At 45.2% G+C, this 144,179-nt stretch overlaps 1 protein-coding gene across 1 annotated transcript; it reads right to left on the minus strand.

Moving 5' to 3' along the window:
• Positions 1-16,949: 16,949 nt before the first annotated feature.
• On the minus strand, positions 16,950-64,467 carry LOC102568554 (cysteine-rich protein 2). The gene is made up of 4 exons (XM_006270414.4): positions 64,281-64,467; positions 33,434-33,528; positions 27,072-27,126; positions 16,950-18,582 (listed from the first exon to the last, which is right to left on the minus strand). The coding sequence occupies exons 1-4, from the start codon at positions 64,420-64,422 to the stop codon at positions 18,500-18,502; spliced, it is 375 nt and encodes a 124-aa protein (XP_006270476.2). The 5' UTR covers positions 64,423-64,467; the 3' UTR covers positions 16,950-18,499.
• Between the last annotated feature and the right edge of the window lie 79,712 nt (positions 64,468-144,179).

The raw sequence follows: 144,179 nt of genomic DNA on the forward strand, positions 1-144,179 counted from the left end.
TTTGGAGATTTCCACTGAAAGGTCCTGGAAGTCACAGGAGCTTTGAGTTCTCAGTATGTACAGTGTCTTTTACAAAGTAGTTCTAATTTCAGCTAGAGCTACTAGGTTCTGTTGCAGCACAAATAATTTCACTTCTTACTTTGTTAGTATCCTTTCTGTGGGCTTAACCCAGCATAACTCTGAATGTGTCCTTCATGGGTCTCACATCACCTTTGATGCTCCCTTTGATGCTCCAGTAGGAGCTTAAGAAGCATGTCTCTTCTCAGAACCAGGCCCCATGGGATGCCTTCCAGCCCTGCTTTTCTATAACTCATGTGAACAACTATTCAAGTACTGTTTTAAGCTTTTTAAAAATAACACAAAATAGTAAATATTGATATTAGAAGCAGGCAGAACAAGCTGGAATAGAGCTAATGTAATGGACTATGATGTTGAGTGCCATGTGCTGTAATGTTGTAAATATGAATTACAGTGCCTAGAAGCCTCCAGGGGACTGGAAAAATGAACTGTAATGTGCAATTCCCAGATGGCTTCAGGGGACGGGAGGAAAAAGAAAAGCAGCAATGGAGTGCAGGATGCTGCAGCTGAGAGAATCACATGGCTGGAGACTTGGAAGAAGGGGCAGAACTAGGGCTGGAGTTGCAGCAGCGGGGTTCAGATGTGCAAACCCTGGAAGATGGCAATTAAGCAGTTTGGGGACCAGAGGCTGGTTGGGAATCCCTCCGGAGTTATGGGAGGGTGTAAGGTTTCTCAAGTGTATATACCACTGTATTAGTGTTTCCTACATGTTAGAATCATACAATCACAAAATATTAGGGTTGGAAGGGACTTCAGGAGGTACGCTAATCCAACCTCCACTGGACGATCCCCAGCTATATAATACCAGCCAAGGCTTGGTCCAGCCTGGCCTTGAAAACCTCTAAGGATGGAGATTCCACAACTTCTCTGGGTAGCCTGTCCAAGTGCCTCACTACCCTACTCATGAGAAAGTTCTCCCTAATATCTAACCTAAACTTCCCTTGCTGCAACCTGAGACCATTGCTCCTTGTTCTGTCATCTGCCACCACTGAGAACAGTCTAGCTCCATTCTCTTTGGAACCCCCCTTCAGACAGTTGAAGGCTGCTATTAAATCCCCCCTTAGTCTTCTCTTGTCCAGACCAAATAAGTCCAGTTCCCTCAGACTCTTTTCATAAGTTGCATTCCTCAATGCTCTAGACATTTTTGTTACCCACTGCTGGATTCTCTCCAATATGTGCACATCCTTTCTGTAGTGGGGCCCCAAAACTGGACACAGTATTCCAGATGTGGCCTCACCAGTGCCGAGTAGAGGGGAAGAATCACTTCCCTTGGCCTACTAGCAACACCGATGCTACTGCAAAGTAGCAATGAGCTTAAGCAAGTACTACATGACTATGCAATAACAACTGTGCACATGTAGACACGTGTAGACCTGCCCAGTATGCTGTTAGCCTTCTTGGGAACAAGGGCACACTGTTGGCTTATATTCAGCTTATTGTCCACTTTAAGTCCCAGGTCCTTTTCTGCAGAGCTTCTGCTTAGCCAGTCAGTCCCCAAACTGTACCAGAGCATGGGATTTTTCTGTCCTAAGTGCAGAAATTTGCATGTATCCTTATTGAATCTCATGAGTTTTCTTTTGGTCCATTTCTCTAATTTGTCTAGGTCTCTCTGAATCCTCACCCTATCCTTCAGCATATCTACTATTCTCTCCAGCGTGGTATCATCTGCAAACTTTCTGAGGGTGTATTTTATGCCATCTTCAGGTCATTGATGAATATTTTGAACAAAACTGGCCCCAGGAACTGGCCCCTGGGGCACTCCACTTGATATTGGCTGCCAACTAGACACTGAGCCATTTATTACTACCTTCTACTGCCAGTCATCTCATCACAGAAGGCCATCAGCTGTGCCTGTCCCCCTCTCCTTAGCTCATTGGTTTATGACTCTAATCCCCAGCATCCCTATATAAAAGTGGGAACTTCCCTTGCTCGCTTCCTGTGCCAACTCCAGGGGTTGCAGGGCTTGGTATACTAGTTATGCCACAAGGGGACACTATAACAAGACAACCTCATTTGTTGTAACCAGTTTTGGGCAGATTTTCAGCAGTGTTTGGGGGATATAACTATACTGTGCTATTAACTCAAGAGACTGTTTAGTTTAAATCCTAAACACTAAGGCTTTACAGTACAGAAAGAGTGAAGCCATGTTAAAAACTGATATGGAACTGCAAGGGTTAACTTATTAACTTGGATTTTTTTTTTTTTTTTTTTTTTATTCTCGATAAAACATTTAATGTTGCTTAATTCTGCCACAGGCAGTAACTCTGGCCTCCCAGGAAGGAGGCCTGTCATCTGGTTTTTTGATGCTAGTGTTCCTCAGACAGCTATGCTCAAAATCTCACTGTAAAAGGGTTTTCTTTTTTCTTTCTATATAAACCATAAACATCTCAGTTCATAATTCTTGTGGGAAATTCCCTGGACGATCTTGCTCGAATAAGTAAGGAATTCAAATTCTTATTTTTTTATTGTAATTTTAAACATTCTAATAAATAATCTTTCACATTCAAAGGACATCCATGTCCAAACCACCAATTTAATGTTCCTGGCTTCTTCAAATTTTAGCATAATTTGGAATAGTTAACTGTCAGCTCCATGTCACTCCAGCAGCATCATTAAAACACTTATTTGTATTCCAGAGGTGCTCAGGGAATGCAAGAGTTCAAAGCTCTCTCATGCTGGGTGCTGCTCATACACCTGGTAAGAAATGCCCTGCCCCAAGAGGACTTAGACAAAAGATGTGAGGAAGATCATGTCATTATTCCCAATTTGCAGCTGGGGAAGTAAAGTAAAATGAGGTTAAGGGACTTGCCCAGGTTCAGACAGGGAATCTGTACCAAAGTGAATCCATTACCCAGGGGCAACCTAAACCAACCTTCCTTAACCACAGACCATCTTTTCTCTTCTTCTGCAGTGCCCTACAGTCCTGGAATGTATTTAAAGAACAGCTTTCATTCATGTCCACATTTGTTTCTTTTGATTTAATTGTATAAGTGGTAGGGCTGTAAATGCAGAGGTAAAGAAACACCAGCATTGCTTCTAGCCAACAATATGGAAGTATTGCTATCACTTTTTCAGCCAAGCATCTGGCTAAAATTTACTGGTCCTGCAAACTGTTTTCTTTAAGAGGAAAAACTGGATGCTTCAACCCAAGATGCTGACTGCACAGTGGCCTGATACTACTGCGCAGTAGCAGTGCATGGCAAAAACCATGCCGAGACACTAACTGCACAGTAGTATTAGGCTAATGCGCAGTAGCGTCACTTAAAAGGTGCTCGCCAGCACTACTGCCCCATAACCAGAGTTAATGCACATTTATTTAGTATTTGCTTATGTAGCACACCCAAAATGTACAAGTCATTTTGTGCTATAAAGTGTGTTTTATGTCACTGTGTATCCTGTTTGGCTGTAAAGTACGATCATGTTTTCTGTGTGATTGCTGTACATTGTGCTTCCTCTAGGAGTGGAGAGGACCACCTCCCATCCCCGCCAGACCATTACCTTAAGATTCCTCAGCAGGACCTGTAGAACCAGTTGAGTGGCTGCCAAAAATCCTGGGGTGCTGCTGACCATGCTTTGAATTGGTTGGTCTGCATTAACAGTGTTCAGATGAGACTGCTTGTTGGCTGGGGCCTTACATGAGGTCAGAAAAGTTGTTTAAGGTTGAGGCCACCTGAACTGGTGGGCTCTTTCTTTCTTTTCCCCCTGGATCCCCTGGAGAGGAGAGGGGGAAGGCTGGAATCCTGGCTGGAGCCTGAGGCCAGGCAATACAGAGAGCCAGGGTTTTTCAAGTGCAGTAGCCATGTGGGGTTTTGGACTGGGAGTTCAGGGCAGGAGCTGGTAGCTCGCCCCCACAGACACTCAGGCAGGAGCTGAGATCAGTGCTCTGCAGCAGCCCTGTGGAGTCACATCAACAGGAATCCAGGGCAGGAGCAGAGATCAGTGCTCCCCAAGAGCCCGGCGGAGCTACATTAACTCACTGAAAGGCCTTTTGCAATGCAGAGGGAACTGGCACCCCCAGTGGACAGTGACAGTGAGGGAGATGATGCACCCAAATCACCAGGGACTAACCTCTTTTTGATCAAGACTCCCCCAGTCTCAGACTGCCGAGCCTGGGGTTGAAGGCTCCCCAAAAGAGATACAGCTGATACAGGGTATACTTTGAACCAGGACAGCGTTTCCTTTTTTTTTGGTTTGTTTTGCTTGACCATATGTTGTGTGCAGGTGTTCATCTCAGTAATAAATCAGGGGTTTGTGTTCATACTGCTTGCGAGGGAAGGGTGGTTGGTTTTATTGGCCACCCTAGTGATTTAATTAGTGTTTCCCTGGTAGACTGGGTGGGTACTTGAGCCAAGGTAAAATATATTTAGTACCCCAAACTTGAACCCGGCCCTTATTGCTGCTGACAGGTGCTCAGCAGAAGGGTTACACGTAAACAAATACTAAATAAAAGCACAGTAACCAGTGTGTGGTACCATCTCATATAGATGCACCCACTGATGACTAAGGTATGTGCAATTAGGTTTTCAATGCAGTGCTGCTTGTTTGCAAAAGTTCAGAGTCCTGTTTTTCTGAACTCAGGAGAAATCAAACCATAGGATTTAGTATGTTTTTTTGTGCACATCTCCAAGCCTCCAGAGGCCAGCATTATACCCAAAACGTCATTCTCTTAGCTTTTTGTCAGGGTTGTGTTACCAGGACATCTATGAATGTCTCCAAGGCTTCCCTGCTACCTCTTTTGTCTCCTTCTGTGTAGTTTCTTAATACTGGCTTCTCACATGCAACTAGTAAAACAAAACCCCGCAAAGACCTTCCTCCCACACAGGCTGAATTCCTGGATAGCCTCCCATGTGGCTTTGTTTTGGGCAGTTTCTCATGCCTGTGATTTGTTTGGGGATTACTATAATTTCAACAATCTGAACCCATAAAAGAGTTTAATGGCTTCTCACAGTGATCAGAAATAAATGGCAGTGGTTATACCTCACAGTTTCAGTGAGGCTGGGCCCAGCTTTAGTAATATTTTAAACACTAAGACTCGGGTAACCAGTAGAGCTGTGCGAAGCTTCGGTCCTTGATTCAATTCAGTGGAGATTCGGCCTGATTCAGTGGCCAAATCTCCGAATCTGAATCAAATCAGAGGACCCTTTAATCTCTCAGAATCAAATCAGAACCCTCCGAATTGATTTGTAGAGATTTGGAAAGATTCAGACATAGACACAGCTTTAAATGTTTTTTCTACATAACTCTAGGTAGCAAGCAGCTCGTGAGTGCCGTGATGCTGGGGCGCATGGAGTGCCCCACAGAAGTGCAGGGGGGCTTCCCAGCACACTAGACAGAAGACTTGGAAGTAGAGCAGAAGCACATCTGGTCCACTTCCGGGTCCGCTGGGGAGCACGCCGGGGGGCTCGCCCATGTCTCCCCGGCTCAGCGACTGGTGCCTCCTGAGTTTGGGGGGTACACCTGGGGTCCCTCTGCAGCTGATCGCTAATCCAGGGAGGCACAGGGGCCCCCCCAATGTGCTCTCCAGCAAAGCCAGAAGTGGACTGGAACTACTTCCAGTCCACTTCTGGGTTCACTGCCAAGCATGTAGAGGGCCCCACCACACTCCCGTGGGACACTCAATGTGCCCCAGCATTGCAGCGATCATGAGCCGCGCTGATACCTTGAGATATGTAGAAAAAACATCTAAAGCTGTGTCTATAGGCCAGTTAGTCTTACCTCCAACCTGGGTAAGCTTTTTGAGAGAATTATCCTGGCACATGTCCACGAGGGGCCAGCAGGGGAGATTATGCTTAGGGGCAACCAACATGGATTCATTAGAAGCAGGTCCTGTCAGACCAACCTGGTGGCCTTCTACGACCAGGTCACAAAAGCCTTGGATGCAGGGGTAGCAGTAGACGTAGCCTTTCTGGACTTTAGGAAGGCCTTCGACACTGTCTCTCACCCCATTTTCATTAAAAAACTAGGGGACTATGGCGTCGACACCTACACAGTCAAATGGGTCGCTAACTGGCTGTAGGGCCACACCCAGAGAGTGGTGGTGGACGGGTCATTTTTGACCTGGAGGGATGTGGGCAGTGCGGTCCCCCAGGGCTCAGTCCTTGGGCCCGCACTGTTCAACATCTTCATCAGTGACTTGGACGAGCAGGTAAAAAGCACCCTATTCAAATTTGCTGACAACACTAAGATGTGGGGGGATGTGGGCACACTAGAAGGGAGGAATAGGCTGCAATCAGACCTAGACAGATTACAGGGGTGGGCGGATGAGAACAGGATGGGTTTCAACACTGACAAGTGCAAGGTGCTGCACCTGGGGAGGAAGAACCAGCAGCATACCTACAGTCTGGGGAACTCTCTTCTTGTCAGTGCAGAGGCAGAAAATGACCTTGGAGTCATTACTGATGCCAAAATGAACATGGGCCATCAGTGTGGGGACGCAGTCAGGAAGGCCAACCATACCTTGTCATGCATCCACAGATGCATCTCGAGCAGGTCGAAGGAGGTGATCCTCCCCCTCTATGCGGCATTGGTCAGGCTGCAGTCGGAGTACTACGTCCAATTCTGGGTGCCGCACTTTAGGAGGGATGTGGACAACTTGGAGCGGGTCCAGAGGAGGGCCACTCACATGATCAAGGGCCAGCAGGGCAGGCCCTACAAGGAGAGGCTACGGGACCTGAACCTGTTCAGCCTCCACAAGAGAAGGCTGAGGGGGATCTAGTGGCCATTTACAAACTAGTCAGAAGGGACCAGCAGGCATTGGGGGAGTCCCTGTTCCCCCAAGCAATCCCAGGAATGACTAGAAATAATGGTCACAAGCTGGGAGAGGGTAGATTCAGACTAGATATCAGGAGGCGCTACTTCACAGTCAGGACGGCTAGAATCTGGAACCAAATTCCAAGCGAAGTGGTGCTGGCTCCTACCCTGGGGGTCTTTAAGAGGAGTCTGGATGAACACCTCGCCGGGGTCGTTTGACCCAGTACTTTTTCCTGCTGTGGCAGGGGGTCGGACTTGATGATCTCCTCAGGTCCCTTCCGACCCTACCAACTATGAAACTATGAAACTATGTCCGAATCACTGATTCACTGAATCAGCATCAAATCTTCAGATTTGGATTCAGCCGCATTGAATTGGGACAATGATCTGAATCAACGAATCAAACCACTGTCCCTTGTTCGGGCTGCATCTGAATCGAATAGGGCCTGCTTCGCACACCCCTAGTAACCAGCTGTAGCTGTATAGTTAGGTAGTTTCTTGAATGACTAACAATAACAAAGAGAAAGGTGAGTGATCATCTGGGAACAAAGCAATATAAAATCTAGAGGCAGTGTGGTGTCAGGGTAAAGCAGTGGTTTTCAACCAGGGTGCGGAGGCATCCTAAAGTGCCACCAGATTCTATGAAGGATGCAATGAGGTGTGAGGAGATAAGCCTGGGGCAGGCAATTATTTTGCATGGAGGGTCACTTAATGAGTTTTGGTGAGCTGTTGAGGGCTGCATGGGTAGCCCCTCACCTTGAAAGGTGTCCCACCCCCTGGTTGCCACCTTGGGACCGGAAGTCCCACCCCCCTAACCAGTGACCTTTGCCACAGAAGTCCCTCCCCTTGCCCCCCCCCCAAATACTCCTTTTGGGAGTGGGGGTTGCCATCTTAGAACCAGAAAAAACCCAAATCATATCTCCCCCCACCCCCCAAGATAAACACAGACTTAGGCTTGTTCCTGCCTGAATGATCCCCCACCCACAGTGTCCATCCACTCTGCAAAGGGGTAAACACCATAATATATAAATTAGTGTTTGAAATTGGGTGCCACTCAATTTGCAGAAGTTATGGAAGAGTGTCTCGAGTCCAGTGAGGGGTGCCTCAAGTCTGAAAAGATTGAGAACCACTGGGGTAAAGGCACTAGACTGTGACCCAGGAGACAAGGGGCAGAATCCTTATTCTGTAAAGTATCTGCTGACCTGGTATCTAAATGTAAATTGTACATATGTGTATCTCAGTGCAATTCAACTTCCTTTTTTTTTCCACAATGGAATTGCACTTACTCATATACATGCCCTATGCAGCTACACTGCAGTCAGGTAAATTGCCCATGCAACCATTGAGCACCAAGCTGGTGGCTGTTGAGCTGCCCAGAATGGGTGCACTTCCACTTACCTCTTTGTGAGGCAAAAGCAAAACAGAATATCCCTCTGGAAATGTGAAGACATCTCCCTATGCTAACAATTAGGGACTACTAAATTTGTGATTTTGCAGATTTCATGCATTCTATGAAATCTGGCATTGTCTGAATTTTGTGGGCAAAATCCACACAGAAAAAAAAGTACAGAAAATAAAATGCTGACTACTCAGAGGGAGCCAACAATCCTCCAGGTGATGTGGTGGCTGGCCCAGGTGGGGAGGGGAAAGGAGGGTCTGCCCACTCACAGGGCAGCCAATTAAATGGCTGCCACCCACACCCCTCATCGCTGATTGTCTATGAGGGCTGCCGGTCATGTGGCCCTACCCCTCTCCACCAGTCAGCATTGAGGCATGGGGCTACATGACAGTCAGCCCTCACAGCCAATTAGGAGCAAGGGATGGGCCACCAGGGCTCCTCAGCCAATCAAAGACATTGGCAGGGGTCCCACTGTGCTCTACCTGTGAAATTACTGCTGGGCTCTGCATTCTGCCCTTGCAATCAATGTGCAGCCACTGGAAATTAGGTAAGTCCCTACTTATAATCAGGAATTGTGGTTTTCTCAATAGAAAGTTGCAAATTATCTGATAAAAATCACAAATTCTCTGATTAAAAACCAAAAATCCATTATTAAAATGAAAGGCCACTATATATATATATTATATATATATTTTTTTTATTTATATAATTTACAGTTTTTAAAGCAATTTGAAAGTCTATCAGTCTCAATCACTAGAATAAAATAAATTCTAAATACCTATATATTTGGTATTTAATTTGGGCTTTTTCATCATGGAAAATCAGAGCTCTTGCTGAGACCACTCTGTATATCCCAGGGAATTATGCACAGAAAAATACAAAATTATGCACAGGAAAACTCAAAATTATGCAAAATGAATTACCTTCATTTTTTTACAAATTAAACTAAATATAACACTATTTGAACCATCTTTAGAAATATATGCAGGTACTTTGTATGGTTGGAATGTGGCGGGGATTTGTGAAGGTGTGTGGGGTTTGCGAGCAGTTGTGGGGTTTGTGGGAGTGTTGTGAAAGGGTGTTGGGTTTGTGGGGGTGTGGGGTTTGTGGGGGGTTTGAGTATAGGAGTATGTGGGGTTTGTGGGCAGGTATGCAGCTTGTGGGGAAGTTGTGATGGGGTGTGAGGGGCGTGTAGGGTTTGTGGTGCACAGCCCTTACCGCTGGAGGCTCAGCAGCAGCAGGCAGTGCAGTGGACTCTTGGGGGGTTCATGGCCACAGCAGGCAGAGGTCCTAGTGGTACGCACCTCTGGCTGAGTCCCAGGGCCTGCACATGCTGGTGTGAAGCCAGACCAGTTCGCTGGCGCGCGCTATCAAACCAAACCAAATTGGATCCATGCCAGCACATGGGGCTTGTGGCACTGTAGGCAGGAGCTGCACACCATCAAGCCAGGCAGAGTCCGTGCCTCCATGGGTGGCTTCCCACTGGCGTGCTAGAAGCCCCACATGGTGGCACATGGACTGGGAGCTGTGCACCATCGAGCTGGGCCATCTCCATGCCTCCACATGGGGCTTCAAGCACTCCAGCAGGAAGCCACAAATGGAGGCAAGCAAGAGCCTGCCCAGTCCAATGGCATGCAACTCCATACCTCTGTGTGCAGCTTTCCACCCAAACCAATGGTGCGCAGCTCCTGGTCCATATGCCATCAGGCCGACCCAGCTTTCCACATAGGGATTCCCACAGACATCTCCCCACTCACTCAGCCCTCACCCCCCACACCACTGCCCTGCTCCCCACCCACTCCACTGGCTCTTCCCACAGCCTCCAACCCCTCCAGCCCTGGCAGTCACCTGCACCCAGACCTGCTCCAAAGCCCGTCCCCCCCCAGCCCTGCCAGTGCCCTTTATCCCTGACCTGCAGCCCCCCACCCCTGCAGCCCTGCCAAAGGGGGCTCCCAGCTTGCCCCCAGCCCCCTGCAAACCCCACTTACCTTAAAGGCTCCAGGCAGGAAAGTGAGCCTGAACCAAGCCCTGGTTCACTGAGAGTCTCAGGCTCCTCCCCTTCCCTGTTTCCCTCCCCCTTGGGACAGGGCTTAGGGTTTTCTCCCCTCTTTTCAAGAAGTTCTTGCAGGCCAGAACTCTGCCAGCCTGCAGACAGCTCTTTGCAAAAGTAGAAAATCTGTGGGTATCTCTGTTAAAATGAAAAATCTGTTTTTTTCTCTGTTAAAAGGGAAAATCCACATTTTTTCTCATTTTTCTGTGGGAAACAGAAAACCTGGATCCCTGCTTATAATGGAGGCACTTACAAGCCCCTGGGGCAAAATAGAATTGCACCTACCCTTTGCCCATGTACCTGAGATTTATGTAATTTCTACCAATTGGCGGTCCAGCTAATGAAATAGGATTCTGGCTCTGCCATTGGCCTGCTGGGTGACTATGGGCAACTCACAGTTTCCCAGTGCATCTCAGCCGAACCAAAGCAAGCTGCCAATGATGCTCAGAGCTCATCAACCATCTAGACAATGTCAGAAAAGCCCAGCAGGAAGAAACACTGGAGTCAATTAACTTCTTACACTCCAGCCAGAAGGCTTGGCAGTAGATAAACCAGCTCACTGGGAAAAAAACCAAAGCATTAGCAAGTATGAAGTCAAAGCTGATGCCATTGCAGCTCAACTTGTGCATAATGGCCGTTACATCAAACCTGTCAAGGAATTCACTAGGCAGATAAAGAAGTCAGACAGCTCTGGAAGATTCATGGACCCAGTGCTCCCCTGTCTGAAGAATTCAGTGCTGAGGAAATTAAGGCAGTTTTTAAAGATCACCAAATCACCAGAGCCAAATGCCATACATGCTGAATTTTTTTGTAACTCTGGAGATATGACAATCATTCAGCTTTGTGAGTTCATCTCAAACTGCCTCAAATGCAACAACACCCCTCACGTTTGGAGAAAGGCCACAGTTGACCAATCTCCCTCCTGTGCATTCCATATAAACTGCTGAAATGCCTCCTTCATACCCAAGACTACCCTATAATTGATCTGCAGCTGCCTAAGGAGAAGGCTGGTTTCACTCTCAAGCCCAATGATGGACAGGGAAGCTTCCCTAGAAATCTCAAGAATGGCATCCTGCAAGGCTCAGTACTTTCTCTGTTGCTTTTCAATGTGTACATTGTCAACCTGCCTGACACCCAGTCCAAGAAGTATGGCTATGCTGATGACCTGGCTGTCACCAAATCAAGCAAGCAATGGAAAGCCATTGAATCCACTTCGACATCAGACATGACCATCCTTGCCAACTTTGTCCATAAATAGCATCTCCAGCTCAGCCTCGCTAAAACAGTTGCAACAGCCTTCTAACTAAATAACAACCAAGCAAAGAAAGAAATAAAAATCAAGATTGGCGACCGGATACTTGAACATTGTCACACCATCACTTATTTAGGAGTCAAGTTGGACCAGACCCTTACCTACCACCAGCATCTGGAAGGGGTCCAGGCTAAGGTTAATAGCAGAGAAGCTCTTATCAGGTGGTGCCTTCCTGGCATCACCTGGGGTGCAAGTTTCCAAACACTTTGCACCTCCACTTTGGCACCTGCATATGATCCTGATGAGTACTGTGCACCATTATGGGGCCAAAGCATGTGCACAAAGTTAGTGGATTGTAACCTTAACAGCATCATGAGGACCATCACCAGATACTTTATACCAACTTCAGTTGACTGCTTACCAGTCCTCTCAGGCATTCTGCCCCCCCCTGACATCTGAAGACAAGCTGCTACCCTGGCTCTAGGCTGCAAAGCCCAAGATACAGACCATTCTTTGCACTCCAGCCTAGTAGCCACAAGCCAGAAAATCAACTACTGCCTGCAATCTCAGAACCTGTTCTCCAGTCAGGCCAATAAGCTCACTGAATCTACAGATGGCATGGCATATCACCTACCGCATGGACCTCCCATCAGTGGAGCAGGCAATATGTTGCAGCCTGCTGCAGCTGAAGAACATCACCCCTAACACCAGCTTCCACTCTTCAGGCTGGCAGCTGCCCCGCAAGGCCTAGACTACTCTTAACCTCTCAGAGCAGGTGTTGGACAGTTTACAGAGAACATGCACTCTTGGGACCTCTCCAATGACGCTGGCTGCAACTGCGGTACTCAAGCTCAGATGGCCAACCACATGATCTATGAATGCCATTATGGCCCTCATTCAGGTATTCAATGTCTTATTGACATGGACCTTCCTACCTGTTGCTGACTTTCTGGCCCTTATACTTCTGATAGAGTGTGGCGACACTTGTTTCATCATCATCATCATCACTGCACCTCAACTTTGATATGTAAAGTTGAAATTATGATATTGATGTCCACTTTAAGCACATTGACACCTACTGATACAAGTGCCATATACGAGCTAAGTACATTTATTAGCAATATCCAGAACTTGAAACATTAAAAAATCATATATCAAGCTTTCCAGAATCATGAAACTGGCATAAAAATATTTTAAGCAAACAAACAAACAAAAAACACTTACATTTTACACTTTTACATTTACCTTCTGGTTTCTGAACCTTTAGTATATGCCATGGGTGGACCTACTGAGACTGAATCTCATGTCTTGAGCTGCTGGGAAAATGAGTTTTCCCTTTATAGAAAATTATGGTATCTGAAAAAATAAAAACCTTTTCAGCTGAAAAATTTTGGGTCTTCAACAAGTATCCTTGTGAAGCCAGTATTTGTTATACAAACCTGTTATGTAATAGGACTGTGAAGAGGCAGAGAGGCCATTGGAGGCTTAGTCCAAAGCCATTGAAGTGACTTTCCTCTGAGCTGAGTGGGCTTGGAGTCAGGCCCTTGGTACACGACTGTGCATTAGTACTAGGCAGTCTTCCATTAATCTTCTGATAAGGGTTGTAGACCTACCAATGGTAAATGCCGTAAATGTTTTTGTCAAGTCAGTTTTTGGATCCTTCTAGCTGAAACATCTCATGATCTTCCTTCGAAAACTGTCCCATTGCCTAACTTCATGGATCAATATACTCGCTCCCCTTTCTGGCCTTAAAATCTGTGGATCTGGCACAAGTCCCTGGTTAGCTTTAGGACGATGGTACTTCTAATGGTCTTGTATGTATGTTTCCCTTCTTTGTGTGCATCCATTGATACAACCTCTAGACACTGCTGCACATAGAGTAAAAGGCTTGATCTTGTTTCAGTTAATTGGGAGTAGGTTTGGGCCTGAAGGAAGCAAAATGGTGGCCAAAAAAGTGGTGGGGGGGGAGAAGGGGGGATTTTACAAGGTATTATCTATAACGGTCTCAGGGACTGAGTCTCAGAGACTTGGGGTTTTCCCCACATCTGCCACTGATCTGCTTGGTGACTCTGAGCAAGACAGTGTCCCTCTCTGTTTCCCATTCTACCACTCTTATTTATACTATAAGGTCTCTGGGGTAGTGATTCTCATCTGGTTGGACAGCACAATGTGGCCTAGATATTTCTCCAGCCTGCTAGTAATGACCATATTAAAACTAAATCTAATGAGGATACTTTCCTTGCCCCTGTTTTTTTTGTTTGTTGGTGCTTTTCTTTTTTATTTACATGCATTTGGGTGTTTTTCTGCTTTGGTAATTTTATTACTGGCAAACAGCTTGAAAATCCTGAATGCAGGGACCAAGGAGAGCAGATGGATTATAGCAGCCAATCAGAATAGAACAACTTGCATAATCACAGTAGGATGATTGGAAAATGACCATACAGTCATTATGGAAAACCCTGGCTAGTAAAGATTTTCATCCAGCCAGAGTACATGGGTTTACATGCTGCACTGTGATTGAGAAATAAGCATAGACGGATTCTGCAAATCAGAGAGCCAGAACCAATCAGAGTCAAAATGGGGAAAACTGTATACAGCATCCCTCCATCCTAACTGGCTGATGCAAATCCATGTTATAGCAGAATCAGGCAAAAGAAATACTAATGGAAATCTGCTTGTGAAACTGTATATCCTTCTTGAAAGGTGAAACCTGTGAGCCAAATACCCTGCTGGTGTAACTTCATTGCCTTCAGTAAAGAGAAGTTGGCCCCACCTGCCCACCCCATACCCTTACTTGGAAAGGCAAAGCTATGGCCAGGCAACCTGTACTGTCTGAACAATGATTATTTTCAGGCTATTTTCTGTGCACCATTTACTGAACTTGCTACTGCATCTGAGCCAAGCAATTTGCATAGGTTTGCTTTTTCTCTGTCAGATTTTCTTTTCCTGCTGATCCCCAAGGAAACATTGGCCTTAGTAGCTTACAGATGGTGCAAGCATTCCTAGTGCTCCTAATCATTTGAGATTGTGATTGGAGGGAAATATGGCTGTGATGGAATGCATGGAACAGCTTGGGGAGCGTTTTATGTACCCACTTTTGTCATGCAAGTAGGTTAAGGCATTGTTGGTGACATGGGGTCTCCCTGGCATAGTGCTTCTGGTTAGCACTTCCTCCTCCTCGACTCCCTCCTTCCCCCCCATCTTCTGAAGGGAAGTAAAAACAGCAATAGAAAATAATGCTTTTGATTTTCTTTGCTGACTCTTCCTCACAACAAAGTGTCTATTTCCATTGTTGTCTCAACCACTGGTACTGCATAAGGAGAAACTGAGTTTGACATATGAGACCCATTTTGACATCTCTTGTGAGTTAGTATGGGAATACTTTCCTCTTGACCTGATTCAGGATGCTTTCCAAAGTTTCTAATGGCTCCACCACTCTCATTTCTACTTTAAAGCCAAGGTTTATGAAGGCTGGGTCTATGGCAGGTGTAGATATATCCAGCCCAGGTAATCTAGCTGCCATGGGCACTAAGAGCAGTGAGGATTCCATAGCACCCAGGTTTTATAGCCCACAGTAAAACATGTGATGCTGTAGCTTCACTGTTTTCAATAACCAAACTAGCTAAAGATGGTGCAGGTGGGTCCACATAGGCTGTAGTCATATCCTTACCTGCAGTGTAGATGTAGGCTAAGCAAGTTAGGTGCCCAACTCATAGACATATAGGCAACCTGAAACTGGACTACACAATCAAGCTAGTCCTGTATCATGTCGCTGGCAGTGGCTGGCAATACTTCAGAAGAAGAATGCTACAATCAGCAAATGTGAGGCAAACTATTCCTCTTTTATAGATTTAAACTCTGAACCATGGGATTAAAGCTCCCTCTCAAAATATTTGTAGTGATCAGTTATCATAAAATGTGATATTCTTATCCATATAAATATCCAATCTATTTTTTGCATTTTGTTAATTCCTTAATCTCAATGATTTCCTGTGACAGTGAATTCCACAACCTAATCAGTTATGAAAAAAAAAAAAAATCATCCTTTGAACTACCACTGAATTTCAATGGAATGGAAATGAAGATTTTTAATCTAGTATCTTCAAAAGTGTCACAGCAGTGATTATTTGGCAGTATATAAAACTTTGCAAGATGGGCATGACATTTAAAAAAAAGATGCCAATAGAAACAGGGAAAAAATAAGAATCAGGCATTTGTAATATCAGGAAATAATGTTGAGTTCACAGAATAAGGAGGAATTTATTTTCTTGCTAAATATAATGACAATTTCATTATAAATTGGTGGAAATTTGCCATGTTTTAATGAATTTTTTTTTCAACTTTTCAGTAAAACTGTTTTCAGTTTTCACTTGCAGTTTGAACAAAAATGTTGGACTTGTTTTTTGAACATCAACAATTTTTACTGAAAAGCAAATTTTAAATAATATTTTTGAAGTAACGGGCTTTTCTAGTTTTCTGGAGACTTTTTTTTTTGGCAAGAAATTGATTAGCTTTCCAACTTAACTATCGGGAATAGGGTCACATGCTCTGTTTTCAGCATCTTCAGGACCTATTTTAGTTTTATTTCTTTTTCTTAATTTTGTAAATATTTCTTTAACCAGCACTTTGAGTCAACTAGCAAGAGGCACTGCTGAGATTTCCAGAAGGAAATAACTTTATCTTTCTAGGAGTCCTTTGAACTGCATGAACATAGACTGGGATTGGCATGTACAGCCATTTGCCAGTCCCGGGAGCTGCATGGGGAGACCAGAGTAAGGCTGGAGGGGAGAAACAGGCAGGGTGATAGGGCTAGCAGGTCCATGGGGATTAGCAGGATGGGGGTGGTGGGAGGTGGCAAGTCTGAAGTGGGGGAGTTGGTGAGTCTGCGGGAAGGTTGTCCAATGGGGGCTTGAGGGACTAAGAATAGCTGTCAGTGTTGCAGACTACAGCCCTGGGACTGAGGAAAGTGGCTGGGTTTTCCCAGCCCTAGGGCTGCTCTCTGAATGTGTAGAGGCATTTGATAGATTGGGTTTACCTGTTCCCAATCTAAATTAGTTCACCATCTCAGGTGAACTAACTTAAATTGGGCCTACTGTTTCTTGATGGATTTAACTCCCCTGAATGCCTACACAGATGGTATTTACCTTCACCTAGCCTTGGTTAGAGGCCACGGAAAGCTGCAGCCCATGTGGCAGTGGGGGCAGGGGGTCACAATGCCCATGCTGCCTGCATGGTGAGGGCCCATACAGAGTGCAGCCCCCAGCCAATGAGAAGTTGAACAGCCAGTATTAATTAATTGAGCCTCACAGCAGTGTTATGTGCTCAGCTCTTCTGTGTCTTTTATTTTCTGTGCTCATCCAGCTGTAATTAATGACATGAGGTATTGGAAAAATTAGGGTCAGAAAATCTACAAGGAAAAGTTTTCTGTTTTTGTAACTCAGTTTAATGACTTAAGAGTTGCTATCAGCAATTTTTTTGTGTGTTCACTGCTTGCTTGTATCAGTAGCCAAAATTCAAGAAGGGCAGTAGGTAACCCTAAAATATTTTGTATGTAAAGTATAATATGAACCTACCGCCTATAATAGTAGGACAATAATGGTGAGACGGTTCACTAAAACAATAATAATAGTGAAATACATTTTGAAACGCCATGTTGCAAATTGTAGAAAATTCTATGTCATACATCAAAATGTTACAACTACTTATTCACAATGATAACTATTGCAACCCTGCTTCCCCCCCCATGTAACAGGGAATTTTCAAGCTAGTTTAATTTATTGAAATCTATGGCACATGTTAAAAATCCATCACTTACAAGGAGTGAGTTCAGTACAAGGACAAAGTTTGCTAGTCTGCATTACTTTCTCTGTTAATTACTCTGCTTTCATATAAAAAAAACAACAACAGATGATTTGGTATTCCTTACATTTATATAAGTGCATAGTGATGTGAATTTCCTCTATGTTTGATAATTCAGCACAATGGAAGTATGAGGGAAACGGGATGAGTTAAGTGAATCCAGTTAAATTAATTTATAATGTTAACTGAAAAGATGTCTGCAATCTTTTATCAGTTAATAATGAGGCATTGCACTTGATAGTGGAAACAAATGAAAAACTTAGAAGAATGCAGGTCCTGATCTACTGTCTACTATATTTCATTTCACATGTTTAAAGTTCAGGGCTTCTGCCATGAGAAAAGGATAGGAACTTAGGGCTAGAGGTATTTCAAGAGGCCCCTATAACTTGGCACATGCAGAGGTGTGAATTGCTGTCCCTGCTGGGGCTGCTGTTCTAATGCCCAGCTCATGCAATCATGAAAACCCACTGCATCATAATAGGGATGACCCCTTTACAAGTAGAATAACCAAGACCTCTTCTTCTTCATAGCTGCCAGTCAGATAGTCACAGATCATCAGAGGAAGCAGGAAAAATCTAAATAATCACAGCTTTCATGGATCCTTAGTGGCCAGCTTTTTATCGTGCTGGAATTGGTGGTGTAGAGAGATTTCAATGCTAGAGCTGTTTACCTGTCAGTGTTTCTGAACAGGAAACACTGACAGATCAATGCTGAAAAAGTTTGCACCTAGAAGTACAAAGTATCAATACAAAGAACATTATTCACACTCTTGTCAATTCAGATATCCAATGAGTAAAACAACGATTTCCAAATATTACAAAACAAATTGATATTCTGAATGTGTGCAGTAACAAGAGTATACCCTATTAAAATTCATCATAGCTCATTAAAATACATTTGTCACTGCATAATTTTAATCTGCAGTAAATGCAATTTCAGTTTAGAAGTGGACCCTCTTTTAAGATTTTTTGGATTATCAGCCATTCTCAAAAGCAACATTCTTTTTCAGTCACTTTTTTCTTACTCTGTGGATAAAAATTCAGTGGCATTTTGCTGCTTTATCTTGGTCCAGTAATGGTCCTCCAAGGCTTTGATGTTAAATAAGGGATGTCTAGGAGCTATTCTGGTTTTCCAGTGGAACCTTGGAAGAGGAAGCTGCCCTGAGAGATGAGTACAAAGTTGGCCATCTTGTTCCTTTAAAATAATAAAAACAAAAATGTCAGGAGAGCAAATTAATCAGAAGGACCATAGAGAGGAACAAAAGGACACATGTTAAATTACAGGGGGATGGGTAATTAAAATACAGAAATGTACTGTAAAATTCAGTATTCAGACCTAAGCTGCAATGCTGTCATCTTTGAAAACCTCATCAAAGATCCCACTTGCCATTAAGAACTGGAGGAAAATTAAACCTAAGTGCTGTAGAAGCTTTGGCAAGCTGTTCAATTAAAAACTGAACTCAGCTGAACTTCTCAGTCTCGGGAGAAACGAAACTAAACATAAGCTCCAATAACATTTATCCTTTTCGACACGCAAGCTAAATGTCTTAATTATTTGGGCTATTTTGGCACAGAAAAGTACTATGCAATAGCTCTCATTTAGAGAATTTAGTCTAATGTCATAAACAACATATGCAGAGTCAATCAGGTGGAACAGGTCAAATAGTGAAAAAAACGGACTTGCTAATATTTCTTGGCATAAAAACACTGACAGTGGTTCTTAATGATTCCTGGAGTCATACATTTCTTTTTTGTTTGTTTGTTTTTGTAATTTGGGTAAGCAGTGGATAGTCTTCAAAAATAATAATGAATTGTAAACTTTTCAGATTTTTCCATGAGCAGTCTTTTATTCAGACCTTCATACCAGCAATCACTGTTCATTGTTCTTTTGATTCAGAAGTTTCAGACATTATATTCAAGTACCAGAAATATTTTCATGTGACTTAGATGAGCAACTATACAACATAATAAACAGGAATTAATTCTCAAAGCGATCATCTCACAAACAAGCCTATGTCTGAAAATGGTTTCAGGAAATTATTCCATGAATAACAAATACAAAAACATTCTATAACAGGGGTTTTAACCAGTGTAGTTAAAGTGGTAAATCCCCTTAGACTTGGATGCAGTGACATTGGTATACATGTGCATATACTGAAGTATCTGATTTGCATAAGGGGAGTATATTTAGCTAGGCCACTATAATTGCGTCCACAACCCAAAAAGGTATATTGGCCAAAAGCCTCATGTTGACCAGTCCTGTAAAAAAAAAAAAAAAATCAGGTCCCAAAAGAATAGGGTTAGCTAATTGCACAACTATGGGTGAAGTTGACTCCTATGAAAATGAGGTCTAAAAATAGCTGGGCAGGTGATGAATAGATTTCCACTGGACACATTTACTAATGCACTCCTGTCCAGCCATGTAAACATTCAGACGATTTAGTGCAACGTCTCTTGTCCTACAGAAATGCTTACAAGTAGTTTTGAGATGAGTGCTTTGAGCTCTGCATGGCTATGCCACACTGAATATGCTGGACATTGGTTAACATCGGAAGCTCAGTAGTTCCTGGCCTAGCTAGTATCTGCTGCTTAACTGGAGAAAAGGCTGGTTCTGTTGCTGTTAAGCTTGTTGTCTGGGACTCCTGAGAGTGGATTCAGTCTCCTATTCTGCCACAAACTTTGCATGAAGTTAGGCACAGAACTTGGGTCCAGATTCTATTTCACCTATTAGATATATAAGAGCTAAGTGCGATTCAAGTTGCAGCAAGGTAAGTTTACGTTAGCTATTAGGAAAAACTCTCTCACTATGAGGGTAGTAAAGCACTAGAACAGGTTATGCAGAGAGATGGTGGAATCTCCATCCCTCCAGGTTTTTAAGGCCTGACTCAACAACAGCCTGGCTGGAATGACCTAGTTGGGGATGGTCCTGCTTTGAGCAGGGGGTTGGACTAGATGACCTCCCAAGCTCCCTTCCAACCTTAATTTTCTACAGTTTTATTCCACCTTGCTTAAGTCCCTGGAAAACTATTCCTGCAAAAGTGGTGGGTCCTCCTACTCTTTGGTGCTTTTTGAGACTTAAGGCTAAGTGGATGATGTGTAATAAAAGAAGTAAATGTCCTAACTTTTCTCAGGAACTTAAGGAAGGTAGAATAGTATCACAGTTAGACATGCTTACTTGGTGGAATAGGATCTGGCCCTTGGTCTTTCTGGGTGTTCATATATGTGCTCTGGTGTGGATGGAGGGGTGCTTTAATTAGAGCAGCTCTGAGAGCCACTCTAATTCAAGCACCTGCAGCATCATGTGTATTCAGTATCCTGCACTTCAAAATGACAGTGAGGTACCCCCACCACCATTCTGAAACACAGGGATGCTGAATACACACGATGCGGAGGCTGCTGGATTAGCATGCCCCAACAGACTTGCAGCAGAGGTCCATCACATGTATAGGTGCCCTGTGTCTTATTGCCTCTATCCAAAATACAGAGCAAATATCACTTCTCTCTCTCACAGAGGCTGTGTTGAGAAAAATGCAAGTTGCCCAAATACAGTGGCTTTGAAAGCAATATTAACATCTCAGTTAATTCCTTGATTCCAAAAGCCATCCCTTTTCACAGAGAGAAAGTTTTACCACTGGGCTTTCTGTGAGATATGTTGGCTTTGGGGACCCCCTGTTATGTTATAACACCAGAGCCAGGTAGGACAGTGGTCACCTAGTAGGGTTGCCAACTCTGACTGAAGCTATTCTGGGAGATTTTTTTTTCCCCCAACTAGATGTAATGTAATTAATAGAAGTGCACCAATAGAGATTTTTTGGGCTAATACTGATGGCCAATTTTTAACTAGCTATATTGTAGCAAAACCCCCAGTTTTTCTTTTTCAATATATATATCTAATATATAGATATATATATGATAGATATGCATTCCCTTTCCTTTCCCAATTATTTCTGGCTTTTCTTTCTATCCCTCTCTATTCCCTATAGACAAGCATAAATGAGCTCAGACTTAGAATAAGCGTTAACATTTTTATTTTGGTAGCAAGTTTTTGGTTTTGGATATCCACTGTTTTATATTCTATTATTAGGTTTGTATTGATTCTTACTGTTGTATATTGTATTATTATCATTTTTGTATTGATTTTTATTGTTTCATATGGATATTGTATGGTTTAGGCCTGTGTTTGTAAGTGAACCAAAGTCATGTCAAGTTTCCATTTTGTATGTCAAGTCTCCATCTTGTATCCTTTGCCTGGGCATCCCCTGTGTTGCAACTGTATGAGTCCTGTACTCCTCCCATGTAAATTGGTTCCCGGATGAATGAGAGTGATTGGGAATGATTGAAATCCAATGGTAGCAGGCCTCTACTGAATGGCCTGTAATGACTGGGCCATCACCTCGCATTGATTCATCCAGGAACCACAGACCTCACCCAGGAACAGAGACAAGAACCCAGCATTTGAAAGACAAAAGACCCTGCAGAACCAGCAACTCTACTATTGTACCTCACCATTACAGACACCCAAAACTGCACATCCCTGCATGGAGCACACATGCTCAGTACGCCAGGGGCTGACCCTTGCCTGGGAATGCCTCCTATCACTAGGGTCATACAAGGTCTGCCTCTATAAAAAGGGCAGTGAAGACAGACCCAGTGGGATGCCCTCTCCAAATGGACCAGCACCATGCCACACCACCTATCCACCCAGAGGCCCTGCCGGCGACCCCCCTCTGGACAACACCTACTGGACAAGGACCCCTTTCCAGCCTGGATAGGTAGCTATCACCCCCACCCACTCTTCAACCAAGGACTTGGACTCTGCTTCTCTTCCCTACCTGGACTCCAGCTCTTCCACTGAGTCTCTTTCTCCTGCTGCCATTGTGAGTATGTGCGTGTGTGTGCACGTGTGTGTGTGTGTGCACGTGTGCATGTGAACCAATAACTTCATGGGGCTGTGTAGTGTGTTGTCTGTGTAATAAAACTGTTATTTGGACCCCTAAGTTGCGTATTTCTTTACTATGGTTTGGCCCTGCTGCAATCTCTGCTCCTCGCCCCTCTAACTTCTGTCCATTTCTCCCTTTCCTGCTTCTGGCTCACTGCCACCTCCAACACCTGTCCTGAGCTCCTCTCTGCCTCCAAACCCCCCGTTTCTTTGCCACTGTCGTATCCTCACTGCCTTTTCCTTTTCCCCTGAGCAACCAGTTTTCTGCCTCAGTTTCTTTCCTGGCTGTCTCCTCCTTGCCACCACTTATCTGCCCCCCCCCCTGTATCTCAGCTGTCTGCCTCAGTTTCCAGCCCATCTACCTTAAGTAAACCCAAACCTCAGTTCCTCAGCCAGCTTCTCTCTAGTCTACCAGTTCTAATCCCGGTTCTGGCAACTTTCACTCCCTACACTTTAACTCTCTCTCTCTCTCTCTCACCTAAGCCTTCCCCCAAGTATCCCAGGTACCCCAAGCACACACATACACACTGTACCATCCAAGTTAGGAACTTACCTGTGTGTAGGTGGGTTGTGTGTGCGTATATATATGTGGCATTGTGTGCATGATATACGAATTAGTGATCTGTGTCTAACTTTTGGGGTGTATAGTGTATGTGCTTGAATTGGTGATAAGCACGCACGTGCCTAGGCTGGTTTGGATGTGTATGTGCCAGAGCTGGTAGTGTGTGTGTGTGCACATGCACGCAATTGTGTTACACCCTCCTGTCCAACAGCGCAATATTGAGATCCTGAGAGTTGGCCTGACCCCACAGGGCAACAACATTGGCCGCTGATTGCCGATATGCAGCTGGGCAGCTTGGAGAGCAGCATCCAGCTGGTAAGTCTGTTGTGGGGGAAGAAACGAGGTGGGAGGGAAGGGGCATAGGGAGGAGCAGATTGAGGCCCCCCATGGTAAGGGAGGGAGTGGGGCTGGGGCAAGGAAAGGCGCTGCACAGCTGGGGCGGAGCACAGGATGGGGCCGCTCGCAGTTCTTCTGGGAAGGGGGGTGTGGATCCTGCAGCTGCATGCATCCCAGGAGGGCATGGGGGGGTGGCCCTGGATCTGTGCATGGGGCAAGGGTGGGCTGCTGCTGCAAGCTGGGGCTGGTGTGGTGCCAGGCTCTTCCTGGCAAGGGGCTAGGCCAGTCTGTGCTTGGGGCAAGTGGCAGCAGTGCTGGGTAGGGGGCTATGGGGCAGGCTGCAGCCACCCCAAAATTCACTGTAGCCCCCTCCCAGCATCACTGCTGCCCACCCAGAGTGCAGCCCAGGCTCAACCCTTGTGCTGGGAAAAGCCCTGCACTGCCTCGGCCCCAACTTGCAGTAGCAGCCCGCCCTCGCCCCATGCGCAGATCCAGGGGCACATGCCCCCCCATGCACTCCTGGGTTGCGTGCAGCGGTGGGAGCCACTACCTCCCACACCTCCCGGATGAGCTGCAGCTTTGTCTCACATCCCGCCCCCACCCCAGTTGGGCAGCGCCTGCCCCAGCTCCACTCCCTCCCTCACTGCTGAGGCCTTGATCTGCCCCAACCCCCCCATGCCCCTTCCCTCACAACAGACTTACCAGCCAGACCCAGCTGCTCTCCACACTGCCAGGCTGTGCTCCTGGCTGCCATTGTGCTGTGCTGTGGCTGTACGCATACATGGGGCATTTATTGGTGACATTATCGGCCACATCGGCCAAAAAAAGCTGATTGCTGATAATGCCAATTTTCCTTATATTGGTGCCAATCTGATATGGGAACAATGTATCAGTGCACCTCTAGTCATTAATTGTACTGTTCAACCTGTTCACAATATCAATCTTCCAGATTGCTTTCAATAGTCACTGGGAGATTAATACTGATTCTGGTAGACTCCCAGCCAAACTGGGAGGATTAGCAACCCTACCACCTAGGGCAGCAAAAATGGTGTGTGCACCCCTTGCACATGCTCACTGGGGGTCACTCAGGAGTCTGGGTATGTGCAGAAGCAAGGAGGGCACCTCCAGTGCTGTGAAACCACTGCTCTGGGGCTCTGCCTGGTACCCACCTCAGCCAGGTCCCAGGTACATTACAAGGAAGGGTAGCAGACATTAATTTGCCTAGGGCTGCAAGAACCCTTGCACCATTCTCAGGGGCCCATAACCCCTGTTACTTAAGTGATGCAGAGAGAGACAGAAGACAGCAGAACCCCTGCTACTTTCCAGAGACATAGCCAGCAGAACAATTGCAGCTTGCAGGGAGTCTAGCTGGAAAAAAAAGAAACAGCAGATGCAAGCACCAGAGTTGAAGAGCTACAGGGCTGTAGCCTGCAACCTAAAGGCAGCAGAAGGCTAGGCAACTGATTGAGATATTTAATCACATTTGGGTCCTGTTGCAAAGGAGTTGCAGGTCAGATGACTAGAAGAAGCATAAAGGGGTAGATCCAGAGGGGTATAGTTGTACTCGCCTTCTGGACCACACTGCAGGAGCAGTACGAGTAGGGTCCCTAGTCCAGGTAAGACTTTCCTTGCTCTCCACTCCCTTTTCTTCCATACTCAGCAGCACCTTCTTTCCTCTTCCCTTCCCTCTTTCCTCCCCCCCCACAACCACCTACTGACTGACCTGGGGGTGATGTGGGATCCAGAACTGCTCCTACCCCATTCCAGCTGGGCTTTGTGGGGGGCTAGGTTTAGCCCAGGTGGAGGGAGAGACTTGCCTGCCCCTACCACTGTCCTTGGCTGTGCTCAACTCCCCTTGCAGCTGCCCAGGCTGGAGTGGGGCAGGAAAGCCAGAATAGCAGCAGTGGCAGCTCTCCCTGACTGACACCTTCCAACATCCAGAAGTGTAGCTAAAAGGGGTGGGGAGGAATGAGCCTCTAAGCAGGAGGGAAAGAAGAGGGGTGCTGAGAACTGGTATGGGGATTCTTATTTAATTTGGGGACTTAAATGCCTCCTGTGGCCTAGCTTACTGCAGGTGGGAGGGCTAGGGGCAGGGGTGCAGCCACCACTACATGGTGAGCCATGGGCTAGAGGCTCAGTCTGTCTCCAATCCCCCAAAAGAAAGGAGCTTTGCTGAGTTGCACACAGAGTTAAATAGCTTATGTTGACTGTGTTGAAGCTGAGAGGCTTGGGAGTGACTTAAGAGGAGGCCACAGTTGCTATTGAGACACTCCATAACTTGAGCTGTGGGCTCAGGGATCTGGTGGCCTGAAGTAGGTAGGACAGGGAAAGTGAGATGCTTTACTCAGGCAATTGAACTAAGAAAATCAGACCGAGGCAGCCCATTGAGTAGGACGGAGTGGAGCACCCCAAAGCTCACTCTAATTTCTGAGCGCAGCCTCCCAAGCTTTCATAATGTCTGGTGTGGCAAGTGAGGACAGGGCAGGTACTCTGGGAAGTGAAAGCAGAGGACAGGACTAGTGCAACCACCAGTGGGTACCACAGCTGCCTTCAGGTAGGATGCTGTTACAAATAGGAACTGACTTCCAGCCCTTGCCCCTGCCCTCCCCTTTCCCTCTGAGCCCATGCAAAGATGCAAAGTGCCTCCCAGAGGCACAGGTTTGAATTGTAGAACAGCCTGAACAGTGCTTAAGATGCTTCATCTGATGGATGTCAGGTTGTAAGTAACAGAAAAAGCACTGATTGCCTCTCTGAAAACTGTCACATTATGTAATTCTTCTTGGCAGGCTGATGAAGGCTACCTCCAGCACTGTGTGTGAAAAAACTCATGTTAAATAAGCTGTTTCACATGGCTTGAGCTGGGCACAGGCCTTGCAGACTCAGCAGCTGGCACTGATAAGTGGAGGTGGAATTGGTACCTACTTTAGGTTCATCTCTCACCTCAGTGCTGCACAGGAACAAAAGGGAGTCTTGGGCTTCCTTCAGCTGTTGCCAAGAAAGCCAATCTACAGTTCCTTGAAATGTATTTGTTGCTTTGCCTTCAGCTAAAATGCTACATTGTGTGAATACCCAAGAAAGCACCCAGGGGCAGGAAGAGCTGAGGATTAAACAGTAATAATAATTAGTAGTAGAAGTTATTTGAATAACACTCTCTCAAGGCCTGATCTTCCTTTTAGTAGCTCTGGTGTAGATTAGGAGAAGGTCTACCACTCTCAACAAAATGAGAATGATGTTAATCCATTTCAAGTGAGAAGAGAATCGGTACCATGTGTGAGAAAATAATTGTGATGCATTTCTAATGAAGGACTCAGTCTTTCAAATGCAGGAGCAAGGCTTGCTTATGTGAGTAAGTGTTTGTAGGAGTTGGCTACATACCATAAGATCTCTCTGGGTTAGGTGTTTGTTTACACCCATTTTACAAAAAGGGAAATGGGCAAAGTGAAGCAATTTCCTTAACTCTTTTGTGGCCTTATTGTTCTTAGTAATGTTTTACTAATGTAGCCCTCCTGTGCTAAGCACTGTACACCTCTATGGGAGGGACAGTATAGCTGCAAAGCTAGATGAGGACTCGGGAGCCTGAGACAAACTTGGTACTCATTCAGGCCAGGCACCTTCTAACACAACCCTTGTGTTCATTCTAGAGTCTTTAGAAACAGTAGCTAAACTGTTGTATCTCAGGAAGATCTAATGGAACTGAAATAGTTTAGTATAAAAACTGAATCTTAGGGCCATGTTTTCAAAAAGGCTTCAACCCAACCTTTACATTTTGTACTTGCAAATTTGCTCCTCTTCAAAATCAGTCCCTTTACTTAAAGTATTCTGCACCAAGAGTAAGTAAGAATGTTACCTCTGGGTCCAAAGTGCTGTAGGTAGCAGTGATTACAGTACGGCTTATCGTCATACTGTGGAAGAAGAAAAGAAAGAGGTTTAGTAATGATAAAGGCCTGGTTTTCCTACACCCCTGAAATAGCATTTATGATGGTATCTTGGTTCTATTCCAGGATCTTCTTTTCAGCCAGTCACTCCATACAGCACATAACATAGGTACAGACTGATAACTCCTCGTATGGTTTGGTTTTCAGGTTTCTAAAAGACTGTTCCTTGTCTTACCTCAGCAGGTTTAATGGGATGTTCAAGCCCAGAACTCCACCACATAAAAGAAAGAGGAATGGTGACAAGATGTTTCCCTGGAAGGCTCTTCAGCTCTAGACTTTGCTTTACTTCATGTCTGAGCCACGTTGAGCCCAAGTCTATTGACGTTCAGGTTGCAGTACAAGAATTCAAATATTTATTACTCCCTTTCTGGAGTAAGGTTGACTGTATGCTTTCTACCACCTCACCCTTGCATCTGTCCTAGTGGCTAGAACAGTCTCCTGGATGGTGGTGGATGTGCCTTTGAATGCTCTTGGACCAAGGAAAACAAAAAACATAGGTCTCCTCCTTTTTGAGTAAGTGCTTTAACCAATGGGGTGTTTGTATAAACCACCTTCTTTTCTGAGAAAAGCATAAGCCAGTCACCATACCCAAAGTGATATAGGCACCTTAATCAAGGAGGGTTTGGGAGTTGTGAATCTCAATGAGGACTTGTGTTCGCTTCAAGGCATAAACATAGACACTCCAACTTTAGTGTTGCTTATTGGCTACCTTATGTGGTCTTTCTGCTTAGTGTGCATTCCAGTCCTAGGCACCTAATGCTTCCCAGAAACTGTACAAAGAGCTTAAGCACCTAACTTGGCATTATGAATTCCACTTCAGGAGCCAGGCACCTAGGACCACAGAATGAGAAGGGGCCTCTTGGGCCATCAAGTCCAATCCTCTGCATCAGAAGGTGGTCACTTATCCAGAGTCCTAAAAAACATTTGCTCCAGCCCCTTACATCACAATCACAAGCATATTGCAGAAATAGAAGCATCTTGCAATGTGCCACAAGAAAACACAGAGATGAGGATATTGCCAATATCCTACTACTGAAATGGCAGAGTAATTGGTTAATATATGCTCAGACGATCTTGGGAAAAGGACCACACTCCCTGTTAGAAAGGTTGACAAGAACACCTACAGAACCTCTACAGGTGATCTAACCCAAGGGAAAAACTCCTTCCTAGCCTTAAATTAGGGGATTAGTTTTGATGCTAAGCAGAAGAACAAGACTCTTTAACCAGGAAGCTGAGGGGCTTCTAACTACCAGCAGGAATACCAGTGCATCTTGGTCACAATTCTTAGCTGTACATCCAACACTTCAGAAACAGCCAACCCTCCTCCTCCCCCACGCCCCCCAGACAAAGAAAAAGAACCCCAACCTCCTTCCCATCCCCCCACCTTGCCTTGAAACCAAAGCAATTCATGAGAGGGGAAAACATTGTATCCTGCCCCCAAAATAGAAGCCCTAATGGTTATCAGCAGGGATCCTGGTGTCCTTGAACCCCCTCTCCACCTTCCAAAATCCATGATTAAAATGAAGTGCCATATATATGTAGGTAACCATTGAATACCATGTTCTATTGATATATTTACAGTTCTAAAGAAATTTGGAAGCCTACCAGTGCCTCAATCACTATAATAAAATAAAATAAATTCTAAATACCTATACATTTTGGGATTTTATCATGGAAAAATCAGAGCTTCCCCCTGCCCCTTTAGGTCAGATAATACAGATCCAGGCTCCCCGCCCCAGCTGCCAGGGCTATGGGGCCAGGGACCCAGGTCCATAGTCCACAGTTCCCGAGATGTGGCTGCTGCCTGTGGGAGGTGATGGCTGCTACAGCATAGCAGAGCCCAGAGCCCAGCTTCCCCTCCTCTGCAGGTGGCATAGCTGGAGTGGAGTCTGGGGTGGAGGTGGGTGCAGCTGCAGACTCCAGTAGGGGGCAACTCCCCACTGCTGCATACAGTCCTGCAGGGGCATGGGGGGCCTGTGCCCCCCAGATCTGTGCACAGGGTGGGGGCGGGTGGAGGCTGGCAGGTGTGGGCTACGTGTTGCAGGCTCCCTTCCCTGCTACCCTCCCCTGGGGCCTCCACAGCCCAGCAGGCAGGACTCAGAGCAGCAGGGCAGAGTGGGGCTGGGCAGGGAAGCTTCTTGCCACTGCGAGCTCTGTGCTACCCTGGTGTTGTGCCCCCTGCCCACCCTGCAGCAGCACAGGGCATAGCCCTGTGCTGCTGCCCTCACTGCTGCCCAGCAGGCAGAGGATACCTCTCCAGGGTGACGTGGGACTCGCAGCAGCAAGGCACTACCCCACCTGGCCGTGCTCTTTCCTACCGTGCCGGGTCCCACCTGCTGGACTGCAGTGACTCCAAGGGAAGGCAGCAGGGCAGGGAGCCTGAGCCCACAGTGGGTAGCCTGTACCCACCCCCACCCTGCACACAGATCTGGGGGACATAGATCCCCTCTGCCCCCCCGCACAGGATTGCACACAGTGGCAGTGAGCCAGCCTCTCTCCCTGCCCCCTGGAGGAGCCGTCCATGCCCCTGTCCCACTCTCCTCTGGGGCCCTATGGCTTCACATTCCAGCCCCGGGGCCCAAGCCCCATGCAGCACCTCTCTCCCTATGGGGGCCTCAATCCCCCTCCCCTCCTTGCCAGATTTACCTGTGGGAGCTGCTGTCCAAGATGCCTGGCAGCCACATGCATATACATGGTGTCCCTTGCCTGACCACCCTCCTCCCACTCCCGCAGCCCCTTGCAGGCTGGAACTCTGCCAGCCTGCAGAGAGCTCTTTGCAAAAATGTAGTCTGTGTGTTTCTCCATTAAAATTAAAAATCTGTTTTTCTTGGGTAAAAGGGGAAATCTGTGGGTTTTTTTTGTTTTTCAATGGGAAATGAAAAACCTGGATCCCCAGTGATATCCATGTCCATAGTCTAGGCCAGGCCAATTGCTTGAGTCTCTGTTGGGATCTGGCAGAATGACGCTAGCCCTCCAAAAGACCCTACACCTATTTTGGAGATATCTTCAACCCCGAGTCTGAAACCCTCACCCAATGCCCCACATCGGTGACTTCACACTGAGTGAGGTAGAGACCAGGACAAGAGACACTGCACCAGGCAAAGACAGCATCAGGTACAACCTGCTGAAGATCTGGGACTCAGGCTGCCTTGTGCTGTTGCTGCACTTCAGCTGGTTCAAGAAATTGTGCCATACACTCGGGTCATGGATAAAAAGCCATGTTTGTGCTCATCCATAAGAAAGGTGAGCCTGACAACTCAAGGAGTGAATAGGCATAGTGCCATGGAAAGACAGACTGAAGCATACAGGCACCCAGGTAGGGTGGCCATCATGGAGGACAATCTGGTTGTCCTCTGTCCTCTATTGATATGAAACTGGACACCTTTATGTCCTCTATTTTTCTCTTGAGGAATTTTTCTTGAAGAGAAAAATAGGGGACATAAAGGCATCGGGTTTTGTATCAATAGAGGACAGCGTAGCAGAAAACTGGAATGTCCTCTATGATGGCCACCCTATACCCAGGGGTGCTAGAAGTTTCTAAAGGGAGCAAGAAGAAACTGTTTTGACACAATGGAAACACATTAAGAATGGTCAGAGACCAATGTGGTCAAACAATGGAGCTTCTAGGATTCCTTGAATGCAAAAAGAAAACATACAGGAAAGGGAAAGATGGGTAGCTCACCAAGGATCCATATCAGGAAACAGCAAGAACATGCAGGGACAAAATCAGGAAAGCAATGGTTAAAAAATAATCAGCATCTAGCAAGGGATGTTAAAGGCAAAAAGAAAAGGTTCTGTAAATATGTTGGCAAGAAAACAAAGATCAAGGAAGCTGTGGCTCCACTGTTAGATATTCAGGGCAAACTCTTAATAGAAGATGCAAAGAAGGTGAAACTGTTCAACAGCTATTTTGCATCAGTCTTCCCCTAAAAATTAGGTTGCAACCAGACAGCTCATAAGGAATATTTGGGTAAGGTAGCAGACAAGGTGAGGGACGAGATGACAAAAGACAGCCAAACAGCTTTTGTTGGGTCTGAATGAATTTAGGTCAGCAGGGCCTGATGAACTTCATCCCAGGGTCCTGAAGAAACTGGCAGAGAAAATCTCAAAGCCCTTGGCAATAATATTTAAAAACTCATGGGAAACAGGTGAGGTACCAGAGGACTGGAAAAGGGACAACATATTGCCCCTCTTTAAAAAAAGGCATAAAAAAAAAGACAACTGAGGAATTGTGACCGATTAGCCTCACCTCAATATCTAGGAGTTACTGGAGAATATCATACCTGGGATTTTTGGGGAATCACAGACTCAGTATGAGTGTTCAGTGTAATGTAGCTGCACCAAAGGCAAAGGTAGTTTTGGACTGTAGCAACAGAAGCATAGGTGCAAGACACAAGAGGTTATAGTACCTCTTTACTTGGCACTGGTTAGACTTCATCTAGAGTACGTGTGCCGTTTTGGGCTCTACTTTTTAAAAAGAACATGGAGAAGCTAGAGAAGGTCCAGAGGCAGGTGACCAAAATGATAAAGGGCCTCGGAGGCAAGCCATACAAGAAGATGTGGAAGTAAATTGGCATATTCAGCTTATGAAAAAGGTACTTAGAGGGGGACACAATAGCAGTCTTCACATATCTGGAGGGCTGCCATAAAGAAGAGGGACACTACCTTTAGCTGCAGAGAGCAGTACACAGACTAATGGCTTGAAGCTGCAGCAAAGTAGGTTTAGATTGGAGATCAGGAAAAACTTCTTCACTGTTAGTGCAGTGAGGCAGTGGAATTTAAAATTTTAATTTTCCTGTGGAAGTTGTAGAATCTACGTTACTGGAGGTGCTGATGTGGAGATTGGACACGCACTGGTCAAGGATGATCTGGGAGTAGCTATGCCTTTGGTTATTTCCCATGTTTCTGGACTTTGCTGGTTTCCACATGGGACTGGAAAGGAAATCCCCCACTTCCACCTCCTGTTGCCAAGTGTTGGGGGTAGGGTGTGGGAGGGTTCACCTTCCTCAGAAGCATCGGTTGTTGGCTGCATCCAAGGCTGGGGATTTTGACTGGGGTGTGCTAATGATCCTGCTAGGACTAAAATACACAGGTTCCTGGCTAGAGGGTCTTGCTCCTCTACTGAAAGTCAAACTGCCACATCTGGAGTCAGGAAGGAATTTTACTCCATGGTCAGATTGGTACAGACTGTGAAGAGTTTTGCCTTCCTCTGTAGTGGAGGACATTGCTGTCTTGGATCTCTCAAGCAAATTTCAACAACCTTTGCAGTAGCAAGACACTAGCCACTGTTGCCACCCTTCTTTACCTGTGTCAGGTTAGGGTGCTGTGCCTTGTGGCTGTATGTCAGGGTTGATTGTGTAGTTTTACTAAGTAGGTTAGACAAGGATTTGTATGGAATGATTTAGAGAAGGATGATTCTGCCTCAGACAGGGGTTTGGACTAGAAGACCTTTGGAGAGCCCTTCCAGCCCTACTTTGCTATGATTCTATGAAAAATGTTCAATACTTTAAGACAAAAAGGTAGAATTTTAACCTTTATGAACTGAAGAACTCTCTCTCTCTCTCTCTCTCTCTCTCTATATATATATATATAGGTTCTTTTGTTCTTTATATATAGAGAGAACAAAAGAACTTTAGATAATTTTAAACCTTTTGTTTCAGTAATTTCTAAGACTTCATTTTGAATTCAAGTTTTTTTTAAAGTTCCAAGTGAAAATCTCTTCCAAAAAAAAGGAAGAAACCCCCCCCAGAATCTTTCATTTCAAAATGTTATTTCAAAACCCTTTACAGTTTTGTTTTTTTCAAAATGAACGTTCATTAAAATAGTTACAGACTGAACAAATCAGCATTTTAAGGTGTAAAAAACATCTAATCAAAAATCCCTGACTGGTTCAAGGAGAGTGTACAGTCACATGTACAACCTAATCTATTGCTGTCATCAGCATACCCACCCCCTTCTCTGCCTAGCACTAGAGTGTGACAGACACACAATGGTTCATCTTTATCGCTGTTGCAAGCAGGGTATTTTTAGTAAGCAATGGTTGGAGCCTAGCATGGTAATAGTTCGAACGTGTCTGCTGTTTACAGCCTCTGTCCACTTTCTTTCAACTCTTATTTCCCCATTTACCACATTGAAAAAACTTCTGTTGCATGCAGCCTTTAATTGAATCCAGAGCAAGCCACCCCTTTGAAACAGGATCAGGAGGCAGATTGTTGAGGGGCTGAAGTAACTAACTCATGGAGGCAGGCAGATGGAGAGAGACTTTATTTCCTACCTCTGCGTGCTGGCCAGGGCTGAGCTGCCGTTTGCAGTGGTAACACTTCAGACAAAGGGGATGGTAGTCTTTGCCTAGAGAACGTTTCCTCTCAGCTGTTAACAGAAGAAAAAGGTATGAGTAATTATACTCTGAGCACCTCATTAATAGAGGAACATATGTGAAACGGGTCTTTGATCCATGGAATTACTTGCCAAGAAACAGGAGGCGGGGGATGTTTTTTTCTCAAATCAAAGCAGCAGTAGAATCTTTAATATGAGGACAATTTGGTGGGGTTTTTCTGTGAGTTGGTTTCATCAGCACCGCTGTGCCTCTGTCTATTTGAAGTTTACTCTTTTTTTAAACTTTACTCACTGGAAATTTCACACCAACCCAGGACAGAAAACCTCCTTTTCTTTTTCACTTCAGTCGGATGGGACAGGGTATTTGGCCATCTTGTGCAGGAGTTCTCTCCCAGGTCACACACAGTTTTGTACAGATGCTTTCTTGGTTTAGGTTTGAGCTAAGATTAAAGCCCCACCCAGGGAGACACCTTGCACAATCAGCTTGGGTACCTGATTGAGTTATTATTTAGTGTTTTACTCTGAGGCAATTGTGCATTTGATCCTAGGCAGTGAAATTGCTCAAAGGAAAAAGATGGCACAGAATGGGATTAGCAATAACCATTGAACATTTGCTGGATGCAATGCTTGATGTTTACCTTCTAGTGCGAGAGGAGCAAGGCTCATTTATTGCTATATACTGCATAACACAGGAGGAAAACATTGCAAAAATACTGCCTGTTGTGCATGGCAAAGTATTAATGGCAGAAGTTGTCTTTTTTCATCATAGGTTTCTAGGTATCCACACACATTTAACATATGGGGCACATTTGGATGAGCGTGCACGTGTGTTTCCCCAAGGACAAATACCAGTGGCACAGTTGTGCTGCTGCTACTTGTCCCCAGGGAATACCTGTGTACGCATGCTCTGACATGCAGCAAGTTGCTCCAGGTGGGGTGGAGGAGGCTAGGACCAGCACCAGGGCTGGCCCCAGCAGCTTTACCTGGGGACCTGGGGACCTCCCAGGGCTCCAGCGGCAGCAATCCAGGCACACAAAGCCTGGCCACCAGCCAGGGCATTGATCTGGCCAGCCAGACTCTGGCTTCAGGTGACGCATACTACCACTATGTGTGCCACCCCACTTTTTTCTGCTGTGGGTTTCTTTTTTTAACACTGGGATCTCCTGGTGTCAAAAAACCACCACACTGCTAATTAGCAGCATGGCGAATACCTGCATGTCTGGCACGTGCAGTTTGTGGCATCACAGACAGGTCTGCAGTGCTGCAAACTGCACGTGTGCACTTGTCTGGATGCACCCATGCTGACCAAACCTAGCCTTTCAGTCACAAAACCTCTTCCTGGAATGACATAAGTCCTCAGCCAGCTAGCCATAAGCAGTGCCAATACAGATGCACTTCAGTGTCAAAACAGTGTTGGCTGCTTTAAGTCCTGGGTTCCTGCCCCCAGTGCACCAAGTCTTTTGCTGACACAGGCACCAAGAGGATGAGCACTGCCAGCTGAGCCTGCACATGGTCCAATGACGGAGCCGTCCCAGCTTCTGACAAAAGTCCCAGTGGCAACTAGATGAGAAGGCAGCTAGCTAAGAAAGTGATTTAAACCTTCAACCATTAGCAGGGACTCAGGCACAAAGGGCAGACCAGGAACAACTTTTATTTGTTTTTCATTTAATTGCCAGATTTCAAGACACTGACATCCCTTGACTGTAACTACACAGGATAGTTTTTCCTCTTACTACAGAGCTATAAATCATTAAGGGCTCCCAAGAAACCTAGGAGGAAAACTGTAGCTTCATTGCCCCTGGATCCAGACTCCCTCTGACACCGGAGAGGGTTGTGTTCTGATCCAAGCCTGGTGGCTTTGGCTGATCAGTTGCTGAGCCCGAGCTGGACTCATGATGGGATATGGTTTGTGGCCTGAGCTTGGGGAAAGTTGGGTTCTAAACCTAGACCTTGCATTTTGGGGCCATCTCCAGCCCAAATCCAAACCAGTTCTATTCCATAGCTACCAGGAGCTGGCTTCAGTGCCAGGAAGACTGATACAGGCTATTGCAGAGATGCTGGGGAGTAAGAAGACCGCAGGACAACCTATACCCCTCAGGACATCTTTGCTTCTCTGGCAGACTGACCCCTTTCCCCCTACATGTCCCCACTCCACCCTGGCATACCCCACACATGTGTGGTCTTGCCCCCATGAAACCTGAACTGGGCCCATAGACACAAACTGATCTGAATGGTTCATGGGATTTTTGGGACTCTCACAAGTTCAGCTGCTATACTGGAGCTCTGACTAGGTTGAGGTTTGATGCTACCAATTCAAGGGTATGAGCTGGAATAAGGCTGCAGCTGGATACAATGCACATAGTCCCTCAGCACTTGTTATTAGTTGGGCCTGTATTAAGCTTGTGATGAGTTATATTTCATTGCTGCATTTTCTGGCATGTTCATTTTTAATTTCTGACTCTCATCCCTTTTGGAGTGGTGCCCTAGGAGGGGAGACTAAACGGTGTTAGTGTTTTCTACTGGTTAGTGGTTCTTGCATGGTTTCACCACATTGCCACTGTTTACTTCCTGTTGCCCAGATCCTAAGAGTATGTAACTTAATATTTAGGTTTATTTACCTATGTCTGTCCCCCTCTCCTTAGCCCATTGGCTTGTGACCCTAATCCCCAAAATTGCCTATATAAAAGTGGGAATTTCCCTTGCTGGATCCCTGTGTCAGTGCCTGGGGTTGTGGGGTTTGGTACAATAATATACTCATCAAAACACCCCAAGCCAATTGCCCCAATTGCTTTCTCCATAGCTATCCCTGTCCAGAGACCTGGGAAAATATTTGTACAAACATGAAATAAACAAGTGTTTCCTGACCAAATATATAAAAATTAATTAGTATATCAGTGGGATGGCCATTAAAGTCAAGCTGTAATGTAAGTCAAGGGCTTCAAAAGTTCAAATGAATCAACCCTGCACCCTCATTTGCAGTAATCCGTGCCATGTCAGCAAGCCTGTTCATTCAAAGCTCCCTCTGCCTTGCCCCTGACCCAAAGCAAAAGGAAGAATTCGAGCCTTCTTACAAAAATCCAATTAACTTCACAACAGTGCCTCTACTAAGATTTTCTTTAACACCAGGGAAGCAGGGACATGTGGTAACCTCTCCAAGGCATCATGTTCTGTTGTTCACAGCAAAAGAAGATGCACGTGTGTATAATTCTGGAAATGTAATTTGGGAAGCAGGGTATTTGCCAGTTTGAACCAGATTACATATGCACTGAGTATATGGGTGACCAATATGTGATGCTTCAGGGGAAAGTAGGTGCAACCCCCAAACCCACAATGTAGGTATTTAGTGATACAATCCAATATGGGAACAAGGGGGACTTCTTCCATGGGATCTCAGTTTAGGAGGGTACCTTGAATATCCCTAAGTCATGAATCTTCAAAGGCACTTTAAGAAAGGGATGTATTTAAATACCTGGCTAAGTATGGGCCTGGCGACTGTAGCTAACACCTGATGCCAACAAGCCGATTTCAGTGAACTATTTCACTAACATGTTGATAAAAAACGGGAGAATGTTCACTATATTTTTCCTATTGTTCAGCCAGTTCAAATACCAGTCAGTATTACAGTGCCTGAAAGTATCCAGCCCCTTTAAATTTCAGCAACTCTATTACACAGAAGTAAATTGATAATTCATAATAAATAATTTTGTTGCCAAATAGTGCCTTTATTTTTGTGAACAAGAAGTTGCCAAATAGTGCCCAAGATTTCTGTGAACAGGTGGTGACATTTTCACAAATGTCTTCAGTCACTAATTCTTGGTTTGTAGACTGTTGGTGAATAGTTCATTACAGACCATTAAAATTGGCAGTTAGTGCTGTTTGGGTTATGTAAGTCATGTGGCATTGTTTCTGTTCCCTGATTTGATAGCACATTTAGCTAAATAACACAATGCAAATGATGAAGTTCAACTGAATTAAATACCTTTATTTTGCTCTCAGTGAGTATTTGAGCAGTCAAGCTTCACATTCAATTTTCACAAGTATTCTCACTAATTGAGCTCAAATGCATGCATGTTCATGGAAAGTGAACATAATAGGGTCATGAACATGTCAGCTCCACATTTCATTTGGAATTCAAATGAATATGCATAACCACTTCCTCTGCTTTCCTCCCCTCCTCCACCAAGTATTTTCTTAGCTTTAGTATTTGACTCCATTATCTACTGTACTGTATTGTATTTGAAGAGAACAATATCAGACTTTTATAGCTTAATTCACCTCCTGACAGTTGGCAAATGTAGTGCTCTGAGTTCTTCATTCATCTGCAATTTGATTCACTTGCCATTTCCAACCAAGCAATTTATGGGGGAGTGTACAAGTGGGAAAACCAATCGATATGCCAAGTACTAGAAAAGTAGTCTGTGTAAGGAGTTCAAAGTCTGCAGGTAAAAACTGCCCAACATAAATCCAGTGTTACAAAAATAACTAAGCCAGGGGGAAATGTATATGGCTTAAATGCCCTCTTGCATCACAAACCGCTAATAAAACCTTCTCATCTACTTGCATATGTTCATAGAAAGGGGAGGACAATTCATCAATGAAATGAAACCATCATGTGACAGCAGTAAAGAATCACAAGGCTGCTTTCTTCTAGTATTGAATAAGGACTTTTATTAGCATGAGTGAGGAAAACAGCTTTACCCAAAAGCCATTCTGGGCATATCTGTAGCAAGCAGTGTCCCTGCTGGGATGTTCCTGAGGATGCCCCATCCACAGACATGCTCCAAACCCAGAAGTACAGCAGTAAAGGGATGCTATCCAGGGGTTCTCTCTGCAGCCATTTGCAAGACATTGGTTTCTGCCACAGCTAAGAGAAGTTTAGGAAGGACTCTGGAGTGACCTCACCAGTGTAATTTTGGGGTTAGAGTGCATGGGCAGGGGAGAAGGGCAAGGGCTGGACAAGGAGGCAGTGTGTTTGGGGATGGCCTGGCTGGGATACTTCAGTGATGTGGTGCAGACAACCAGATTGTCTCACTCTGCTCCACCACAGAAATTCTTTCTAGCACTTTTCCCAGTCCCATTCCTGCCTGGCTTCTTATTATTGATTAAAAATAATAATAATAATAATATAACCTCACAGGAATCAAAACCATTTCCAAGGAAATAGTTTTCCCATAAAATTAATGAAACTAACAAAAAAAATACAGAGGGTCATAACCAGGGGTGGATCCTGGGAGGGAGGCAGGGGAGAAGAGTATGTATCAGTGCAGTTGCATTCCCCTGCCCCACCCCCCGCCATTTGATTCCTAGGCCATTCAGAGGTTAAAACCAACTGCCTGACAGTGGCAGCAGCATTTCCATTCAAGCACCAGAGGGGAAGTCAGGTGAATTCATGGCTCCTTATAATCTTTCCTTCTAAGCTCTTCATTCCATAGGTGTTAATGGCCCTCTCTCCTTTTTACTGGTCTTGATTTTCCACTACTTAAGCTAGCCTTTCTTCTGCAATTCAGCTGTCTATTAGCGGCTCCTGGTATTGTAGCTCCTATTTCACAACCCTACAAACTATCTTTAACACTGGCTAAAACCATTAATTCAGGTATGGAAAAACTTTAAGTGAAGTATTGGATGGACTGTCAATGTGTTCAAGGAGGCTAGAATTTGTTTTATGAGTCTGAAAAAAGAGCTGCCCATTTCATTTTAATGACTGTAGGAGTACTGAAACAACATCTTTTGATTATTTTTGCCTAGCTTGTTTTTTAGACCTAATAAATGCATATTCCAATAAAGTTATATTTGTTTTGCTTTGATCTCAAACTGAATAATATAGCCTGAGGCCCTGCAATATTACTAAATCACCTAGTTTCTTTTTAACTAAAGAAAAACATTCCTTGTTCTATATGTGATGGTATACCCCCATCATGCAATTCAAAAAGGATGTGGAGAAGCTTGAGAGAGTCCAGAGAAGAGCCACGTGCATGATCAGAGGTCAGGAAAACAGACCTTATGATGACAGGCTGAGAGCCATGGGGCTCTTTAGCCTGGAAAAGCACAGGCTCAGGGGCAACCTGATGGTCACCTATAAGTTTATTAGGGGTGTTCACCAGTATATGGGGGAAAGTTTGTTTACCAGAGCGCCCCAAGGGATGACGAGGTTGAATGGTTATAAACTACTGCAAGATCATTTCAGGCTGGACATAAGGAAGAATTTCTTTATTGTCCAAGCCCCCAAGGTCTGAAACAGCCTGCCATCAGTGGTGGTTCAAGCACCTGCATTGAACACCTTCAAGAGAAAATTGGATGCTTATCTTGCTGGGATCCTATGACCCCAGCTGACTTCCTGCCCTTCGGGCAGGGGGCTGAACTCGATGATCTTCCGAGGTCCCTTCCAGCCCTAATGTCTATGAAATCAGTATTCAGTTTTCAATTTGGATTTCAGTCAAAAAGTTTAATAAAACATTTTGGGCAACCAACATTTTTAATATAAATATTTTTCAAAAATGATTCTTTTCTATTCTTAGAAAATGAAAGATTGTCATGAGAAATTTTGAAAAAAAATGTGCCTCCCCCCCCCCAATTTTAAACAAAAGAAACCCCATGTCATCCAGCCTTAATTGTAATATTCTTCACTGGGACTTATTAAACCACATTAGTTTCATATTCTAAAAGAGGCCAGATGAAATGGGATATAAATGCAAGTGTAACCCTGTTAGTGAATCTGTGCTCTGTATGACAGCCTCTCTTAGATGCTTATTTGCATGTCTCCAGTGGGATGCATGGTTGGATTACTGGGAAGTGTGGGCACTTTTACATGTGCTCTGGGGGTGGCACTTTAATTACAGCAGCTCCAAGAGCCTCTCTAATTAAAGTGTGGCAGCATCTCATGTAGCAGTGTCCCCACACTTCTAAATGGGGGTGGAGGTGCTTGAACTAAAGCTTGTTTAACAATCTTTAGTTCAAGTGCCCTCACCAACATTTTGAAGTGCAGGGACATGGATACATGAGACATGGGAGGCTGCTGGAGAATGGTAATTGCCACACGATTAATTGAATCTGCTCTGATGCGCTGTAATTACAACACGTTGGAGCAGCCTCCACACTCATGTACAGGCACCTACAGTCCCTTATCCTCAAATCTCCATTTGTAGGCAGGCTTCAGGAAGTGGGAAACCCTTTTGTGCTTGTTTTGACTCTGATAATATGATTTAACTGCTTTTTAACAGTTTGAATATAAGGGGCCAGATGCACTGGGTTTGTCTGTACTGGTCTTTTCTTCCAAAGTTGTGACGTTTATAAAGGTACTGATGCTGTAAGAGAAAACTAGATAAAGGTTGCTGAGGGATCAATGCTCACCATGACTTTTGTGAAAGTCTAAGGATGGAGGGACCTCAGCTCAGATGTAGAGATTTTAAGTTTGCTATTATGAATTAGGCTTATTATTAAGTATAACAAAATGAAGATTTCTTTGTGATATTTGGAATGCACGGACGAATGAGTGGTGAGTAACTGGAAAGGTATGGTAGGCTATGTGTTAATGAACAGGTTGCCAAATGGTGGACAATGCTAAGAAAGGGCTGAAGATGTAATTCCAAGTCTAGTCTGTACCAGGCGAGGAATGCAATAAGCAGAAGAAACAAGATTGAAGACACTGTCTGCAGCCCTTCCAGCATGAAGGCCTCATCTGCACCTGACACAGCCTACACCAGTGATAATGGAGGAATGTGGTAAACAGAGTGCTTGAGGATCAATACCTGGGACACTGATGTGTGAGCCTGACCACTCATCAGGATGGAAAAGTACTGAGATTCAAGCAAAGAAGGCACGGAGTTAGGAAAGGTGGAACTGGTCACCCAACAGCAACTTGATGCCCCTTATAAAGGGGAGAGACTTAGCATTAAGAACTTGGGTAACACTCTGCATACTTCACCAGAGCACAGACACGCATCTGATGAGGTCCTGCTTCTCCTCTTATACTCCTAGGCTGGTCACCTAGTGCGGTACTGAGCAACAGAGTTTGGTAACTATAATTCCTGCCCAGGGCAGGGGGTCAGACTTGATGATCTGTTCAGGTCCCTTCTGACCCTAGAAACTAAGAAACTATGAATATCTGAAGGGTAATTGGGAGCAAGTGTGTGTGTGAATATATGAGCGCTCTTTTGAATATTCTAATCAACAAACATAGTGTCTTGCCTTATCCCCCTCATAAAATCTTGCTTGTCATTTGAGTGATTGATAAATTGTGTAACACAGACATCCTAGAGAAAGCTTAAGATAAGCTGTGGATAGAAGATACCCTGGGGAAGTACATGCAGAAGGAACAGCTGGAGGAGGACCACTGTGGAGCAGGGATGGACCAGAACCTAATACTCCTTCTGTGCAAGAAAGGAGCTAGGGATGAGCTAGAAAACTAGAGACCAATAATGCTTCTAAATGTTGACTATAAACTGTTGGCTAAAGTGTTGTCTTGAGTGCTTTAAGTCTGTCATAGGCACAATCATCCATGAGGATCAGTCTCATTTGGTGACAGGGGTGACAGATCCGTGGACCCTGATGCAGCTCTGGGATGTGCTGCAGTACTGCCAGGAGAGACACCTGCACATAGCCATGCTGAATCTCAACCTGAAAAAGGCTGGAATAAGCCTACAACTGAGTGTCCCACCAGTTCCTGTCTATAACCTGCAGTGGATGGGAGTTCCCCCTCTCATGGGCTGGATCAAGGCTCTGTATGCAGATGTTCCTTGAACTTTTATGAACTGAATAAAGACTGTATATGGACATTACCAGCAGAGTGCTGGTGAATGGCCGTCTGGCCACCCTGATCAGGGTGAAGTCAGGTGTCTGGTACAGCTGCCCACTCTTCCTGATTTTGTTCATTTGTGTCATGGAGCTGCTGGCACAGTGGCTTAGAAGAGATTCCAGGATGCAGGGAATACAGGTGCCTGGGTAGTGGTGGGGCAGAGGTCAAGACCCTTGTCTACATGGATGACCTAAATGTTCTACGCTGAAGCAAGTATAGTGTAGTGTGGGCAATCGTCAATCCTTCTGGATCATGGTGTATGAGCGAGAGGTCACCAGGACCTTCAACACGTATGCCTAGGCAGGAGTATGAAAGAAAATAGAAAAGAAAAGGAAAGGAAAAGGAGGTGGTGTTATGTTTTATCATTTAGGTATAGCCTAGCTATATGTTTTAAAAGAACTGAAGTTTTTGGAACTCTAGCAGGTAAAGTTGAAGCCTGTGCCTGCTAGCTTCTAAAGAGCTGAAATCCTGGAGTTTGCTCAAGTTTTAAAAGAGCTGGTTTGCTTCTGCAGCCAGAAGTAAATAGCAGAACAGTGTCCTTTGCCAGTAATGAATAGCTGAAGTACTGGATGCACTGTCAATATCCACACTGCCCCCCAGTGACAACGTGTAGCACCAATGGAGCAGCACCCTTGGTGATGGTTTGCAGTAGTGGAGCAATGCCCCCAGTAGGTGAGGGTAGCAGGAGGGCGGCAGTGAGGTGTGGCAACAGCAGCAGTGGAGCAGCTCCCCCTGTGGTGGTGAGGCAGGGGGAAGTTTGGGCTAGCACAGGGGTGGGCAATTATTTGGACCGGAAGACCATGTAATGAATTTTAGTGAGCTGTTGAGCGCCAAACACACAAATATATGCATGTACACATACACACTCACAAGCCCCCACACCCAGGCCAAGTCTGGCAGCAGAGCAGCAGCAGGAGCATAAGCCCACCCAGGTCTATAGCAAGCTCCATTCCCCCTTCCCACCCCTCCGCCCTGACCGGAGCCTGGATCTAGCACCTGCTGGCTGCATCTGCAGCTGAGGGGATGGGGGATGAAGCTTGGAAGTGGGCCTCTGCACTGTCCTACCCCACCATGATGGCTTCTCATTTGTGCATCCTCACACCATCCCTCTCCCAGACCCATAGGCAACTCGTAGGAGGGGGGGCACATGCCCCCCCCCCCCCCCGAGATTGGCTGCTGCTGCCACAGCTGCCAGCTTCTGCAGGCAGTCGCTGCTTCCCCCCCTGCCCATGGCTGATGCCTCTGCCAGCTTCTGCAGGCGGTTGTCACTTGCCGCCACCAGTGCTGCCGCCAGCATTTGCAGGCACTCGCCACTCACAAACTGCCCCTCCTCCCTGCCACTGCCAACAGCTTCTGCAAGCAATAGCTGATCACCACCCTGCTGCCAATGCTGTCGCCCACAAATTGGGGCCCCCAGTCTCAGGAGGCTCCAGTCATTCATGGCCCGATCCCATGGCTCCCAGGAGCCCTGATAGCAGGGTGGGACAGGTCAGTGCAGAGGCCTGTGGCCAGGCTCCATCCCTCACAGGCAGAGGCTGGCCTCTGATGGCACTGCAAGGGACACTGTGCAGAAGTTGCCCTGCCCACCAGCCTGGCACACTGGGCAAAGTTTGTTCACACTAGCACAGATAGATGGAGGACAGCATCTGATGGAAGGAGCTCTAGGCCACAAAAGCCTGTACTATATATACATATATCTATTTAGTTAGTCTATAAAGTGCAAACCTACCTTGCCTTCACCCTGACAGTGAAGGATGGGTCCCTGCTTCCAAGTGCTCCTGCTCCCTCGCTAGTCCCTCCAAGTATCCCCCACTGGCCTGGAGCGGGCCCCAGGCCAGTGAGGAAAGCCAGGGAAAGCACTCAGAAGGAGAAAATGGGAGGTGGGCAGTGTGTGGGCCGGGAGCGGTCCGAGGCCCTTTTTTCGCGCGGCGGGCTGTGGCCAGCAGCCCAGACACACCAGGTCGGGGAAGACAGGCGGCACGCTAGAATTAGGCACGGACGCTTAGTAGTTGATTTAAGATTATTTTACTTACACCGAAGATGGTCGCGGTGCAGGCAGGAAAACTTGCTTGAATTGCGGTTACAAAACAAAACAAAAAACTCGAACCTGCAGAACATAAGGGTACGTTGCAATGGGGTTTCGGCGACGGGAGATGAACAAAAACCTCAGGAGTACATCGCAATGGGGTTTCGGCGACGGGAAGAAAAAACTGCAGGACTCGAACCCCGGGTAGAGCTCTGGATTCACTCACAGGAAGTTTGCTAGGCTCCGTGGAACTTTGCGCGCAGGGAAGGGTACATCAAGGGATCAAGCGGCGACGGGGAGAGGTTGATCAGACCCCTATAGCCTTCTTGAAATACACGCTGGGTCCGATAGGTTCCGCAGCGCTTAGAGATCTTCACGAGACGTGAAGTTCTCTTCCTCCTGATAGTCGTGGAGTCCTCCAACTTGGGCGGAAACTGCTCAAGCCTCTTATACGGCTAGCAAGCCAATCACTAGCCGCCACATAGGAATAATTTAGAACTGGCCAATAATGAGGCACGAATTTGAATACAAATGGCGGGAACTCCTTGCAACATGCATTTCTCTGTTGCAATGAAGAAATGCACCCTGCAAAGAAAGCTACAAGTGGCGGGAAATAATTCAGCAGTGCCGAAGCGCACACAAACAAAAATCACACCCTTGGGTTGTGACAGGCGGGTCACCACTTCCTCCTGCACCTGTGCAGCCTGATGCAACTGGGAGCTGAAGGTGAGGCCAGGGCACCTGTGCATGGTGCAGTGGGGAGGGCACTTATCCTTCTGTGCATATAGTACAGTGGATGTGCAGCCTGTGGGACCTGTGCCTGTCCCTCCCTGGTGCAGCCTGTGGATCATGTAGCACCCAGAGACTCAGAAGTTGGACAGCCCTGTTGTAAGGCATAAGGCTAAAACCTAGTTCAGCTTTATAGGTATGAGGAACATTTATATAAATGTCCAAATGCAATTTGCAGCACTTATACATGATTCAGAGTCTGTTTACATCTGCATTTCTCCCAGACCATGACCACTCAGCGGGAGCTTGAATCTACATTTCCCACTTCCCAGCAGAGGGCTCTAACCACCAGGCAATGAACTAGGCATTGCCCCAGCCCTCTCCAGCCTTGCTTTTGAACCGGGCCTGCTACACAGCCAGGAGAGGAGGATAAGTGGGATCAGGAGTAGAAGCAAGCATTGGGAAATGGCTCTGTGTTCTGGCCCTGCTGTGGCAGAAACTAGCTTATTATTGTTTATCCAATTAATTAAATGTGAGGTGCAGAAAAGCCATATTTACGGTGCAGTGTGTATACAGTACTATACATTCACTGTAAAACACATCTTTGCACATTTAGAACATGGTATGATATTGCACAATAAATATATAACATTGCAAACATTGATAGAGCACAGTGCATGCATTGCTTATTCTGTGCTATACATTTACAGGGCAGTGCACATTTACTGTGCCATGCTTATACTGCATTACAGCAATGCAGAAAATGTGATGTATTTTAATGCAATATAAGTATAACTGAATTACAGTATTTCTGTTACACAGGATCTGCATTGCCATGATACATTATATGCAGTGCACAGCAAATATGTAGCATATAAGTATTCCACAACACATATCTGCATTATATGATACAGGTATGGAGCAAATTATATGTATAGGACACTTCTATTCTAAAAGTATATATACATTTCTACAGTACAGTATGTATATTTCTTGTACTGTGTTATTTATTTACACTGCAATGAATATACTGAGCAATAGCAATGTCAATTTTTTTTCTAAAAGATTTTTAACAATTTATGTATAAGTATATCCCGAAATCCAGCTTTTAGAATTTCTGAAACAAATGCTATCCTCTTTAAGTCTGTACAGAGTATCTGTATTATGTGTATTCTCTAGTAAATGATTTGATACAGCGTTTTAATTGCAGATTACTGACCCTCCATAATGTCTTTGCCAATAGCAGGGAGTTTGTGTCATTATTCTTATCTCTAAACAAAAAATCAATATGATTGCAGTGTGCTTGCTACCTATCATCAGCAAGAAAGAGGATTTGAAACCACTTCATAAAACTTCTCTGTAACTTTATCTATTTGGAGTTGGGTGGTGTGAGCACCTCCCTGAGAGGCATTTAAAGCCAGGTTCCTGTACATAAACTTCTTTTGTTCTGAACCATGTCACAGGAGCAAAGGGTTTTTCATGTGTTTAGGCCCTGTAACAAGATGAACCTGATTTTAAACTGGTGTCAGCAAGTGTATCTTGATTAAAACAAATGGGATTTCCTGATTTAGCTGGGAATCTAATGCTTATCTGTTTCATGACCAGTTTCTTTCTAGCCACCTTGTGAATAATCTACAAGCCTCATCATTTCGGAGCGGGGGGTGGGGGGGGGTACAATTGCTGGGGAGGAATAACAGGCTAACAGTGCCTAGGGGCAGACCCAGGTGGGTACAGTTGCATCCCCTTCAAATGTGTAGCTCACCTACCGGTGGCTCCAGTTCCCTGCAGCTGCACATACCTTGGTCCCCTGCAGAGTTCAGGTATGGCTGGAGCCCCTGGCAGGTGGGAAATAAAAGGGGACCAAGCAGGAAGCAGGGGTGTCGCATTCACTTGGCTCCCAAACAACAGGGCTCATCATAGGCCAGATCCAGACCCAACTCTGGGAACAAGGAGAAGAGTGCTGGTATCTCTGCAGGTGTCTTAGCCACTGTGTTGGCTCAGGCAGCCATGTGTCTTAACACAGCTGTCACTCACCCTTGCCACTTCCAAAACGCGTCCCCATGAAGTATCCCTTGTATCCTTTGTTCAGGTTCTAGCTCTGCCACAAATTCCTGGTATAATCACGGTCAAGTAAATGTATATCTTTGCCTTAGTTCCCTCTATTAAATGGAGACAACATAGCTTGTCCTATGTCATGGGATGTTGTGGGGATAAATACATTAGTACATGTGATATCCTAACATGTATACAACGACGTTCCATGTGGAAAGACAGAGTGGGCCAAATTGTCAAGTGGTATAAATCAGCAGCAAAGTCATTGCATCTATCCTGACTTATGTAAATGAAAGCTTTTGCTTCCTGACTTCAAGTCACTTGTGATGTGAGCCTAATTAGAAACCTTGGTGACCAAGCAGTGAAAAACACTGTATGCCATCACCCCTCTTCTGTATCTTCCCATGTTTTCCTTTTGTTGATACCTGCCACTTGATGAAAGAGCTGTTTGGTGATAGCAAAAATCTGTCACTGGCTCTGTTCCTTCTTTCCCCGTCAGCACAATGCCATGGAAGGAACTTATTAAATGCACAGTGCATCACACACTTCAAAAAAGTCCTCCTTTGGGCTTGCTAAACTGCAAGGAATGCTGCAGCCATGTTCAGCACAGAACATCCTAACCTTAGAGGAGAGACTGTTCAGAACAGCATGAGGATGTGGGTGCCCTTGGTGCGGTGAAGCATTAGCGTGTCATCCTGTCCCTCAGCAGGAGCTCATTTGCATTAGGAGTCTGTAGAGGGCTCCACTTTCTATCATATAAAATCCAGCATTGAATGGAACACATTCAGTACTCACAGAAACGGTGAACTTTAAAGCTTCCTGATCTAACGTGTCACTTGGCACAGAGGCCTAGATATTGGCATGGGACTTTGAGCATCCTTACTGTCTTTTTCCAAACCAGCCCCTGCAGCACTTGGTCACTTCAGAGCATGTGCTCCTCAGTCCCTTCCTCCTTGTAGCAGACATTGTTCCTTCTCCCTTAGCAAACGGGGAAGGCTGTGTCAAGCAATGGTGGGGCTGGCCAGCAAAGAGCTGCATTAAATGTACATTGCACAGCCCTAGAGAACCCCCACAGGTCACTTCCACCCTCAGAGGGCAAGAATCACCTACAAAGTGGTTTGCCTGTGGCAGTGAAGATTGTTGTCCCTATAGGACCCAGCAACTGGCAGTGGTCTTAGTAGGCAGAAGAGTCTGCTGCATACATATTTGTGACCAAGGATTTTCCCACAGACTTGGCCCAGATGAAGGCCTGCGGGCTGGTTTCTGATCCCATTCTCTGTGCCGGCCAGCACTTTCTCCATTCTCATTCAGTAGCAAAGTAAGCGATTATTTGGCCAGAATAAGGAGGATCAGAATACGGCTCAGTGAATCTGATCGTGAACTAACAAGGGCAATTTGTGGCATCACCTCCTCTGCATCAGATGGCATAAGGGTATATGGCCTTAAACATATGCCTCACTCAGTCCCTCCTGCTCTGCAAGTGCTGCCTGCTGCGTGGCTCATGTTGCTGCTGTCATAACAGAAATCAACACAGCATAGCTGGGCATTTCAATGACAAATGTGGCAGCAGGACACAGGGCAATGGCAGTGGTTGGGTCACTGCCACTGCTGGGCAGGCAGCAGTGGTGGATGCTATTTTTGCACTCTCCAAGTTGACACTTGAGGCTGGTGCCAGACTCACCCCCACTTAGTTATGCTACTGAGCACTGGAAATACTCAGCACTGTTTTCAGGAGCATGCCCAAGATTGAGAGCAGCACTGGGAGTGCCATAAGTGGATGCCAAAATGCAGCTGTGTGGCATTTTTTTCAGCACTCAGCATGTGCAGAGTGGGAATGAGCAATCAAGGTATGTTTTCACAGCAGTGCTCCACAGCATTGTATGATGGGATTTAGAAACAGGTAGCCCTAGATTTCATCCCCAAGAAAAATGCTTACTCTCCTCATACACCCTAGCCATTCAGAATATAATTCAGGGCATATGGTGATCATTGAACAAAGGAAAAAAAAATAAAAATCCCTTCTCCCTACTCTCATTAAAATTCCTGATCCTACTCTAACATGCACCTTCATCATTGCTATACCCCACTGTGTACAGCAGCATCAATCCAGTCAAATAGCTTACAAGAGACTGCTGAGAACTCTAAGGGCCGAACCTGATTCTCCACTGCCATGGGCAGTCAATTAATCCCTGGGCAAAGAGGATGTCATACTGCCAGCTGCAAACAGTAGTGTTTTCGCTGCCACTCTGCACATGACCAGACAGATCAGGGAGGGGATCTGGGAAGTATTTTATAGTCCATCCTCATAATAAGTGCTACATAAAGTATCATGAGATGTGGGCATAACAATTTACAGCAGAAAGCACTTTCTGCTGTGCCAGGATAACTTCTCCTTAATCCAGCAATAGGTTTCACTCATTCTAAATGAAAGACACCACACATTCTAGAGACATGGGAAAATGAAAGGTATTGCTGACATGTCCCTTCTCTATCTGAAGCAGTGGTTTACACAGCATCTGTGCCAGTTCTTCACGCTACACAGACTTTATATATGCACTGCCCACTATCCTGGACTGGAAACAGCTGTTGAAAAAAAAGCACAAGCAGCAAGTGAGCAAGAGAGGAGTCTGTAGGCAGGAATGGTGTAAGGAGCAGTCTAGGGAAGGGAGAGCTTGGCTCTGGAGAGTTGGGCATTTCTTATTAACCAGGAGGCAAACACTGGAGTTTCTTGCCAAAAGCATTAGCAGGTTTGAATGCTGACCCTGTTAGCCCTGTTCATCTGGGTCTGAATCTGCCCTGTGTCTAAGGAGAACTGCCAGCCTATAGTAGCATAAGGCCTATTTTTTAAATCTGCTCTGAGGTTTCTACTTAATTCTTAGTTGTCATTTTTTACCACAGGTCCTTGCTTGCTCCCTGCCAACAGAGGATTTGAGCACCACCCAAACTTTAATAACTTTATCCTCACCCCAACCCTCAGAGGTAGGGCAATGCTATTACCCCTGATTTGCAGACAGTGAGGTAAAGTGGCCCCCTGCCCTAGCCAGGATATCTCTGAACATGCTTTGCCTATCTACTCCAAACCTGGAAATGTGCTAGTGAAGCTATTCCAGCAACCACTCTTGAAATCTTGGGAACCAGTGTACTTGAGAGCAGCCTCTGGGAATGACTCCTGCGCATCTACATCAGGACATTTCTGGGTTTGGCAAATGGAAGTAGAAACAGGTGGGCAGTTTGCTTTCAGGGCTGTCCCAGGGCTGGATTCGTTGCTGTCATTGTGTAGATGTGCCCAGAGAAGCTAAGTGACTTGTCCAAAGTCACAAAGGAAGGCTGTGGCAGAGCAGAGACCTGAACACAGGTCTTCCAACTTTGGGAGTCCTACCCAAACCCTAGACCATCCTGCCTTCTTGTTTGTCCTCATTTTCATTTACATTTCTCTCCTGATCTGCATCAATCACCAGGCATTCCAGGCTGTTAGATTTCCCATGTATGGATCAAATATTCAAGTCAAATCTTCAATTAGTGCAAACTAGTGAAGTCACTGGAGCTGTCCTTATTTTCAGAACCAGGCCCAACTTTTGCTTGGCTTTTCAGTGTGTCTTCAATCATGCTGTCACATCTCTATATCTTCATTTAAAGGTAAAAGCAGTTCTAGAGAAAGTTAATCCCACCATATCCTTGAAATCCTAAGAAAGCCTTTCTCAAAGACTTGCTGATGCCTCCTCAAGCATTTTGACAAGCTAGCACTTCTCCCTATTTTTAGTTCTGTACAGACTGCTAGGAACATCTGCTTAATTTGATCTTCAAGCACTCTTTGCTCCAGTTTCTTATTCCCTACCTGAAGTCACAACAGTCCTCTGAGACATCACAACTGGTTGCTCTGAAAATGGCTGTCACAGCACAAACAGAAGATTGTGATGTCTCAACATAAAAATAAAGAACAATTGATGTGATCTAGAGGACTGAAGTCTGAACCAAATTTAACAAATTGACATAAGTGCATGCCTTGACTTCCATGGATGTGGCACATGTTTATACCAGGGCTGAATCCAGTCCCTCAATTTAATGCAACTAAAATTATAAAAAGTGGGATACAAAACATGTGCATTGGGGCTTTACTGAACAGGGGTCTCTAGCAACAGAGGCTAATCAGAATGAGAAATTGGATCATTTATTTTTTCAAGAAAGTCAATATCCTTATCGTTCACCTGGCATGTTTGTGGGAATCTGGTAAACCATTCTTTTGGGGCTACCAACAGGGAGAGAAGCAAATTCTTCTTAGCAATCCTGCTCAGTATAACTCCTGCTCTTCATTAACTGGGATGGTCCTGAGGCTCCTTCCAGGCACTGGAACTGACTGTGAGACTGTGGTCAGAGGAAGGGGCATGGTTTGCTTTGAGAAGGTTCACTATTCCTGAATTATGATTCATAAAAAATGTTGAGTTTTCAGAATTTATTTTCATTCTGACAGGGAAATTCTTGATGGGACTTAGGAGTTAGTCCTTATTTGTCCAGGCTTGGGCTCAGTTAAGAACTGGAAAGAGAAGGGAAAAGTACGACACTGCTCTGACCTGGCAGAGACCTGATGCATTCTTGTCCTATCCAAACTCCTGCAAAGACATTCATGCTAATTTAGCAAGTGACCAGTTTATAGCAGCTCAGCTGAACCAGGACTTGCATGTCGACAGCAGTGAAATGAGGCCACAGAAGTGCCCTAAAATGGAGGAATCTGCTACAAAACTAGAGACCTTCCCTGCAGCTGTCCAGCAGGAGAAAGAGCAGGTGCTAGTTAGAAGGATGGAAGCTGAGCAACACAAGCCATGTAAGTAAAATCTGTGTGGAGGACCATAACTGTACTGCCTCCCAGCCAAGCCCAGGACTGCTTGCAACCAACCAGCCCTGCCCACTCCCTCCTGTTTTCCCTGTGCCTGAACCTGGTCATTAGCCCAGTAACCCCTATGCTTTTGTTTCCTCTCAGGACCACTCTCAACTTCTCCAGGCTTTCTCTGTCTACAGCACGCATGGGTTGCAAACTGGTAGCCAAGTCCCTGTATTTGCATCAGGAAAACCTCTTAGAGCACAGACTACTTGGCAGCCCTCCGGCTTACTGCTGACCTACCATGTAACCTGTTAGCATAGCAACCCCCATGTTGCTTGCAACTTTTGTTAGTACATATTTGGGTCCAATTATTTCGTTGTTGGAGCCTCAAGGAGTGGTTGTTGTGCCCACCAACTTCCACCTTTATCCTGGATCCAAGATACCCCAATAGTAACCATCAGCAACTTTCAGAATGATGAACCAGTGACCTGACACATGCCAATCTGGAACTGGTGAAAGCAGAAAGGTCTGGACTGCACAAAGCAAGTGTAGTTGTTTTTTTCCATTGCACAGTGTAATAATCATCTCAAGACATGCTAGAGCCTAGTTCTTGCAAGTGAAGCTGTGCATGCTGTACTTTGAGCAGCTAATACACACTGGGCACATCTACACAAGACACTTACTGCATAGATGACTAATTAACTGTGCAATAAACATCTCAGCATTTACAGGTACACTCCCTATTAGGGTGCACAAAACTAACAAACTCCATAGCAGGGTAGTACTTGTAAATACAAGTACTACACTGCTGCAGAGTTTTTTCATGCACAGTAGCACACATGTAGACACTGCCCCAACTGACTGGGGCACTAGGTGCTTTAGTGCAGGGCTAGCCAGCAGGCAGCCCCCACACTGAAGCACCCTCGTGCCCCAGTCAGCCACTCTGCAGCCTCTGGAGCCTGGTCGGAGCAGCCCTGGGATGTCAGGTTGACCTCTTGGGTGCCCTGCCAGCCTGGGCTGCTCTGACTGGGCTCCATGTACTGTGCACGAATAAACTCTGGAGCAATATGCTCTGGAGCTTTTTTGCTCCTGGGTACACATTCAAATGGCACACTCAGGAGCAAGCTTGAGAGTTTATTCATGCACATTAATTACATGTGTAGATGTGTCCACTAGAATGCATTCTCACCAAGCCCGGACTGGTATTTTTTACATACATCTCATAGTTTGTTTGAAAATGGGACAGTATGCACCTCTGCTCCCACTTCAGTGCTCCGCACCCTCTGTTCTCCCATATCAGCTAAGACGAAAGTTCCTGCTCTCTGCTACTCTGTACTCCCTCTGCTCCCCCTCCTTCTCTCTGATGCACTTAACTGAGATCAGAGCTCAGAGAGCTGAGCATGAAGAAGAACCGGGGACAGAGCGGAATATCCCGTATTTGTGACAGGGGAAATATGGTCACTTTATAAACAGGTCCTCTCAAATAGTGGAGATGTCAAATTGTAACCAAAGGAACTCTCATCACTGACTCTGTGGGCCAGGTCAGGACTCAGGGAAAAGTGTTTCTTCAGTGAGTTCCTCCCCAACCTCCCACTACACCTTTATCAAGGTACTTCAGCATATGCTTAACTTTGTGTGTGTGGGTAACTCCAGTGGTGCTCTCTGATCTCTAGTCAGAAGACAAACAGGGGCATTCTGCAGCCAGCAGCCAAAATAAAGAAACCCTTTCATAGTCATCATCATCACATCCTATATCTTTTTTTTTTTACCAGGAAAGACATTACACGAAGGAGGTCATCTGAGTTGTAACACTTGTGAAAACCAGAGTCTAGGAAAGAGAGAGAAATGAATCTGATTTGCATAGGCAACTTTGAGTTGGCAGGCATGTCAAATACAGAACCCAAATTAGCAACTGGGCAGAAAGCTGCAGAAAATGTCCTTTCAGCCACCTTCTAAAGTAAGAGGCAGTAGAAGTTAAGTGTACTTTTCTACTGGTCATGAAACTTTTCCATCTGGAACGCGGATGAGCCAGTGCCATTCCCCGCAGCAAGGGAGTCCTGATGAGCCCACAAAAGTGTTAATGTTTGAACCAGGATTCAGAAAATTCAAGGGCGAAATCCTGGCTTCTTTGAAGTCATTTACAAAGATTCCCTTGACTTAAATGGACTTGTTTGCACCATGGTGGCAGAAAGATAGGTGCAAGCATGCCCTACCTATGTCTCACCATTCTTGCCCACAGAAGTTCACTGGTGAGGCCATTCTGGGCTTGTCTCCAGCAGCTGCTCTGGAGACCAAGGACACAAGAGCTCTCTCAAAGAGACATCCCTAAGCAACATCAGTGAGGTACTTCAGGGTGTGGAGGGTATACTGGGTGCACTTCCCATGCTCCACCCCCAACTCTGGGACACAACAACACAGACTCTTGTGAGTAGTTTTCAAACAAGGAAGAGGGTTTTTTTTATTATTGGTGGGTGGGGAAGGTGGCGGAGGAGGTCTGGTGAGGAGGGAGTGGGGAGGAGGCTCTGTTGGTTGAGGAGGAAGGGGGGAAAGGGCTCTGTGTATTGGGGAGGGCAGGGTGAGGGAGCTCTGTGTGTTGAGGGGGGAAGAGGTAGGGATGGGCCGGGTGTTGCGAGGGGAATAAAGATTTTCTGTTTGAACATGTGCCTGGCATGAGAGTGGTGCTGGGGATGGGCGGGGGTAGGGAGTCTGTGGGCAACGGGGCAGGTAGGCTAGAGGGGGGAGTGCTCCACGAGGTGGTCCGCCAGAGCTGCCTGCACCCAGTGACCTGGCCCCCCACTGGCAGGTGCACGGCTCACCTGGGGCCTCGCCAGGGGGGACCTGCCACTGCCACGCTGTCCCCACAGCTCGTGCTCCCACCGCTGCCCCAGGCTGCCTCTGCCCACTACGCCTCCTCTGCCCAGGCCTTGCAGAACAGCTCTCCCCAGGCCTCACAGATATTGTGCAGCACACAAGCTGTAACAATGACCTGGCAGAGGTTGTTCTCAGCCACTTTGAGACAACCAGGCAATGAGGGAGTGCCAGCGGCCTTTAAGGCAGCTGAAGGCACACTCAGAAAGGACATAGGTCTGGCCCAGGCACAGATTAAAGTGGGCCTGGCAGGGGTCCAGATGCCCAGTGTATGGCTTCATCATCCAGGACAGGAGTGGATATAGCGAGTCACCGATGAGCAGGGGTGGGATGATGACAGTGCCTAGCTACAGGTCCTCCACGCCCAGCGTGAAGTGCCTGCTTTCCACCAGTGCAGCCAGTCCAGAGTTTCTGAACACACAGGTGTCATGCATGCTGCCCACCCAGCCAGCACTGATGTCTGTTAACATGCCCTGGTGGTCCACGACTGCCTGCAGGACCACAAAATGATACCCCCTGTGGCTATAATAGGGTTGGTCTCCATGGGGAGGCCAGGTCACAGGGATGTGGGTGCCATCCAGGGCCCCAATACACTGGAGGAGCCCCAGTGCACAGAACCCTGTGATCACCGCCTGGGGGGTCACAGACATGGAGGACGGTGTCTGCCAGCATGTCCTGGAAGGCACCACACACCTCCAGAATGGCCTCCCCAGCAATGGTCTGGACCACACCAAACAAATGCCCCACATACCGCAGGCTGGTGGGTGTGGCCAGCCAACCTGAGCAGTGCCAAGGCCAGGCTGGTGTCAGCGGGGAGGACCAGGCACATGCCAATGTCCTGGTTCTCCAGGTGCGGCTGGAGATGGCCAGCTAGCAAGTTGGCAAAGGTTGCCCAGGTCAGCTGAAAGGCATTGACCCACTGCTCGTCATCCCAGTCCTGTTCCACTGGGTGCTGCCACCAGTCCCAGCTGGTATGGCAGGCCCAGAGGCAGTAGCACTGGAGGCCCAGGAGGGTCATGGTGGCCCCAATAATGGCCTCTTGGAGCTCCTCATCAGTCACTGGTGGCAGCAGCTGTGTGGCAGCAGGGACCCTGGGAGGGAGTGCAGGAGGCAGGCAGGTGGTCGCTGCATGTTGGGGAGTCGGATGGAGTGAGATGGCCATGAGCTTGGCAATGATGACCACAGCAGGCCAGCAGGGTGACCAAGGCAGCCAGCAGGATCAAGGGACCCTGTCCCTTGCTGCCAGGGCCAGGGGCAGGCATTGCTCAGGAATGCAGGGGGGGCACAAACACAGCTGCCACATGCTGCCTCTGCACATGCCATGCTGCTTCTCTGAGCATAGGAACTGGCTGCTCAGAGAGCACAGAGCAGGGCTATGTTTTAAAGATGGCTGCTAGGTGCTAGCAGCTGGGTCTGGCTTCAAACATGGTTGCCAAGTGCTGGCAGCTGGCGCCGGAGGCTGGAGCTCCCCCTGGTGGCCACAGGGGCACATGGCAGGGCTGGAGGGACCTGGCACTATAAATTTAGTGTCTCGTTAAGAAATTCAGTATAGTCACTCAAATACCAGAGGAGATTTTAAAGCATTGCCAACAAATTCAAGATCGTCTCCACCCACTCCTCTCAGTACCTCTAACCTCCCATCCTATACAGACATTTACAGAACGAGGCACGTCCTAGTTTGATAAAGAATGTATAGAACAGAAAAGATCATTAAATAGGAAAGCCAGGGATTTAAAGAAAACTGGGTATACTGGAACAACTTTTTGGAGTGAGATTCGAAAGTTATGGAAAACATATAAATCGCTTCTCCAGAATAAGAAAAAAGAATATTATAACCAGCAATGGGATAAACTGAGGCTGGCAATTATTGCTAAAGATAATAAAACCTTCTGGCTACTTGTATCAAAGAGAACAGCTCATTTTAATTATAACATTGAAAATAATATTAACACAGACAGTTGGGTAGAATATTTTTCCAATCAGTTTACTTCTTCTGTGGAACAAATAAATAGTAATCTAGGGGGGAATAAACCCCTCACTGATACAATTAAGTGTTGGGTAACAAAAGATCAAATAGCACATTTCCTCAAAGTACAATGGAAGAATAAAGCCCCAGGCCCAGATAGAATACCAGGGGAAGTTTACATTGATAGCATCAAATGGTCGATTCTGATCTTGAAAAAATGGTATAACTCTATAACTGAGTTGGGCCAAATCCCAGATTCCTGGAATGGGAGTATTATTGTACCGATTTTCAAGAAAAGTTTAAAAGATAAGCCAGAATCTTATCACCCTATAAGTCTGATAGACGTTTCACGTAAAATTTTTGGGCACCATTTGTGATATCATCTCATACCATGGGTAAAAGGGGAAAACATATTATATGAAAATCAGACCCTATCTAGGGACAGAAATTCCACTTTTGATAACATATTTATTCCTCAATTTTTGAGACATAAGTACATGCAAATGCGCAAATCAGCACTGTATGTTACATTTGTAGACTTGCCAAGAGCTTCTGACAGTATAGATAGAAGTAAACTTTGGGAGAAATTGATAAATTATGAGATTGACCCTTCTCTTTTGCATTTGATAGAATATTATAAAGATACATGGGCCCAAGTTAAGTGGGGCTTGAAGGGTGAACTTTCAAAAAAAATTCACATACAAAAAGGGGTTAAACAAGGATGCATTTTGGCCCCGTTGTTCTTTAATCTTTATATGAGTGACATTATTGGAAATATGCAGGGTGCACATTTTCTACCCCCAAAACTATTAGCGCCCCAATCCCTATTTTAATGTGTGCAGATGACACTGTTAAACTGTCAAGAACTCCTTTTGGATTACAGAACGCAATTACAATTTTTGAGCATGCTTAAATTATGCTACATAGAAGATTTTAATAATCCCCCTCCTTTCCAATCATCCTAGTTAGGTTTTCTTTCCTGTACTTCTGCACCCTCTGGGATGGGCTACTATCTCAAAGATTATGAAAGATTTTTCTCCCTCATAGAAAAGGTTAAGGTTTTCCAGAGGATACAAGATATTGCCAGGCTGAATGATTTTGCAGTGGCTAGGGCTACTCGTATTGGCTCTGTATATACTCTTTGGAAGTTAAATTGGCTAGGGAGAAAGGTATTTACAGTTGGATCTCAATCATAAATGGTGATCCCTTTCAACTAGAATCAGAACCAAACAGATGCCTGCACCTGTTCTGGCTGGATGTAGATTTTCCATTCCAAGGGCTAAAAGATGTTGCCCCATCTGTCTAGGAGTTTTGGAAGATACTACCCACTATGTTTTAGAATGTTCTTTATATAATGACATAAGGAAAATCTATTTATTACTGTTCTTGCAGAAATTGATACATTTTTTAAAAAAGAGAGAAATTAATCTGGCTTTTACAGCAAACAGATCCAAATTTAGTAAACCATCTTGCAATTTTTGCTTATAAGGCTGAGGCAATTAGACTTAAATATACATTATTACTGATATGAGTGATACATTTTAACATTAGATTTGATTTTATTGTCTTAATTGTGGATCTATGTACAACAATATTATAGATTCGTGTCTTGATTTACTACTATATTTATCTTAATAATGTTTTTATGCTGGTGGGTTCTATTTTTAGTATACTATTTATAGTTTGGTTACTTTGTTCGAACTTATTTATATTATGGTTGTATGTGTGTTATGTCATTTTTGGGAGCATGGCATTTAGCCAGAATCCTTAATAAACTGAAATTGAATTGAAATTTAGTGCCAGGTCCCTGCCCGTGCAGACACATACCCAAAATTGCTTACTGCGCAGTAAATCTAGTTATGACTAAATGCACATGTAGATACACCAATTGTTATTGAACATTTTCTTTAAAAACTATCCACCATTTTTCGATACCCCCAGGAATTGCAGTCAACATCCTAAAATTTTTGTTTTCAAAAAATGATTATTTTCAACCAAAATATTTTTATATGTCATGAAAAATCATTTTCCGTCAAAAAAGTTTCAATGCATTTCTTTTTACTAGCTCTAACGTGTTCAAAATTATAAGCTGTTCCTGCCCCAAACTGTAAAATAAGGGTGAAAATACCCTTGACATATATAGAACAGGATTAGGCTTTGGGAAAAGATATAGCGGGTAAACAGCCTTTTCTGCAATATTCTGTCACATTCACTTCTAACGCTGTGGGCGTTTGGTCCCAATGTAAAATGAGACAGTATAGGAAAGCCTCAGCAGGTGCATCTACACATGCAATTAATGTGACTGAATATACTCCGACTCAATCTGAGCTGGAGTAAAACAATCCTGATGTCACTGTGTACACATGCATTTAAGCACAGTAATTTATTGTGCTACTGGACACTAGACTATTCAGTAGCTCAGTAAATAATTCTACTGCACCCAAATTGCTGTGCACATTTGGATGGTGATACTTTACTGTGCAGAAAATTGGTTTGCTGCACAGTAAAGCATCTTGTATAGACATACCCAGTCATTTGACACTGGGACCAACACACAAGGAAAATGCCATTGTTATGGATGTGAAAAATGCAGTCAAGCTGAAAATAAAAACTGTGTGTATATATATTTTATATTCTGTCAGTATGACAATCATCTCTATAGGACTCATCTTCACATAATGCTACACTTGTTTAATTACAGACATAGGGTGAAATACTAACCCTGTTGAAGTCAACAGGAGATTGACTTCAGTAAAAGCAAGATATCACCAATAATGTTTGAACTGATTTAGTCAAACTGATCCAAAAATCATGTGAACATTCATATTCATTTAAACCTGGCTTCTGCACATTGTGCTTTCACCAGTATATTTACAGGTGCAAAGCAAACCAGTATAACCAGCTTAAAATTGATAGGAATATTTCTATATGAGGACTTGAATCTGTTTCACTAAATTATTTTAAAAGCTGATTTAGGTTAAATATATGGAATGTCTTTGTGTGGACAATGCCTTGTACTAAAAGAATGAAATAATGAGTGGCAGAAAGGGAATATGTGCTACCGTTTTTAAAATGTGAATATTATAACCAACTATTTCAACATAACAAAAGCTTGCAGTATAGAAAGTGGTCTGTGCAAAATTGCTTACAAATGAGCACATTTTTGGATAAGTGGCATATTTCCAAAAATCACTTCAAATGAATACTACTCTTCTTAAAATGAATGATCCATACACTTTGCAGTTCACATCTTATTTATAACAACAGAAAAAGTAGCCTAATAATTGCTCAGTAAGATTTAAGCCTGATATGATTTTTTAATAACTGAGTTATAAACTCATGAAAATCAGGGCTTACAGTGTAAAAAAGTCTGAACTCTATTGGCAAGTAAAACTATAATCAAGTGCAGACTATTGTAACCACTTAAACAGATATATTAGCTGCTAACAGAGAAGAGCCTCCATAAAATAGTGCAGTTCCTGTGCATTAAACCATGACATTTTAAATAATCCATCAAAAACATTTTTAAAATAGGAAAATAATGAAGCTGTTGAATTAAGACTTGCTCTGTATAGCAAACCACAATACAGGGCCAAATTCTTCTGTAAGTAACAAAAGGAAATAGTCTACTACAATGAAAGGGTTCCATTGACTAAAAGGGTTCATATACATGTTGTATAATGTTTGGAAGATATATATCCCGCACACATTTTCTTAAATTGGAAGTAATTATCTAACGGTCATTTCCTACAAAGGACAATATTACAAATCAAGGAAATCACCGGTTAAGAAAACATTCACCTCCCATTAACCTCACTACATAAGTCTCTCCACCACATATTACACTGCCCAAACAAACTCACGGAGGTCTCAACTTTACAGCTAGCTCTCCCTTTATTGCCAGCATACAACCATCCTCAATTATAAACATTCAGTTCTTCAGACTTAAAGTCTGACCTTTATTTCTGGCAGGAGATGAGTTATGTTTGTTCGGGGCCTTAACTGTGCTCTCCTATGTATGTTCACATACTTCTTTTATATTTAACCATGACTATATCTACCATGGGGTTATAATACCAATTTTTACAAGTATTACAACATTCCTGTAAGTTATTTTATTTTACCTTTCCACTACCAATATATACTATAAAGTTTAACTCCACCTTCCTGAAATTTCTTGTCAAAGGAGAAAAGGCATGAACAGACGTGTGCATACACATTCTCTCTCTCTTCCCAACACCCTCAAGGTTCACAGAAAATTCAGAAAACTGCATTTTCCAGGCATAACTTTCATGAATCATTTATATGACATGGGCTTTGTCCTAAAAAAAGGACAGGAATCTGATTCCCATTGTCAAAGTCTCTGTTTGTATTACCTGATGGTGGGGCAGTAGTTTTTTTCTCTCAACCAGCCTCTTAAGAACTGGCAGGAAACTTGACTTAAGGAATTTTGGGACACTGACAGGTGTGCAGGCCCCCGCTCTAAGTCATGGTGCTTTACACAAAGTGCCATGAGTTAGAGCACCCTCCTCCCAACCCAACAGATGCTTGCCTGTTGGGTTGGGGAGGAGAGATCAAGCCTACCTTCAGGCAAGCAGCCAGTCAATGAGCCACACCTCTCCCCAGCCAAGGAGCCACCCCTCTCCCTAGCCTTGCCCCTTCTCCCCCCCTCCCAGGGGGAAGCCAGCAGCAGCAAGCTGCTAGCTGGGATTTTCCCAGCCTGAGCTGCAAAGGGAAAAGTGAATCAGAGCCTCCCCTGCCTCATGGGTCCTGGTAGGCTCCCTCCAGTGCCTCAGCCAGGCAAACCAGCAGCTCACTGATGCAACCCAGCCCTGACTGCACAAAAAATGAACCCTAGGGAACACAAGTACCCTAAGGTGCTCCAAAGTAGAGTGCCATCATTTGATACTTCATTTGGGGAGGGTTAATTATTCATATGATCAGCCACTTTAAAAGTGCTCTGCAGCTATGCACATGTGTCACACCACAGCTGTAGACTACTTTCTGGGGCCTGATCACACAAAAAAATGTAACTTCTATCTGCACTTCCAAAGAGCACCCAAGGACCTCAGGAGGCCGGTGCTAGATAGAGACTGGATACTTTTGTGCTATTTCTCAAACTTTGGGTCCCAGGGCCACTTGGTTCTCCAGCAGGCACACCAGCGCTTAAGCTGTGCTCAGGTGGAATTGTCTGAGCAATGGCTTCATTCAGCCCCTCCCAAAGGCTGTTTCAGAGTACCGGTGGGAATGGCAACCAAACTTATGCTAAGTAAAACACCATGAACCTGCTCCTGTATTCTCAGATCATAGAATGGGGGGGACTTTCTTGAGAGGATCATCCTTCCTCCCAGATCATCCTCCTCTAGATCCTGTCCAGCTTTATCCTGACCAGCAGGAAAGGTTCCCGTGGTGCACATGGGGCTTCCAATAAGCAATGAGAGAAAAACAGATTTGTCAAGGTAGCTGTTTCTGCACTCCATCCCCACCTGGCTCTGCCCAACTTTCTCTGCCTTCGACCACAGAGGAAAAGAGGGATCAAACAACCTGTGCTGCAGAATTTCCATTTGGCCTCCTGTGTGACCTCTTAATTCCCACCTGGAACATCACAGAGTTTAGTTAATGTAATGAGAAGCACTAATAAGGAACGAATTGTGCTGTGCAGATCTTTGCCCATATAGATTGGCTAATGTTACCACAGGAAGTAGGAGTGGTAAGAGGGGGAAGGCCAACAGGCAAAGGGTAAAAGCAAGAACCTGATTCTGTGTTTTATTGCACTAACCTAAATAAAATGAGAGACACTCTCCCACTCTTTTCCTGGACAGCTACATGACTCCTCACTGGGACACCCATTCCTTTCCCATCTCTCCTTGTTTCCTAAAAGGATGGGCTAATAAGCAGCCCACTACTATGTGCCCTCTACTCCTTCTATGCTGCTCAAGTGCTGAGCTTCTGACCAGTTTGTGATTTAATAAAAGAAAGCCAAAAATCTTCCAATAGACTTCTTGATACAATCGTTAACTTGAAAAGATATTTCAATCCATGTTGATCCCCTCCTGCCATATTTCAAACACTGTAACATTGCTATTTCACAGGAGGCCAACATGCATCCAAAAGCTATATGAGCTTCTGAATTTGCTCTGCCTAAGTTATCTCCATGTTAAGCGAAAAGAAGAACATAGTGTTTTCTTATGATCAATTCCAAGCATTCAAAGGATGATGAAATTGGCTTAGAAGTCATGTAATGATGTGAAAAAAAAGAAAGAAAAAAAAAAAGAAAGTTGGGGTTATTTTAAATTGCCTTTAGCATTTTAGAGGTCCCATTTACAGGTATTTTTGCAACTACAAAGGCTGAAAATGAAAAAAGGGTGTGTGTGTGCTGGCGGGGGGGGGGGGAGGGGAGGGGAGTTGTTTATTTGGTTATGGAAGCCATATTCTCAGAGAGTCATAGGACTCCAGGAACTGCAGTTTTAAGAAACTGGTAGTGAAATCATGGAAGCTTACAACACTGTGTGGGGATCCAATGCCCCTTTACTGGAATGTGTTGTTCTCGGTGAACATTTTCATTGAATACTGCAAAGAACGCTTGCTGACAACTTCTAATAATGCATTTATCTAACTAAACTGACGAGTGAGCCATAAGCATTCTACCTAATTCATAAAAGAGTATTAAAGCAGAATTGAGGTTTAACTCTGCCTTCCTAGCACATTCATCCAACGGCATTGTTAAGAGTTCCAAGTGACAGCCACATCAGCGAAATTATTGCAAATATGATCTGGAGCACAATAACTCACTTTTAGGTTTCGGGTACACTTACTATGCCTTTGCGTAGCCTTATTTTCTTTATTTAATAAAGACAATTAACATATGATGCAGTTGAAACAACTTAAGTAAATTTACCATGACCGTTGTCAAGCTATTTCCTAAAAAATCTGAAAGGAAATTCTTACCAATACTTTTTACTTTTGAAGGAATTACCTTGAGATATTTTATCCAGACATTCACTTAATTCTGAACAGATAATATGTAAAGACATTTAAAAAAACACTATCAACTTAAAATCAAACTTCTGTCTGAAAATGCTTTTTTAGGCATTCAAAATATGTGTTTTATTCAATTGCAACTGTCCAACCTTATTCAGCTTTTTTTTTTAGTTCATTAGACAGCACTTAGCATAGCCAGCTTCATGGCTTTTCTGTATAGTTTGAACTGTTGTCATTTTCTATGTTATTCTATGGATATTTCACACAGGTTCAAGAAGAAGAAGAAAAACCTTTTAAAGACCAGGAAAATACAACTGTAAAAGCATACAAGTAAGTGGAGGAAATTAGAAGCAGGTGTAACTATTGAAACTACTTTGAGCTGGCTGTTTGATTAGATTTCAAGCTAATGATGTCTCATGAAGTGCCATTGTGAGTGAAGGCTTACTAATTGCAAATGTAACAGAAGCAGAACTACAAGTATATAATTTTACCTTCTGTTTTTTTTTTTAAATAAAATACAATAATAAGATTATTCAGTCCAATAGAAGGCACTTACCAAAGTAAACAGGCTTTCCACATATGGGGCAATATGAAATCATCTTCAGAGCAGTGCAATACAACACAGCATTCAGCAGAGCTTGTAAAATAGTCTTCTCTTCAACTGAACAACAGGAAAACCATGGCCAACAGCAAAACATGACGTGTTTTACTTTTGAAGCAGGATGTTGTGGTCATATGAGAGCACTGTCTGTGAAAAGCTGAATTCAGGGACAATATTACTCAAAGAAATAATTTAGCTTTTTAAACCAAAATCACAGTTTTAAAAACACTTTTTTTCCCACCAGCACCTAAGAAATGCTGGGGAATGTCTCCCTCCATCCTATCCTCAGAATTCAAAATAAGATTCTGTTTTTATAAGGATCTATTATAGGCACTGAAGTACTCTCTTGGCCTCTTTACAGAATGTTTTGCTTTCCTAAAGGGAGATATAATATTCATAACAAAACGTTTCTTCTATTTATTTTTTCCCTTCATTTAGATTTGCAGGATGGCCATGAATTGAAATGATTTTACAAATATCCAGATTCTTTTAAGTTAAAAAAATCAAACAAAAATAGTGTTGAAGACACACGTGAGAAGAATGCTTTGCATTCAAACATTTGTCAAACACTATCCTAACCATGCAGAAAGTCCAATAAAATGTACCACCCACAAAAATCCTTCCCCCAAATAAAAATAGTATCATTTATGAATTTTTAAAAGTCTGACAGAAGCAGGCAACAGAAGGAAATATATGGTTCAGTAGACTAAATTCAGATTTCAGGGCCATGAAATCCAAGTTCTAGTCCTTCCTCTGTGATTGATTGACCTAATTAACCTATTGTGCTGTACAATGTTATTGAACACGTTAGGTTAATATTTCACCCGTTTTACAGATGGCAAAATGGAGGCCCAGAGTGATTAAGTGACTTGTAGAAGTCATATCAACTTGGTGTTAGCTGATCATGTGTAGGCTGATGCCTAGCCCAGTGTATTTGTAGAACTTCTCCATAGTAAGTATCACTGGCTGCATTTACACAAGATGCTGAGTGCACAGTTGTTACTGCACAGTCATTTATTACTTGAATACACAAGTACTAAATGACTGCACAGTAACCAGAGTTTCTGCACAGTAGCATCACCAAATGGCTGTTAGTATTATATTGGGAAGTTGGCTAACTAAATTAAGTAAATATAACCTGGGAAAAGAGGAGCTGTCAGAGCAATATCTATACCTACCTAAGAATAGAAAATCACCTTTAAAAACCAAAATAAATCCATATTTGGCAAACAGAAGCAGGCTTATTGATTATGCATTAGGAGGAAGGCTTAAACTAATTATGTATTAAATGCAGTAGCTATAAGGTATATAATGAAGAAGAAAAGTGCCACCCTTTGGAACCTACTCCTGAAGGATCCGGTCATTGATCCAAGACTCTATCCTATGCAGAATGAGGTTACAGAAGTTGAGATCCCTGAATAAGACCCATGGCCTGATCAACCAGTGACATCTCACTAGTTAGATTTTGGGGTGGTGAGCATGTTGTATTGCTTTTGTCTAACTATGGTAGTAGAATTGTAATTGCTAAAGCCCAGTAAATTTGCTTATGAAAGGAAAGTTGTTGCACAGTCTCCTCACCTGGTAAATAAAAACCACAGTATAGGAGTTTGTCCTCATTAATCACTATGTAGGCATAACACTGGCATTTCAGGTGAAATGGCTGTCCAGAGAATGCCCTGCCAGCATTTCCTTGAGGTTTGCATCCTTCCATGAGAATCATTTGCACACTCTTAAAATGCTATAAAAACAAATAAAATAAAAGCCATGAGTACAAGGAAAAGAACAGTCCAGCTTACAGCACTCAGCTAGAATTGGGTTTTGAGTCCCTGCTGTGCCAGAGAATCCTTCTGTACCATCAGGCAGGACAGAATGAGGTGAAGTGATTTGATTTCAACAGGAGTCAGAGACCCAAATACATTTATGCCTCTGTGCCTCAGTTCCACATCAGCACAATGGGGATAAGAGCACTACCCTACATTTAAGATACCATATACACTGGGGGTGGGGAGGGCAGTTAGTCATCTTAAATAGATCAGAACCATACACAATGAAAATTGGGGGAAATCTGAGAAAACAGTTGTTCCCAGGGTTGCCCAGCTTTCACCCAGTTGGTTCCTATCAACATCTCACTCTCAAACACTGAGAGTTGTTAGTTCTGCTTGGCCAGCTGTCCACACAGGGCTTGCAAGACAGGAAAACATGTAACAGGAAGTGCATTTTCAATCTGCTTCTAAACAGTCTTAGTTCACAGTTTAATAGTTTCTTAAACATATGCTACAGATAGGTGCCATGAAGATGGCTACTAATTTCACCAGCTGTCAGTACTGCAGTTGGAAACAGAAGGCTTAGTTCTTTGGATTCATGTTCATGTGATAACAATGCTACCTAATCAAAATGGTAACATTTTATCCCCATTTTACATAGGAATAAATGATAGCACAAGTGAAGAAACAGTCTCCATATCTTTTGCAATCAGTTAGTAAAGCAATCATTGAATGATGGTAAAAAATTCAACTATTAGTTGCTGTAATAATTTAGTCTTATTGTTGATAATAAATCCACTCTATCTGAAGATCAGACATAACTACATTTTTAAGAGGTATTAACTTTAAAAAAATGAATTCATTTCAGTTCATGCTCAAGTAACAGCCAAGATTATCATAAAGGGGTAGACTGAACCAAAAAGATCTCTATTTTATATTATTGACTCAGACTTTCTACAGTTTCACCATCTCTCTCTATAGTCAGTTTGTTTCCTTCTTTTGACTATGATATTCTGGGCATGTCTACACATGCATTTAGGCACACCTAAATTTAATGCACACTAGCTTAATGACAGATAAGGCTCTTTGGGTAGATGTGATATATTTTATTAGACCAGCTGAGTAGCTGGAAAAAGTCTTTTGCAAGCTTTTGGGCACAATCTCCTTTCTTCAGGCATAGGAAGTCCCTGCTGTTCTGAGACTCCAAGGAATGAAAGAAGCTAAAAATGTGAAAGGATGTCAGTGAGAATGTAAATAGATGGAAATTAGGAAACCAAAAAGTAGAGCAGAGAAGGGAGGGGAAAAAATGAGGTGGGAGAGAAGCCAAAGGTGAGTAAGGGAGACTCTACAGTAGTAGATTTTCAAGGTAGAAAAGAGGCTCTCTGTGAAAATGTAAATAGCTGGAAATTAGGAAGACAAAGGGCAGAAAAGGAGGGGAGGAGAGGAGAGGTGTGGCACCCCCTACTAGTGTTGTGAGTATGCTCGTGCTCCGTGGTCTAGGGCCCTGACTCATCTGCCACGACTTGATGTAATTACAACTGAAAGGAGGGGTTCAGTGGTGTTCCTTTTCCCCGAGCTGGAGACAGGATACTCACTGGCTTGCCGCAGTTGCTCCTGGGGCTCTGCCTCTCCTACACCCCATCTACTCGCCAATCATGTGGATCTCCATGTTACCATACCAACTCTAGGCTTAGGCTCGTCTTGTGCCCTGAGGAGCCTCTGCCTCCTTGGTCGTGGTTGGGAGCTCAGGCTTGGAAGTTCAGCCTGCCCACCTCTCTTTCTCCTTGGTCCACCTCTGTCCCTACACTGGCCCTGGGTTTAAGATACCTACCTCAGGGCCAGGGTCAGTTAGGCTGTGCATGTCTTCTGTCAGGAACTGCCAACCACAAGCCTATATCTCAGGGGACAAGGTTTGCAAAGCCTTGGACTGCTTCCCACTCTTGCCCTCACCCATTGACAGCAGGGCAGAGTCATGGGGGCTGTCTAATCTGGAGTGTGGGGTCTCAGCGTGCCTAGCATCTTGCCTCCTGGCTCCCCACCGCTGCACCCAGCTTCCACCAGGGTTTTTAAATCTCCCACGGCAGTGGTCCCAGCTGACATCATCTGCCCAGCTTAATCGACAAACACTTGAAGAGCCGGTGCACCGCCAGCTTGCATGGCTCCTTCTGATCCCATCCTGCCTCCCAGGTAAGTTTTGTGAGGCACTGGGGTCCCTGGGCCCTCCTCTGGGAGTGTCAGGGTCTGCCCCCTGCACTTCCAGCCCCACTGCCACAAGAGGAAGTGGGGAAAAGAGAACTTGAAGATGTCAGGTCTGGCAGGTACCTGGTGAATCAGATGCCAAGCAGGTTATAATGTGTCATAAATCCAATGTCTATATTGAGTCCATGATTTTTTTTGTATCCAGTAGATTTATGAAGTAAAGTCCATAGGCTTGCCTGCGAAATGTGTTTTGTAAGTTCCCTTTGAGGAGTAGAACTGAGAGATTGGAAAGGGAGTGATTGTCCTATGAGAAGTGTTCCCCCACAGATAGTTGGGTATTCTTGCCTTTGATAGATCTTTGGTGTACACTCATTCTGGTATGCAGTTGTTGTTTCGTTTCTCAAAAATATTTTCCCTCAGGTCATTTGTTGCACTGGATGACATATATAACATTTCTGGAGGTGCAGCTATAAGATCCAGGAATGGTGATGGTTCTGTTGTGGGGGGTAGTGTTGTGTTGGCAGATTTTACATTTCTTGTCATAGCATGGTCTGGAACCATTTGGTGTGGTTTGGGTCATAGGGAGTTTGCTTCTGGTGATGAGGTTAGTGAGGTTGGGTGCTTGTTTAAAGGCTAGGACGGGTGGTTCTGGAAAGATCTCTTTAAGAATTGGGCCTTCTTTTAGTATGGGTTGCAATTGTTTGAAGATTTTCCATGTAGGTGCCAGGGAAGGGTGATATGTCATAACTAATGGTGTTGATTTGTGGGGGTTTTCTTTTCGTACTGTAGAAATTCTTCACATGGTATCCAGGAGGTGGCTCTTTCAAAAATGCTGTGTGTCTATCTGGAGAAGTGTCCTTGTTGGGTGAAGGCCCTTTTCAGATTTCTGAGGTGGCAATCACAGATATTCTCCTCAGTGCAAATTCAGTGGTATCAGAGACCTAGGCTTTAAATTGCAGTTTTCTTGGTGTGTTAAGGGTGATTGCTGGTTCTGTGTAGATATGTATGTTGGTCCATGGGTTTCTTGTATATGGTAGTTTGTATTTTGCCATTTTGGATATTGATCATGGTGTCCAAAAAGGAAATGCTGGTGTTAGGGTATTCAAGTAATAGTCTGATGGAGGGGTGATGATTGTTGAATTTTTGGTGGAAATCAATCAGAGGCAGCAGGGTTTCTGTCCAAATGATGAAGATGCCATCTATGTATCTCAGGTATAGCATGTATTTGATGGTGCAGTTCTTGAGGAATTCTTCTTTCAGGTGGGCCATAAAAAGATTGGCATGTTGTGGAGCAATTTTGGTGTCCATAGCTGTGCTCATGGTTTGGAGGAAATGTTGGTTGTTGAAACTGAGGTTGTTGTGTATGAGGATGAAGTATATGAATTCAGTGATATCCTGAGGTCTGTACTCTGAGTTGTAATCTCACTCTTGTAGATAAGTGAGGCAGGCTTGGATGCCATCCTGGTGTGGCATGTTGGTTTATAAGCTGGTGATATTCATTGTGGCTAGGAGAATATTGCTGGGAAGGTGGTCTATGTTTTTGAATTTTTGCAGGAAGTCTTTTGTGTCTTGGACAAAACTGTCCTCTCCAAAGGCCTCAATTTCTGTCCACAAACACACCTAAATAAACTACTAAAATGTGGAGAACTAGAAGAATTTTTTCGACGCCTCCGTCTGAAGGAATATTTCTATAACCAAAAGGAATCCACTTTCAACATGAATTAATCAGGTGACAACGTCGATTAGAAAAAGAATAAACAATGAAATACTCAACAATAAACACCAGTATAACAACCTCTCCCTCTCAGAAAGAAGGGCCATAGAATCTCTAAGATACAACCACCAAATAGTAATAAAACCAGCAGATAAAAAGGAGCTGTAGTTATCCTTAACTGTTGTCTACTTAAAAGAAGCCAACAGACAACTCTCTAACACGATCTACTATAAAAAAAACACAAAAAAAAATCCAACTTTCCTTTTCACCTCAAAACTCAAAACCACCATCACATCATTTATATCTGAACTACAAGAAAAACTTCAGACCCTGATCCCTCCACTACCCAATGCAGGGACTTTTTACCTGCTCCCTAAAATCCACAAACAAGGGAACCCCAGCAGACCTATCATTTCCAACCATGGAAGCCTAATGGAAGAAATATCAGGTTTCACTGAATCCATCCTAAGACTGCTCATTGCCCAAAGACTGAGTTTTATCCAAGACACAACAGGCATAAAAAAAGCGATTTTTGGCAGGTATCTACATGTGCAGAGACTTGGCACTAAAGTTAGTGCCAAGTCCCTTGCAGCCCTGCTATATACCCCTAGTGGCCGGCCAGACCCAGCACTGAAGTTAGTGCTGGATGGCGTCGATACATGCATTAATGTGCTTTAACTAATCGTGCCTAATTTTGCCATTTAAATCCGTATTAAGGATACACACATGAAGATGGAACATTAAGGGCATTTTTGCACATTGAAGCTCTGGAGCACCAGGCACTTTGAAAATCACCCAGCACTCTGATGCTTGCAGCTGTATAAGTGGCTAAATGTGTGTCAGTGCTGAGAAAATGGTGGTGGCATGCTTTTGAACTAAAATGTATCAGAGGTGTTTTAGTTCAAAAGTGTACCACCACTATTTTTTGCGTGCTGATGCGCATTTTGCTGCTTATACAACTGCACACATTACAGTGCAATTTGCCTCAGCTCACATGTGGAGCAGACTTGATTAATCGAATTTGCTCCGAATCTCTGGCGCATCACAGGACAAAAAAGTATAAATGCCCTAAATTAGGCTAATGCACATAAACATGCCTCGTGTAGAAATGCCCACCACACTCCCTAAATCCACCTCTGAAAGCAGCAGAAGAAACACAGGGCTTTCTATATTCAAAGTTGCACCTGTTTAAATGAAGGTGTAATTTTAAATTGATTTAGTAAACTGGTGCAAAACCACTGTGGAGCCATTTAATTCAATTTAAATACAGTTTACATGGATTTATTTTAACTCAGTATATCATTTTCCTATAACTCAGTTTGTTATTGAATGAAGTTTTATTACTATAAATCTTTTAAAATCATGTTGAGTGTTTATACAGGGAGAGTAAAAAAACTTATTTAGTTTAATGAATAAAATATTAAATATAGACAAGGTCCTAGTGAGAAAATTCTACTGTCATTGACATTACTTTAAATTCAAAGTTATATCCTTGACTGTGGAGTACAACTTGTTGAAAAATCAAATGGCAATTTCAGAATATTTTTCTATACTTTTATCTCATGTTCATTCTAACATTGAACAAAATGTTGAAAGTTAGAAAATTTCTGTGAAATTATTACTTCCTGATGCTTAGTCAGGTTCTGTTGAAATGCAAATTCTGTTCTTTTTATTCAGAATAAAGACATGTTGAAACAAATAAATTTGATTTTGTTTATAAATTGTTCTTGAAAAATCTGTTTTATTTAATTCCTTAAATGTTGGTGAAATTTAGTTTGGAGTTTGGCTTATGAGGATGGCAGAATAAAACGTGTCTATTGTCCTTGTCACAGAATCATAGAAAAGTACATCTGGAAGGGCTGTGAAGCAGTCACCTAGTCCAAACCCCTACTCCAGGCAGGATCATTCCAAACTAACCATCATGTACAAGTGCTTGTCGTATGCTTTCTAAGGAGAGGCAAAGGAAAAAAATATGGCTGGTAGTAAAACATAAGAGCATTTCAAGTAAAGAATTTCACTGTTTCCAGGTCCATATTTTACTAATTGCAATGTGTACACTGCTTGCTACATTTACCTTAAGGCTACCCTTGAGCTCATGCTCATGGTACTTAGATGCTCAATACCTCTATGCTCAATGCCTGTACCTGTCCAGCCTAATTCTAGGAGTGCTGATGAATTGTTTTAGGTCAATTCTGTCCCCACTCATCTCCTCAGCTGCCCCTCCCTCCACTGTGCTTGGAACTTACCCAAGTGTACAGACCTCAAGAGCCAGAAGTCCTTTAGCAGCAATTCCACAGTTCCCTGTTCCTGGCTCCTAGCCCCTCTGCACTTCTCCTCTACTGCTCATACTTAGAATAAACAAAGAAGAGAGTAGTGAGCTTTTACTAGAAGGGCAAACAGGAAAACAGTGGAGATGGCTTTAGAATGGGCTACAAGGTATTGATGTAGACAGGAATGGCCTGTGGTTTGGGATGCTTGAGGGCATCTCTTAGTATCCATACTGGTTATCAGTGCACACTTACCTAAGATTCAGTCAAGCCTTTCAAGCTCACTAAATCACCATTTTAGCCAAGTGGCTATAGTCTGTAGCTCATCCATTGTGGCTAATTTGGAAGACAAGAAATATCTTTTAATCCTACTATTATCATCTGAGCACTAGGGCCTGGGTTGGCTAATGTGCACAGTTGACAGCCCAGAAGTCACAAGTTTGAGGACGTAGCAGAAGCGCCCCAGCACAGCCTGTTAGATTCCAATGAATCTGCAAATTCTGCTAAATACTTTGTCACAGAGAGACAAAAAAGGGAATCTAAGCAGTGGAGAGCCAGCAGAGCTATGTTTGCATGCAACTGATCTGGTACTGGCTGCAATAAAGGGATGTCCTGCCTCTGGCACATTTCTGTCCTTACCTACAAAGAATCCAAACCTGGAACACAGATCAAAGAGAGAGGTGGCATTTTAGTAGGTAAATATTTTCTTAGAAAACAGATTAATATATTTTGGCTGCCCACAGCTCCTTTGCTCCTGGGATGCTGGCTTGATTGATGTCTGCAGCTGAGCCGAAAGGCTAATAGCCTATTGCTTTAGAGTTTACAGGCTGTTGCTTGGAAACATTACCTTTGTTGTTTCTCTTACTGGCAGCCCTTAGCTCTAGGATTCCTGAGCTGCCTACCTGACTCAAGGCTCAGACAAGCATCTTCTGGTTTCTTAAGTGATCTCCATTATTCTTACTAGGTCATCCCTCCAGCACTCTCTGCTTTGCTGAGCTCCTACATAGCTAAACAGAGATGCTCGAGGCCTGCGAAGCAGCAGCTTCTTCCCAGGAACTGAGAGAGATAATGTTTACTGAGCTCCTGCTATGTAATGACTTAATGGGCTCCTGAGGACCTGCAGGGATATTGAGGGAGAAGTCCCTCTGCCCCAGCCCTTGAAAAAACCATTTACTTAACAGCTGTCGGGGGGGGGGGCAGCTATCATGCATCTCTCCTCTCACTCTTCCTCGTCTTATTCTAACGTATGTTAATAGTAATGCTAGTAATTATATAGTGTCAGGCCTCTCAATCAAGGAGTCTACATGCTCTAGGGACATGAAGAGCAAGATCATTGGCAGGTATAGAGCAGGCAGCTCTGCTGACTTGAACAGTATTTCTTGATGCTAGCTGAGGATCTGGCCCAACATAACTTTATGCCTCTCAGCACTACAGAGAGATAAATAAATAACCCGGAAATACAGAGCAAAACCAATAGAGTAACCTCACAGTACTTAGTTCTTCCAGACTGCCTGACTGCAAACAACAGCAAGATCTTTAAAGGGATGCCAAGAAAACTATCTAGTTATAGCGTACTAGTACAGGATACTAACTTTTGTAATAGCAAGAGTTCCCGAAGGTGCTCATTGAGTTCTGTGTTTGTGGAAGTCACTAGAAGACAGTCAGGGCAGGAGTGTGCATATGTAGCAAGACCTCATGTTTGTGGGTCTTTACAAAACATGTTTATTTGGGCGTGGTTCTTTGTGAGAAATGCCAGGAATGTAGGAGGCAATACACTGGTCCAAGTGGCCAAACTCCAACTGCTAATATAGCAACTTCCAGCTTGCTTCATGATCTTTAGGATTGTGGCTGCAAGGATAAGGCCGAAGTCCTAGGGAAGGTGTGAAGAGCTGAGAGTTTGGAGGGCTGTGCGAAGCTTTGGTCACTGATTCGATTCAGTGGAGATTCGGCCCAATTCAGTGGCCAAATCTCCAAATCCAAATTGAATCAGGAGACCCTTTAATCTCTCCGAATTGAATCAGAACCCTCCAAATCTATTTGGAGAGATTCAGAGAGATTTGGCAATTTGGACATAGACACAGCTTTAAATGTTTTTCTACATACCTCTAGGTAGCAAGCGGCTCATGAATGCTGCAATGGTGGGGCGGATGGAGCGTCCCACAGGAGTGCAGGGGAGTCCCCAGCGCGCTCAGCAGCAGACCTGGAAGTGGACCTGAAGTACTTCCGGTCCACTTCTTTGTCTGCCAGGGAGCACGCTGGGGGTGGCCCTCGCGCCTCCCCGACTTGGTGACTGGTGCCTCCTGGGTCTGGGGTGGCACCCAGGGTCCCCCCCATGGCCGATCACCGAGCCAGGAGTATGGGGTGGGGCCACAGCGTACTCCCTGGTGGACCCAGAAGTGGACCAGAAGTCGTTCCGGTCCACTTCCGAGCTCAACCCCGAAGCACATGAGGGGCCTTCCCACACTCCTGTCGGATGCTTCATCCACCCCACCATCGCAGAGTTCATAAGCCGCGCCTGATACCTTGAGGTATGTAGAAAAAATATCTAAAGCTGTGTCTATGGTCGAATCGCTGATTCTCTGAAGCAGCATCAAATCTTCAGATTAAGATTCAGCCAAATCAAATCAGGACGGTGATCTGAATCAATTAATTGAATCACTGTCCCTGATTCATGCCGAATCCGAATCCAAATCCAAATCGAATACGGCCTGTTTGGCATACCCCTAACGATTGATTTGTAGTGATTGCACAGGTATGTCGGCTGTTGCTGAGACATCTATTCAGAAATTGGCCCTCGCTGTTACAGAATGTGGGGGGCAAGGTGGGATAGAATCTGAATTCTCAGTATTGACAGCAGCACCTGCCTCTGAGCTCTTGCCTTCTGCAGTCTGGTAGCAAAGAATGCTGAGGAGTTAATTCAAATATATAGGTTCAAAAGTGGCTTGTAATTCTGCTGGCTTCTGTTTTTAGGCACCTTCTGTTAGAGACTTATGGTTAGATTCTGCCCTTATTGAAGTTGATGGGAGTTTTGCCATTAACTTCCAAAGTGTCCTTGACTCCACCACTGGGGTCTGATTTTCAGAGCTGCCAAGCATTCACCTCTTCAGTGTGGGGAGGGGAGAGCATGCAGATTAATATGTAAAACAGATGAATCTTCCTAAAAGCCAGTGAACTGCATGATATCCTATGTTTCAGGCATGGCATAATATGTGAGATGCTAGCTGTTGTGTTAAGTGCCTATTCCATTTTCTATCAGTCTGGCCTTCCAAATGTTAAATGAGCAAGCATGCTGGCAATAGCCAGCATCTCTTTTAAAATGAAAAAGCCCACTGGCAAGCTAAAGTTGTTCTCATTTTAAAACAAAGAGAAGGGGGGGAAATAAACAAATGAAATTAAATAAAAATAAGCAGATGGAACACAACAAAACTTTCAGTTTTGAATTGAAAAGCCATGCTGACAAACAAATAATTATTTCCCTTCTCAGAATAATATAATTAAATATGTATTCTGGCCAAACTGCAAACAATTCCTTTTAAAACTATAAACCATGCAGACTATAAAAATTCCAGCTGAAACCAAGAATCATGTAGACAACAAAGCAAAATTTTTTGTCTGCAGGGAAAGAAAAAGGCAGTCTTTTGAAAGGCAATTTTGTATGCGAGAAGAATAAAAAGGATAGGAATGCTTTGCAAAGTCCACTGAAATTTGCCAATCTTTGAAAGGTAAGTTAAAACTTGATTTAAGACACTAACAGCAAATCAATCTTAACATGTTTTAAAGATTTTTTCTGTAACAAAGGAAGAATAACACTCCAAAGAAGGCTTAGTCCTTCGGACTATAAACTCTCTGAAGTAAGGACCATCATTTTGGTGCAAATGTGGAAAGCCTAATACAATAGGTTCCTAATCCATGAGCATGATGTAGTAGCAAAATCACTGGCAACTGGGCTATGTGGGGTGCCTCTACACATGCTATTAATGCAAATGAATAAACTCTGGCACAGTTTGTGCCAGAGTTTAATGCTCCTGGGCACCACATTTACATGTGCACCTGGGACCACAGCATGTTGTGCCAGGTCAGAGCAGCCCCAGCTGACAGGGGGCCTGGGAGTTCAGCCTGCCAGCCCAGGACTGCTCCCCCCAGCTCAATGTGCTGCAGAGGGACTGGCTGGGGCACAAAGGTGCTCCAGTGTGGGGCTAGCTGGCAGGCACCCTTGTGCCCCAGCCAGTCCCATCAGTGTCTATATGCGCATTGCAGCACACTAAATAATGTCACTGCAGGATAGTAATTGTGTTTACAAGTGCTAACATGTGGAGGAGTTAATTTGTTTCCTGAGGCCTAATAGGGAGGCATGTGTAGATGCTGAAACTTTACTGCGGAGCTAATTAGGCAATTTCGCAGTAAATGTCTCATATAGATGAACCCAGTATTAACTGTAATGGACCTATAACAATGCCTAAAAAGGTCCCTTAAATGGTCAAAGCAACCAAGCTTCTGTTTCAACATCTCTATAGACACAGGCAACAGAGAAGGGATTATATGGGTTAGATTGGCTTTATAGGTAAGGGTTAGATTTATAGGAAGAGATTTATTAAATGACCTAAGGGTGGCAGGACACAAAATCCCATCAAATTCAATGGGAATTGCATGTCTCTGGCTAGAAGATGATGTCACCAAATGAAGCAGAACAGCAGTGCCAAGATATGTCTCAGCAGAGCTGATCTGTTTAATTAGGTGAAACACGTCACCTTTTGTCCCACCCATTGACCTTGTGGGACAATGGGAGACATGTTTCCTGCTTCCAGAGATTTCCCCCTGGCAATCTCTGGGGTTTCTGGAGACTGTCAGGGACACAGCTTTGCAAGCAGGGAACACCAATTTTCCCTGCTTCCAGAGATGTGCCCTGGAAATCCCAGAGGTGTGTCTCTCAAAGCAGAGAAATGCAGAACACTCTGGTGCAGCATGATGTCCTAGGGCTGGGGCTGCCAATCAGCTGATTGGCAGTCAGCCTGGGACAGCACTACAGCAAGTTCAACACTCCAGTGTGGCACCAGGGCTGGGGCCACCAATCAGCTGATTGGTGGCCCCAGCCCTAGGATGGCACTGGAGCATCCTGGCTTTACCCCTTTCCAAAGACAAGCCTGTGGCAACCAAGGAAAGCCAGGCATGCACTCCACAGGCTCAAGGAGGTCAATACTGCATAGGAATCACTAGGCCACACAGGACTGGGTCCTTCAAACCCAGAGAACACCTGCCCAGTGTGGGCAGGTCTGGGCTGCCCACGCTCTCATGTCATAAAGCAAATAGATATCTGCTGCAAAGAAGCAGCACAATTTATTTACCTTTTCTTGCAGCCACACTGTGCCGTGACAAAAAATATAGATGATTGTTTGCCATTGCTTTGTGCCGCCATAACATTCTTGATGGCAGCACAAAGGTGACAAAAGGCACCATCTGTTTCTACCCTCAGTCACTCTTGGTAGTACTGAAAGCTCCACCTTCATAGTTTGTAAAAATGAAAGCTTGGCTTCTGCAAATTCTGATTGCAGTGAGAAGAGGGGGCAACTGCTCTAGCCTCTCTAATCTACTATTGCTCACCTGTTGCTGATGTTTCCTTGGCTGGAACCCACTTCTCTTGTTATTCAGAACTGCTACTGTTTTCCAATGAGATGATCAATTTTAATTGAATGTACATTGATAGTGTCAGTTCATGGGTTGGGCTGCAAATTGGGCAGATGGAACAGCCTGCTGACTGTTAGACCTAGCATGGGTTTATATCACAGAGAGGCTGACTTTTTTTTATCATCTTCTAATCCTCCCTCCTCATCACCTAGTTAAAACACGGTTCCTAAGACCCCTGTTGCAGTGCCATAAATATTCAGATCTTTTTACAAATATCAACTCTTTGTTTCTGCCTACACCTGCTCCATTATTCCATTTCATTATCTCCATTCCTAATGCAAACTCACTGTTGTCTTTCCAATTACCACCACATATTTTTCTATGACTTTGATCCTACTACATGGCTAGGCTAGACCACTTGCTTTGGATCAGGCCCTAAGTCCTTTCTGTGCCACACACAGCCAGAATAGAGCAGCAAATTGTCTTTTGGACTTGATATTTCTAATTTCTTCCACAAGGAACAAAGACAAAGAGCAAACTGATGGAACATCCAGCATGGTTCGTAACTTCATCTTTTTATAAGGATGTTTGTTGCCTAAGCTGAAATGGCAATAATTCATTTTTCTCCCTCTCCATCTTTGGATTTCTTTGGCAGTTGCAGCATTTGGAGGTGAAAGTAGAGCTAGTTGAAAAGTTTGGGCATAAAAGGTTCTGTTTTGAAATATGGAGTTTTTACAAAATCATAAATTTCCTGAAAATTGTCTATTCTTAATTTTTCCCAATTTTAAAAAAGATATCTTTTCCCATCATTTTTCACTAAACATTTTTTTTATTTAGCCTTTGTTTGCTGTTTTCCACTCTCCTTCTTTCTCACTTCTCCCCTCCAATCATTTTCAAAAATCATTTTAAACAATTAATGGGTCCATTTCGGATCCTGCCAGTAGTCTAGTTTTTGCTAGATTTTAAGCTTTCAACAAGCTGTAGATTCAAGCTGGGGCTCAAGCTTTTTGTGGATCAATAAAATTCCTAACATTCATGTCTGGCCATCATTTTGGGGAATACATTACAAATAGCACTTACTCCTCAATACTTTAGGAGTTATGCATACAAGATGGCATTAATAATGATTGTCACTTGTATTCAAGTATGATTACTATTAAACTGGAAATCAGTTTCCACCTGCAGGGTTCAGGAAATGCGCCACAACAAGTTGGTGTCTATGTTCTCTCCTATGGATGGCCAAGGTAGTGCAACAATGTTCTGTTGCTCATTTTGCTTCCTCCATAGTGGAGTGCCAAGCTCACCTATCATGAGCCATATGCTCCCTGGACATTTAATCCAGCCAGGCAGACTATGTGCCGCTTAATGAAGTCCTTTTAGCAGAGTTTAGGATGGCCAAACTTCCCATTGCCTTTTTCAAATTCACTTTACAGAACTGTCTTAGGCAGTTAGTTGTCCATACGTATGACGTGGCCAGCCCAGGTCATTTGCCTATGTGCTGACATGGCTTCCACACTTGTTATGGCTGCCAATCGTAATACTTCATTGTTGATGATTTTGTCAGACCATTTAATTCCCATTATTATGAACTGGTGGCATTGTTGCAGGCAGTTAAGTTTTTTGATGTGCTGATGATAAAGGGGGCAGGTGTCTAAAGAGTATAGAAGACAAGGGAGCACAACAACTCTGTAAGCTTGGCATTTTGTAGAGACTTTGACCCCCCATCTTGTCCACAGTCTTTTCTGTAGGCAACCGAAAGCTGAGGCAGCTGACTTTAAGCGTGCTGAAAGTTTGTTGTCAATGCTGGTGAAATCGGTAACTGTACTACCTAGATAGCAAAAGGACTTGAAGTTGTTTAATTGGCTGCCATTCAATTTTATTTCTGGTGGTGATGGAGATGATAGCTTTCTGCCACAAGGTGGCTGGTACAGGACTTCAGTTTTCATTACATTAACACAGAGGCCAAAAAGGGATGCAACATGGGCAATGGAATTCAGTAAATGTTGCCGGTGATTCTCAGAAAGGGTAATAAACGCTGAGCCACTGGCATTCAGTAGATCATTTACTTCACTTTTTGGGATTTGCTTTTGTCCTTGAATCAGTGGAGGCGTAGAAGTCTGCCATCAAATTGTGTTGCTAGGGTATCACCAGTAATGGTAGTACATGTGGCAACTTCTAGCACTCCAGTCAAAAACAGAGTAGATAATGTAGGGGCAAGCACACACCCCTGTTTAACCCCATGGACTACAGGAAAGGCATCAGATGAGTGAGCACCCACTGATACATGGGCCGGCATGTTGCATGGAAGCAGCATATGAGGTTAATTAGTTTGTCTGTACAGCCAAACTTTGCAAGAAGGCACCAGAGACAGAGTGTCCAACAGAGTCAAATGCCCTACTATAATCAACAATTGCAACACACAGGGCATTTGTTTGGCAGCTCTTTCCTGTAATTGTATGGTAAATATTATATCAGCAGTGCTGCATAATGAACAAAAACCACCCTGGGATTCAGGGAGTACATCATCTGCAATAACCTGGAGCCTTTTCACCAACAGCTTACCAAGGGTCTTACTAGCAATGGAGAGGAGTAAAATGCCACAATAATTGCCCCAGTCATGTTGGTCTCCTTTGCACTTGTAGATTGTTACAATTTCAGCATCTTTGAAACCCTAGGGTAAAGCCTTGTTTGCCCAGGAGAAAGTAAATAGGTCTAGCAAAGCTTTGTGCAGTTTAGGGCCACCATTAAGCACTTCAGCTGGGATTTCATCAGCTGCAGCTGCCTTTCCACATGTCAATTCCATAAGTGCATTCTTAGCCTCCTCTAGAGTGGGGGATCTTCAAATTGATATCAAACTGGTCTTTGCTTAATTGAGTCTACTATTTAATCCATGGCTCACAATTGAGGAGGGTTGCAAATGTTCTTCCCATCTTTCTAATATCATACTGTGCTCAGTCAGAAGAGTGATACTGTCAGTGGACAGGACTGGACAGGTATTAGCTCTTCATAATCCATAAATGGACTTTAATGCCTGAAAAAAAACTTCGGGTGTTATTAGTACCAGCAAGAGCCTTTAGTTCTGTTGCTTTGTTTCTCCACCAAGTGTCTTCCATCTCCTGCAGCTTTTTCTGCACTTCGGATTTTGATTTCTTGAAGGCTTCTGCAGCCATGAGAGAGAAGGGATTGTTCAGTTTAACTTGGTGCATGGCATGATGGGCAACAAGGAGTGCTTGAATGTTGTTTCAAAAGGTGCCCACCTTTCATCAACTGTTCAGTTTGCTCTTGCATTGGCACAGTTTGGTAGGGCAGCATGAGTGTAAGTTGCTAACTGGGTTCTCCCATCTTTAGTGTGAAGTTTCTAAACATCAACATATTAGTTGAGTTTTGAAGCAAGCTTCTGTCTAGGAGTATGAATCCTGATGTTCAGTTTAGTAGGGATAAGCTGGTGATCCATTCCGCACCTCACATAGCCCTGGTAATGCAAACATCCGTCAGTCTTTGCAACAACTAATGATATAGTTTAGAAGGTGCCATCAGTTTGATCGAGGGTGCTGCCAAGAGTAGAACCACTTTTCTGCCATTTGGAAAAAGGTGTTTGTAACAGCAAGGTCAAACTCCATGCAGCGTATTAGAAGTGATTCTCTGTTTGGGTTTAAAGACCCATGTCTGAATTTCCCCATGACTCTGTTCCAAGTGGTGTTGTCATGTCCAGTTCATACACTGAAGTCACCCAATGGTAGAATCTTATAATGACTGGGTATGTTTCTTAGAGTGTCACTCAGCTGGCTGTAAAACTGAGTCTTCATTTCTTTGGAACCATGTAGTGTTCAGGCGTAGGCACTTCTTATTGCCAGAAAGTTGTTTTATTATTATTGCCAGACTGTGTCCTGCCCTCATTTTGTTTCGAGGCTGTTTCGAAGCCCTTTGTTTCATTTCAATTTTGCTGTTTCGAGCTCAAAACGAGTACAAACAATGTTGAAACGAAATAGTCAGAGAAATTTTGCACAGTCGTAGAAGGTAGCTGATCTGCATCTATTTGGGTGAAGATAAAGAGTGGAAAAGTGCAATGGTGATATTATGGTGGGAGGTTGTTACAGAGCACCAAATCAGGAAGAAGGGGTGGATGAGGCAGTCTTCAAGGAGATGACAAAAGTATCCAAAAATTATGAGATGGTACTGATGGGGGATTTAAACTTTCTGGATATAATTATTTACTGCTGTTATCTGCTGGAAGAATATTGCAGCCAAACATAATGTTGAGCAAGTTCCTTACCTATGTGGAAGACAACTCTGTGTTCTAGAACAGCGGTGCTCAATTTTCAGCCCATGGGCCTGCAAGACCATGTCATCCAGTCCACAGGTATCCCCTGCAAATATGATGGTGGGGAGTGGTAGCATCATGAATTGCTGCTCCTCTGCTACCAAATTTCTGGACCTGCAGGAAGCCCTACATGCTGGATGACATGGCCCTGTGTGATTAGATTTCACCAGCATGTGGTGGGGCTGTCACATGTGGTCATTTTACAGCGGAATCCAATGTGCAAGTTGTACTGACGCACAGCCAGATTTGGCACATGCAACTGGATCTAGTGCATGAACTCAGTCTGGTCTGGTCAGACCCCGCACACAGGGTCAGGCTGGTGCATGGCCAGATCCAGTGCATTGGGTTGGGTTTCACATGAGATCAGGCCAGTGCACATGGCTGGATCTGGCATGCACAACCAGGCTGGTATGCTAGATTGCACTTGCAGACCAACCCTGCACACTGACCCCACACTGGATCAGGTCCATGAACTCACCCTATATGTTGGATTCAGCCTCCAGATCAGCCTTGCACTACACATTTGACCCTCCGGGCCAGAAGTTTGAGCACTGCTGTTCTACAAAGTCGAGGCTATGACTAGGAAACCATTTATTTTGGATCTTGTTCTGACCAACATGGAAGAATTGGTTAAGGATGCAAAGGTGATAGGAAACTTCAGAAGAACTGATCATGATGTGATAAAATTTATGATTCTGATACAGGGATGACATGGGATTAGCAGAACTAAGACTGGATTGTTAAATATTAATGCTGAATCAAATTGAAATTCTAGGCACTGTTCAAGTTGTAGTGATTATATACATAGATAATAGGTGCTGTTCTTGGATATGTGACTTGAACTGCAGGCAATACAAATTCCAAACAGTCTACCTATAGGAATCATAGGAAAGCAGGGCTGAAAGGGACCTCACAAGGTCATCTAGTCCAGCTCCAGCACCTTTCCCAAGGCAGGATCCTCTCTGATTAAACCATGCCAGCCAAGGATGGTCTAACCTGATCTTGAACATTTCCAGGAATGGAGATTCCACAGTTTCTCTAGGTAGCCTGTTCGAATGCTTGACCACCCTTATTGTCAGAAAGTTCCTTCTAATGTCCAACCTAAATTTCCCCTACTGTAGCTTTGGGCCACTGTTCATAGTCCTGTCGTTTATGGCCACAGAGAAAAGCCCATCTCCATCCTTTCTATTACTGCTCCTCTTTTTTTTTTCCTCTGCACTAAATAAGCCTAGTTATTTTCAGCTGTTTCCCATAAGTCTTGCTTCCCAGGCTACTAATAATTTTTGTCTGTATATGCTGGACTCTTTCCAATATGTCCACATCCTTCTTGAAATTTCATAGATTTCATAGATTTCATAGACATTAGGGCTGGAAGGGACCTCGGAAGATCATCGAGTCCTATTGCAGCAACTGCTCTAGGTTTCATAGTTTCATAGTAGCTAGGGTCAGGAGGGACCTGAACAGATCATCCATCCTACCAGTGAACGGTTCCATCCTACCGGTGAACGGACATGGAAGACGGCATGAGAACTGCATCCGAGAGACCAACTGGCGGCTTCGGCAGTGGTGTCTCGAGGCAGGCTTCAGCTTCCTGGACAACGACCCACACATCACGACGAGGGACATGCTCAGTTGGGATGGGCTTCACCTGTCCCCCACAGGTAAGTGTGTGTTTTCTTCTAGGTTGGAGGATCTCCTCCGGCGGGCTTTAAACTAGGCTTGCCGGGGGGAGGGGAAGATGAGGGCGGGGGGAAGCTGTGGACCACCAAACCATGTGGCACCCACAAGGACAGCCCAGTCTGAAGAAAGAGAACATTGGGAACCTGCAAGACGTGGGGCGGCCAGCACTACGACACAGGTAAGAAACAAGAAGGTAAGAAATAAGGGGCCCCTTGGGACTCGGAGCGGGGGGGCAGCAAAGGCACCTGTCGCAGGGCTCAAGTGCCTATATACTAATGCTAGGAGCATGGGAAACAAGCAGGATGAACTAGCACTCCTGCTTGCACAAAACACCTACGACTTAGTAGGGCTAACGGAAACCTGGTGGGATTCATCCCACGACTGGGCGGTACATATTGAGGGTTATAGATTGTACAGAAAGGACAGGGTGGGGAAAAAAGGGGAAGGGGTTGCGCTCTATGTCAATGAGCAATATACGTCAACCCTCATCAAGATGGAATCCAAGGATGAGGAAGTAGAAGGATTGTGGGTTAGGCTACATGGGGGGCAAGGAGAAAGGGATTTGGTGGTAGGGGTCTGCTACAGACCCCCACATCAAGGGGAAGAACTAGATTTGGGGCTCCTGAGACAGCTCACAGAAACCATAAAAGCTGAAGAGGCGGTAGTCATGGGGGACCTAAACTACCCAGACATCTGCTGGGAGACACAGATGGCAAAGTCCCACCGCTCACGCAGGTTTCTAACCTGTGTACACGACCTCCACCTGACATAGGAGGTACATGGTCCCACTAGAGGGAATGCCATACTGGATCTGGTATTGGCAACGGGGGATGACATGGTAGGGGACCTACAGATCAGTAGCCATCTGGGGGACAGTGATCACCTAATAATAGAATTCAACATAAGACGGCGAGTGGGTAAGGTAACTAGTAGGGTGAAAGTGCTAGACTTTAGGAAAGCTGATTTCAATGAACTCAGGCAATTAGTCAAGGACGCACTGCAGAGTAGGAGTTTTGAAGTGATGGGAGCCCAAGAAGGGTGGCTGTGCCTTAAGGAAACGATCCTTCGGGCACAAAGCGAGACGATCCCCATGCGTGGTAAAAGAGGGAAAGGGGCCAGACAGCTTCCCTGGCTGACCGCAGAAATCCAGGGCAGCCTAAGGGCCAAAAGGGGAGCACATAAAAAGTGGAAACAGGGAGAGATCACAAAAGACAAATATACCTCCTCTGCTCGTGCTTGTAGGGAGGCAGTTAGACGGGCCAAAGCTACCATGGAGCTGAGGATGGCATCCCAAGTAAAGGACAACAAGAAATTGTTTTTTAGATATATAGGGAGTAAAAGGAAGGCCCAGGGAGGAATAGGACCCCTGCTAAATGGGCAGAAGCAATTGGTGACGGACAGGGGGGACAGGGCTGAACCCCTCAACGAGTTCTTTGCCTCAGTGTTCCTAAGAGAGGGGCAAGACAAGTCTCTCACTGGGGTTGAAGAGAGGCAGCAGCAAGGCGCCAGACTTCCATGCGTAGACCCTGAGATGGTGCAGAGTCACTTGGAAGAACTGGATGCCTTTAAGTCGGCAGGCCTGGATGAGCTCCATCCGAGAGTGCTGAAGGCACTGGCCGACATCATTGCAGAGCCACTGGCGGGAATATTTGAACGCTTGTGGCACACGGGCCAAGTCCCAGAGGACTGGAAAAGGGCCAATGTGGTCCCCATTTTCAAGAAGGGGAGGAAGGAGGACCCGGGCAACTATAGGCCAGTCAGTCTCACCTCCATCCTTGGCAAAGTCTTTGAAAAAATTATCAAGGCTCACATTTGCGAGAGCCCGGCAGGACAAATTATGCTGAGGGGAAACCAGCACGGGTTCGTGGCAGGCAGATCGTGCCTGACCAATCTAGTCTCTTTTTATGACCAGGTTACAAAACGCCTAGACACAGGAGGAGTGGTGGATGTAGTATACTTAGACTTCAGGAAGGCCTTCGATACGGTATCCCACCCCATACTGTTGAACAAATTAAGAGGCTGTGACTTGGATGACTACACAGTCCAATGGGTGGCGAATTGGCTGGAGGGTTGCACCCAGAGAGTCGTGGTGGATGGGTCGGTTTCAACCTGGAAGGGTGTGGGCAGTGGGGTCCCGAAGGGCTCGGTCCTTGGACCGATACTCTTTAATGTCTTCATCAGCGACTTGGACGAGGGAGTGAAATATACTCTGTCCAAGTTTGCAGATGACACAAAACTGTGGGGAGAAGTGGACACGCTGGAGGGCAGGGAACAGCTGGAAGCAGACCTGGACAGGTTAGACAAGTGGGCAGAAAACAACAGAATGCAGTTCAACAAGGAGAAATGCAAAGTGCTGCACCTAGGGAGGAAAAATGTCCAGCACACCTACAGCCTAGGGAATGATCTACTGGGTGGCACGGAAGTGGAAAGGGATCTTGGAGTCCTAGTGGACTCCAAGATGAACATGAGTCAGCAGTGTGACGAAGCCATCAGAAAAGCCAATGGCACTTTATCGTGCATCAGCAGATGCATGACGAATAGGTCCAAGGAGGTGATACTTCCCCTCTATCGGGCGCTGGTCAGACCGCAGTTGGAGTACTGCGTGCAATTCTGGGTGCCGCAATTCAAGAGGGATGCGGATAACCTGGAGAGGGTCCAGAGAAGGGCCAGTCGTATGGTTAAGGGCCTGCAGACCAAGCCCTACGAGGAGAGACTAGAGAAACTGGACCTTTTCAGCCTCCGGAAGAGAAGGTTGAGAGGTGACCTTGTGGCTGCCTATAAGTTCATCATGGGGGCACAGAAGGGAATTGGTGAGGATTTATTCACCAAGGCGCCCTCGGGGGTTACAAGAAATAACGGCCACAAGCTAGCAGAGAGCAGATTTAGATTGGACATTAGGAAGAACTTCTTCACAGTTAGAGTGGCCAAGGTCTGGAATGGGCTCCCAAGGGAGGTGGTGCTCTTCCCTACCCTGGAGGTCTTCAAGAGAAGGTTAGATAAGCATCTAGCTGGGGTCATCTAGACCCAACACTCTTTCCTGCTTATGCAGGGGGTCGGACTCGATGATCTATTGAGGTCCCTTCCAACCCTAACATCTATGAATCTAGCCTGACCCCCTGCCACAGGCAAGAATGAATGCTGGGTTCACAAGACCCCAGACAGGTGATCAACCAACCTCCTCTTGAATTTGCCCAAGGTAGGGGTGAGGACCACTTCCCTGGGAAGTTGGTTCCAGATGTTGGCCACCCTAACTGTAAAATATTGCCTTCTGATCTCCAACCTAAACCTATTCTCCATCATCTTATTACCATTGTTCCTCGTCACCCCAGGTGGTGCTGGGGAGAAAAGGGCTCTACCTATTTGCTGTTGATCTCCCCTGATGAGTTTGTAGGCAGCCACCACGTCCCCCCTCAGCCTCCTCTTGCTGAGGCTGAACAGGTTCAGGTCCCTCAGTCTCTCCTCATAGGGCCTGCCCTGCTGCCCTCTCACCAAGTGGGTGGCCACATCCCTTTTGAAGTGCGGCGCCCAGTACTGGACACAGTACTCCAACTGCGGCCTGACCAAAGTCACATAGAGGGGGAGTATCACCTCTCTGAACCGGCTTGAGATGCACCTTTGGATTCACGACAAGGTATAGCTGGCCTTGCTGGCCGTGGTCTCGCATTGGCGGCTCATGTTCATCTTGGAGTCAATAATGACTCCAAGATCCCTTTCCACCTCTGTGCTTTCAGGAAGGGAACTCCCCAGCCTGTATGTATGCTGTGGATTTCTTCTCCCAAGGTGCAGCACCCTGCATTTGTCTACGTTGAACCCCATCCTATTCTTGTCTGCCCACTTTTGTAGTCTGCCTAAATCTAGTTGCAGCCTCTCTCTCTCTTCAAGTGTGCCCACCTCGCCCCCCATCTTAGTGTCATCAGCAAACTTGGACAGCGTGCTTTCCACCCCCTCGTCCAAGTCACTGATGAAGATGTTAAACAGTGCGGATCCGAGGACCGAGCACTGGGGTACCCCACTGCTCACATCTCGCTAGGTTGAGTAGAACCCATCCATCACTACTTTCTGGGTGCGCCCAATCAGCCAATTTTTTACCCATCCAACTGTGTAGGCATCAATGCCACAGTCACTTAATTTATTGGTAAGGATGGGTTGAGAGACAGTGTCAAAGGCCTTCTTAAAGTCTAGAAAGACTACATCCATGGTGACACCATCATCCAAGGATTTAGTTACTTGGTCATAAAAGACAATCAGGTTGGTCAGGCAGAACCTGCCTTTGATGAACCCAAGCTGATTGCCCCTGAGCATGATCTCCCCTGCTGGTCCCCCACAGATGTGCTCCTTAATGATCCTCTCCAAGATCTTTCCAAGCACCAAGGTGGGCTTATAGGCCTATAGTTACTTGGGTCCTCCTTCCTCCCTTTCTTGAGAATTGGGACCACATTAGCCAGGTTCCAATCCCCTGGCACCTGGCCAGATGACCACGAATACTCATACAGCCGGACCAAGAGCTCCACGATGACCCCTGCCAGGTCCCTCAACACCCTTAGGTTCCTTCTGCCCCCCCTGGCCCTATGTGGTAGATATCTCCCTTCCCTGTCCTGTGACTCTCACCAGACTAACTTCTCCCTCTCTGGCCTTCTGCCCTCAAAAGGGATTAAACCCTTTTGGTCTGTGGATCTTCCTGTCTCTTCTAATGCCCACTCCCCTCTCTCTGCCCCCACCTAGCCAAACCCTCTCCAACTAGGGCTCTCCTGGCCCTTGCAATGCTCTCACCACCCCCACCCCCACCCAGCCTTCTAGTCTCACAGGGGGTTAAAACTTTGCATGGCACTTTAATGTGCTTACAACACAGCCTCCAAGCCTCCCCTCACAGCTGGTTCTGGATCTCCAGTGGTTACTCTCCTGACCACAAGAAACAGCACAGTCTGTCTGGGTACTTAGAAAACACGGAACAATCTGAATTTAAATCATCCTCACTTTGAGTGAACGCAGAACTCAAAAGAAAGCTTCTTCCCCTTTGCATACCACAGCTTCCCTTACTGTGACTCCAGGCTCTATAGCAACCTGACTGGGAGCTCCTCATCCTTCCCTAGCCAGGGTTAGAGTGCTTCTGTTGGTCTGAGGGCAAGTCTTTTATAACAGTAAGTCCCTTCCCTTCTGGCCAGCCCATCCTATCACACAGCCAGAGCACACGGCTCTCTTATTAGTCCTTTTAGCTTTGCTTGGTTCAGTCCACTTGTGGTAGGGCTATTGGGGATTGCTAATACCCGTTTTTCCCCCTTTTTGCTGCCTGCCTCTCAGAGGGCCTTTTCCTAGTGCCATTCTTGTCTGTCCTCTCTACTGTGTTGTCTTTTCCTGAATTCTTATTCCTTTGGGCCACAATCACCCTACTCTGAAAGAGCCATCGCAGGTTTTGTTTGTCCCACAGCCTTCTCCCAGTAACAAGGAAATGGTTCCCTCTTATACAACTGTAGGCCATTTTGAAGAGTCTGACATGGCCAGGCTGCTGTCCACGAAGAAGACTGGCCACAAAGACCCTCCTGGAGCTACCTAAAAGGCAGTAGTCTCCAAATCAGGAGCATGCAGACCTAGGGCTACTCCTCTCCTGATGCTGCATAACAGGCGCACTCCCCTCATCACACATGAGGAGACTCCAACAGAGACACCAGAGAAGGAGGTAAGTACTCAGGAGGTAAGTACTCCCACCCCTAGGAGGGGACAATGGGTGGTGGTGGGGACTCTTTCCTGAGGGGAACAGAGAGACCTATCTGCCATCCAGACCTCTTAGCCCAAGAGGTCTGCTGCCTTCCTGGGGCCCGCATCTGGGACACTGCAGAGAGGATCCCCAGGCTCATCCATCCCTCTGACTTCTACCTTATGCTCATCATAAATGTGGGCACAAACAACACAGCCAGGAGTAATCCAACCCAGGTCATGAGTGACTACAGAGCTCTGGGGGCTGGGCTCAAGGGACTGGGGGCTCAAGTAGTTTTTTCTTCTGTGCTCCCTGTTGCAGGCCAAAGACCCAAGAGGAAGGGCTGTCTGGAAGAAGTAAACAGACACCTCTGACAGTGGTGCTACCATGAGGGCTTTGGTTTCTTCTACCACAGCTTGTACTTCAGGGAGAGAGGACTCCTGGGACAGGATGGCATCCACCTCATGTAGAGAGGTAAGTCCCTGTTCTCAGCCGGGATGGCTGATCTACTAGACAGAGCTTTAAACTGAATTTGCTGGAGGATGGGGAAACTCCAAGTGAATCATGCCTGGGGACTGACGCACAGGAAAGCTCCCACATGAAGGATACTAAGATAACTGTTTTTTAAAATGCTAATGGAACGGTGCTCCCATAGCATTTCAGGAAATCGAAGGTGTCAGCTGTGGGCTTCAACTGCCTGTACACCAATGCCAGGAACAAGAAATGTTCATAACAGAACTGTTGATAACAAGCATGGGGAACAAGAAAGAGGAGCTAGCCCTCCTGATCTCTAGTGGGCAATATGACCTGCTAGGGATCATGGAGACCTGGTGGGACCCCTTGAATGACTGAAGCATTTAGGTGAGAGACACCTAACTGTGGGTGTTTACTGTAGGCCACCAAACCAAGGGGAGTATCTTGATCTGGAGTTCTCTCAAGAACTGACAGAGGCTGCGCATGCAAGGGACTTGGTTGTCGTGAGCAATTTCAATTACCCAGACATAGATTGGGAGGAACACTTGGCTAGGTCGGATCGGTCATGTAGCTTCTTAACTCTAATTGAGGAGCTCTTTCTGATGCAGGAAGTGCAAGGGCCAGCCAGAGGTAGCACTCTTCTAGACTTGATCTTGGCCAAAGGAGATGATCTAGTGTGTGGCTTGAACATTGAGGGTAGCCTGGGCAACAGCGACCATGGGCTCATCAGGTTCACTGTCCACTACAAGGTTGACAAATCCACTAGCAGGACTGAAGTCCTGAACTTAAAAAATGCTGAATTCAACAGGCTCAGGGCATTAGTAGGGGGAGCAATGCAGGACCAGGAATGGAAGGTGAATGGGGTGCACGAAGAATAGTCGTTCCTCAAGGACACAATCCTCGAAACACAAAAGAAAACTTTTCCCATGAAAAGGAAAGGTAGCAGACAGGCTGGCATGCCCTCCTGGCTCAATAGGGACATCACAGTTCTCTTGAAAAAGAAAAAAGAGGCATACACACAGTGGAAACTAGAGACAGTCCTCAAGGAGGACTATACAATGGTGGTCCACTCTTATAGGGAAATGATTAGGAAAGCTAAGGTGGCAACTGAGTTTAAGTTAGCCAAGGGCATCAAGGACAATACAAAGTCCTTCTTTAGGTATGTAGGGAGCAGAAGGAAAACAAATGGAAGCATGGGGCCCTTGCTTAATACCTCGGGACAGCTGGTAATGGACACTCAGAAAAAAACTGAACTCCTGAATGCCCATTTTGCTTCAGTATTTCACCACACCAAGGGGAAAGACAAGTGAGATAAGGATACAGGGGGCACGGTGGGAATGATAGCCTTCCCACTGTGGATGCTGAGCTGGTGCAAAACCAACTAGAAAAGCTAAACTTTTATAAGTCAGGAGGACCAGATGGACTTCACCCAACAGTGCTGATAGAGCTGGCTGAGGTCATTGCAGAAAACCTGGCAAAACTCTTTCAGAAATCGTGGCGCACAGGGGAGATCCCTGAGGATTGGAAGAGGACCAACATTGTGCCCATCTTCAAGAAGACGAAGAGGGAGGACCTGGGCAACTATAGGCCAATCAGTCAGCCTAACCTCCATCCCAGGGAAAATACTGGAAAAACTCATTAAAAATCTATGTGAGATACACTTGTTGACGGTAAGATTCTGAATGACAGCCAGCATGGCTTCATCGCGAGTAATCTTGTTTTATCAATCTTATCTCCTAATATGAACAGGTCTCTCGCCACCTGGACATGGGAGAGAAGGTCAACATTATATACCTAGACTTCCAAAAGGTTTTTGATCTAGTAACCCACAATATCCTTGAGGAAAAAGGAAAATTGCTGGCTTAACTGCTCAACAGTTCAGTGGGTGGAAAACTGGCTGCATGGTAGGACCCAGAGAGTTTTCATGATTGGATCTGTGTCATCCTAGCAAGAAGTGGCCAGTGGCGCCCCTCAGGGGTCTGTGCTTGGACCAGTGTGTTTTGACATCTTTATCAATGATTTGGATGTGGGGGTGAAAAGCTCGCTGGCCAAGTTAGCGGATGACGCCAAGTTATGGGGGAATGTGGCCATGCCAGAAGATAGGTTGCAGATACAGGTGGACCTGGAAAGGCTGGAGAATTGGGCGGACCAGAACCAGATGAAGTTCAACACTCAGAAGTGTAAGGTGCTCCATCTGGGGGCAAGCAATCCCCAACATACCTACAGGCTCAGTGGTAACAATTTGACTTGTACCAAGGCTGAAAGGGACCTAGGGGTAGTGATTTACCATCACATGAACGTGAGCCAGCAGTGCGATGCTGTGGCCAGAAGGGAAAACAACACACTGGCATGCATTAACCATTGCATCTCATGCAAAACTAAGGAAGTGATACTCCCATTGTACTCTGCACTGGTGAGACCGCAGCTGGAGTATTGCGTCCAGTTCTGGATGCCGCACTTCAACAAGGATGTGGAAAAACTTGAGAGGGTTCAGAGAAGAGCCAGCCGTATGATCATGGATTTGCAAGATAAGCCATATGAGGAGAGGCTGAGGGACTTCGGCCTCTTCAGCCTACAGAAGAGAAGGCTGAGATGAGATTTGGTAGCGGCTTACCACTACATCAGGGGAGTACATCAAAAACTTGGTGAACAGCTGTTCACCAGGGTACTTTTGGGGAAGACCAGGAGCAATGGATACAAACTCCTGGAAGGCCACTTCAGGTTCAATTCCAGGAAAAACTCCTCCACAGTCAGGGTGCCCTGACTGTGGAACTGTGGAACAGACTGTGGAATAAACTCCCTCCAGTGGTGGTGGAGTCACCTACCCTGGAAATCTTCAAAAGGATACTGGACAGTCACCTCTCTGGAGTCACTTTACCCCAGTTGTCTTTCCTGTGTAGTGCAGGGGGACTGGACCTGATGATCTACAAGGTCCCTTCCAGCCCCTAATGATCTATGAATCTATCTATGTACATGGGGGGTCATACATGTCACAACTGCTTCAGTTCTCTGATAGCCACATATGTCATAAATGTTACATCTGTGCCAACACCAGCTCACCTACAAGCCATTTCTAACAAAAGCACTCTGTAGTTATAGGAACCATAGGTGGTAATAATGCAAGCTAGAGTGGATCTTTGTGACTCTTGGTTTGAATCCAATTACAAAGGCACCTCCTAGGCAGACCAATCTCCTTGTCAAGTGCGGAAAGAAAACAAAACAAAAAACCCCCACTAAGCTCAAGCAAGCAGATCAATCACATGCAAACCTGATCAATTGGGGAATACCTTTCAGACCCAAGAGACTCCCCTTATGTCTCAAAATTGTTCACTTGTAATGGGAAGATCTGGATTCTTTACAATGATGCAACTAAATTGGGTCATAAGAGCCTCAAAAGGGTTTTTTTCTCTTTTAATGTCTCACTGTTTTCTTGTGCTCCTCTTAACTCCTTTCCCATTTGTCTTATTCCTAGAATGAAAGCTGTGGCAGGGACCCTCTTTTTGTTCATTGTATGTACAGCACATAGCACAAAGGGGTCATTGGGCATCATTGGGGTACTGAGGCAGAAGTGTCAATGGAATATGATAGTGGACTGCACCACAGGTTCCACATTACTTTCTCAGCTCTCACCTTCATTGAAACATTGGACAAATCACTGTATGCCCTGATGACTCTGTTCCCACCCTTCTGTCTGTTTGTCTTCTCACAGTGTCCAAGCCAATAGGTTCCCGTTCTTGACATTTCCAGGCACTGCTGCAACAAAATGGAGATAGCACGTGATCTACATTTCACACAATATAGGTAATCCAGTAGTCACCCAGGAGATACTTTGTTTGACTCTTTCAAGAAGCTTTGTGTATCTTGCTCCCATGGAGACACTGTAGCAATGTTTAATTTGCTGTTCTTCATTCATCTTGCAAAGCTGCCAGTGGCCTCTACTAGGATCATTCAATAAATTTATACCTTTGGATCCCATAACATGAGCATGAACCTGTCAGAAGGCATATCCCAGGGGATTCAGTACCAAGGGATGCATCTGAAAGGAACACCAAGCTTAAAATGGTGACCCGGGAAGAACAATGGCCAGAGTGCACCTGAAAAGCGGCTCTTAAATTGCATGCTTTCAGCTGTGCTGATTCTCTTGAAAGGTGCAACATGGCAGACAAAGCACAGATACAGGATTGACCCCAATGCTGACTGGTTGTGAGGGCTGTCCATCATGTGATCCTGCCCCTCATCGCTGACAGTTGGAGAGGGGCAGGGCCACATGACAGGCAACCCTCTCAGCCAATCAGTGATGAGGACAGAGGTGGAAGGCATCTTGGGCTCCCCTTCATGCTGCAGCCCCCTGCTCCCTTGGGTTACCTTCTGGGAACACAGCATTTTATTTTCAGTAAATTTTTTTTCCCCAGATTTTGCAGACATTTCCTGAGTTTGCAGGCAATGCTAGATTTCATGATTTCCATAGATTTCTACTTATAGATGCTCTAACTCATGATAAGCAATCAGGGCTGCAGAGCCACACAAAGTCCTAGAGTCACACACCAGGGAGTCCACTCAGGCTGATTTAGATAGTAGGACCGTGCAAAACAGCACCGTTTTTTTTTACTTCCAGTTCATCATTTTGATGGGACAGTGTTTCATTTTGAGTTTCATTTCATTTTGAAGCACTGTTCCATTTTGTTTCCTCGAAACTGTTTGGCTGTTTTGACACTGTTTTGACATTTCCCCATAGGCTATAATAGGGAAGCATGAAACTGCCTATAACATTGTCATTTTTTGGCACATTTGGATGAAAACAGCAAAGAAGATAGCCCCTTCTGAGGGCATGAAGTCTGCCAAGTTTCAAGGAGATAAGTGCAGAGGTTTCTGAGAAACTGCACCTCAAAGTCTTGAAAGCAAAACTTGTGTCACTTGTAAGTGTGAAGACACAAGGAGGTGAAACAGCAAGCATGATAGCCCCTGTTGAGGCCACAAAGCTTGCCAAGTTTCAAAGAGAAAGGAGCAGGGGTTTCTGGGAAACTGCACCTCAAGCTGCTGACAAGCAAAATTCATGACATGTGTGACTGTGTGTGTTAAGACGCACCCTTACTGGCACTGGGGCCTCTACATGACATGGTAGCTGCCCCAATGAGATCTTCTCCTTCCCTACAGCCTCCGTCCGGTCCACCGCTTCAAATAACAACAGGTAATAATACTTTAGTAAGCAGCACAGTAGTACTAGCAGCATCTCAAACTGTCACAGAGCCTTTCTTTCCTTTCCTACAAGAGCTTCTTCTCCAGCAGCTGCCAGAGAAGTCTCCCTGCCAGCCTCAGCCCTGGGGCTTAGATGTGCCTAGGACCCTGCATCCTTCTGGTCAGCTGACTGGGGACAGGTGCTAGGGGTGCTGGTCTAAGGACATGGGACTCGCAGACAAGGTTCTTTGGGTCAATCTAATCTAGTATCTTTTAGTAGACCACCTGAATAATTAGAGAAATATATCTTAGTAAGGTTTCAGGTTGTAAAACCCTTTGTCTGGCTGAGGAAGCACCTGCAGTTGGTGTGTGTGCTGTTCCTGGATGGAAGGAATAGTAAATAAGCCAGAGGCTGGCACGTAATGCAGGCAAGAAAGCCAGTCAGTGAAAATGGAAATGGAAGCAAGGGGGTGGTGCCTGCGGAGATTCATCAGCACCCCTGTGGTGTTCATGTGTTTTGTTCCCTTGCCCTGGCTGGTTTTGGCTTGGCAGTGCAGGCAGATAGCATATGTGGAATCATCTGCCAGCTCAAAATGATCCCAGACAGCACTACCTGCTCACTTCTGTGGTACAGGTGCATATGTGGATGCTGCAGTTTCCCCCTCCTCATCAGGCAGAGGCACAACAACAGGAGGAGTGGACTCAGCTAAGCTGCTTGCTTCTACAACCTCTACCTCAGCCTCCTCTGAAGTGCCTTCTGGGGAAGGAGACCTGACTCTAGGGGAAACTTGAGGGGTACGGAGCACAAACTCAGATGATTCCCCCTCCTTCCACAGAATTTCCCTTGGTATGGCACTCAGATCCAGCTCCAGCTCTTCCTCTGACACTGGAAGGCTCAGCCTGGGAAGTGAAATGGGGGTGGATGACACTGTTGTGCTAGTGCTGCTGCTTGTTGTCATGGTGGAGGGGGGTTATGGCTGGTGGTCTTGGAAGGGATGCAGACTCGGGCACAGGCAGTGGCACTGGCACTGGCACTGCTCCCCTCTCCTTGCTGCCTGTACTAGTGGAAGCCTCATGCCTGCTTGTTGTAGCAAAGAGGCTGAATCTCAGTTTGGGGGGGGGCAGGAACTTAGACCTCTCCCTCTACCCTCTCTTCCACCCCTCCCTGAAGGCTTGCCAGCTGCCTTTTCAGCTTGCTTCATGGTGTGTTTCATAGTGCCTTGTCTTTGCCTTGGTGTGCTGGAAAATCTGTGTCTTCTTCTGTAATGTTATCTGATTTATGTAATATTTGTAGATAAGATAATTGTATGTATGCCTATTTATGTAATATATGTATGTAATAAATACTATATATATAATATATATATGTGTGTGTGTGTGTGTGTGTGTATGAATGTGTGTGTTCCCGTATAAATTCTATATTATAATATGCAATATAATTATGCTGTGCTTCCTTGCACAGTGAATGAAATGCACACTGTGAGAGAAAGCACAGATATAAAAAGAATCAGAATAGACTAACAAAAACAAAAAGAGGATTTTGGGAGTGGAATAAATTGAAAGGAATCGATGACTATAATAATAAAACAAAAGGGTATATAAAACAACAGGCATTACTGAATCCCACTTGCTAGACTAGCAAGTAGGGGATGAATGGTAGCCTTTGTTGTCTGATGCTGCTGAGCTGCTAGAACTGACCCCAGTAACTGACCCCAAGGCAGAAAGCAGGCCATTTCAACCAATGCTGCTTTTTATGCTGTTTTTCCTTCTCCCCCCAGAGCAGTGGGATTGGAAGGGACCTCAGGGAAGGATCATAGTCACTGGTCAGCTACACAGTAAATATCAGAGCAGTCCTTCCCTGCTCTTCCCCCTCCCTCTCCTTAGTTTCTGTTTCCCTGCAGGCAAGCCCGGCTTCAGCTTTGAAACTCAAAACATTTTGAAACAGTGGCAACATGTAGGGGGTGCATGGGGGTACATGTACAGAGCCCCCCAAGCAGTATGGGGAAGTGGGAGGCAGCTTTATATGCTTTACAGATTTCACAGGTTCAAATAGTGCAAATATTTAAGGTAAAAAAAAAATCCACAAAAACAAATGGGGTCATCATTGTTTTGAAAAATTAAAACTCAGAATACTTAGGGAGGAGTATAAATCCTAAAAGCGCCTCAGTAAGCACTGACAAACATCCTTGTGTCACTGGGCACATCTACACATGCATTTGATCCGGCATCAGTTTGCTCACAAATAAACTTCTGTGGATTAAGTGCTCCTGGGCAGGCATCTACACATGCAGGGACTAGGCAACAGACTTGCTGCTCTTAGCACCAAACTTCTTGCAGCTCTGCAATGGGCCTCTGCCACCATTGGGGGGAGCTCCAGGCTCTGGCTGCAGCTGCCAACATTTGCAGGTAGCAAACTAACCACAAAGTAGAATAATTTACTATACAGTAAGTGCCTGCATGTGTAGACGGTGATGCTTTACTACGTAATAAATTAGTCTACTGCACAGTAAGGCATCTTGTGTAGACATGTCCAGTAAAGTACTCTTCAGAGAAGTAGTAAAACATTTCAGAGAAAACAAGCCTTAAAATAATAAACAAAGGAAACACATGGGTCTCGTACCAGGAAATCATTTATCTTGTGCATGAAGAACCTAAGAGGCCTAACGTACTTCAGGTCCTCTTGTAGGGTTTGTCTCTGTTAGTCATGGTCTCAGGTCTCAGAATTTTCAGGGCAAGGCTTTTGGAGATTCTTAAAGCCTTTGAACAAAGTCAGTCCTATCTGTGTGCTTTTTCCGAGGGGAGGTGTCACTAAAATATCAAAATGCTGTATTTCTCAATGTTTGGGATTTTCATTCATTATTCCCCCATGGACTTTAGTTCTAGCAGGAATGATTATCTGTCTTACCTAGTGCCCCAGCCTCATTTACTTGAATATAAGATGGCTCTGATTATAAAATGACACCCCCACCCCTTAATTAGATTCTCTATATGAAAAATTTATAAATTTGATATAATTTTCCAAGTATAGAATTTAATTATTGGAGGTTTGTCTTGAATTTGTCCCCCTCCCACTACTACGTCAGGGAAAATAAATGGGGGGGGGGGGGGGGCAGTCAGGTAGCCTTGTTGCTTCCAACTGCTTTCTCCTGCACCCCTTTCCCTTTCTCTTCACTGTCAGACCATGCTCTGTCTTAGTACATAATAGTGAGAAACAAATTTGAAAAAACTGCCCTTGAAATAAACACAGCTATAGTAATGTTCATATTACCCACAGATTTAGTTCATCCAGAACTGACACATCTTACCTTTGTCAAAACTGCTGCAAGTTTTAGCACAGGTATTCTATAAACACAATTTTAACTAGTACTTTGGCATGATATTAGTCCAAAGCCAAAAGGCTCATAATTTACCATATAATTTAGTGGGCTGGGCCCCAGGAGGGTCAACAGCATTTCAAGCCTTGGTGACCCCATAGCTCAGCTTTGCTCAGTATGTGTGTATACCGTAGATACCCCTCACAATGGATCCATGTGCTAATTAGCCCTCACTCATGAATGGAACTGGGTGTTCCTGTCACAAGTCCTGGGATCCTCCAAAAATTGATATGCACATGAGGCAAAGGGCAACCCTGGTCTGGCTTCACCTCATGGAGGGTGAGGCCACATTAATCATATGTGACAGGCTGAGAGAGGGGCCAACAGAGGGATTCTAGATTAACTGTTTGGGGCCTAGTTTGGTCATGCTTGGCAGATATTTAAGGCTAGTAAAGAAACAGGAGTCATTGGAAATCAGAAAGAAAGGCATACATCAGCTGTGGGAGTGAAGAGGAGGTCAAAATATATGTGGCTTACCAAGACTTGAAAAAGAATAGGTGCTGAGGGGGACTGCGTTCAATGGGCATTGCCATATATCTCATTCAAATGGGTTATACTAACCAATTTTTGCAGTAGGCTCCCATCAGCATATCAAATGTAGCATTTTTGGCACCAAGGGGAAGGTGTCAGGGCTGGCTCTGGCCTTACCAATGTCAGTCTGGTGTTGCAGTACCTCCAGGCCTGGTTCCAGTTCCCCGTGGAGGGAACACCTGCCCATTTTTTTAAGGGCCAAAAAAAAGAAAAAGGTTGCTAACAGCATGTTTGTCCAAGATATGTTTTCTAGTTATGCTCAGTGTTGGCTGTATTTAATCAACATCATAGTTGGTTCCCACTAGTGAGCACATACTGCTTTACAAGCAGTTCAAAGGTGGACAGTATATTTAATGCAGTTTCCTTGTATATGAATGTAAGACAAGGATTTTTCTCCATGCTGATTTGGGGGATGGAGGGGACCTCATCTTATATTCAGGTAAATATGGTCACAATGATACCATAGTCTTCTACTATTCCAGGACTCCATAGCACCTGCTAGCAGAGGCCCCATGAAAGTTTCAAGCACATAAGATAAAAGGCAGCAACCACGTGGCAAGGGAGTGTAAGAGGCAGTAATGTGGGATGGCTGTGTTACATGCTGGTAACCCACATCTCTTCTGTGATGTTCAGTATCTCAGTTCCACTGCTGTTGCTGTTATCCAGTGCTTCTGGGAAGCTCTGGCAGCCATGGTCTACTTTGCTTTCCCACAAATATCTATTTCACATGAGACTTGATTGTCAACTGAATGCAGACTGACAATAACTTTCTAACAGTACTTTTCCTCTTGCTTCATCCCAGTTTACATCATTGAAGCATATTCTGTTTCTGGATTAAGGGTGAAGCCAAGAATAAGAAAACAGACTAACTTTATTTTTTTATGTAATGGATAGACTTATTGTAAATGACATCCCTCCATGTGTTTCTTGCACTACAACCAACATACACATCCTGAATGCTGGGCACAGGGTATGCCAGGTACTCAAATATTCCTCTCCACTGATACTTTCCTTACTCATTACTTGCAATCCTCATGCCTGCTCCATTTTCCAAGTGCTTGGAGGGAAATGGGGCTTTGCTGCATGCCCTGAGATTCTTCGGACTGGAGATGCATCAGTCCAAGTGAAGAAGTAAAAGCCAAAGGGGGCTTCACCCAGCTGGCAGCTTCTTCTCAATGAGGCTCCAGCTTAGATTTTTTTGTGCTCCCAGGTATGGTGGAACAACAGGGGAAAAGAGACTTGTCTCAGAGAAGAAAGTTTAAAGCCATTTAATACTTTTAAGATTGAACCTAGAACCCTCAAACCTACCCAGGGGTCCAAAGAAGTCTATGCAGATCCCAGAACTTTGTTCTTATATGCTTCTGGCACAATCTTCCAATTACTAAGCATCCAATCTGCACCACACAGATTTCAGCTTCTCCTCACTAATGCCCAGCTGGCTTGAATGGAAAGACTTCCATTAACATCAGCTGGCTTTGAACTGAACTCTGAGTTACTGCCTTCAGACAGCATTTCTGCTTGCTGGAGTGCAAAAGAATGCAGAGAATCCTGTAATGTCCTGGCAAGACCAGGAGCAATCTAAGAAGTTCAACACATTGCCAAAAAAAGGTTTTAACTATTTTCTAGGATTTTAACAAATTTAAGGATCACTTTAGTTCATAAAATGCATATAACCATACTACAATTATTTAACTGAATTTCAAATACTATGCATAGTAATTGTTTGTCCCTGCAATTCACTTTACAATTATAATTTACATTACCAAGGAAATCAAAAATTATTTACCATGTATCTTGCATTTTCAGATCTCATAATGCTGTGCTTCAGAAGACAGCAATAACCACATAATGAATTACTCTGTGAATGCATAGTAATTACCATGTACTTACACGGTTAGTAACAAACAATATAATTCCAAAGAGGTCTATCTAGCAGTGCTATGAAATGCAAAGCTCTTATAGTGAGTAAATATTTAGCATTAAAAATAATTTAAGGCATCTAGTGAAAAGCCCAATTAAACTCAATAATTCCCATATTTCTAACTGAATAAATTAAACCAGTAGAATCATATGTCTGACTTAAATACAATAATCATTCTACAACGCTTTACTGGAATATTTGGTCTTCTTAATGTGTGCAGTTCCTTTCCTGTCTGACCTGGTCTATACACATGCATGTCTGCACACACACACACACACACACACAGATATGCATACACACACACACACACACACACACACACACACACACACCTCATTCCAAAATCTCATAACAATAACATTCACAGCATTTGGTAGAACTAGGCTGGATTTATACACTTATATTATACACGTTTCTGAAACTTGTATTTTCTTCTGCTGAAAACATTTTGACCCATTATAGTTCTTGATTTTTCCCCAATATTGTTGGAAATACGAAGCCTACTCAAATTCCAATTCCTGTAAAAACAGCCGAGGGCTATGGCTACAAAGGGGACATGAGCTGATGACTGCAGGGAGAAGACAGGAAACCTTGATATGCTAGGGGTAATAAATTATTAGAATGAGAAGCGAAAGCAGGGGCAACAGCAGTCTCAAGGGAGCTATCATTTGGTTTCTGTACAGTGCAGTGAAATGACAGCTCCTAATCCATTAGTGAATAGAAGTCCTGCATATATTTTAGCTGGGACTAGGTGAACACAGTAAGACAAGCAGAGAAAGTGCTGTTGCCCAGCACCTTGTACACATCCATGTCCTTTCTGTATTCACTTGTATTCTCTTATGCAGCACAGAGGTACATTTTCATTATTCTTCAGATTGAGTGTCTCAGCTTTCATATATGACTTACAACCAGCATCACCTTCTTTATTCTAATTAGACTGAGACCAAGATCATTGTGTGTCCTTGTGTATGAAGCCTTGTCAGAAGACCTAACAAATAGCTATTTCACATGAGACATAGTTTTCACCTGATTGCTGACTGACAATAACTTTACCCAGCTTACAGGAGGTATGTTGATATACAACATCGAGCTGTAGGTGTAGCATAGAAGTTGATGTATCAAGTTTACCAGTTAATGTAGTAAGTCCATTTTCTCAGGTATTTATTTCTTTTACTGTCTTTAACATCTGAAGTTGTTATGAGTTCTCACTATATCTGGTTCTATGTAACAATGGTAAGGATATGTAAACCTAAAACCCACAATATTGTCTGTCTGCACTGATATAGATGTTGCACTACAGGGCTTTGCAGGGTTGGATGACATGTTCTGTGCTACCCTGGAATTCATGAAAAATTAGAGGGGCAAAAAATCAAAACGAGGGCCACAGAAAATGGATATTATGGGTGCTTGTACATGTGACAGGGTTTAGTCCTCAGGGTTTTATTTTATGCCCCTAAATTGAAACAGTGGGTTTTTAATTGAAACCCACTCTTTCAATTTAGGGGCTTCCATCACAGTTATGGTAAGGGGCCCGATCCTTTTTCTTTCTGGTGGAGCCTGCCTGTGGCCAGAGGATGAGCTGCCAGTGGGCCAAGTGGCCCCTGAGCTGCAAAGTGCCATGGTCCTTCTCTCTGCAGTAGTAGCATCTCCCAGATGGGCTGCTAGTGGGCTGAGTGCTGCCCCAGCTCAGAGGCAGCACCTGGCTAGATCCAACTCTTCCCGAGCCCAGCAGGGCTTCCAACACCCCATGCACTGTCCCTGCTGCCTTCCCACCACCTGGGACCACCCAGGAACAGGCTAGCATGCCCCAGGGCAGCACACAGAGGCAGCAGGAGGGTGGCTTGGTGTTCTGGTGGCCAGAGAAGGTGGCAGGGAGGGTGCCCAGGGTGCTGGAAGCTTGCCAAGCCCAAGCTTCCCTAAGCCTGCCTGGGCTTCCAGTGCCCCATGCACCATCCCTGCTGCTTTCTCTGGGCACCAGCAATCCCAACCACCTCCTGCCACCTCCCTGGACTGCCTCAGAGGCAAGCCAGCCCATTCCCAGGCAGTCCCAGGTAGCAGGAAGGCAGTGGGGACAGTGCACAGGGTGCTGGAAACCCTGGCAGGTTCAGAAAAGAGTTGAATCCAGCCGGGTGCTGCCTTCAAGCTGGGGCAGCACCTGGTCTACTAGCAGCCCACCCTGGGGGCACCACTGCTGTGGGGTTCTCCGCAACTCAGGGGCCACTCAACCCACTGGCAGCTCACCCCCTGGCCATAGGAGTGGAGGGCAGGCTCCAGGGGAAAAAAAGGGTCAGGCCCCTCGCAGCTTCTGCCTTCAGCGGGCACCTGCTAAAGAGAGAAATGGCGAGGGGCCCAATCCTTTTTTCATTTTTTTTTGCAAGGGGGGGGCAGGCAGGCTGCCTACCTCCTGTGGTGGGGAAGCAAGATGTCAGATTAAAGACTGCAACATTACAAGTAATAACGTTGAAAGCTAAACTATATGCAGATGTAATTTAGTTTGCAATGTTGCAAACTCATTTGAAACCCCCAAACCTCGTGAATGTGTAATGTGTGACACTATTAAGCCACACAAAAGAAATTTTTGTTGTGTGTACATGGTGATAATTGTCATGTGTACAAGCGCCCTATGATGTAATATGTTCATTCCACAGAAATGAAGTTGCAGCTGTTTGTACATACTCTATCACTGACATAAACATTATGGACACAAAATCCTATTTCACTTCATGTGCCTAAATGGCAATTACCTGGCCGTGTACATACCACTTTTGGGACTTACGCAGTTTGTGATCCTGTTCCACATGCAGCGTGAACACGCAAGCACTCACACAGCTGCTGAATCTGTGCAGTCGGCTGTGCTCTAGCTGCTGGGCAGATATATGGCTCTGTATGCAGGGACTGGGTGAGAGCAAATCTGGAAATTGTAGCCAAGGAAAGCCACATGATAGATAAGCACCCTCCTACATTATAGCTCAAATACCCATGCATCTGTGAAAAACCTGTGTGCTAAGCATAGTCAGCAGACAAGAGAGATGGATCTTGGGATAGCCCACAGATAAAAAGGCCAGACTAGTACAAATATTTTGTGCTTAAAAAGGCAGATGTTATGAATCGCTAATCAGTGTTAACTGGGAATTATTAGATAGCATGATTCTTCATCAAGAAATATAGATTTGTCAAAATCTCCTGTGGACATTTTTTATATTTAAAAAAATTAGACTCTTTTTCTGTATGTACAATTTTTGTTTTGAATTTAAGCAAATATAAGTAGACAAAAATTAAACTGAAATGTCTCAAAACTGTTGAAATAAGATATTGCTGCAGTAGACTTGTTTGGACAATTCTTTTGAAATTTTGACTTTTAGTCCTAATTAAGGGAAGAAAAAACTGATAAATCAAACTTCTGAGAGAAAAAATACCCCCCTTCCTCCCCTCACCCCAGCTTTACTAACAGCCCAATCCTGACATTCAGGAATTAAATCAATTCTTTTGTTCTGTATGGGATAACCATAACACAATGGTGAATGGGTGATGTAGCACTCATACTGAATCATCAGTTTCATGGGAAATGTATCTCACTGAGGAATAATGTAGCTACTTTCATCCAGTATTTAGAAAGAATTTGGTTGGATGGATGCTATATTTCTTAAAGCAAGGGAAATATTTATTCTGCAAGGTAGTTAATTACTTCAGTATATTACCTGTGGGGTATACTTCAGTATATTACCTGTGCTGAAATTCAATGCATTTTATGAAGGGCACAAAGCATGGAATGGGTAAGTCATGTATAATAGATAATATACACACTTCAATGACTAAATATGCCTCCTGATTACTCTGCATTATCTATAACATTGTGAAGGGACTGCTAAGAGTGTTACTGCATGTGTCCTCTCAATAAGGTGCCACTGCTTCTTCTAAGTCACAACAAAAAACCATGTATGGTACTAATTAAGAGGTGTGACTATCATTTACTGAGATTTGTCACCTTCCAGGTCAATGAGACTATGCCAAAAGAAAATTCACAGAGATGCCAAGAGACAATTTAAATTAAAATGGTTTGCCATAATTTACATTTTTAATTAAAAGCTTTTAAGGTTTAAGTAAAAGCTTTATGAGTTTGTCTTCATTTCTGAAAATGCATTTGTGCTCAAATGATAATCCCAGAAAGAAACATATTCAACCAGCTTCACATGCAAGTTCCTCTCCCTCTGATATAACTCCTTTGGCCACAACATCTAAAATTAGGAATTTATATACATACCTTCTTGTGCTGCAATGCACCAGAGATCCAGTGCGTCGGAGCAGACTTGATTCAAGTCTTTCAAAAGCGCCAGGCGCTGCATCGCACACATGTCTACAAATGCCTATAGAAGAGGCTTAAATGAAAGTTCTAAAATGACATGAGGAGATTACAACTTTTTATCCATCAACAGCTACAGTAATAACATCCCACTGCACTGCTGCCGCTGGAAGTAGCATGTTCTTGAGAAAAGAGAATTAAGATTGCTCCTTATCCAGACACAACTCTGGTCTGAGGGAAGTTTTTCTCCAAAGGCTTGTCAACAAGTAAAATCACACTGACTAATGGTGTGATTTCAAATGGACTAAGTTAAGGACAGCTGTATGGAAACTTGCAAATTGATTTGAAAAAGAGTCATGACTTTCAGGCAGAATCCTTAACAAATTCAAATTGAATTTGAAAAAGATTCTCTTGATCCTTGCAATCCACAGGGCTCATCTGCTTAAAAGACTGATTCTCAAGGTTTGGCCCTGCGAGCCAGATTAATGGTGCAGCACCCTACCACCCCACACACACCATCTCCATCTAGCCCCCAGGTACTGGGATCAGGCTCCAGGGCCCCGTGCCACCTCTGCCTGGCCCTCACATGCTGGGTGGGATGGGGCTCCAGGGCCCTGTGCTGTCTCCACCCGGCCCCTGCACCCTGGGATTCGGCCCCACAGTGCCCTGAACACCTGATCTAGCATTCAGGGCCACAGCCCATGGGGCTCGCCACAGACCTGTGAGGGGCCCCATTGGCTGCATCAGGTGCCAAGGACTAGTACTGGCCAACAGGCCAGGGGTTGAGTGCCCCTAGCTTAAGACATGGCAGCTGCCTTTAATTCCAAGCCAAACAATGGGGTCAACTGGGACCAGCTTTTAACATAAGTCCAGAACTAGGCTTACACTCATGCTTCTGAAAGTTGTAGCCATTCTGCAACTGTAGCCCTTCGTCATGTGGTGTAACCTTGCTTTTGATTCAGGGACAGATTTCAAATAAACCAAAATAAGTTGCTATTAATAGGAAACGAGTGTCAACTCAGAAGTTTGCACCAGTTTTAAGTTTAGCTGATGTTAATGCTGTTTGTATTGAAGGCCCCTGGTGTGCTGCACTGCCAGGCATTACAACGACCTTAGCACATTTATGATAGCAGCATATACTTCTGCGGCCACAGCCCCACAACTTGCTAACTCACTGGTGTGAATGTATGCACTGACTAGTCACATTGGTGTTAGCAAGCTCCCACACACAATGGCCATGTGCTTTTCCACCCTAAGAGGAATTCTTACCTTGGCATCTGGTGCTGCGACCCCAGGGTGAAGTCTGCACAGGTTTCTAGGAAAGCAGCCTCTGCTATTCTGGTTTGCCTAGGGCTGAATCACCACCCTGTCGCATCATCTACTGCTTCTTAGCCAAGCCCAACAGTGGCATGGTACTGAGAGAAGCCATCCCAGAGACAGCTCATGCACATCCTCAGCAGTGTTCTCAGGGAGAGGTTAGGACAGTCAGTTAGAACTTGAAACGTTTATACACTAATGTGAGAAGTATAGGAAACAAACAGGAAGAATTAAAGATCCTAGCAGAAGCACAAAGTTATGATATAATTGAGACTACAGAGACTTGGTGGGATAATTCACATGGCTGGAATATGGACATGGTTGGATATAACTTGTGCAAGAGGAACAGGAAGGGGGGAAAGGAGGAAATGTTGCAGTGTACATGTGTTCAGAAGCAGACCTGTTGAAAGGCTCTGGGTAAAGGTCAGAGAGGAGAGCAGCAGGAGGATATCATAGTGGGTGTCTGCCACAGGCCACCAAATTAGGAGAAAGAGGTGAATGAGGCATTCTTTAAGCAACTAATGGAAACTTCCAAATCACAGGACCTGGTTCTCATGGGAGACTTTGATCATCGAGACATCTGCTGAGAGGGAAACATAGCAGTGCACAAGCACTGCTTGTATATATATATATATATATATATATATATAGTGATGTTTAATTTATGCACAGAAAAAGTCAGAGAAAAATGTGGATTTTGTGGGTGTGTTTGGGGGTATGGTAGGGGGTGGGAGGGTTCATAGATTCATAGATTCATAAATTGTTAGGGGCTGGAAGGGACCTTGCAGATCATCGGTTCCAGCCTCCCGGCTCTAGGCAGGAAGACAACTGGGGTTAGGTGACCACAGCGAGGTGACTATCTAGTCTGTTCTTGAAAACCTCCCAGGTAGGTGACTGCACCACCTCTGGAGGGAGTTTATTCCACAGTCTGGACACCTTGACTGTGACAAAGTTTTTCCTGGTATTAAGCTTGAAGTGGCCTTCCAGGAGTTTGTATCCATTGGTCCCGGTCTTCCCCGGGGATGCCCTAGTGAACAGTTGTTCACCAAGTTCCTGATGAACTCCTCTGATATAGCAGTAAGCTGCTATCAAGTTCTCTCTCAACCTTCTCTTCTTTAGGCTAAAGAGGCCCAGGTCCTTCAGTCTTACCTCGTACGGCTTGCCTTGCAAGTTCCTGATCATATGGGTGGCTCTTCTCTGGACCCTCTCAAGCTTTTCCACGTCCTTATTGAAGTGTGGCACCCAGAACTGGATGCAATACTCCAACTGCAGTCTCACCAGCGCTGAGTACAGCAAGAGTATCACTTCCTTAGTTTTACACGAGATGCATCAGTTGATGCATTCCAGCATGTTGTTTGCCCTGCTGATCACTGCCTTGCACTTACTGCTCATATTCCTGTGATGGTCAATCATTACCCCTAGGTCCCTTTTGGCCATGGTACAAGTCAAGCTGTCACCACTGAGCCTGTATGTATGTTAAGGGTTGTTTGCCCCCAGATGGAGCACCTTACACTTGGAGGTGTTAAATATCATCTGGATCTGGTCTGCCCAACTCTTGAGCCTGTGTAGGTCTGCCTGTATCTGCAACCTATCTTCTGACGTGACCACACTGCCCCATAACTTAGTATCATCCATGAACTTGGCTGGTGAGTTTTTCACTCCCCTGCCTAATATGCTCTTGAAAATTTCCAGGGGTGGAGATTCTACAACTTCTCTAGGTGGTCTCTTCCCATGTTTAACCACCCTCATAGAAAGTTCTTCCTAATGTCCAAATTAAACTTCTGCTGCAGCCTGATACCATTGCTCCTATTCCTGTCCCCTATGGACATCGAGAATGGTCAGTCTCCGTCCTCTTTATAATTGCCTTTCAATTATTTGAAGATTGTTATCAAATCCTGCCCCCTCAGTCTTCTCATCTCCAAGCTAAATAACCCTAGTTCTTTCAGCCTTTCCTCCTAAGTCTTGTTTCACAGGCCCCTAATCATTTTTGTTGCCCTGTGCTGGACTCTTTCCAATCTGTGCATGTCCTTCTTGAAGTGTGGGGCTCAAAACTGGACACAAACTTGATTTACTCCTGGATTCAGAGTGACCTAGACAAACTGGAAGATTGGGCCAAAAGAAATCTCATGTGGTTCAATAAGGACAAGTGCAAAATCCTAAGTACTCCAGATGAAGCCTCATCAGTCCTGAATAGAGTGGATAATCTTTTCCCTTAATTTGCAAGAGAGGCTCCTGTTAATATAGCCTATTATTTTTTGGTCTTTTTTGGCAACAAGAGCACACTATTGGTTTATATTTAACTTATGGCCCCCAGGTCTTTCTCTACAGTACTGCAGCCTAGCCAATCATCCTGCTGTCTGTATCTGGAATGCAATTATTCCATCTCATACACAAATACCAGTTTTCACTCAATATTAAAACAAGGCTGAACCAGAAGCTATTTGCTACCCACAAATGAGCCCTTTTAAATATCAAATCAATCTTTATCTAGCCCCACAAGGAGGCTAACATTCAAACTTCCCATACCCTAAGCTCCCTGTACCTGATCAGAAAATGGATTTTTTTTTCTTTTCTTTTTTTTGATGGATAAAAAGTGGCCGTGATTTGCTGTTTGTATTGTGTTTGTTTGTTTTCACTTCAGCAAGAGCAAAGCATTTTTGTTTTACTAAATCTATTGGGGGAAATTTTGACTCTGCCAAAAAACAAAATTATGAGGAATTTTCAGCAACTGAAAACTATACATTTTTGTGAAGCTAAAAGCTACTTAAATCTACCTTTGGTCAATGTTTGCTGAATAAATAGAAAACACTTCAGATTTCAGCCAAAAAGCTGGGAGGTTGGGGTTTCTGTTTTTCAATAGAAAAATCCCTTTTTGAGCGAAGCAGACATTTTTCCTGAAAAAATCCTTTACACTGAAAATCCAGTCTTTTGGTAGGAAAAAAAAGTGTCTAGAGAACCTTTTTCACCTGTGTTCATGCTGGTCTTTCTGAAAGTCTGTATTTCAAATACCTGGAAAATTTTAATAGCATGAATAAATACACAGAAATTCCAAAAACCTTGTCAATTGTATCCTTTCATTAAGAAGGCAAAATTGAAAAACACACAACCAGAGGTAGCCAGCTAGAGACAGCAGTTGTGAAGAAGGAGCAATTTCAAAAGCGATTCCAGGAGTATGATCATCCCGGACTTCTCTGCAGCCCAAGGCTCACATGGTAGCCATTCTCTTGACTTGAGAACCTCTGCAGCTGAAACCATTAGTCATAACAACCTTGAGAAAAGAGTTTAATCTTCCTACCTAGCATGGGATCAGTGAACAGTGGTGCTGTAATACTAACATAAATGTATACATGTGCACCTGCAGACACACATACATCCCTAGATTAAACTTCCTTGTGAGTATTCTATGTACAGCTATTTTTCACAATAATATTAACTGTGATTTCACAGAGTTCTTTCAGTTTCCACAAAAGCAATCTATACTCCATTGTGAGCACTGTGCCCAGTTCCAAAGCCCCTGTTGTCAATGGGAGCCTTTATATTGACTACAAGAGTTGAATCCCCAACTGTACTATTATGTTATTGTATACCTTGTCTACACTACCACATTTCTAAGCACTTGGAGGAGAAGAAAGTGATCAGGAACAGTCAGCATGGATTCACCAAGGGCAAACCATGACTGACCAATCCAGTTGCCTTCTATGATAAGATGACTGGCTCTGTGGATGCAGGGAAAGCAGGGGGTTATGACATACCTTGAATTTAGCAAGGATTTTGATATAGTCTCCTCCTGCATTCTTGCAAGCAAGCTGAGGCAGTATGGGTTGAATGAATGGACTGTAAGGTGGATAAAATGCTGGCTGGATCATTGCACTCAATGGGTAGTGATCAATGGCTCAATGTCTAGTTGACAGCTGGTATCAAGTGGAGTGCCCCAAGGGTCAGTCCTGGGGCCAGTTTTGTTCAATATGTTCATTAACAATCTGGAAGATGGGATGGAGTGCACACTCAGCAAATCCATGGATGACACCAAGCTGGGGGGAAAATAAATATGCTGAATGATAGGGCTAAGATTCAGAGTGACCTAGACAAACTGGAAGATTGGGCCAAAAGAAATCTCATGTGGTTCAATAAGGACAAGTGCAAAATCCTAAGTGCACTTAGGATGGAAGAATCCCATGCACCACTACAGGCTCAGGACCAACTGGCTAAGCAGCAGCTTTGCAGAAAAGGGGGGCATGGCTCATGAATATGAGCCAGCAGTGTGCCCTTGTTTCCAAGAAGGCTAACAGCATACTGAACTGCATTAGTAGAAGCATTGCCAGCAGATCGAGAGAAGTAATTATTTCCCTCTCTTCTGTGGTAAGGCCACATCTGGAGTACTGTGTCCAGTTTTGGGGCCCCCCACTACAGAAAGGATGTGGACAAATTGAAGAGAGTCCAGTGGAGGGCAACAAAAATGGTTAGGGGCCGGGGACATGACTTATGAGGAGAGGCTGAGGGAACTGGGCTTATTTATTCTGCAGAAGAGAAGACTGAGGGGGGATTTGATAGCAGCCTTTAGCTACCTGAAGGGTGATTACAAAGAGGATGGAGCTAAACTGTTCTCAGAGGTGGCAGATGACAGAACAAAGAGCAATGGTCTCAAGTTGCAGCAAGGGAAGTTTAGGTTAAATATTAAGAAAAACCTTCTCACTAGGAGGGTGTTGAAATATTGAAACAGATTACCTTGAGAGGTGGTGGAATCTCCATCCTTGGAGATTTTTAAGGCTCAGGTCGACGAAGCCCTGGCTGGAATGATCTAGTTGGTGATGTTCCTGCTATAAGCAGCAGGTTGAATTAAATGACCTTCTGAGGTCCCTTTCAACCCTAATTTTCTATGATATAATGATTTGCAGACCTGTAATTGCATCCAAGCCACAGATGCTTTTGACATCATTTGTAGCCATATTTGGAAAGTTGGTGTTATAATCCAGAGCAGACAGAGCCAATGAGAGTACATGCAGTATGGGAGATCATTTCAATAGTTGCTATATACCTTGTTTTCCAAGGGCAGAAGCCCAGACCTTAATGAATGAGTGCTTGTGAAAACAAATATGGCAAACAGGGTCTCCAGGGCAACCTGCTGATCATCAGTACACACAAGCTAAGTACAGACAGTCAATAAGTCCAGGGTTGAATTAGTTCAATCTTTGCAGGTTAGTCTTAGCTACGTAGATTGAACCAATAGGCAAGTGAATGGATATTCACTTTTGATTCCAAAAATGGATCCATATGTCTGCAATGGCCCAAGCCAGAATTCGGGGGGGCGGGGTGCTAGAGCACACCTCCCTGCTCAGTTGAAGCAGACAGCTTGGGCCAAGATTAGCCCACCCACCCTGCGAGGGGTGGGGTGGGGGGTTGCAGAAGTGGTGCAAAGCATCTTGGGATGCTGTGGGACTGTGAGTTAACTGGTATCTGGAGGGGATCTGGGACAGAAGTTCAATAAACTGATTTAACCTAAATCTGGTAGGTCTGATACTACATCCATTCAGGTTTGTCTTAAACCAGTTTTGAATATCTTGAAAGTGGTTTATGTGTACCAAACTTCTGGGCTAGGGACAGACATTACACATAAACTGGTTTAAGTGATCAGAAATTGGTTTAAACCTGTAACAGAACAGATGTTCAATGCACATAAACCAGTTTGAAAATGGCTGAAACCAGTTTGAGATAAACCTGGTTGAACGTAGTATCAGAGTTAACTTATTTGGTTCAATCCAGTTTATGCAATGTCTGTCCCAGACCTCTTGCTGGTTTAAGATAAATCAGAGTCCTCAGCATCCCGGCATGCTCTTGGGCTGGGTGTGACTGCAGCAGGGCTGGCCCCTTCCCTCTGTGTCTGCCTGGCTTCTTCATGCTAAACAGATTATTCCCTCCCCCCCCCCCCGCTTTACACAGACACCTCAGCATTAGCTAGCAGACCACATGCTGGCTACAGTCCATGCTATGGGAGAGACAAAGGCATACAGGCTTTTTGGAGCTAATCAACAGGTAGCTTAACGTCTTTCCTTGGAAACGCTGTTTGAGAAGAGCTGTTTGCTCTCCTCCTTCCCCTCATCACACTCTGCTAAGCACAAATTCCCCCCTTCCCTCTGCCTTGCTGAGAGATGTCTGTACTAACCAGCAGACCATATGCTGGGTCTGTGCTGAATCAACAGATAGCTGGTAAGGTCTCTCTGTTTTCTTAATGGGGCAGCAAACACTAAGATAAGGGTGATAAACACTGTTTTCAGCTCCCCCCTCCCCCTTTTCCCTGGCTTGCTTGCCTGTCAATTTGCTGCAGACTGTATACAGAAGCAGGGAGGGAAGAGTGAAAAGCTCTGTATCATCAACAGATGCATGCAATGCACACCCCACCTTGCCTCAGAGTGCTAGCCAGGGGCTGCAGGCTGGCAACACTCCTGCCCCTTGAGCAGGAAGTGGGGAAAAGCCTGGGGTTGTAGGCATGGTGGGGGTTCACACCCTTCCCTAATTAGAGCCCTGCTGGGGCCTGGCCATGCCCCCCTCATTTTAGCTCTGTGGAAGGGCAGGGAGGGCTGCTCTAGCACCTCCTGGCTTCCAGGTTGAGCCACTGCAGGCATGTATCTGAGTTTCCTCAGTCCAGAGGGATTGTCTGTATGGTTGTAAACAGGATCAGCCTAGCCAGATTCGACTAACCTGCACAGGTTGAATCAATTCAGGCTCAGACTTTTTGAATGTCTGTCCCTAGCCCTGTTGTACAGATTTGAACCAGTTTCCCATCAGTTATACCAGTTTAGGTGTAATCTCTCACAAAATTCATTTCTATTGCATGCAGCCCTGGTCTCTCTGTTCCACAAGTCTGAAAGAGTTACCCATTCTAGTTTGGTATGATCTCAGTGTAGGTGCTTCTCATAAATTCATGATTTGGATACTGTTTTTGATACATACATTCTTGCTGATCTTGCACGCCTCACAATTCCCTATCAGACATTTACTTGCATAAAGTGAAAAAGAAAGTCTTCAGAGTTCTAGACCTTTTCATAGGAGCTGCTGGTACAGCTACTTTTGTTAACAGAGTGTCAACTCCCATTCTGATTTGGTTTTGCCAACTTTTTGCAAATAAGTAATAAAGCTCAGGCTGGCTTAAAGAAGCGACATGTATATTCTCACCCTTAATTTACCATGTAACTCCTCTAGTGCTAACAGGGGCTCACACATAGATACTAACTAGAGGGGGCAGATGTCAAGTTTCCAGCCCAGCAATGACCGGCGTCTGAAAAAAAAAATACATAATCACAGCAGCTCTTACATATGGGTCATGCAAATGCCTCTCAATGCACACGCTATCCACCTTTCAGTGACCACACAAATCCTCTACAGCAGAAAAAAATCCTAGGGTAGAGGTGAATGTTGTGAGGGAAGAAGCTCCCTGACTGAAATGGAAATCCTCTGAAACAGCATTTCCCTTTCTAATATGCTGGTGCAACTCCAATAAAGCCAAAACATTTATAGCTATGTAAGGAAGAATGGTGTTATGCTCTTAGAAACAGATTTTTCAAGGAAAAAATCATGGTGATGATCACACAGCTGTTGGCCACTAGCAGCATAGTATTTGCCCTGGGTCAGAAAGTTCATTTTTATTTTGTTTGGTTTCACTTGAGAGAGGCACATGCACATCCAGGTAACTGAAACTCAGAGGTGGCATTTAGAAATGAAATGATGGAAATCTAGTACCTCTAGGGACTGCTGCACACTGTAAGCTGCTTACTTAGGAAGGTTAATTTTGAAACCTAAGACTTGCACACACTGTTTGCTTCTGGCAACATTATCAGAGAGGGAACAAATGCCTCAGGTTCTGCAGGGCGGAGGACAGTAAAATGTCTGTGTACATTGATACATTTTGTTTAGCTGAAGTCTTCTTACTGCTTTGATAGAGATATTTGTTCATGTTGCCATAGCTCAGGGCTCACATGAGCAGAGGAAGGAATTGGAAGAAAATAGCCTGAATATCTGAGTGCAATGTCCTTGGCTGACGAAAATGTTCTCCAGAGTTATGCTGATTGATGTGTTGGATGGTTTACTGGCATGGGAATCTAGAGAGCTGGGTTCTGTTCCTTTTTTCTGACGCTGACCTAGTAATGTGACCTTGGGCAAATCACTTCATCTCTATATTCTTCCTTTTCTGATCTACTCCCATCTTTTGGTAAATACAGGCCCCATCTACACAAGACACTGACTGCACAGTCATTACTGCATAATCATTTACTACTTGTATAAACAAGTACTAAATGACTGCGCAGTAACTAGAGTTACTGTGCAGTAACGTAACTGAACAGCTTTTAGGTGACACTGACTTCACAGTAGCTCATTACTACCAAGCAGTAGCATCACGTCATGTTTTCTGCCATGCAATGCTACTGCTCAGTAGTAACAAGCTACTGAACAGTCAGCATCTCGTGTAGAGGCAGACGCAAGGAAGTACAGCTACAGTGAGACCTTTGTTTGTATAAATAAGCCTTCTGCCCAGAATTCCTCCAGTGATACCCTGGGAGTCACTATATCTAGAAATAATCTTATAATAATAGTTTGAGTAGTGAAAGCGCCAGCCTGAGGGTGAGGATTGCCTGCTTAGAGAAAGGATTCTGACGCAGTTCTTATATTCCCCAGTAATTCTGCTGCAAGGTTTTGGCCCTGTTGAGAGAGCTTAAAAGAAAGTTTGGATTGAAGATTTTGCCATAGGAGGTACCCTTGGGCAGAAACAGAGACGTGCCTACTTGACAGGGTTAAGTGTAGAAAGGACACCTGGGCCCAAAGCTGACTGAAGTCTAGGGAGATGCTTCCTAATCAGCCACCATAGCTGAAATCATTATGACTGAGTGCAGTCACAGGGCAGGACCCAGCAGCAGTTCCTGAGGGACTAGAGACAGGCCTGCCTGAGCAAGCTTGCTGCTTGGGAATAACATTGCCAAAATCATGAGTGGGGCTCAGCAGATGGGGAAGGGAAGAGCAATGTGGACATCTGCCCATTGGATATTACACCAGTGGCAGGACACAGAGTGAATAGATGACTGGTGTAAGCAGGAGGGTTATTATCACTCAAGAGAGGTACCTTGTTCAAGTGTTTACCTGACTGAGACTGTTTTCCCTTTCCTCGAATAACCTTTCCTGTGCTCCACATAACAAGTCAGTACTTGTCAAGGGGAAGTACTGCATATTAAGTGTGCTCAGAGAGAAGACTCCATAATCCCAGCAATTCTGGGTGGGAGCACAAGCTGGTAATATTTGCTAATTTTAGCTGGACCCTAGCTATTTCACCCTGAGCCTTATTGTTGGAACAACAGCTGCCAGAAAAGTTACTCCTACGTAGAATAAAATCAGGGGAAGTCTCTTACTAATTTTCTATAAAAGACCTCTCACAATAGTGTCCTGAAAACAGCTGGGCCATCTAGGTGCTTTGGTTATACAACTAAATAATAAGTGCAACATTGCCATTGACTTTTTTCAGCATTCATTCATATTTTTTAAATAATATTTATACATTGTTATAATTATATGGGTGGCAACACATGTAAATACACAGGTGGGCAGCTGCACAGCATTTCTGTATGGTATTTTTATATACAGAAAAACACTCTTGGAGTTGCGGTACTGTATTTCACAAGTATGCACATAGCTACAGTTATGTTACTCATGCGTAAATGCCCTGCTTGTGGGTGTACAGTTTCCTTACCCTGATAGGCAGATACGTAGTAGTTGCAGCTTTGTTATACTCTTGGAACAGACAGGGTTTGTAGATTTTCTGTAGGCCAACTCTAAATTTTTTAACAATAATGGTAAAACTTTTATGAGTGAAACAGCCCATGGCTTCTTTTATATACAGAAATACATACTTTCAGCTGAAATGTGTTGTTTCTTTATACTGTTTTTTGGTGTTTCAGTGGGCGCACCTATATAAGATGCATTGATGCGCTTTAGCCTAGTTTACTGCACAGTAAGGGTGTGCATCTATACATGCACACCCTTACTGGGCAGCAAAAATGGCTAATTGTGACTAAATTTGATACCTGCATTTGCAAATGCAGGTATCAAATTTAGTCACAATTAGTCAATGTGCAGTAACTCATGTATAGACGCAATCCGGCACTAAGTTTAGTGCTGGGTCTGCCCTGCCACTAAGGGACCAGCCTGAGCCCAGCCCCAGGGCTCTTGGCTGGCAGCCTCATGCTCTAGGACTGGACTAGTACCAGGTAATAATAATGATGATGATGATGATGATGTAGGCAAGGTGAGAGACAGATTTTGTTATTGTGGGTCCCATGAACATTTGGAGTTCAAGAACTTGGAAAATGATTTAGCAAAATTTGTTATGGTTCTCTCAATTTTGAGGAGTTTAAATTACACCCCTTTTCTGCTTGCTTGTTTGGGTTTTTTTAATTTTCTATGTATTTCACTTATTTCTTTTGCAATGGTCTTCATTTAAATAGTTTACAAAAATGTTTATGAACTAAACTCACAGTTTTTAGACCTGTCATTTAATAAATTAAAAGGCAACATTTAGTAAATGAAAAAAAAAATAACCTTATTACAAATTTTAGTAAAAATATAATGGAAAATGTTGACATTTTGAGGTGACCTTAGATTATTTTAAAAGGCCTTTCCTCAGTGAAAATACAAAAAAAAAAGATTTGCCTCATGCTAATTAATATTTCAATACTTTATTTCATAACATTTTATGGGGCTTTATCCCTTACTTCACTAATATACAATGGCCTGACCCCCTTCCCTTCTATTAATGTCATCTTCCGCTTCCCAAAACTCCCACGACCCAAGACACATTTTAATAACATAATAAGTCAACTTGCAAGAGCCACTGAATAAAGAATGGAGAAGAGCACACTGTATGAGAAATACAGGATTGCTTTCAGATTGAATTAAAAATGACCTGTGGGAATATTTGATTGGGATATTACAAATAAATGTCATGGAATCCATACAGGAAGTAATTTCTGTATTCTTATTGATGTACAATCAAATAATCCCTAGATGCTAAGGTCAGGGATGAATTAAAAAGGTCTCTTAAGCCCCTGCTGTGGTGAGAACCGCACAACAGATTCATGAATTCAGAAGCAAGTGCCAAAGCTATTTCAGGCACATCTGAGGCCGCTCACAAAATCAGATGAGGGGGTGCCTGGATGCAAGATCAGTGTTCAGTATGTGGTTTTCTCTGATCTAGCTCCCAGGCCAGACTGGGAGCCAAATGGTGGGGAGAGGAGAAGAAAGTCCAGAAAGGCCATCTTATGCCTGTGCAGGGAGCAAAGAAGAATGAAGGATAAGGGCTGTAAGGGGCGGGGGATTCTTGCAGGGCTCAAGCATGGCAGTAATGCTTAAGGGACAGTTCCTGACAGCACAGAGCTTCACTGCTCTCGCTGCAGAACCCTGTCAGCTGTCCATGGCTCCTATTCTGGAGCACACTGCAGCTTGGCATGAGCTGAAAACATGCCAGGAGCATTTCAGCATGTCCCATGTGAGGCTGGAGTCCAAGGAATCCAAAATCTCCCATAGTAGCCTCAATTGAACAGGCTACGCCAGGTGCAGCAATATTTCAGTCTGCTAGAGCTATGAGCAGGGAGTAACTGCCTTGTCTTAGAAGTCTAGAGAACAAAGAAGGAAATTTTTCCTTTTGGCCTGCACCAGCCCAGTTATACAAGTAATGCGAGGCAGGGCAGGGGGGAGTGCAGCAAGGAGATAGCTGCAGGAATCACAGGGTTGAGCCAGGCCCCTGGGTGCTAGAGGACTGAACCAAAGGCTGCAGTGGCCAGCCAGCTCCAGTTTCTGTTGCATTTCAAGCTCTGTAACCTTTTGATTTATTGTTTATTACAAATCTCATTGCAAATGGCAACAAGCCTTCCAAGAGACTAGTAAGGGGATTCAGCCCTGCCCTCCCCTGTTCTTGAAGTGAGGAGAATCAGGTGAGTAGCCCTTGCCTTCCCCCAAAAGAACTGTCAAACATATGATTAAGCTGGTGTTTGCATGATAACTTCAACTCCCGTGTGACAGATCATTGGGAAAACACTCAAAGCATCTGGTAATTCAGGAAGAGTCCTTCATTTGAAAGGGCATATTCCTATTGAAGCAGTTTTCTGTCTTTGGGTGCCTGGCAGCAGGGGGTAGCGAGTCTGACAGGGAATGTCACGGGGAAATTAAATTTCTATAAGGGGGCCAGGAGTGAAATGGCCAAAACACTGGCTATACAAGACAGACAATGTCACAATGTGACCTCAAAGCAAATGGCAGTGCAGTCTGTCACCCCATTGCCACACCCAAATGGCAGAGGGTGCCCAACACAGCACAAGGGGCAAAGAAATGCCTGTGATTCCCAATCTGCCTGGAAGAAGCCAGCACCCCTGTCAGCTCAGTCACTTTTCTCACAGTGAAATATGATAAACTCCATTTCCAAGGCCACTAATCCTCATGCCTGGTACCATCTCCAGTCAGCTATCAGCAGCCACACACTGCCCACAGTGTTTGCTAACAGTACAGCTACACAATCCACTCCTAACCAGGCAGCAAAATGAAAACCATTATACTGACAGCCAAGTGACAAAGGGGTTCACTCAGGTTTCACAGGCTCTTTTGAATCCTTAGAAGGTCAAGAATTTGTTTTGTGCATTTTTTCTATCTATTTGGTGGAATAGAAGGAAATAAATGCCCCAGCTGAGAAACCCGATCCCGAATGTGTCAAAGGGAACAATGAGTAGAGTTTAAGTAGCCCTAACCTCAAAAATGGAATGGTAAATATACCATGGAGCAAGGCCAAGGGCTGGATTCATCCTTGACCTAGCTCTACAGCAGTTGGCAGACCTACACCATGGACAGGCTTGGCTCAAATTCCCTATTCCAACCCCAACACAGTACTGAACTGTTTGTTCATGCTGACAGATACCTATGCCTCCCAGCACTGCCAGTAAGCTGCACTGTCAAGACCCATAAATTGAAAGGAGCCACTCCTAACATGACCTGCCATGGCAATCAAAGTTGCTGCTCCACTGAAGGTGACTCAGGCCACTAAATGCAGAAGTTAGTGGCTGGGGCATATGGCAATAGTGTCTATCTCTGTGACACTGACTTTGGGGACAGACAGACAGCACCTAGCTATATGTGAAAAGAGCCAGAGTCCATGGTGTCTGCCAGAGATTTTGCTATTAAAGATATCCAAGAGGAAGGCACCCACAGGCAATGATGAGGAGCAGTAGCATCAGACTATGCAAGTGAATGTGAGGAACCTTGAATTTCCCTCTGTTCCAGTGCAAATGCCATTGTGCAGGTTCCATAAATACAAAGGTGCTAGTCTCCCTAGGCAGGCAATTCTCCCCACCTGCCCTCTATGCTGGCCATGGCTCCTGGTCCCCACTGGGTTAGAGAATACTCCACACAGGTCAGAACCAATCTATGCTGAAGCTTAGAGCAAACAAGGTAAGTCTGAGAATTAACCCTTCTTGCCAGCCTTAACATACAAAAACTTTCTTCTCATTCATTTTAATTAAGCCATGATGTAACTAAGCTTCACGAGGGGCTGCTGGCTCAGAAATGTAAATGTGCCTGAGAAACTAAAGGAAAAGCAGCAGGAAGAGATTTGCTAAACTACTCGGCTGTAATAGAACAAGAGAGAGGCATGGAGAAGTGGGAAGAGAAGTTTATGACCAAAGGAAAGCTAGGTGGCATGAGCCCCCTGGTAAGTAAAAGTTAAATTGCAGTAATTTATTCCTTTTTCCTTGATGCAGATTGGCTTCCATTTGTTGTGGGATATGAGCATGCAAATGAGTAGGAGCTGATGCAAGGTAAAGCCTCACTTCCACTTATTATCCTGAGGTAAACTGTGTGTCTAAACTCTGAAGGTGCACCAGTAATCTGGTTTAGTTAAATGGGTACAAAACGCTATATATCCACTCTTATTCCAACTTATTTTATGCCTGTTTCCAATAAATTTAAGATAAAGCAAAATAAACTGTTGGTAAATTAAGGAAGTCCACAAGGAAGTCTGTATCCATTTAATTGTACATTTATATCTATACCTTAGCTTATACCAATGTAGACAAAGCCTAACTGACTTGTGCTCAGCCTGTCATTGTGCAGCCAAGGAATTCCACCAGTGCCACATCAAGAACTGGTAATCCATACTGGTTTTGTTAGCTTCTCTCCCCATGGCAAGAGAAGACCCTGGGTAAACCACTAGCAGGGAGTGCAGGGATGTAGCTGCATGGCTTCTGTGGCAATGAGAATGGGCTACTTAATCTGTGGCAAGCTAGCTCTGAGCTCAGGGCCAGTGCATTTAAGCCAATACTGCATGGGGTATCAGCAATAACCAATGTCTGGTAAATTGTTTCCTACAGTCATAAAGGGTCTGGTAAAGAAGAAGGTATGGATTGGTTTGATAACTCTACAAAACCCAGGTACATAAAGGAAATGAAGGTAAAGGTCTAACAAAGACTGACAGATGGAAGAGGGCCTGAACCTCACCAGCATCTATCTTCATTTTCCATTTGCCTTTGTAATAAGTATGGTGACATGTGTGTTCTTTCAGAATGGGTGGAATTCTTCTGCTAAAACTTCTGGTGAAAAATACAGATTTGGTGACACCAAAACATGTCAAAAATCTGGGCTGGGCTCACCAATTGCTCATTCTAGAGAAAAAAATAAAATGCAAAAGATTCCAAAAAAGTCCAAATGTTTCATTTTGATATTTTCAAAGTGAAATGATTGATTTTCCTATTCAAAATCATATTTATGTTTTAAATTTCTTCCACTTTATTTATCAAATAAAAAAATTGGGGGAAATACCCTGAAATCAAAACATTCCCTTTTGTACTGAGAAAGCATTTTATTCAAGTGAGATTTTTTTTTTGATTTGGCACATTTTAAAAAATGTTTATTTTGTCTTAATTGGACATCAATATTTGTATAACTGCGTCTTAGCCAAAAACCTCCGTTATTCATGCCACTTTACTCATCTCTAGAACCTCTCTCTATATGTGAAGTAGATAAAATCCAATGAAGTCAACCCACATGTTGAGGCAAATTATATTCTGAAAGTGCTTCCTATTATAAGAACATAAGAAAGTAAGAATTGCCATGTACTGGGTCAGACCCTAGGTCTATCTTGCCCAGTATCCTGTGTCACACAGTGCCTGAAGTGGATGCTGAAAGGGAGAGCGAACTGAGTATGACCAGGGTTTTTTCCGCTGTTCCTCTGTCACTTGCAGCCTCCAGCATTTAAGGCCTAGGAAGTTCTGATTTAGAGGCTGTATACCTAACTCCCATAATCAATAGCTATTAATACCCCTTTCCTCCAAGAATTTGTCCAACCCCTTTTTTAATCTGGATAAACTGTCAGCTTCCACTACATCTGGTGGCAATGATGTTCCACGCTTCAATTAGAAGCTGTGTGAAAAAGAACTTCTTTTCGTTAGTTTTAAATTTCCTACCTGTTAGTTTCATTTTGTGACCCCTCGTTCCTGTATTGTGATAGACAGTAAATAATAAATCCCTATCTACTTTCTCTTCATCATTTAGTTTTGTAAACCTTTATCATGTCCCCTGTCAAGTGTCTCTTTTCTAAACTGAATAGGCCTAGCCTCTTTAGTCTCTCCTCATATGGAAGTCCCTCCATACCACTAATGATCCTTGTTGCCCTTCTCTGTACCTTCTCTAGTTCTTCTATATCCTTTTTGAAGTGCGGGGACCAGAAGTGAGCACAGTATTCAAGGTGTGGATGCACCACAGATTTATAAAGGGGCATGATGAAACTTTAAGTTTTGTTTTCAATTGCTCTCTTAACAATCCCTACCATTTTGTTTGCCTTTTTGACAGCTGCTGAACACTGAACTGTTGCTTTTAGTGAGCTTTACACAATGACTTCCTGATCTCTTTCCTGTGTAATAACAATTAATGTACAGCCCATCAGAGTGTAGGCATAGTTTAGATTATTTTTGCCCAGGTGCATCACTACATAGAATTTCATATGCCTTTAGTTGCCCATTCACTCAGTCATGCCAGATCCTTCTGTAGTTCATCACAGTCCATCTTATAGATTCATAGATGTTAGGGTCGGAAGGGACCTCAATAGATCATCGAGTCCGACCCCCTGCATAGGCAGGAAAGAGTGCGGGGTTTAGATGACCCCAGCTAGATGCATATCCAACCTCCTCTTGAAGATTCCCAGGGTAGGGGAGAGCACCACCTCCCTTGGGAGCCCGTTCCAGACCTTGGCCACTCTAACTGTGAAGAAGTTCTTCCTAATGTCCAGTCTAAATCTGCTCTCTGCTAGCTTGTGGCCATTATTTCTTGTAACCCCCGGGGGCGCCTTGGTGAATAAAACCTCACCAATTCCCTTCTGTGCCCCCGTGATGAACTTATAGGCAGCCACAAGGTCACCTCTCAACCTTCTCTTGCAGAGGCTGAAAAGGTCCAGGTTCTCTAGTCTCTCCTCGTAGGGCTTGGTCTGTAAGCCCTTAACCATATGAGTGGCCCTTCTCTGGACCCTCTCCAAGTTATCCGCATCCTTCTTGAATTGCGGTGCCCAGAATTGCACGCAGTACTCCAACTGCGGTCTGACCAGCGCCCGATAGAGGGGAAGTATCACCTCTTTGGATCTATTCGTCATGCATCTGCTGATGCACGATAAAGTGCCATTGGCTTTTCTGATGGCTTCGTCACACTGCCAACTCATGTTCATCTTGGAGTCCACTAGGACTCCAAGATCCCTTTCCACTTCCGTGACACCCAGCTGGTCATTTCCTAGGCTGTAAGTATGCTGGACATTTTTCCTCCCTAGGTGCAGCACTTTGCATTTCTCCTTGTTGAACTGCATTCTGTTGTTTTCTGCCCACTTGTCCAACCTGTCCAGGTCTGCCTGCAGCTGTTCCCTGCCCTCCGGCATGTCCACTTCTCCCCATAGCTTTGTGTCATCCGCAAACTTGGACAGAGTACACTTCACTCCCTCGTCCAAGTCGCTGATGAAAACCTTGGTCTTTACCACTTTGAATAATTTTGTGTCATCCGCAAATTTGGCCACCTCACTACGCACAGCCTTTTCCAGATCATTTATGAATAAATTAAACAGCACAGGTCCCAACATAGATCCCTGGGGGCCACACTGTCTGCCCCTGGCCTCCTCCAGCAGCTCTGGGAGCCCAGGCCAGTGCCTATCCCACCAGCTCTGGGTGTGCAGCCCTGCCCAGATGGCCAAGCCAGCCATGTCATTTCCCTTCCTTGGCAGCTCCAGCTCCTGCATGGAGGGGGCTTCTCCCCAGGCAGCCAGGCATTGCACCCTTATGCTCCAGGACACTTCTGGGGTCCACATGTCTTTGCTGCCAGCAGGGATGGACTCAAGTCACTGAACATGCCTGCCCACCTACCTGGTAAGCCCCACACTGTGGGGAGGTCCCTCCCCACCCCTACCCCCACTCCTGCCCCTGCTTCTGCCTTCCTACACATCCCCCTGGACTCCAGGTTCCCTCCCCACCACAGCCAGCAGCACACAGGGAGGTGGGAGGCAGTGCAAAACTTTATCAAGCACCCTGTGCCTATGCAGCTAGACAGGCACGGGAACTTGTCAATGCTAGCGGCAATGTAGTCCTCAGCTGAGGGGGGCAGGAACATGTAGCACAGCCACAGGTAGCCCTCCAGGTGGCAACAGACATTGCAGGACAGCACGGGCTTGCCCACAGCACAACCATGCAGATAGGATCCAGCCCGGAACAACACATGGTCCCTGCGAGCAGCACAGGGCCCCAGCTGACAGCCCAAGCAGCCCAGAACTGCCCGAAGGTGCACGGTGCCACAGCGAGCCAGACCACACCTGCACAATGTGGCAGAGGCAGCACTGGGTGCCAGGAGGCCAGGGCTGAGCCGTGCTACCCCACGCCATGAGGGGGGGCTGTGCCAGGAGGGCACCAAGCTGCTGTGAGAGGAGCTGTGGGTTGTGCGAGGGGCAGGTGGGGGACCCACCCCTCCTAAGCAGCTCCCACCACAGCCCCCCATCCTCCCCTGTCCCCTGTACCCACTCAGCCCCAGCTCCAGTCCCCACAACCCCAAGTCTCTACCTACCTGGGGACAGAGCCCAGGTCCAGGTCCCTGCAGCCTGTACCTCTCCTTGCCCTGAACATGCTGCAGCGTGCTGCAGCTGCAGGTCAAGGAGCAGCCATAGAGATGCTCTGGTCAGCTACCAGGGCGTCTCTTTGGAGGACCCAAGCCTCCGGTTGCCTGAGGGCATGGTCCTGGACCATGCCCTGCCCTGCTTTTTTTCTGCAGGCTTTTTTTTTTTTATACCTGGATATCCAGGTGTGGCAGCGAGATGCCCCCACAGGCACTTGAGGGAGAGGGAAGACAGCCCACGGACCCCAGATCCCGAGAGCAAGCCCCCAGAGGGGCGTACATACCTCCCGGAGAACAGCGGAAGCAGGAGCCGCGTTCACGGCTGCAGCCACATGAACTGGCATTACGCTGGCTGTGGCATCAGCTGTTCCCAGTGAGGGGAACAGCTGAGCCAATCCCATCAGCCTTAGCAGCTGCTGCGGGAAGATTCAAAAACGCCGGTGGAGCGGGGAGTGAGGAGGAGCCGGAGAGAGACAGCATGGGCTGGCAGCTCATGAGGCGAGCTCCGGCACGGGAAGGAGACAACCCAGCCTGTGAGGCTGCAACAGGCAGCCCAGGGAAGGGCTTTAAGCCTTCTGTGGGAGGCAGAACAGGAGGCAGACGAGGAGGGCAAGCAGAGGCACTCTTGCAGCCACCTGGAGGGACTTATACTCAGGAGGCAAGGGAGCTTCCTGCTTGTGGTAGGGGAGAAGAAACAACTAAGAATCCTAGAGGGAGCTGGAGTAAGGGGGAATAACCCTGCAATTCCTCCTGACTCAGAGGAATATTTTCTATAAAGAAAAAAAAAAAAAGAAATCTTCCCCAAGGAGGGGGGAGAGTGACCGGAAACCCGGGAACTGGTCTGAGACCATCATACGAGGCCAGGAAACATTTATAATGCATCACCCAGCGGCTGGTGTGTGGACGGGGTGTAGGGAAGGTGGAGTCCCATGGAACACCGCATCAGATGACCATGAGTACCACCGTCTATCGGGAGACCCATCCAAGCTAAGATCTTCACTGTAGACCCCTCTTAAAGTGCATTTAACATCCAAGTCATGGCAGGCGAGTTGAGGGGAGGGGCAAACCCCGATAGACTGGGCGGTGAGAGGGGCACAAGCTCCACACCAGGTACCAAATTTTGCGCATGTCCCAAGGGGGTAAGCATTTGCAGAGGTTAAAGATGAGGAGGAGAGAAGGTGTAGACATGAATAGGAAGAAATGAGTGAATCCTTTAGAGGGTCACTGACAGTTGTAAGCCATTTTGCCAAGATTTCTCATCTTATTGCATGACTAATAGAACAAAGGAGGTGATGCTCCCCCTCTATGCGGCACTGGTCAGGCCGCAGTTCATAGAATCATAGAAGTAGGGTCAGAAGGGACCTTGTAGATCTTCAAGTCTGACCCCCTGCCTGGGCAGGAGGAAAGCTGGGCTCAAATGACCCCAGTCAGGTAGGCATCAAGCCGCTTCTTAAAGACCCCCAGGGTAGTAGCCAGCACCACTTCCCTTGAAAGTTGGTTCCAGATCCTAGCCACCCTGACTGTGAAGTAGTTCTTACGGATGTCTAATCTAAACCTACTTTCCTACAACTTGTGGCTGTTATTCCTTGTTATCCTGGGGGGCGCTAGGGGAAACAAGGTCTCCCCCAAACCCTTCTGGTCCCCGCTAGTGAGTTTATAGATGGTCACCAGGTCCCCCCTCAGCCTTCTCTTGTGAAGGCTGAACAGGTTCAGGTCCCATAGCCACTCATTGTAGGGTCTGCCCTGCTGTCCCCGGATCATGAGGGTGGCCCTCCTCTGGACCCTCTCAATGTTGTCCACATCCCTCTTGAAGTGGGGTCCCCAGAACTGGACACAGTACTCCAGCTGTGGCCTGACCAGTGTCGCGTAGAGAGGGAGGATCACCTCCTTGGACCTACTTGAGATGCACCTGTGGATGCACAATAAGGTCTGATTAGCCCTGCCGACTGTGACCTCGCATTGTCGGCCCACGTTTATCTTGGAGTCAATGTCCTTTTTCAAATATATAGGGAGGATGAAGAAGGCACCGGGAAATGTGGGGCCCCTGCAAGATACGCTGGGCAATCTGGTGGTTGCACCAGAGGAGAAGGCAGACCTCTTTAACAAATTCTTCACCTCTGTTTTCTTGTGCAGGGATCGGGACTCCCCCACCGTGATTCAAGACGGACTCGAGGGGAATGCCTAAGGTTGAGGAGGACCGGGTTAGAGTGCTTCTGGAGGGGCTAGACATGTTCAAAGTTGGAGTACTGTGTCCAGTTTTGGGCACCGCACTTCAAGAGGGACGCGGGGAATCTGGAGAGGGTCCAGAGGAAGGCCACTCACATGATTAGTGGCCTTTGTGATAGACCCTACGGGGGGAGGTTGAGAGAGCTGAATCTCTTCAGCCTTCACAAAAGACGGCTGAGGGGAGATCTTGTGGCCTCCTATAAATTTATTAGGGGAGGTCAACGGGGAATAGGGGAAGCGCTGTTTACTAAGGCAGCCCAGGGAGAGACTAGGAATAATGGGTGTAAACTAGTTGAGAGTGGATTTAGGTTAGATATTAGAAAGAAATATTTCACAGTAAGGGTGGCCAGGATCTGGAATGGGCTTCCAAGAGAGGTGGTGCTATCACCTAGCTTGAAGGTCTTCAAGAGGAGGCTAGATAGTCACCTGGCTGGGGTCATCTGACCTCAGTCCTCTTTCCTGCCAGGGGCAGGGGGTCGGACACAATGATCCATTGTGGTCCCTTCCGACTCTACAATCTATGAATCTATTAATCTATTGACCCTTGTGATATTTTATGCTTTTCTGAAAGTTCAAATTCCTGGAGTCCTGAGATTGTGAGAAAATCTGAGCTTCAATTTTTTTTTTAAAAGAACAGGAAGTTTCTATCCCACAGGAACATGCAGAAGAGCTTTAAAATGTCCGCCTGGAGGTTTTGCAATGCAGAAAACAAATGAACAAAAAAGTGCCCAACATTTATCTTTTTATGGTTTGAAATGCCTGGTCTTTGAACCAGTCTCAGCATCTAGGTGGGGGCGCGGTACACTTGATACAGGATTTTTGAATGTTTGGTGTGGGAAATACCATGTGAACTCAGACTGGATCACATCTTAAGGTACAGAAGTTTATCTGAAGTTTATGCAGATTGATCTCACGGTTTCTGGTTTGGAAATTGGGCTGAGAAATCTTGTGAGATCAGGTTTTTTTAGGAGACATCCTAGCTTTACTGATTTGTATCTAATACTGTGCTCAGTTCAATGTTAAATGTTATGTTATATGTGAAAACAGGAGAGTAAAAAAGTGAACCAAACTTTTTCACACTTGACAAAATAGTTCAACTTTAGGCTGGCTCGCATTTGATGTGAATCAGTTTTTGCCCATCCCTAAGCATAAGCTCGTTAGTCTTAAAAATTGAGAAGGTGCTATGAATAGAAAATGCTCATCCAAGTGCACTGACAGAAGTGGGAGTAGAAAGTAGAACAGCTTAAGGAATGATTGATACAAGCTCACTTAGCTCAGGAGAGATCTTTTAAATTTACAAAAGAGCCAACATAATACTATTTTTAAGAAATGACCTCGAGAACCCACCTGGGAAACTACAGTCCACTTAGCCCATTCGAAAGAATGTGAAAAGTACAAATAGAGGAACATCTGAAAAGCAGTGTTTAATTAAGAATAAACTACATGGTTTCAGGGAAAGTAGGCTATGCCCTAATAATGTTTTGGAATCCTCAAAGCTGTTGCTGCCATGGTATAAGACAGAAATTCAATGGGAACCATGTAAGTCTCAGATTTTATGAGTGATTTCAACATTTTGTACTTGGAGGGGAATGTCAAAGGTGGGACAGTAGAGGGCTAAGTGCAAAAAGTTTGCAAATGACAGCAAAAATTAAACTAACGGATAGTAACCCCAAATAGCCAAATAGGTGCTTGTTTCAAGTGGACCTGACATTCTCAGGGCAGTAGCATAACTGACACTCCAGTTCATAAAGAGATTCTTATAACCATTTCGTTTTGGAGAATGGCATTCTCAGCAACATTTGGTGAGCAACACATTGAGGCTACATGTGTGCAGGCACAAAAGGGCTTTGAATTAAAATCAACGCATGTAAAAGAATGAGCCAGCTCTTAATGAAAACGATGCTGTAACTCAGGAAGGACAATGTTGCTCACTGTCCAGTGTGCAGTTAATAATAAAGACAGCAAAGAGAATGGTGGTATGGACAAATTGAAGTGTAAGTGAGGTATAAATCAAATTAGCAGAGGTACGGCAGGACACTAAAGTGTTCCAATTACCTTCCTCTTTGAATGCTGGGAGCTCAGGTCTGCCGTATTTCATGGGTGTGCAACTTTGTATAGCTCATAAAATCAACTGCCACTATACACACATGGGAGCAGCATGTGAAATCTGCCTTTGTGCAGAGGTACTGTGAACTACTTAGTGGAAAAGATGCAGGTAGAACTGCGATCAGGTGAGTCCAGCTGGTTTGCTGAACAGAAGGAACCAGCCAGTACTCTAAGCCCATGAGTACACTTGTAGACAGGGTAGAAGGAGTGTACCATAGGGGATGTGGAGTTGAGTTGCCAATCCTGCATACTTGACCCAAATAAAGCCCATTTGCCCTGGCCCTTCCTGTGGGTGACATGAATACTAGACTGGCCACTTTGAAAAAGACTGTGCTGTGTCTTCCTGTGACTCAGGGGGTCGGACTTGAAGATCTACAAGGTCCCTTCCGACCCTACTTCTATGATTCTATGACTCCCCATGTCAGACAGGAGAAGCCCTCATCATAACAAATATGCCATGTATGCTATGGCCTTGTTTTCTCTTGTTCATATCTAGAATACCAGCCAGCCAGGATTAGCCCCATCACTGTAGGGACACTTCACAGTCATTAATGCATTTCTTGCACAACATTTGCAGGAGGAAAAGTGCTATAATTCTGCTGTTAAAGCAAAACAGGGAGACAAGGGGCATAAAGGCAAAGTGAATAAATTGTCTACAGGTCCAGAGACGTAAGTTTGAACCTTACTCTAGATTCCTGATGAACAGTGTCAGCCCAGGCCATGTGATGCCTAGTCACATGGCCTGGGGAGTCAGAGGAAGCCAGCTGCCTGTGATGCTAACTACATCAATACTTTGTACACTATTTCCTACAGAGCTGGCTGGCCTTAGTGATGCTGTGCCAGATGTCGCAGAAAATGAGCAAGGAGCACAGATCCACACAGGAGACTATATTTTGGTGCACATCACTCCCACACTGCAGCACACAAAGCAGCTGACTGCAGGCTTCCACCACATCAATTGCATAAGAGGGATTGGGTATAAAAAGGGTCATTGCATAAGAGCAAATTTGCACATACAGAACCCACATAAAGTGAGGGAAACCTGTACTAGGCTGGGTATTGATATCATCATGCCCTCACAAGTGGCATGGACACCTGCTGCGTATAGCATGTAAGCCCCAGAACACTCAGTAAAGGGAGGTGCCAGAATGGAGCAGAGGTACTCAAGTCTCTGGCTCTGTAGAGCAGAATGGGAGAGAAGGTGTCTGGTGTCACTGCCAAGAGCCAGGTTAACCTTTCCCTGGCCCTGCAGCTGCTGATGAATACAGGGCTTTGGATCCTTACTCACCATATAAAACTGCAGCCATTTTGGGGGCAAAGAAGGGTTAATCTGGCTGCTAGTAGTAACACCTCTTCTTCCAGAAGTGTCCTGCTCCCATTCTGTTCAACTTTGTGCAGCTGGAGGCTCAGGTCCCTCTGCTTCAATTCCATCACCCCAGAGCACAGATTCTATTAGATACATGGCAGGGCAGATGATAAGTCTTAACTTGTGGTACACCTGCCAAAAAAGTTGGACACCACAGATCTACCCTCTAACTGTCTCATTTTACAGGTGGGGAGGGGGGAGGAAGAACATGTTTATGTTTGTCCTTGTCTTTCCATATCAGGAGATTGCCCCTGTTCCTTCCCGATTTTCACTGTTCTATAAATTTGCTTAAATATTTTCTCCATCTCAGATAAAACATGAAACTGAGGGACCCAGCCTGTGAAGAAGGGGAAAACTAAACGTCCATCCTGCAAGCTCTCACATTCACTCCAGAAAGACTCCAGCTGCAAAGGGAGGAAAGAGGCATGTGATCCAAAGACGATTTAAGTTAATGAAAACTTTCCCATGGACACTAAAAACAAGGCATGTTGGGTAGTTCTACCCGGTGGCAGTGCCACCCATCTCCAGGCTGCTGCCACTGCCACAAGGTGAAACTTTCCCACATGATTTCATTTTCAGAAGACACATCAGAGATGAACCAGGAAAAGCAGCAGCAGAAGTGGTGCACCTGCTGGCATAATGTACTTCAAGCTGGTATGGCTTTCTGCTAGAGCCACTTCTTAGTTTGGCTCCACTTCTCAGTTTGGCCTCCTGAAAACGGAGTGTGCAGGACAGTTTCATCCCATGGTGACAGTGATGATTGAGAACCCACCTGGAAAACTACAGTCCAGTTAGCCCATCCGAAAGAATGCACAAAGTACAAATAGAGGAACATCTGAAAAAGTAGTGTTTAATTCACCCCTGGCAGGCTCTCACAGCACCTTGGTTGAGAATCACTGCACTAAGTCAAAACGGTAGAGTGCCCTCTCACCAGTTTACCAATATGTAGTCATGGGTTTTCACTCAGCTACAGTTTCAGGACTTATATGTACCTGCCTGGCCAGAGCACAGCCCTCCTGAGCATGCTCAGAAGCTGTGTGGATGCTTGTACATCCACACTGCACATGGGGCAGGATCGTAAAATGTGAGTAAGTGTCAAATACAGCAGTTATGCAGCTAGGTAACTGCCATTTGGGTACAGGAAGAGGATTTAACCCCAAAAGATTCCAAAATCCCTGATGAGTACACATGGGCTGTGCCTTTGTGCAACATTGCACCAGGAATTTGTGCCTGTTCTTTTTCTTCAAACTTAGTGCCAACAAAAAATGTGGAGTATAAGGATGGTTAGCCTTCAGAAGCAGTGAATCTTTAAGTGACTGTTAAAATAATACTCAGACTCCACCTCACACTACAGCTCTGCCAGGACTGATAAAATTCATTAACCTTCTACTATATGGAGACATTTCTGCAATTAGAAACCTACCCAGTACCTTGAAAATGTGCATTGATATGGAAACAATCTAAACATTCTCTACACATGCAAACATGCTCATCCATAATATGCAGACAGGGGTTGGTAGTTTACAAAATTCTGCCTCTCCAGCATGCTGGGTGTTTCTTCTAGAACCTCTCTCAATGGGTTGCTAGTAGCTTTGTTGGCCAAGATACCACATGCAGTAGTCATTTCAGTCTGTCAAAGGGTGAAATTATACATCACACTTAGGCCATACTAAGGGCACGTAACACAAGAGCATCCACACGTTAAAGCTCATTAACTCATGCTAACTGCCCTCTGAGCATCTCAAATCTATGCCACTTCAGGTTAGGGTTAACTCTGGGATGTGCTATCTAGCACATGCTATTTAGCGCATTTTAACTTCAGTCTACTCCATTGAGACAAAGCAAGCAATTTGCAGTCCTTTGACATCCCAGGATGCATGGCTCCCAGTCCTTCCCAGAGCAAGGACAGAGCCCAGATGTCCTGGCTTCTAAACATGACCCTGTTTGCCAGCCCTCTAGCAGCAAGTTAGAGTTGCACAAGCAAGAATCTGTATTAACCCTTAATATGTACCTGCTCACAGCATGTTCTAATTTTATAAAACTGTTTAACAGTCAATGGATTTAGTATGATCTAAGTGTAATATGTAACTTCACCCAAACATACAACCTGAAAGCCAATCTAGCCTGCAGAGTCACTGTACCCAGCCTGCCAGGATACCAGCAGGTCATCAGAAGTTGGGTGGTATAGGCAAGGGGGAGTGACCTGCCATGGAATCCAGGGTGCTCAGGCCCTAGCAGGAGGGCAAGCAAGAGCTGACACAACCCCAATCCCTCCCCAGCTGCTTCACCACTGGGCACCTACTTCATTGGAGCTGTACATCCTTATACTGCAGTTAATTATGGCCCCACATGCTTGACCAATAATACAGCTTGCTAAGACAAAATTTCAAGAAGGAATGCTCTCCATTTCCATCAGACCCCTTCTTTTCATGTGCCTTTTCTGTATACTATACTGCAGAAGTCTGCATGATGCAAAATAGGCAAATGTATGCACAGTTTACAAGATATTTTTGTAGGTGTAACTTTAGTAAAGAAACAAAAGAAAAGATACATCTGCAGATGGATGAAAATCTGTATAGTAGGGCTGTGCACAATTTCACTGGCTGTTCCATTTCAATGCTGCTTCGACTCTTTTCAATCTCGAAACAGCAAAACTGAAACAAAATGAAGGGCTTTGAAACAGCCTCGAAATGAAATGAGGGCACTTGAAACATTTTGAAAGTTTCAAAACGTTTTGAGTTTTGAAGCTGAAGTTGGGTTTGCCTGCAGGGAAACAGAAAGTAAGGAGACAGAGGACTCCTCTCATATCAACTGTGTAGCTGGCCAGTGACTGTGATCTTTCCCTGAGGTCCCTTCCAATCCCAGTGTTCTGTAGGGGGGATGGAGAAACAGCATAAAAGGCAGCAGTGTTTGAACTGGGCTGCTTTCTGCCTTGGGGTCAGTTATTGAGCTATCTTCCAGAAGTTTAAACAACAAAGCCTACTACCATTGATTTACTACTACTAGCCGAGCAAGTGAGATTCCGCAATGCTTTTTGCTTTCTTTCTAGACCCTTTTATTTTATTGATTGATTTATTCTTTTCAACTTCATAATTATATTGCATATTATACTATAGAATTTATATAGGAAGAGACACATGTACATTTATATATTTTTATTTTATTTATTATATGGCAAGCATATTATAATATAGAATTTATATAGGAAAACATATATATTTTCCCTTGCTCCTCCTCAGCCTGGCACCAGCAGGAGCATGCTCAGATGGAAGTCCCCCCCCCCCCGCTCCAAAGCCCCCATCCCCCCAAAACAGAGGCAGGCCACCCTGGAACAGTGGGGGAAAGGCAGACAGAAAGGGGAGCACATTGCAAGGGTGAGCAAGATCACCCAGAGCATTGAGGAGATGCTTGCTGTGGATGACCAGCCCTTCTCCTTAGTTGAGCAGCCAGGGTTCAGGTGGTTCATGGCACTCATGGTCCCATACCATACCAGGTGCCTACACGTACCACCTTCAGCAGGAAGGCTGTGCCTTTCCTGTATGAGGCATGCAGGGAGTACTTGAGGGAGGAGCTGCACAAGGCAGGACCACAGGTGGCCTTACACTTCACCTTGGACATTTGGAGCAGTCAGGGTGGAGATCATGCCTACTTCTCCCTCACAGAGTACTGGTGCAACCAGTCAGAACCTCGGTGGGCTCTCCTTCAAGCCAAGGTGATGGATGAGTCCCACACAGCAAGACATCCTGGGAGCTATGAACCACTTAGTGCAGGGGTGGCTCGTTGGGTAGGGCAAGCTCACTCACAGGTTCATGGTCACCGACAATGGGGCCAATATGGTCAAGGCAGTCTGCAATGCCAACTTTGTTGGCATCTGCTGTGTGGCACACAAGTTCCACCCCGTAGTCAGGGATGCCTTGGAGGGGGACAGGGCTGCCAGTGACGGCACTAGCACCACCAGCAAGCTCATTTCCAAATGCAGGAAGGTGGCAGGCTACTTCCATCGGAGTGTTAAGGGGGGCAAGAAGCTGCAGGACAAACAAGCAGAGCTGAGCATCCCACAGCACAAAATCATGCAGGATGTAGAGACTCGGTGGAACTCAACATACCTGATGCTCAAGTGGCTAGTGAAGCAACAGAAGATCATCCATGAGATGACCTTGCTCAGGGAGATCGGGATCAGGGCCCCCCTGAACAGAGCTGAGTGGGATACCATCTCCCAGATCTTGGTGGTCCTCAAGCCCTTCCTCAAAGCAATCGAGACCTCAACACTCGCAATGCCCTCCTTAGCCAAGTGATCCCTATAGTGAGGGAACTTCAGAGCCAAATGGAGAGCTTTCAGTGTTCCTGGCTGGGGCAAGCCACTGTCACCAGACACGCAGGCACTGGTGAGGCAGTTGAAGGAGGGCATCAGGAAATGGCTTGATGCCTTGCGGTCCAGTATGGTCCATGTGCTGGCTGCCATGTGTGACCCGAGGGTGAAGACAGCGTATGCAGCAGCCAAAGCCTGAATCAGTGGACAGAGGTGCTGGTGAAGAGAGTCAGGGAGGTAGAATGGCGGAGGCAGGGGTACATGGAAGAGGGGGATCCATTGTCCCATGCTAGCATGCCATCCACCAGCCAGTCTCCTCCTCTACCACAGGCACTGCCAATGTGAGCCAAGAGCATGGCTTCCGGGGTGGGGTCCAGAGGCACCAGATTCCACCATCAGGCAGGTAGTTCTCAGTCCTTGGCGGCTGCCTATCTTGCCAAGGACGTGGAGCCTACTGGGCAAGCCACAGCCAGATGTGACTGGATATGGCCACAGCTGCTCAGGAACACCAGTGGTCCAAGCAAGAGGGTGTTCAGCACTGCTGGGGATGTAGTGACACCCCACCACACCTGCTTGAATCCTGGTTTGGTGAAGCAGCTGGTGTTCCTAAAGGTGAACGTCCTGCTGCTGGGGTCCCCCAAGCTCCAGATGCAGACAGAGTGAATGCCACCAATGGTTGCTCTAAGGTGTAGCGATCCATGAGTTTGTCACTTTGATCTGTAAGTGCGCTGCTTCAGTCTGTGAGCGCACCACTACGGTCTGATCCCAAATTCATAAAACTTGGTGGCTGAGGATAGGATTCTCTGCCAAAAATGCCTGAACAGCTGTCTATACTGATTTTAGTTCCTTGTAAATAAAGAGCATATACCATTTTTAACCAGCTGTGATGTGGCCTAAATTTAGCAGTAAAAAGTAACTTCCTTGGATACAAAAAATGAGTTATAGATGGAACTAAATTAAGCTGAATGCCAGTAACTTAACTAAGGAGATGCAAGCAGGGCACCAGCCCCAGGAACAATCTTTAGAAGGGGGTGTCAGAATCACCCTCCCTGCCCCTATATCATGGGAAACTTTGCCATAGCAGGAATAGCTCTGTGCTGCCTGGCCATAGGAGCAGGGGAGGTACTGGGGCTCAGAGCAAAGCTCTCCCAAAGAGGCTGGGGAGCAGAGCAGTTTGCGAGAGTTGACAGAGCCCACGCGATGCCTGGGTCTGCCCCAGCCCCAGCCCCCAGCTCCAGCCCCACCCCTGCCTTGTCTTGGGGTAGAGCCACTGCCTACCCCACGCCACTCTCCCTCCCCATGGGGATGCTGGTACAGTGAGGAGTGGAGCAGAGGAGTGAGGAGCAGAGCCAGTAAGTGTCCCGTGCCAGCCCTGGTGCCTTCACCACACTCCGCACCCAAAGTTTCCAAAAAGCCACAACCCAGCTTCTCTTCAGGTGGATGCACAGCATTAAAAAGTTACTGTGCAGCAAGATTTTTTTATTGTGTGTGGCCGTGCATGCGCACAGCTTATAGGGAACCTTGAATGCTATGCTTCTCACTCAGCCCACACCTATTTCCTTTTTTCATTTTTTTTAACCATTTAATGTCTCGCTCTCAGAGCTGGAGGGGGCACTCACTGCACCACCAGCCAGCAGGGGAAGAACAGGTCCCTGCTAAGTTTCCATGCCAGGATGAACTTGGAGGCATGGGCTGGGGCTATGGGGAAGAAGGAGGCCCCAGGTCCTGGGCATGACCACTAAAACTGCACGCTGCCAGGGTCTGGAGGCTTGGTGGGACTGATGGTGGCATGGCAGCCCCAGGAAATGCCACGACCAAGGATCCCCCTGGTGAAATATGGGTAGGAGGTACCATAACCTCCAGGCACCACAGTCCTGGATGGGGAAAGTCCAGACCCATCACATCTTTGACAGGCCTGAGGCTTGCTGGTTGCAGTGGAGTTGTGAGGCTCCAGGTGAGCTCAGCTTAGCTGCCTGGAATGCCAGTTTTCAGGTTGAAAATCCCTTTGTCAGGCTGAGGAAGCACCTGCAGTTGGTAGGTGTGCTGTTTCTGGATGGAAAGAGTAGTAAAAAAAAAAAAAAAAAGAGGCTGACATGCAATGTAGGCAAGAAAGTCAGTCAGTGAAAATGGAAATGGAGGCATCAGCAGGTGAGGGACAGGCTGGGGTGGGGTGGGGGGTGGGGGAAGAGGGATGTAACAGCACAGGTAAAAGTGGAGGTACCTGGGGAGTCAGATGTCTGGCAGGTTGTAGCATGTCAGAATTCTAATATCTATATTGAGTCCATGAGTTTCTGTACCTACTACTTAGGAGGTTGATGAAGTGCAGTTCATAGGCTCATCTGTGAAAAGTGGTTTGTAAATTCCCTTTGAGGATCAGGCTTGAGAGATTGGAGACAGGTGGTGTTCTGTTGTTGTCTTTGATAGCTTTTCAGTGTGCGCTCATTCTGGTGCACAGTTGTTGCTTGGTGTCTCCACGTATTTTTCATCAGGGCACCCCCCTGTGCCTTCAGACTTGCAAGTGACATGAGTTTTGCTTTCAAGTCTTTGAAGTACAGTTTCCCAGAAACCCTTGGCAGGCTTCATGCCCTCAGCAGGGGCTATTATCCCTGCTGTTTTCATCCAAATCCTCAAAAAAATTACAAAGTTATAGGCAGTTTCGCGCTTCCCCATTATAGCCTATGGGCAAAATGTCGAAATAGCGAAACAATTTCAACGAAACAAAACAGAACAGTGCTTTCGAAATGAAACGAAACTCAAAACAAAACACTGTTCTGTTGAACTGGTGAAATGGAAGTCAAAACGAAATGGTGCTGTTTCACGCAGCCCTACTGTATAGTGTTATGGTAGTAAGAATACACTGTTCCCAAAGCCACTGTAGGCTGAGTGTTAGTACTCTATTATAAATAAAGAAAAGGCAAAAGCAGAGTAGATAAGTTAGGAAAGAAATGAACTTGTAGATAATGTTAGTTATATCTTTATGGTTGACTCAACAATTCTAACAGATAAGATAATTTACATACCTCTCTCTGTTTCCAGAAGCCTGATGCCAGACAAAAAGGCTTCAGGAAACACAATGTTGATTATTTGAGTTAATAGTGTTTTCTTATGTCCTCTGGCAATAGCATCTGAATTTCCTAGTCATGCAGTGTTTTTTTTCCAAATCAGCTATAATATCAGCAAAATCCCCGAGCCTCATGCTCAGTAAACTGCAAGTAATATTATTAGGGCAATAGTAATGGTAGTTAGGACAAATAGAAAGGTAGTTGCAGGTGATGGTTCTGCAGTCCCTCCTTGTTCAGCAAAGCATGCACTTAACTTTACACCTGTGCTTTCCAATGGCTCTTGACCATGTTTTAAATGTATGCTTGTACCTAGGGGCTCTGAACATAAATGCTTTGCAAAACTGGGGTCTAGGTAAATAATCTGCAGAGAATAATTTATTCAATTAAGTTAATCATTTTCTGTTCACAAATTATCTTCAAACACTTTCCACTGTTCTACTTACTGGTTAGACCAGTTATGGTAAAGAATTCCTTGGTCTCTGAGGTCTTGGAGAGAAGCTCATTGGAAGTACTAGAAATTCAAACTGCTGGCTAATTTTGACTCAACATTTTAGTGATCCAGTGTGGTTCTATTTAATGAGTGAATGACTAACTCAAAATTCAGATCTCCAGTGCAAATCTTCACATTTCTGAATCAAACATTTGCTTTCCTCAAATATTCGCCCATTTTTCTTTAAAATTTGCTGTTTTTTAAATACTCCTGATAGCAAAATTGTTCACTAAATTATTTGTATAGAGAAAATTCAAAAGGGTTATAAACAGAATCAAAGGCAATTTGTTTAAACTTTTGCTAGACTATGCATGAAAAACTGTTCTGCAACATCCATCCAATTCTACTTACACCATACACTGGGATTAATTTTTGGGATAACATAAAGGCATTTGGCATAAAAATCTCCTTAATAATGAAGAAGTCTGTGCTCCTAATTCCACAGTCACTGTGCAAACAGCAAACTTTTCACTCTGATGCGCCAAGACAGGACCCAGTCAGGATCATGTCTATATTCCCTGGGATGTTACTGCTATTGCTGTGAAAAGAATTAATCCCTTTGGACCAGATTCACAGCCTGTGTGAACCATACATGACTCCATTTGCTGTAATTGATCTAGACCATTGTTATGGTAACAATGCCATGATGCTGTGTCATTAAGTTTGAGAAACCACTTTCATTCTCAATATAAGTTTTCTTTTCCCAACGAATAAGAAAAGGGTGAGACCACTGTTTCTCCCATTTTCTCCCAGAAGTAATTTTTAATTAATTTATGTGTACTCATTAATTTATAAATTAAATTAATAAAAATCAGTTCAGTTCTTGTCCAAGCACGAGTAAAGGCATTCATGACCCAGGACATTTTTCAGATCAGATAACTGAACACATCCTTCTTCACACCTGGATGGAGGACACATTACACTGGTGTAACACATTACACTGGTTTTGTATTCCACTAGCCCCATCTACATGTGTGCTTAACTGCAGAGTTGCGGAATAAAGCTGTGGGATAAAGCATCACCATCTACACTTGCAATGCTATTAGGCCACAGTAAATTAATTTAAACCGCGGTAAGATAGCACTGTTGAAGATAGTGTTATCTTGTGGCAGGATAATTAACTGCAATTAAATACACATGTAGATGCTGACTATGGGTGTAAATTGCAACTGGCCAGCCAAGGCAGCAGGGGCCAGACTCCTGCCTGCCACCTAACTACACAGCTCCACACTTTCAGCACCCTCATGCCGCAGGCAGCCCCTCTGCCACTGGATGCTGCCACCTGGAGCCCAGGGCTGCCCACCCCCCTTCCCCGTGCCCGTGGCCCTGGAGTAAACTACTCCACCCTGGCTCAAATTGCAGCTATCCCAGGCACACATGTAGATGCTGTGCCCAGGAGTAGTTTACTTTGGCTCAAACTGCTCCAGAGTTTATTGCTTGAAATTAATTGCATGTGTAGGTGCAACCACTGTAAGTTATACTAGTGACAGTTCTACACCATAACAGCAGCATGCTCCAGCTACAAAAACCCCACACATGTCCTGCTGCCTGCTCCCATATGAATGCCCCAAACAGAAATACACAGAGGATGCTAATCCGGGGTTGTCCTCAAGGGCTGACTGTAAACATACTGGAGACCAACGTCTCAAGCACTGCTCCAGAGAGATGTGCCTGAGGGCCATACCTTGGACACTTCTGCCTTAGAGCAACTTCACAGGCATATTTATGGGTAAGGAGAGTGCTTGTAGAAGTGGGTGAGCAGGGTACACTCAAAATAGCTTGGCTGGGACATACTGCTATTGCAGTACAGAAGTGCATAGGTGGCACGTAGGGGAGGCACGGGGGGGCGCATCGCCCCCCTGAGAGTGCTGGTGCCCCCCCTGACAGTGAGTGCTCCTGCTGGTAGGGGGGCATGGAGAGCACATGCCCCCTGAAATTAGCTCCATTGGTGGAATTAACTTCTGCTGGCATCCTCGGCAACTGATCTCTGGGGAACCCCCCCCCCCCCAGTCATGCCCTGCTGGTGTCTCCTTGGACTTGGAAGGCACTAGTCACCCATGCAGAAGTACCTTCAGATCTAGAGCTATCCTAGGGAAGCTTGCCTCTGAGTTGGTAGGGGAGCACAGAATCACAGAGAAGTAAAGTTGGAAAAGGTCTCCAGAGGTTATCTAGTTCAACCCCTTGCCTGAGGCAGAATCATCCCTATCCAAGCTACCCTATACAATTCATAATCTAAGCTCTTTGCAAGACTACTGTCAGCCCTAACACAACACAGATCTAGCACCCTAGCCTGCCACAGGTAAGGGAGGGAAACCACAGAAGCCAACATCCTGCTTCTATGAAATGTTGTCAATATATGCTCCTGGGTAGAGGGCCACTCCCCTACCCTTCCTCCTACACAGGAAGAAAACAAGCAGGTAATAAATATCCTATGTGCTTTGAACAAATGGCTATCCTATGGCTGTTGTCACATGGTCACTTGCCACTGTTGCAAATCTCAGAATGCAGTGGCTATTAAAGTGTAGTTACACATTACAGTTAGCATGTGGTAACTCAAATGAGCGTTAGGCAACGTTAAAGTTAGTACGTGCTTTCAGCAGTCACATGTTAAGGGTTAATACTCTTTAATGTGCACAGTTCCAAACTTCTGCTGGAGGGTTGGCAAACATGGGCATGGCTAGGAGTTGTCAACTCTACTCCATGTCTGCCTTGCTCGCTGGCTCTCTAGCAGCAGTATAGGCTCCAGGATTGGACCCCTGCAAGCCCCGCCAGTCTGAATCTGGCCCTGGTGCCCCCTACACCCTTCACCATCCTGGATCAATCCCCACTGACCCTTGCTGGCTTAGGTTGGGTCCTTACTCTCTCCCAGGACCCCACACACCTTCAGGAAAACTCCCATCATGCTCCAGGGGCTATTTGGGGGATGAACTCAGTCTGGAAAGCAGAGGCAGTGGCCAGGTAGGTTCTTCCTCCCTGCCTGCTCCCAGGCTGGGAGGGATACCTGAGGACTGGACTCAGAGTGGCAGCAGTTCATGCAAATGCATTCACAGAGTTAAGACATTGTCACAGCGCAGGGTCCTGCAGGAGGGCCATGATCTCCCCCAGGGCCCCCTTCGTGTGCCAAGTTGGCCCAAAGGGCACCCTCAATTCTCACCCGCCACATCTTTGATGGTAAAAATATATAATAGGGAGGCTGCCTTTACACTGCCTTGGACACGGTCTTGCTGTACTCTCTGACCCCGTGGGCTCCTGGATCCCTCATGGGTCCCGTTCTGTAATGGGTGTTTTGGGGCATCCTAACCTTATGGGCTATGCATGGCTCCAACCACCCCTTTACCACACCCCAAGCCTTGCAGATGGAACTGATGTTGTTCAGTCTGGGCCTTGTTATAATTTGGCCCCCTTGTCCTCCCTGGGCCCTCTGCAGCCCTGTCTCACTCTGCGCCTTCATGGCGCTCGGGGTCAGTGCACCCCCAAAGTGCTGCACCCTCTCTGGCACTGGGGCTAGTGCACCCCAAATGCTGCACCCTCTCTGGCACTGGGGCCCCCACACTGCTGTGGGTCCCCTATGAGACCTCCTCCTTCCTCTAATAGCCTCACCCAAGCCACCTTTCTTAAACAGTAAACACAAAACACAATCCCCTGGGCTATAACATAACTCCAAGCTGCCCGGCTAAAACATCATTCAAGCCCTACCAGGGAATACTCCATCCCACAACAGCATCAGGAGCTGCTCATGCAGTCAGGACTCTCCCCTTTGCTTCCTCCAGCAGAGCTCCTTCCCCCTTGGCTGCCAGCAGGAAACTGCCAGCCTTGCCTCAGCCCTGGGGTTTAAATGTGAGCTAGGCCCTGCCCCTTCTGGTCAGCTGACCACTGGCAGGTGTGGGTCACTAGCTAACTCTGGTTGCCCTGGCAACCAGCAGCTGGAGCTTCTCACTCACTGCTAGGGCTCTTTCCCTAGCAGTTTCCCCTCTTTATAGGAGCAGGGCACCTAAGTGCTCTGCGACAGACATCCATCCTATATATCACAAGGCAAGCTGCTCCACCTTTGCTCTACCGTTGTGAAAACCTGATATCTTTTTCTCAGCTGAGCACTGCTCAGCACAACCTCCTTTGAATACATCCTCTGGTTGATTAGAAAGAACTGAAAGGAGCTCATGGGGAAGCACAATAGTTGGATAGCCAGGGAGAAGAGCAGAGGTCTAGGAGACCTCAAGTCTTTTCCTAACTCCACTGCTGAGATACACTGTGACCAGAGACACCTAGGAAATTATTTTTCCCATTAAAAAAATGACAAAAATTGAACACTTTGTATGATGTTTTCTAAATTTCTGCAGAGGGGAATCAAATGGAAGTCCCATAAGTAGCTATTTTTTCCTGTTTCCTGATAAAAACAGAAAATTCTGTTTTGTTTAAAAAAAAGGATAGAACAGGGTGAACATTTTTCATCATCCCCACCCTCTACGAGAGATCCTGGGTTAATCATGCACATCCCCAGGTTGCAGACAGAAGTGCAGCTCCCCACTGTAACTCATGGCACTTTGCAGGAAGCGCCATGAGTTACAGCTATCCCCAGAACCCAACAGATGTTTGCTGTTGTTTGGAGATGAGCTGCAGTTTAGAGTGACTGTGTCTCTGCAGCCACTTACTCTTCCCTCTCCCAACCCTGACACGGTTTTCAGAATGGGGGGGGATGGGGACGGAATGGAGAGGGTTCATTCTGGGGATTGCCCAGCTGGTACTCGGGGAGGGTGGGAGGGGTGGACTGGACCCCCTGAAGTGGGGGGGCAGCAATCCACCCACTCCACTCTCCAGTGCCAGGTGGGCAACCCCCAAAACGAGCTCGCTCCATTCCCTTCTGCCACTCCCATTCCAAAGACAGTATGGGGAACAGGGCTCCTGGCCACACTGACAGATATTAATGAAGGTGCTCCACTTTGGAGCTCCTTCATCTGAACCTTCATATAATGAGGATTCAGATTGTCATGTGATCAGGCATTTTAAAGGGCCCTGCAGGTGTGCACTCTGTCAGTGTATGGTTGTACAGTGCTTTCAGTGGCTGATAGCACAACCAACTGTCACAGCTGTCAGTGCCCAAAAACACACTCACACACTGGCTGACATTTCCTTTTAGTTATTTAAGTATTTTTGTTCAGTGTCCACAGCTGGGTGGAAACAGGGATCATTCCTGCACCATTCAGGAGAGGAACCCCAGCCACAAGACACCTGAGTGGGAGTAAGTATCCTTGACTGGCTGTCTTCAGGTTTTCCAGCTAGCCACAATCCCACCCACTATCCTGGGAAAGGAGATCATTGTAGTGCGGACCTCCTAAGGTGATGGTGGCCAACCTTTTTGCCTTGCTCACCAAATGAGTAGTGCCAGATCAGTCCACAGGCTAGGTACAATCTGCGGGCCTGATCTTATGTGCAGAGCTGACCTGTGGCTGGCCCAGGGCTGGATCAGGGCTTGACCTGATCCAGCCATGCAGGTCTGGGGGATAAGCCAGCCATGAGGGAATGGCCCAGCTAGGGCCTGATACCTCTGCACAGGACTGGCCCAGTTAGGGCTGATCCAGTCCCATGGGGCTTGGAAATTTGGCAGCAGGGAAGCTGTGGTCATTTTAGTTGGCAATGTTCCTCCAGTGTCAAATTTCCAGATCTGTGGGGAGTCCCAAGGGCCAGATGACATGGCTCTTCAGTCTAGATCTGTCCCGTGGGCTTGGGGTTGCGTACCCCTGTCCTAAGAGGTACAAAAGCCTCAGGACCTGGGCTCCTTTCCAGTCTAGGAGGTT

Source organism: Alligator mississippiensis, chromosome 3 (genome assembly GCF_030867095.1).
Source record: "Alligator mississippiensis isolate rAllMis1 chromosome 3, rAllMis1, whole genome shotgun sequence".
Lineage (NCBI taxonomy): Eukaryota > Metazoa > Chordata > Crocodylia > Alligatoridae > Alligator > Alligator mississippiensis.

Coding starts and splice junctions, on each gene's coding strand:
- LOC102568554 (XM_006270414.4), bottom strand. CDS start 64,422: ATGTTTTGCTGTTGGCCATGGTTTTCCTGTTGTTCAGTTGAAGAGAAG. Junction 27,127..33,433: donor GCCCTGGCCAGCACGCAGAG/GTAGGAAATAAA, acceptor CTTCTTCCACAG/TATGACGATAAGCCGTACTG. Junction 18,583..27,071: donor ACAGCACTTTGGACCCAGAG/GTAACATTCTTA, acceptor ATTATTTTAAAG/GAACAAGATGGCCAACTTTG.